The sequence below is a fragment of the Suncus etruscus genome, chromosome 7 (assembly GCF_024139225.1).
Source record: "Suncus etruscus isolate mSunEtr1 chromosome 7, mSunEtr1.pri.cur, whole genome shotgun sequence".
Taxonomy (NCBI): domain Eukaryota; kingdom Metazoa; phylum Chordata; class Mammalia; order Eulipotyphla; family Soricidae; genus Suncus; species Suncus etruscus.
The window spans coordinates 29094410-29217756 of NC_064854.1; the positions used below are offsets into that span (position 1 = coordinate 29094410).

At 41.5% G+C, this 123347-nt stretch overlaps 1 protein-coding gene and 1 non-coding gene across 2 annotated transcripts; one reads left to right on the forward strand and one right to left on the reverse strand.

Annotated features, from left to right (window-relative positions):
- Positions 1–8970: 8970 nt before the first annotated feature.
- Positions 8971–88251, reverse strand: PRTFDC1 (phosphoribosyl transferase domain containing 1). Its single transcript, XM_049777839.1, has 9 exons — positions 88195–88251; positions 81635–81741; positions 76680–76863; positions 27511–27576; positions 18620–18637; positions 15837–15919; positions 15188–15234; positions 10921–10997; positions 8971–9833 (listed from the first exon to the last, which is right to left on the reverse strand). The coding sequence occupies exons 1-9, from the start codon at positions 88240–88242 to the stop codon at positions 9786–9788; spliced, it is 678 nt and encodes a 225-aa protein (XP_049633796.1). The 5' UTR covers positions 88243–88251; the 3' UTR covers positions 8971–9785.
- Positions 83374–83515, forward strand: LOC126014663 (small nucleolar RNA SNORA43). The gene has a single exon (XR_007497667.1). It is a non-coding gene; the product is annotated as a small nucleolar RNA SNORA43 (small nucleolar RNA).
- Positions 88252–123347: the final 35096 nt, after the last annotated feature.

Sequence of the window (123347 nt, forward strand, 5' to 3'; positions counted from 1 at the left end):
TTGAAAAAATCATATTTATACTTTTTGTGGGGGTTGGTATTTATAGGTTACTGCTGGTTCTGTGCTCAGGAATTACTCTTGAAGAGCTTGGGGGTTCATATGGGATGCTGAGAATCAAATGTGGGTCAGCCATGTGCAAAGCATACTATTATACTATTGCTCCAGTCCCTATACTTTTCTTTTTTTTTTTTTTTTTGATTTTGTTTTTGTTTTGGGGTCAGACCTGGCAGTGCACGGGAGTTACTCCTGACTCTGTGCTCAGAAGTCGCTCCTGGCAGGCTCGAGGATGCCAGAGATTTGAATTGGGGTCTGTCCTATATTGGCTGTGTGCCTTACCGCTGTACCATCGCTCCGCTCCCCCTATACTTTCTTAATTTCTGTTTATTTATGTTTAGCTTGTGTCAACTTTTATCAAAGTCATTTTGAGAAACAAAACCACAAAATAAAGTACAGTGAATAAGGCATTTGCTTGCTTATGATTGACCCACGTGCAATCCCTGGCACCTCTTATTGTCTCCTGCGCACTACCAGGGGTAAAATACCTGAATGCATAAACAAGAATAAATCCTGACCCAGGAGTAATCCCTAGATGTGGCCCCAAAACAACAACAAAAAGTAGTTCTGGACTTTTTGGCTTATTTTCATATACATTTTCAATTCAATTTTAAAATGTATTAAAATATATAGATTATTGTTTAAGGCTGTGTTGATTTTATAGATTATGGGAAATTAGCATTTCATTATGATTATAAATTCTGGCTCTAGAACACTAAATATTTATTTATTCAAATTTTTGATGGTTCTCAGTATTTCTTGCGATTTTAGTGTAGAAGTCTTTTACATGTTTTCTAGGGTTTATTCTTTTTTTTTTTGTTTGTTTAGAATTACGCCTGGTGACACCCCTGGTTATTCCTGGTTATGCACTCAGAAATAGCTCTTGGTTCGAGGGACCAGATGGGATGCCAGGGATAGAACCCAGATCTGTTCTGAGTCTGCCGTGTGCAAGGCATGCTATCTATCTGGCCCCTAGGGTTTATTCTTAAGTGCTTCTGTATTTGGTTTCAAAGTTTGCGACTGTTTTGGGTCTTGATGTTCTGGATAATTGGTTGAGATTTATTGTATAGCTTTGTAATTTTGTTTTCTGTTCCATTTGTAAATTAACCCTATAAAGTTAAGTGATAGCTGCTTGCTTGTTTTTGTTTTTGTGTTTTTATTTTTATTTATTTATTTATTTGGTTTTTGGGTCACACCCAGCAGTGCTCAGGGGTTACTCCTGGCTCTACGCTCAGAAATAGCTCCTGGCAGGCACGAGGGACCATATGGGATATGGGATGCTGAGATTCGAACCACCGTCTTTCTGCATGCAAGACAAATGCCTTACCTCCATGCTATCTCTCGGGCCCCTGTTTTTTTTTTTTGTTTTGTTTTGTTTTGGGTTTTGGGTTTTTGGGTCACACCCAGCAGTGCTCTGGGATAGCTGCTTGTTGAACTGAGTTATTTGTTAGTTAGTTTTTTTTTGGGGGGGGGCATACCTAGTGATGCTCAGGGGTTATTCCTGGCTATGCACTCAGAAATCACTCCTGGCTTGGTGGACCGTATGGGACACTGGGGGATCAAACCGAAGTCCATCCTAAGCTAGTGACTTACCTCTAGCACCACCACTCCAGCCCCTGACCCGAGTTTTTAAGGAAGTATTTCTCATGATCTCTGTACATAAAGTTTTGAGAGAGACTGACTTGTGCGATTTTGTTGATTGTTTTTACTTTAGAAGTTTTTTGGGCGTTAGACCATGACGAAGGTGCTCAGGGCTTACTGTTTACTCTATGCTCAGGGATTATGTCTAGGAATGGACTCAGGGGTCCATATAGTGTGCCATGTATAAGGGAAGCTGCCTACCCACTGTAATATCTTTTTAGCCCTCTGGTTTGAGTTTTTATTTTTTTTAAGACTCTGTGTGAGAATGACAACATCTTTGTCAGGTTGAGATTTGTCTGCATTAATTTATTCATTGATCTCATTTTGGGCGATGGTTGTTTCCACTTCAGTCTCTCAAACTGGCGTGGATTCTAGCTTTTCCCTCTTGCATCTTCTAAACTGGTCAAAATGAAATCTCAACTTCACCTAGCTTCACCACCAATGCTGTTGTGTTCGTCTGGGTCTTCTGAGAGGCAGATACCAAGAAGCAATTCAATGGACAAGATATTTGTGATGGGGAAATTCCTGTGGTGGTGGTGGTGGTGGTGGTGGTGGGTTTAAACTGTAAGAAGCTAGAAAGGGCGGAAGCTTCCGAGGTGCTTGTATAGTCTTAAGAAAAATCTCAGTCATTTCCTCGGGAAGTTTTCAAGATACAGATGCCTGACCAAGAACTCCCATTTCCCCTAGAAGCTGGACTGGTAGCCAAGGTATAGCTGCTTTGCTTAATCTCGGCCATAGCCCTTGAGCTTTGCAGACAGCAACAGCCAGAACTCTTGGTTCACATGCTCTCTGATCTTGCAGAAACCTTTACCTAGCTTTTTCTTTCTCTTTTATGTCTCTCTGACCTAGTACTCAGGGGGTCCAGGTGCAACTCCTGGTAATATTGGCCTGTACTGATGGAGCCAAGAGTGCAAGGGGCCAGCAGGGCCTTGGGAAATCTAGCAGTCATGGAAGTTGTGTCCTGGCTGCTATTGCCAGGTCCAAGCTCTTTGAATTTTCTTCCTGACCCCAGGCCTTTGAGTCCATGATAAATCCTTCAAACAAAAACTGGCTTTAGCAAATTGGTTTCTTTTTTCTTTTCTTTTTCTTTTTTTTTTTTGGGTCACACAGGGCAGCACTCAGGGGTTACTCCTGGCTCTATGCTCAGAAATCGCTCCTGGCAGGCTCAGGAGACCATATGGGATGCAGGAATTAGAACCACTATCCTTCTGCATGCAAGGCAAACACCCTACCTTTGGCCCCTGGGTTACTGTTTTTACTCATCATGATTTTGGACCTTTATGGAGCTTTTTGTAATGTTTTGGAGCTGTGAAATGTTCACTGTTGCATTTAAAACAATTTTTAAAGATGGGTCAGAGAGAAAGACATAGGTGCTTGCCTTTCATGAGTCCCACACAGGCTCCTTCCCATCCACACATGGTCCTCTCAGCACTGTCAGAGGTCACTCCTTAGCAAAGTCTCAGAACTAAGCCCTGAGCACCATTGGATGTGGCCTCCCTTCAAAAAGGTTTGAAAAGAAATGTTATCCTGGGCTGGAGAGATAGGTAAGGCGTTTGCCTTTAATGCAGAAGGTCATTGGTTAGAATCCAGGCATCCCATATGGTACCCCGAGCCTGCCAGGAACGATTTCTGAGCCTGGAGCCAGGAGTAACCCCTGAGTGCTGCCGGGTGTGACCCCCCCCCCCAAAAAAAAAGAAATGCTATCTAGGCAAGGGGGTGAAGTGCGTGAGGGGGCACCCATGGTGCTTAGGGCTTACTCCTGTCTCTGTGCTCAGGAGTGACCTCTGGTGGTGCTCTGGACACCATCTGCAGTGCTGTGGATCAAACCAGGGCTGCATTTTATTCTTTGTCCTATTCTAATCCCTATCTAATGATTTTAACTTTTCTACCAGCTTCTGCTGTATTCCATAAGCCTAGAAATGGAATTAATCCTTATTCCTCATTTTATACCTTTCTTTGTCTATACTTTATAACTATAACAATACATTAAAAACAAGACAAGTCAGTGGGTGGGGCTGAGAAATTCTACCCTCTAATTATGCAGACTTTTTGGTGACCAATCCCCTCCTGAGGCTATGTTGAGCTTTCAAATCAAGTCACTCCATTAGCATAAGCCCTGGTGTGATCAAAGGGGATGGGTATGAATAATCAAAGACACTCCCAGCCCTGGAAATTCCAAGGATTTCAATGACCTCACAACTGGAATCAGGAATACTGATTTGTGTATTTCTTTTTATTTCTCATCATCTCTTCTTCTCTTTGATTATGCAGAGAGAGATAGCTCAAGAAGCTGAGTATAAGCTTTGCAAACTATTCTAAGCCCTCTGGCCAGGCCTCTTTTTTCTTCTCCCACCAACGGGCAGAGGTGCCCCCCCAAAATGAAGCAAGTGTGTGTAGAAGCACTTTCTCCTTTAAAATTATTTATTTATTATACCCAGTTTACACTTGGCTCTGTACTCAGGAATCATTCCTGGCAGGATGCAGGGGACCTTATGGAATACCAGAGATTAAACTCAGCTATGTAAGTCAAATGCCCTATTCCCTATAATATCACACTTGCCCCTGCAGACACACTTTCTATAGTGTTCTTAAAACCGACTGAGACCTGTGTGTATGCTGAACATTTATGTATTTAATTTTGGATTTGGGGCCACAATTAATTGGCAGCAGTGCATATGGCATTGCTTTCAGGAATCAGCCCTGGTGGGCTCCGGTACCATATGGGTTGCTGAGGATCAAACCCAGGTTGGCCCCATGCAAGGCAAACACTCTACCCACTGTAGTATTGTTCTAGCTCCATGTGTGCTGAATATTGATTCAGCAATCCAATAGCATTGGCTCATTTTTGGGCTTGAAGCAAAGCTTTTTGGATTCTTTTGTGTGTGTGTGTGTGTGTGTGTGTGTGTGTTTGGTTTTTTTTTTTTTGGGCCACACCCGGCAGTGCTCAGGGGTTACTCCTGGCTGTCTGCTCAGAAATAGCTCCTGGCAGGCACAGGAGACCATATGGGACACCGGGATTCGAACCAACCACCTTTGGTCCTGGATCGGCTGCTTGCAAGGCAAACGCCGCTGTGCTATCTCTCCGGGCCCGCTTTTTGGATTCTTAATGTCTCTCTCTTAGCTAGTTCATTAACTAAAATCTAGATGTCAATTCCTATCTCTGATTTCTGTGCTAAATTTTCAGTCAAGAGAACTGTTATAGAGTTTCTGGTGGTAGTTATAGCCAAATACTTCATGAAGACTCTACAAAAGAAGTGTCCAAGCTTAAGCCCTTCACAAGATGCCTTGTTATACTCATGATCAGGTTTGTTTGTTTGTTTGTTTGTTTCGGTTTTTGAGTGATACCCAGCAGCGCTCAGGGGTTACACCTTGCTCTATGCTCAGAAATTACTCCTGGCAGGCTCGGGGGACCCTATGGGATGCTGGGATTTGAACCACCATCCTTCTGCATGCAAGGCAAGTGCCTTACCTCTATGCTCTTTCTCCGGTCCCATGATCAGCTCTTTATTGTTGCTTCGGGCCAACACCTGGTATGCTCAGGGCTTACTTCTGGCTCTACACATGAAATCATTCCTGGCAGGATGCTGGTGCATTATGGGTGCCAAGAAATAAACTGGATCTGATACTGCAAGGTAAAATACCCTACCCACTGTCCTTTGATAGCTCTTTTTTTAAATGCTACTATGAGGATTTGTACACCTACCTAATTGTTATGGAGGCAAGTCATTTCTGTCAGGTTATTGATGAATAGTCTTCAGATGACAGAACAAAAGGATTGTTAAAATAAAGTACATCATTTTCTCCTACTAGTCAACCTACTCTGGTCCCACTCAATATTATGAGGACTAGACAAAATCAGACTGAGTAATGCTTATTGTAAAGCCATGTGGGTTAGTACCCTACTTCATAGATATATGGTTTTAAAAAGTATTTACTAAACAGGGATGGGAAGGAAGTGAGGGGGGCAATTGGGTGGTGGGGAAAAAATGTTGCACCTGGTGAAGGGGGAAATGTTCTGTTAATGACTGAATCCCCAACTACTATCAGTGTTTGTATATCATGGTGCTTAAATAAAGTAGTTTAATATTGAAAAAAAAGTGTTTACTAAAACAAATAATTCATAAGTTATTGGCACTAAAAATTATATAACGGGGGGCCGGAGAGATAGCATGGGGTTAGGGCATTTGCCTTGCATGCAGAGGGACTGTGGTTTGAATTCCGGCATCCCATATGGTCCTTGAGCCTGCCAGGAGCGATTTCTGAGCATAGAGCAGAAGTGGCCCCTGAGCACTACTGGGTGTGACCCAACAACCCCCCCCCATCAAAAATGAAAACAAATCATATAACAGAACATTGTTTATAAAGTGTTAAACTGATTAATGTTTCAGTGTAATATAGTATATATTATTGGGAAGAGCAGATTTGGACTCAATTTTCAGGTGCTTAGGGTTACTCACAGCTCTGTGCTCTGAGTCATTCCTGGTGGTGCTCATGAGTCCATGTGGTGCTAGAGATCAAATTAGTGTCAACTGTAGGCAAGGCAAGTATTATAAACTCCTTGCTATAGCTCTGATCCCAATATGATAGATTTACTATGTTTACTATAATACCAATATAGTTTATATACTAATTACCATAATCATATACTGACAATGTGCATCCCAATATGCCATCCACAAACAGTAGACACCATATAATGGAGATAGGGATGTCACCAAAATTATCAGGCAATTGGGTGGAGGAATTGAGATGTTAGTTTTGGGGGGCAGGGGTTGGAGGCCTGGTGGTATTTGGTGCCATGCCTGGCTCTGTGCTCGGGGGTCATTCATACACTCCTTGGGATGATAATATGAAGTTCTGGGTATCTAGCCCACCTTAACTGCCATATAATTCCCTGGCCCTACATTTTTAGGTTAGAGGAAATAAAAATCAAGAAGGTGACGAATTAATGAGTTTTGCAAGAAGAGATTCAGAGAGTATAGGTGTTATGGGCACCTTACTTTGCATGGACTGACTTATTCCTAGCATATTCCTAGATATGATTCCCAAGCAGCAACAGTGATCCCCCGAGCATAGAGCCAGGAGTAGTACCTGTGCATAATCATAGTGGCCAACTTCCTAGCTCGAAAAAAAGAGTTTTACAAGATGAAAGGAAGAAAAATACTATTTTTCCTAAAATATTCTTGATTATCACCATCAAGACACTGTCTAATGAAACAACATTGCAGGTTTGATCAACAGTCTACATAAAATGATTTCTTTCTCTTACATTAAAACTCCTACATGTTCTCAAAATCTGGCAAAGCAGATTCATTTCATTTTCAAGACTCCTCAAATATAGTAATAATGTTATTTACTGAAATACAACATGCTAAAGAAAGCTCATTAGTAATAGGTAATTTATGGATAGTTTCACATTAAGATCAGTTATGTGTTTAAATTTTTCTAGGTCTTCTGACATAAATATGGCCTAGTGAAAAAATCATATTTAAAGCATTAATTTTGGTAGTTCAAGAAACTGGTCAGAATGAATCATCAATCTTTAACTTGGATACTGTGGTGTAGAACAAGATGAAGAAGGAATTTCTTCCACTATTTCTCTCTCCAGATGTCCAAGTATGGTTTATTATCTCTTCTTACTGGGACACAAAGATATGTAGGAATATCTTTAACAACTAAAATTTCTTGTTCATACAACCTAGCTGAAGGAGGAAGGAAAAATAATTGCAGATCTAGGCCAGCTTAATTGTTTGCTTATAGTAGGGGTATATATTGGACTGAATCCAGGTTAACAAAAAATAAAGCCACAGGGTAGATACAGGCAGTAGTATATTATAAGGCTACTGTTTCCCACACATTTAAGTGGTCTGAAAGTATATAAAAATAATTAAGGCGGAAGAAAAACAGTAGGCGGTTATGAAATGTAACACATTTTCTTATTACTTTATTAGTTTAAAGGACTGCTAGAATCTAGTAACATACAGCACATACAGTTTGGAACCAAACAAAGACTGCTTCATTATTTATTGTGTATTTGTTCCTTTTAGGAAAGTAAAAAGGGAACAGCTACTGGTACTTGGTTTATTTTCATAGAAAGCCCTATAGATTAAAAATATCTCATAAGACTAGAAAAACTTTTAAAAACTGTTATTCAAAAAACTTTCTGAAGTCTGCTTATTTTTTTATATTAGATTATAGGATCAGTTTGATAAGGCCATTTGCAAAACAGTTCAATTTCTGCTTATGTTTCAGAAAATACTTAATCATACTGTGATGCAAATAAAAAAAAAAGAAAGAAAAAAAAAAAAAACACCACCGGGAAAGTAAAGGATCCTGAGCAATGTCTAGAGTTGATCCCATGACAGTATGCTCCAAGGACGGAGAAATCCCATATCTCTTAGGCCAAGTGAATTCTTTTTCGAATGACCCCAATATTTACTGTGCCAGTGCAGGAGGGAAAAAAACAAAAATACAAAAAGCACAAAACCTTGGTTATTTTTTTGATATAAATATATATATTACCTTCATTTATTATTGTTATTATTATTTTTGATTTACCAATCTATTTTGGTCGATTTCTCTGTTTGGGTGTGATTATTGAAAGTGTAGTCCCCAATTATACTTATTTTTTTTATTTATTTATTTTTTTCTCTTCCTTTCTTCTCTTTCGTTATGTGCTATGCCATTGTTTCTTAATTCAAGACCATGGCGTGATTTTTGTTTGTCTGTTTTTGTTTTATTTTTTTTCTACTTGTTTGTTGTTTGTTTTGTCTGCTCTGTGTGGTGCTTATCGATATGCTGGAGCCCTCACTGGATATTTGACACTTCTTTTGGTACTAGTGGAGTGTTTCACCTACTTTTTCTCCATCTCCCAGATTGATGATGAGAGCCTTTAGAAGGACTCCGCCCATTTTCCGGGGTATTAGACTCTTACCCCAGTTTATTGCTTTTTTCTCCTTTAAAACAAAACCACGCAAACTTGAACTAGCTAGTCCTGACTCCAGATATGAGGGGGAAATAAGGGAGGCATCAGGACCAAACAGGTGCAAGACTACTAAGTAGTGGGTTAGATACAGAGGGGACCACATATTCTAGCCGCCCTGGGGTGAGGGAAAAGGAAAAGGGAGGTAGGATAGAAACGGAGGCGTAGGGATGACAATTTGACGATGGGAATCCCCCCCCCTGATTTTATGTAAATATGTACCTAAAATATTATGGTCAACAATATGGAAGCCACTATGATCAAAATAAAAATTTATATTAAAAAAAAAAAAAAAGAGAAAACATAAACTTGTTCAATTTGGAGCATGGAAAACACTTTCTCCTCCCCCACCAATTCTGCCATTTGCTCTTGTCCTACATGAATAAAAGGATGCAGCTTAGAAATGAGTGCCATGCTACCATTGTTTTTATCTAATTGAAATTCAGAGGATTAAATACAGTTGAGTACATCCATGCATACATGACACACTGTTATCACATACCGGAAGCTCCAATCAAGAGCAGCCAGCTAAGACTCATTTCATAACATCATTAAAATTCATTGTCCACTGCTGTTCAGAAAGGCTTTTGTCAAAGCAGATAATAACGGCCTGTCAGACATGCACAAACAAATGTATATTAAATTGTCCTTTCTCTCCCTTTACTGTATCAAGAGCGAGTTGTTTTACCAGGTTCTGTGCCCTGAGCTTAACTTAAAACACTTCCTGCTTCTTAAGATGGCCAAATATTAGCAAAATGAAGTGTACAGAAAAATGAAGTGAGAAATATTTGAGGAATGAGGTGGGGGTACAGTAATAAAGCAGCATGACTAGCAAACAAAAGAAGCTCTAGTGTAAGACTGAGGCATATAGCTCGAACCTGGGAGTCACTGAGCAGAATGGTTAAATTGGAACAACTTAAATAAAAGCATCATTTTCACTTTCTTTTGGAATCTTGAGTTCTCTTTATATGAGAATCTCAGAAAAGGAAGCATTCCCAGTAAGACCTTTCCCCCCATTTCCTGTTCTTCTGAGTGAATATTCCTGAGGTGATGAACACAGCTGTAAGTATGGTGTTATCTGGAACTTCGATGGCGAGACTTTACTTCTTTAAACTCGATATTTTTCTTTGCCATGTTCATTGATCACACAAATGTGCTGAAACAAGAAAAAATGTAAATACACTAAATCCTTTATGAAATATAAGTCACAGAGAATGTGAAGTGATGATAATAGAATAATGCCATCTTCTAATGAAATTCTATGGTCATGTTTCTCTAGAGAGGTGTTTATGTAGTGATGTGTGTGCCAGCACATACAAGTGTGTTTGTTCAACCTCAAGCAAATACAATCTCAACCTCATACAAATGCTGGACAAGCATTTCTTCACTGTTCTGAGTCTTAATCTGACTCTGCCTTCCTAGATCTGCAACCACCAGAAAAGCAGAATATTCACCAGTTCAGAGATATATTTCCAAATGGGAAGATGACAACTTTCCCGGTAAATGGGAAAACAGCCATGGTGAACAATATATGGACTTTTATTGGACCCTTTTTGGACAGCAAAAAAAATGTGACCAAATATTTTGATAATAGAAGTAGAGAGAAGTTAACATAAACCAAACAATGTGACTGACTGGTAAAATACTAGGGTATTTCACAGTGGGAACAGGTTCTGTTTGCTCAGTGGCTCAAGCCCACCAGACCATGAACTCTGTATTTTGGTTTTAGACACTAATTGTCTTGTTAGTTTTGCATATAGAGCCTGTATGGTGCACTTTTGGTAATCTGCACTGATCAGGGACACCCAGCAAGATCTATATATCTATGTAGTGAAGTCCTACTCTTGACTTTTTAGTAGAGTTGAGCTGCATACCCCTGTCATCGATAACTTCCAGATTTCAGATTCTGACAACTCATGATTGAATAGTGCCTACAATCATGAGCAGGTAACCATATTAAAGGACTCTAAAGAAAAATCAATCCAAAGTTCCATGATGAAATTCCTTATTTCTTTAATACAACACAGAGATAAATCAGAATTGCTTCCATTATCCTAACATAACAAGGTGGGACAAGGGTGGGGATTAATTTGTATTATGAGTACAGAATGTCTTGAATCTTTCTGACAAAAAAAGATATTTAATAATTGACAGTGGTCATTACTGTGATTTCAGTACTTTGTTTGGTTAAAGTCACTATAAAATTCTTTTGAAAATGGGGTCAAAAGATGCGCAAGACTTACATTCAGATCTCTGAAATATTCATTGTAGTCTAAGGCATAGCCCACCACAAATAAATCTGGAATCTCAAATCCAGTATCTATGCAGAGAGAAAAAAACAAAAAGAGAAAATTTAAATAACATCAGCATATGTTCTATTTTTTGGCACTAAAATGGTGAGTCCCTTTTTTCTGAGGCAGAACTAATCATAAGAGTGATAACAAAGCACAGGGCAAGTTCATTAGGGACCTAGACCAGAACGGATGCTCAGCAAGACACCGTGTAAGAAAACACCCAGAAAAAGCAGCTGCCCTGCTACTGTATGGAGCTGAGAAAGAATTCAGGCAGCCCAGTGGAAAAAACTAAGGCTGCATGAGGTACTTAGGTAGCTCTGCTGGCCTAGAGCAAGCAGATCTGATGATCTAAATTCCATGGACCAACTTTGAAAAGCATAAACATTGCAGAATTTTTTTTTGTTTGTTTTTTGGGTCACATCCGGCAGTGCTCAGGGGTTACTACTGGCTCTACGCTCAGAAATCTCTCCTGGCAGGCTCCGGTGGTAGTGGTGGTGGTGGTGGTGGTGGTGGTGGACCATATGGGATGCCGGAATTCAAACCACCGACCTTCCATTGCAGAATATTTTGTAAAAGTTGAATATTTGCTGGGTAAGGGCTGGGTAGTTGAAACTGGTAGACAGGAAATGCAGATATTTCACTTGAGAAAGAAAATGAAAGTAGTTACTTTTATGTTAGTCTGATTTTGTGTTTTATTTTATTTATTTTTGATAGTGCCAGGGATTGAACCCATATGCATATGGTCACATAAGCATGACCTGGCATGTGCTCAATCACTGACCCACATCCCTGTACTCCTAATGTTATTCTTTGAGTTCACAATGCAAGTGGTATTAACTCTTTTTTCCATTGGGGGAAAAATAAAAATAAATGGATTTTAATGACTACCTATTTCTATTTGAGTGCTTCACACAGGTGAGGGTGTTCTATCATGGGGCCACCATTGGACCCTAAAGAAATCGATTTAAACACAGTACAAGGTAGTGAGTTTAAGAAAGGCAAGAGTTTCTGGGAAGGTAGATGATTTTTTATTGGAGAGGATCCTCAAGGAACAGACAGTATCTCTCCTTTAAAAATCTTTTATTGTTGTTTTTAAAGTTTGGGTAACATGGTTACCATAGAGATAACTTTTATAGCTTTTATGTACAAAGTTACTGCACCCTCATCACCACCAAAGGCCCAGATCTTTCCTTCAAAGATCTTGAAAGCAGAATCCATAAACCTATGGTCATAAATTTTTCAGACATTCCAGTTTTCTTTTTCTCTGTCAGTTTATTATGGTATTGCATTTGGGAGAGATGTACTTGCTTACTTTTATAAAATGGTGCTTTGGACCAGTCATTGGACTTAAAGTCATCACCATCTAGATCTTAAACCCTGCCACGCTCTCACATGGGAAGATCAACTGGTCCCTGATTGAAGAATGTGCTAGAGGTAAGGGCCTTAGTTTTTAGGGAATTGCACTATGTGTCACTGCTACAAAGCCTGCTTGTTCTCTCCAAATGACATATGTCTTAAAAAATAAAAAAGAGAAGAGCAAAATAAATGTCAGAGTCCATAAAACAGGGGTCTCAAACTCATGGCCCACAGGCTGTTAGCGACCCTCCGTACAACATTTTGTGGCCCTGCCGTAGAGGAATCTTTTTTTGTTTTGTTTTGTTTTAGTTGTTTGGGTCATACCCCCCAATGTTCAAGGCTTACTACTGATTTTGCACTCAAGGATCACCCTGACTTTGCCTCCTGCGGCCACAGGTAAATTGAGTTTGAGACCCCTGCCATAAAAGATGTCATTGGACATACTGAAAAGAGCCAATTAGAGGAATGGAACAGAAAGTATATATCCTCAGAAATCCAGAGAGAAACAAGAGGCAGATTCCAACCTAATCAGAATGTTAGTGATCCCAAGGAAACTGGGCTGGAACAAGGATCAGGGCATTATAAGTGAACCATGCAACCCTTACATTAGGCTTCACATCCCAGAATGGGAGAAGACAGTTCAGAAAGCTAAACGTTTTCAGTGATCATGGAGTAACATAGGGGCTAAGACACTGGCCTAGCAAGGAGTAGACCCTGGTTCCATTTCCAGTACTAAATGGTCCTCTGAGCATGTTGAGTGTGAGCCCAACTCCAAACCACCCCAAAAGAAAAAACGCGATTGTGAGTAGCTCTTAAAGCTACTAGGCACTTCAACTCTAGGCACATCAGGACCTCTTATAGTGCTAGCTGCTAGTACTGTTTCTTTTTGTTTGGCTTTGTTTTTATTTTGGGGGCCACAACTGATGGTACTTAGAGTTAGGGGTAATTCCTAGCTCTACAATCAGCTATCACTCCAGGTACTGCCTGTGGGTCCATATGGGATGCTGGGGATCAAACCTGGGTCAGCTGCATGCAAGGCAAGCATCTTACTTGCTGTATTATTACTCTGACCCCTGTAATAATTTAATGTTGTAAATATTAGTGACATAAGAAATGAATTACTAATTGGTTATGTCAGAATTGCATGTATTACGACTTCAGTTATAAAGCTTACCGAGGGCTAGAGAGAAAGTGTAATGGGTTAGCGTCTGCCTTGCATGAGGCCAAGCCTAGATTAGATTCCCAGAATCCCATATGGTCCCTGAGCACTGCCAGGAGTAATTCCTGAATTCAGAGCCAGGAGTGCTGGCTCAGTACTCCTGAGCATTGCCAGGTGTGCCCTTCCCCCCGACAAAAATCTTATCTAGACACTATCAACATTATTTCCTTAGACGATTTCTTATATAGTGATCTTGCCCAAACTTAATGACATCCAGATTCTGTTCTTTTATCCAGACACCAAACAGGAACACACTCTTTGGTCTGTTTGCCCAGAACTGATAGTGTCAAGCGCTAGTACATTGTGCAGAGAAACAAGCTTGTTTTGAGACTAAGGAGCCACTGTTTAAATGTCACGGGCTCTTTCTCCAGCCAGAGTGTTCTCTTGCTCTCATGTGGGTGCAGTCTGCTCATGGGAACTGCAGCCAAAATATCCCTGAGGCTTTAGAGCACATACGAGTCTTGAAAACTCAAGAGGAAGTCTGTGTGTGCAAGTGAGTGAAGCAGTTGCTGGACTATTAGCATAATAAACAATCAGCAGCCCCTTTAGGTTATCTGGCATCAGAGCTCTTGGGACTGTGGAGAGGAGGCCGGAAAGTGTGCAGCGGAAGACAGTCTTCCAGAGCACATGTTGGAGGTCAAGTGTGAAGATCGAATCTGCTGATTCGTGCTCTGCTCATTCTCTGTGTTACTAAACTCCTGTTTAGAGGTGCCGGCAGCGGTATCCAATTTCTCTTTCTGTGAGCTTTGGAAATTCAGGCTTGTTGAAATGGGGAAAGAGTTCAACAGGGTTGAGTGCATGAAGCCTGGGTTCAATATCTGGCCCTACATGCTCCTCTGAGCATCACTGGGAAGTGAACCCCAAGCACCAAACTGCAAGTAACCCCTGAACACTAGTGGGACTCAAAAACTAGCTAAATAAGTTTTAATAGTTTTAAAGGCTTGTTAAAAATCAGCATCACAATGGTCTGGTAGCACTTCCTGGAAACAGTGTGAAGACCCTCGAACTAACCCTTTAATAGTTTCTCTATGTCCAGCCAGTGGGGATTTTGGGCACCCACCCAGTCATTCATGCCTGGGAGTGAAGGGAGGGGTGCAGTACATCTCACTTAGCTCCCTGCAATTTCTTAGCTGGGTTTTTTTTGGAGTTAGGAATTAGGAAACATCCCTACATCAAATACCCAATGCAAAACAAATAAATAAACAAAAACAACTCTCAAAAAAAAAAAACTCTGAAAAATCCAAACCAAACTATTTAGTAGATATAGATAAGTTTCTGGAGAAAAACCTCTTGCTTTTTCTTTTCTTTGCCTTTTTTTTTTATTTTAAATTTTGAGCTGTCTTCAGTGGTGCTCAGGGTTACCTTCAGTTCTGCACTCAGGAATTACTCCGGGCAGTGCTTAAGAGACAATATGAGATGTCTGAGATTGAACCCAGGTTGGCAGCATACAAGGCTATGCTCTGACCTCTGGAACTATCTTGGATGGGCTTGATCTTCCCTGATGAGGTTGGGAGACCACGAAGTCTCTCATTTACCCCACCCAGACAGCTTCCATTTCCCAGGAAATGCACCATCAGACAGGAACTTCTGTCTTTCACCACTCACCCGATACCCACACGAGTAGAACCCCCAACCACTTACAGTCAGGCCGGAAGCTATGGCTTTGAGGCGTTCGCTTCACCAGCAAACTAAACCATTTAAGAGGAAAAAAATGGGAAAGAAAAAAAAAGTATTGGTGAAAATCTGGGTGAATTGCAAGATGAACACCACAAAAGGATGCATGTTAAATGTGCACTTTTCCACAGGATCAAATGAGACTTTTTCAGAGACTGTATCCTGCATAGATTTGGGCTAAAGCATGAAATGCTAGCTCTAATGTTCACTTAGCTGTGCTTGAAATCAGCAGAGGGAAGAGGGACTCAGCCTCAAACCCAAGCTTCCCTCCCCGGTAACATTCCAGTGGACAGTTTTTCTTTTCTTTTTTGACCACAACTGGTGAGGCACAGGGCTGACTCCTCGCTCTCTCCTCAAGAATTACTTCTGGCAGGTTTGTGGAATATGGAATGTCAGGAATCAAACCCAGGCTGGTTGCATGTAAGACAGAGCCTTACTGGCTGTACCACCTTTCTGGCCCACTTTTAGTTCAATATGGCTATTCTGCAGTGTAGAGAGCAGAAGAAGGCCACTGGTTTGCAATGGAACATACCATCTGGCAATGGCATCTTGGATTAGTCTTTATCTTGGGAGGGGTGTGGAAAAGATAGGCATGACAGTGTTGTGAAAATCCTACCTGGCCACTTTGACCATGTTGGGCTTGTATTTCTCGATGCTGCTCAGCAAGGCTCTCATGGTTCTCCCTGTGCCAACAACATCCTTTGCAAAGAGGGCAGAGAAAGTCAAACAAATGCATGAAGATGTTTTCATTGGAGACAGAAGAGTCTATTACTTTTTTGTTTTTTTTTTTTTTTTTTTTTTGGGCCACACCTGGAGCTCAGCAACACTCCTGATAGACTCTTGGGACCATATGGGATACCGGGGATCATACCTGGGTCCGCCCAGGGGGTCAGCAGCATACAAGGCAAACACTCTACTGCTGCGTTATGGCTACAGCCCCAGAAGATTTTATTCCTTATTTATAACTATTTGCTTGTCATTAGAATGGCCGCCAAATTGAAATCAGCATGGAAGCAAGGTTTTTGGTGTGTGTGTGTGTGTGTGTGTGTGTGTGTGTGTGTGTGTGTGTGCGTTTTTTTGTTGTTGTTTGGGTCACACCCGGCAGCTCTCAGGGGTTACTCCTGGCTCTATGCTTAGAAATCGCTCCTGGCAGGCTCGGGGGACCATATGGGATGCTGGTATTTGAACCACTGACCTTCTGCATGTAAGGCAAACGCCTTACCTCCATGCTATCTCACAGACCCCTTGGTGTGTTTGTTTTTATCTTTGTCTTAAGGGAGATGTCTCTTTCCAGAAGTTTCTGAGGCTTGGTGATGACTGTGGCCTCCTGGAAACCTTGAGCTGTGTTGAATGACCAAATTTAGTCTTGGAAAGCCTGTGTCCATTTGGACCTATGCAGGCATATCCAGGGACCAAAACCTGCTCTGAGGTGATGGGACACTATAGGAGACGCATGAATATTTAAACTGGACACTTGATTACACGGAATGTAGCTGCTAACCCTCCCCCCCCCCCCATGGGGATGTCTCTGGCTGGGAAGTGACATATGTCTGGGCAGCAGCTGGGGCAGTGGGGAGATTCTGAGAGTGTGAAGCTACAGTGGCTGTGGCTCTTCCCTACCAATGATTGCAGCACAATGAGGGAGGTCGGGCTGCAGAGGGGCATTGTCCTTTTGCAGAAATCAGCTGTCTGGAGCTGATTATCAAGACAACAGGGCTGATGTTAGCCAGATCTGGGCGATTCATTTGGCTAGAGGTTTGACTTTATGGGTTATTTTGAGTCTGTAGAAACTGCATATACATATACATCCAGGCAATTGTGTAATAAAAGTTGGAAGAACAGTTGCTGGGAATAGCCAGCTGAGAAGGCAGGTTTGCTTTTGGGCCCCACTGGGGAGACTGGGGCCATTTGCAATGTGTCTGGATGACCCACATTGTCTTTCTCCTTCTTTTTAGAATCTCAAAACGCTGGGCCAAAGAGATAGCACATCGGTAGGGCTTTTGCCTTGCATGCAGCTGATCCAGGATGAAATTGGTTCAAATTTTGGCATCCCATATGGTCTCCAGTGCCTGCAAGGGGCAATTTCTGAGTGCGGAGCCAGGAGTAACTCCTGAATGTCATTGGGTGTGACCCAAAAACAAAAATCAAAAATAAAACCTCAAAACCCAACTGCATTTAATTCCCTTAGGACTGTCATTTTGTTTGTTTGTTTGTTTGTTTTAGGGCCTCACCTGGAGGTGAGCAGGGTGAAATTCTGACTCTGTGTTAAGATACTACTCCTGGAGGTGCTTGAAGAACCATATGGGATGCCGAAGATTGAACCTGCATTCACTCACTTATAAGGCAAGTAAGTGCCATACCCATTGTACAATCTCTCCAGCCCTGGATTACTGCTCTTTGCCTTACACTTTGCAAGGTTCATTCCCCGCCCCTTTTTTTGGCCACACCTACCAGTACTCAGGGGTTACTCAGAAATCTCTCCAACCAGGCTTGGGGGACCATCTAGGATGCCAGGAAAACCCGGATCCATCCCTGGTCAGCCGTGTACAAGGCAAATGTACTACTGCTGTGCTATCACTTTGGTCCATTGGCTTACTGTTTTTTTTTTTAATAGATAGTATTGATGATTTGGATGCAGAAAGGAAAACTGGTCAAAGCCATTATAGATTATTTACAGTCACAAAAAGTTCAGGCAAGAAAAAATGACTCAGAGGCTCGGAGCACAAGATTGCTTGCTTGAGACCTGGGTTTGAACCTCCAAGCACTACTAGACTATGCCTCACCCACCCACCCCCTGAACAAACAAACAAGCAAACAAAAAAGAAAACCAAAAGGGTGAAAAGAATTCTAACTGGTTTACTATGTAGTGAATTTGGTTCTGTGGGCTAGTTTTCTGTGAAAATATCTCATTTACAAGTAGGTGGATAGGTACCAGTTTTGACAGATGTGACCTTAGATATAAAATAAGTATCAGTGCTAGGCTGTTTTTTATTGCAGCTTTTAATTTTTGGTTATTTTCCAAAGTCGTTTGAGTTGGCATTTATTCAATAAATATGGAGAGCTGCTTCCAGTAGGAATTTGGTAAATCCTCAGTCACTTTACTAACAAGTACTTTTCTATATTAAAACTCACCATTAGGGCCCGGAGAGATAGCACAGCGGCATTTGCCTTGAAAGCAGCTGATCCAGGACCAAAGGTGGTTGGTTTGAATCCCAGTGTCCCATATGGTCCCCCGTGCCTGCCAGGAGTTATTTCTGAGCAGACAGCCAGGAGTAACCCCTGAGCACCGCCAGGTGTGACCCAAAAACCAAAAAACCAAAACAAAACAAAACAAAAAACAACAACAAGAAAACCCCTCACCATTAGTTTTTTTTAATGCACAAGGAGAAGTCAGCTTACCTCAACAATGAGGACATTCTGAAATGGGAAAAGAAAACATTCTTTAGAATAGGATGTCAACCTGACTTCCAAGATACATGTATATTTTACCATAGATAGAATTTTATAGTTTTCCCAGTCATTCACTGTATTCAGGCTAGCACCAGGCTCATCTTAGATCCTGTCCTGCTTTAAGCCATAAAGTTGTCCCACTTCCAGTAACCTGGTAAATACTTCCACCTTCCCATATTCTTTGGGATACAAAGCTTACTACTATGATTTGTCAGGAAAGATTACCCGCATTAACTGCATGCTAAAATAGAGCCAACTCTGTAGGGTCAGCAGCCTATTCCAGCAGAGCCCCAAGTCATGAGGATTCAATATTTATTCTTAGATGTTCAGTGCTGGTTTTGTTGTTGTTGTTTTGGGGCCATAACCAGCGGTGCTTAGGGGTTACTTCTCCTAGATGTTCTCAGGAATCACTCCTGGTGGACTCAGAGGACCATATGGGATGCCGAGGATCAAACCTGGGCCTACGACATGCAAGGCAAGCACCCTACCATCTATGCTATCATTCTGGTCCCAAGATGCTTAGTGCTGAGAACTGGAATGGGCTTGAGAAAGGACTATGAAGAGCCTGATTGTCTGATAGATATTTTTTCATTTTATTCATTATTGGGGAATGGATTCCAAATAGTGTTGGGGAGGCCCAGGGCCCCTTCTCAATAATTTTTGGTCAAACAGTAAGGCAATTCAATGTGTGGTCTGGCGAGGTATTACTGCTTCTCCCTTGGGCATCTTCAGGGTGGTAACTAGTGATGCACAGAGGACTATATAGTTAGTTTTCTAGGGAGCAAACTAAGGTCAGCTGCATGATAGCATGTGCCTTCTACCTGGCAATATCTCTCTCCCCCTGATTTACATATTCAGTGATGTGGTCCAGTTGCTGCCTCTCTACAGTCCAAGCATTTCTCTATTCTTTCCCTCTGAACTCTGTGTCATTTTGATTTCTTGTACAATACCTTCCATATGAAATTTTAAACTCCATATGGGTGCAAATATTATTTGCCTGGCTTACTATTGTATTCTCACTCTTCAGCATATTATCTGCATATAGATGCTTAGAAATTGTTGACAGGAGGAATAACTAAATCCACTTATTAATGAGTTTAAAATGAGCCAAGTAAATATGTTGATAGTTACATGCCAGGGGCTGGAGAAATAGTACGGTGGTAGAGCATTAGCCTTGCATGCAGAAGGACAGTGGTTCAAATACTGGTCCCCATTTGGTCCCCTGAGCCTGCCAGGGACGATTTCTGAGTGTAGAGCCAGGAGTAGCCCCTGAGCGCTGCTGGGTGTGGCCCAAAACCAAAAAAACAAAAACAAAAACAAAAAATAGTTACAGGCCAATACTCTCTCCTCAAATTAGTATAGGAATGTGCATAAAGGTGTGTATATAGACTATCAATGTAATGTTGTCTTTAGATATTCATTCATCTATCCCTATGATTCAGGTAATACATTTTTGGGAGGGGACTTGGGCCACACACAGCAGTGCTCAGGGATTATACCTAGTTCTGTGCTCAGAGGACTCTTCTGGTAGTGCTATGGGGTGCAGGGGATTGAACCTAGAATAAGCATTGTGCAAGGCACATATTATATTTTAAGAATTATATAAACCTTTCACTTTAACTATCTTACTTCTAATGCAAGAGATTTAAGTAATAAATATATTAAGCAAATAGCAGAAAACTTGGTCAAATTTGAACTATACTTATATATCTTTTTCTTTCTTGGAGGGACCACACCCAGCAGTGCTCAGGGCTTACTCCTGGCATGTTTGGGGTACCGTATGGGATATTGGGGATTTAACCCAGGTTGACTGTGAGCAAGGCAAGCACTCTACCCATTGTGCTATTACTCTAGGTCTACCTATTGATGTTCTGAACATTTGCTATTATGAACTAAACAATTAACCCACAAGTAATTGTTAGGATGTGCTTTTCTCTTTCTCTTTCTTTTTTATCTCTCCATCCCTCCCTCTCACCTTCTGTTTATCTCTTCCTCCTTCCCTCCCTTCCTCACTTGTTGAAGCATTCAGAGGCTTTCTCCTACTCATTCCTTATTCAAGACTTGCTAAGGACCATGTAATGTGTGGAATTCAAGGTCCAATGACTCCTGCATATAAAGTATGTGCTTCAGCCCACTGAGTAGTGTCTCCATCCTCATGTTTTCTTTCTTTTTTTTTTTTTTTTTGGTTTTTGGGCCACATCCGTTTGACGCTCAGGGCTTACTCCTGGCTATGCGCTCAGAAATCGCCATAAACTATGCCTCTGTCCAGGTTATCAGTGAGTGACTTATTATATGAAGTATCCACCTCCAACCCAAACAACTCATTTCCTATGCTGGGAGAACCTACTGGTCTATGAAACAAATAAATCATCTGAGGGATAGAGTGGTAGCACAGTGAGTAGGGCATTTGCCTTGCACAGTGCAGACCTGGGTTTGAGTCCTTGCATCCTATATGGTCTTTGAGCATTCCAGGAATGTTTTCTGAGCACAGAGTCAGGAGTAACCCCTGAATGTAGCCAGGTGTGGTCCCAAAACAAAACAAGACAACTCCCTAAAAAAACAAAAACAAGTAATTTGAAGAAATAAAAGGTATTCTCAATTTTGAAAGTGTTTTCACTCATGTCTTCTTCATAATGTTTCCATTAAGAGAACTAATCTCTTTATACTTTAATGCAGCAAGATTAGCACAAAGGGGAAAGACTGATCCATTTGGATCAGAGATATAGTTCAAAAAGACTGAGTATGGGCTTTGTGTGCACTAGATCCCGAGTTTGGTCCCTGGTGAATAGCACTGTGTTGAATAATTGAGCACTGAATAGTCAGCCTGCACAGATGAACCAAGTAAAGTTGTGAAAAAAATTAAAACAAACTAATCTTTAGATTATCCATGTGTAATACTTAAGTATTTGAGAAGTGTCAATGAAACGAGTCTACATTTTTGATGGCATTTCTTTCTATAGTTCATTATACTATTGACATCCCTCTTGCTTTTCATGTTTTGGTGAGGTTTGTTCTTTTGACCACACCTGGTAATGCTCCAGGATAACTCTTGGCAGTGTTCAAGGACCATATATAGTGCAAGGGATCAATCCAATTAGCCATTACTATCTTTCTGCCCCAGTTTTCTTAATAATACATAATTTCTCTCTAACTGGACGACCATTAGTATCTCTGCTTTACATTTTTCAGTAAGAAGTCTTCTAAAATCACCCCCTACATTTTTTTGTTTTGAGGTCACACCCCACAATGTTTTGGGGTTAGTACTGGTTCTCTATTCTGGAATTAATCCTGGTGGTGCTTGGGTGACTGTTTGGGATGCTGGGTCAGCTGCATACAAGGCTAGTGCCTTACTCATTGTTTTATTTCTCCTGCCTCTCTATACACTTTTTTTTTTTTTTTGCATGGACAACTTTGGAAATTTGTTCTGAAATCACTGTGAATTCCATCAACACTTCCAGTTAAATAACTGATCATTGAACTGCTGTGCTAGTTACTGTCTTAGTTTCATGGTACCTTGGTCATTGCCTCCCTGAAAGCCAGGCAAATCTGCAGTCTGGGAGTCATAGCAAAAACTAGAGCAGGAGGAACTGGAGTGACAATACAGTGCTTAAGGCAGTCAGAGGGTAAGGCATGCAGCTGACCCCAAGCCCTGCTAAGAATGATCCTTAAATGTAGAGCCAAGATCAAGCCCTGAACACAGCCAGGTATGCCCCCCCCCCAAACAAAAACAAAGAAATAAGTCCCCTGGGGACACTCTACTGTCTTTCTTTGCTATTGTATGAGCCTAATGGAACAGATCACATTAAGACTCCCAAAGCAAATGAAATGAAAGCATAGAATGATGAGGGGGCCAGAGAAACAGCACAGTGGTAATTGATTGGCATACAGCAGATCCCGGTTAGATCCCAAGTGTCTCATGTGGCCCTCAACCGTGCCATGAAGGATTCCCCTGAGCACTGCTAGGTGTGACCCCCCAAAAAGCAAACAACCCCCCCCACAGAATGATGCCAGTTGAAAGAAGATTCTTAGTAGAAGGGTACACACTTGGCCCGCCTGAAACCCACGTGTGAATCACTGCTTCCCTTCTCATCCCAAGTGATTTTCTTAAACAGGATCTGCCTACTTCCAGTTCTTTAAAATGCAAAGTGGTTGGCACACCACAGCCTAATCTCAGGCTGGATTGTTTTGGCTGTGGTCACACTAAGCAGAAAGCTGGCTGCAGCGGCAACAAACTGTGGGTGCGAAGTATGGGAACTGTGACTACCAAGCCCACAAAGAGAAGAACAGACTTCAGTAGTCCCCTCTGTAATCACTCAGTAAGTTCTAAGCTGTTGATTGGTTGGTTTGCATGTCCATTAGTTTTCAGCCTTATTGAAGGTTAAAAAAAAAAAGATGATTCAAATAGTAAAGGCAGTTTCTGGACGGAAGAAACTCTGGCCTTTGATTAGAAACTTCTTTGAGGAGGGCAGCTTGGGAGCTGAGGGGTAAGGGAACACAGGCCTGTTGAAATCTTGCACTGCACTTGTGCATCTGTGTTTCCATGTAGCCAGATTGAGCCTGTTTCCATGGATTTGGTTTTTTATTTCACCCTTTCTGAGATCTCAGTCAAACATGAGTAAGATCGTCAACTTGCCAGTATTCGATTGACTTTGAAAAAATTTTGCCAGAGAGTACATTGCACAGACAGTTCAAACATGAATAAAATGTTTGTGAATACACTAAGTCTTTTGACTTCATCTTGGAGGGTTTGCTCTACTCAGGAAGGATGACCTAGTTAGAACCACAATTCAGCCAGTTGCCCCTGTGCGTTTCCCTGCTCTAAGGAAAAAGAAAGAAGTAAAGCTGAAAGAAAGAAAGAAAGAAAGAAAGAAAGAAAGAAAGAAAGAAAGAAAGAAAGAAAGAAAGAAAGAAAGAAAGAAAGAAAGGAAGGAAGGAAGGAAGAAAGAAAGAAAGGAAGAAAGAAAGAAAGAAAGAAAGAAAGAGAAAGAAAGAGAAAGAAAAAGAAGGAAAGAAAGAAACAAAGGAAGAAAGAAAGAAAGAAACAAAGGAAGGAAGGAAGGAAGAAAGAAAGAAGAAAGAAAGAAGGAAGAAAGAAAGAAAAAGAAAAGGAAATAAGAAGTGGTATATGCAAGTCTCTCTTTTCTGTACATTTCATTTTGTTTGTTTGTTTGTTTGTTTTGGAGCCCCATTTGATGATGCTCAGGGGTTAATCCTGACTTCACACACAGGAATCACTGCTGATGGTGCTCAGAGGGTGGAGTGCCAGAGAATGAACCCAGGTTGACTATGTGTAAGGCAAGTACCCTTTTCCCTATCACTGTACTATCACTCTAACCCAGGATATCTATTTTTTGTTAGTTTGTTTTTGTTTTGGGGCCAGACCTAGCAGTGTTCAAGCATTACTCCTAGCTCTGCACTCAGAAATCACTCTTGCCTGGCTCAGGGGGTCATTTGGGATGTGGGGAATTGAACTTGTATTGATTGCGTTCAAGGCAAATGCCTTATGTGCTGTGTTATTGCTCTGGCCCCCAAGGATACCTACTTTTATTCAATGTGACTGCTCTTCCTTTTCCCCATCTAGCCACTGCATAACAGAAATAACCACAAATAGGAGAGATTAGGCTTGTGTAATAGCCTGATCCTTTTTATCCCTTCAGAAAGCTGAAATTGTTCAAAGAAAATACAGAGATGTGTCAGTAGAGCTGAACAAAAGCCAAGCGTGCGTTGAATTCATTCACAGCACAGTTTGCAGGTCAGGTTCCATGCCACAAAGACCACTTGCTTTAGGAAACAACCCTTCCTTGCAACCTATGTATTTATGTCAGAAACTAGACACATTTTCACTTATAAAGCTCAGGCAGGTTGGGAAAGCCAACTGAGATTTGGATGTGTTTACCCTATAACCTCATAGGTTACTTTCTTTTTCCCCTCCAATTTTTATTGAGGCACCGTGACTTACAATCCATTTAATGATAGAGTCCCACACAGAGAATGTTCCTATACCACATCCACTAAGAGAGTCTCTGTCCCTTTACTACCAGTGTCTTAAAGTCTCTCTCAACCCTCCTACCTCCTTGATAGGCTAAATTCTGTGGGCCAATTCTGTTGCCTTTATCCACTTAATATTTCCATATTATGTTTCTTTATAATCCTACACACGAGAGAGAACAGTTTTTTTTTATCTCACCTTTTTATTGAATTTACTGAACTTGATATTTTCTTACTCCATCTGCAAAGTAGCAAACTGCATGATTTTATTTTTTCTTATAGCTGAGTAGTATTCCATTATTTGAATATTAAAAAAGTGTTTTGGCTGTTTGTGTCACGTCTGGTGCTGCTCAGAGTTTACTTCTGGCTCTATGCTTAAGGGTCACTTCTGGAAGCTTGGGAGCTTACATGGGGTTCTGGAGATCAACTTGGGTTGGCCATATGCAAGGCAAGTACCCTACCTGCTATACAATCGCTTTAGCCCCCACATAATTGCTCTATCCATACATCTGCTATTAGATATTTGGGTTGTTACAAGATCTTGACTATTGTAAACAGTGCTGCAAGGAATAGAAAAATGCAAATATCTTTTTAAAAATAGTGTTTTTGAGCTGTTGGGATAAATGCCAAGAAGTAGAATAGATGAATATGGAAATTCAATTCTTAGTTTTTTAAAAAGCATCCATACTGCTTTCCAAAAAGGTTGAAATAGTCAACAATCCCACCAGTATTGGATAAGGGTTCCTTCCCATCATACCCTCACCAGTATTTTTTTAATATGTGCCAATCCCACTAGTATGAAGTGAGATCTTATTGCTATTTGATTTATATTGCCCAATGATAAGTGACGAAGAGCACTTTTTTATGTACTTATTGGCCATTTGTATGTTGTCATTGAATAGTTGTCTCTTCAGCTCTTCTTCCTATTTTCTGATGGAATTGTTTGTTTTGTTGAAGTCCACTTCATTCTTCTAGCTGCTTTGTCTGCATATTTGAGATTCTAGCTCTGAGCTCTCAACTCTATTCAATTGGTCTTCAAGTCTCTTTATTACAGGACCACACTGTCTTGATTACTATAGCTTTGTAGTATAATTGAAAGTTTGGAAAGAGTAACCTCCTACTCTGTTTTCTTCACTGACTATGGTGATTCAGGTTTTTTTTTTTATTACTTCACACAGTTACTTTGTTTTCAGTAGAGATGAAGAAATGATCAGAGAGTTGACATATGAGCTCTAAAGGAATTCTTTTTGGTCAAAGATATGACTCATGAAATAGAGCAAGTGCCTTGGATGGTGATGTTTTAGCTTTGATGCCATTGAAGCTGCTCTCAACTTGTCGCAATCTGCAATGCCCTTGCCATCACCACTGCAAAAATTCCTTTCCATTTTCAACATCCCACCACCACCACCACCATCACCAAGTAAACAATGCTCAGCTTCACAGCTTCACAATTATCTTGGAAGAGATGCAAGCCAAGCCAAGCCAAATCACAAAAACTTCTCATCTCAATTCTACAGATCCTGAAGTTCCTGGAGGGCACTGCCCTGTGATACCCCCAAATTCTATACTGCTGACAGCCTAGAAGGAGCACACCAAATTATAGGGAAAGTAGCATCGAAGACAACTAAGCTCAATAAATAAAAACAATAACACAGAATGCTCAACTAGCATTAAATTGTCTTTTACTGAAGCATCTTTTGGTAATTCAGTTAGCCATGTTTTGTAACTAATATTATAAAATAAATTACTTGGGTCTGCTAAGGGGGCAAAATTAGGGGGTGGGTGAGAAACTGGGAATAATAGTGAAAGGAAGGTAACACTGGAGGTAAGATTGGTGTTGAGGGCTGGAGAGATAGCATGGAGGTATGTTGCATGCAGAAAGATGGTGGTTCGAATCCTGGCATCCCATATGGACTCCTGAGCCTGCCAGGAGCAATTTCTGAGTGTAGAGCCAGGAGTGATCCATGAGCGCTGCCAGGTGTGACCCACAAAAAAACAACAACAAAAAACAACAACAAAGATTGGTGCTGGAACACAACTGAAACAACCTGCAAAACTATATTATGAACAACATTGTAAACCACTGTTTAAATAAATTAAAAAAAGAATTCCATCCCTAATTTTTTTTTTTGTTTTTGTTTTTGGGTCACATCCAGCAGCACACAGGGGCTACTTTTGTCTGTATGCTCAGAACTTGCTCCTGGCAGGCTCAGGGGACCATATGAGATGCCGGGATTCGAACCACCGTCCTTCTGCATGCAATGCAAACACCTTACCTCCATGCTATCCCTTCGGCCCCCCTAATTTTTTTAAAGCAATATCAGTCTGTACTGAGAGCTTATTCCTGATTCTGGGCTCAGGTATCATTCTTGGCAGGCTCGTGGAACCCTAAGTGGTACAAAGATTGAATCCAGGTCAGCTGTGTGCAAGGCAAGTGCCTTACCAGCTGTATAATAGCTTCAACTTCTCCCTCCCTAAATTTTAACCTTTCAACAAACCTATTTAAATGTTAGAGAATCCCTAGCTACAGAAACAGTGAGGGTGTGTGTGTGGGGTCATTGAAAGGGTGAATTTAAAAAGAAGGAATAAGGGGTACCAGAGAGCTGTCAGAAATAAAACTGGAGGGAAGCTAGGAGACTAAAATTTGGTTGGCATCTTGTCCCAGAGGCCTGATAAAGGGAGTGCTTGATAAAAGAGACATCGTTAAAGGGGTTCATCTGCATCTATTTGCATGAATCAGCCCAGCCCAGAGAGTGTCTGACATGTATGGCAAGTGCTGAGATGCAATGAAGGTCACCAAAATCCCCAGAGCAGACATCAGTAAGCCCCCAAAAACAGTGGCACGAACCAACCTTTCCAGCCAGTGTCGACAGGTCATCGCCTCCGATTATCTGCATCTCACCCATGGACTGGTCATTCTACAAAGGAAGTGAGAGGCACACTTTATTTAACTGTCTAAGGAAAACTTCAAAGTACTTTCCCCATCTCCCCAGTTTGGGTTGGATTGTGTCTCAAGTGCAGTGCGCATAGCTAGCTGGGACTCATGGTTGCCCAGGGTTACCAGGCCAATCCCGCTCCAGGGCTCCAGACAGTTTTTCGTGACCATCAGGGAGAGGCTGCATTGGGGAGAAGGGATAAAAGGGGTAGAGAGAAGACAAACGCACCTAATTTTGGAACAAAAAAAAGCAATGGAAGGGGCCAGACCCGCTTCTCCAGCAGATGGAAAGGGAGAAGATGGTTATCCCGGGTACTGTGGTCCTGCTGAGTGCACTGGGCACCTGCCAGCTGGCCAGCAAGCCTTGCAGACAACCTGACCCTGAGGGTGGGGTGAAATTCCCCCTCTCCTTCTGCTCCCTCGTGCTGCAGCTCCTGGCTCTTTGCTGGAGCTGAGACAGGCCAGGGAGGAAGAATATTCCACTTAGCCCTCCAGACAGTCGGGTACTCACTGAGACCCAGATTTGTCTCTAGAAACAGCCTTCAAACCCCATCGGAGGTTCTGGTCATTCTCTTTCACACTGATGAATGTTGGATAATCACTCTGTTCTCATTAACACACACACACACACACACACACACACACACACACACACACACACACACACACACACACACGAGCGTGCACCAGGAACCAGAGACCAGTAGTTTGCTTTCTGGTCTCATTATGGAAACACATTAGCAGAGTCCGAGTAAACATTCTAGGTAGGACAGCCAGCTCTGGTCTTAGGAAAAATGCAGTGTACCACGATGAAATCCCTCAACTAAGGCATTAAGCTAGGATGAAGCTAGTGTTCAGACACTTATGGGCAACATGCTGAACCAGGAAAGATGGATGTGTGGTGCCTGGTTGTTCTCAGTGAAAATACATAGCTGTTCTTACCAAGTCAGCCATGGTTGATTGAACGTGATTGAACTAGGGTGGGCTGCATGCAAGGCAAATAAATGCCTTCTCCCTAGTACTCTCTCTTCAGCCTTTCCAAACCTTCCCCTTTTGTATGGGCCAAAAGGGGTAGGCCTTACTTCTGACAACAGCTTCCCCAGAAACTCCATCTAACCTTGGGCTTTTCAACTACTTGAAAAGCTGAAAAGTAGGAGCTTATTCAATCTGGTTTGTCACTTGCAAAGTGTATTCTATCACTTGTGTCTGAGACAGAGAGTTACTGTGTAGGAGACTCAATCATCTGGGAGGGAGATAAAATAGCCAGATAACCAATAGAATCTTTGCCAAAGAACTTTTCTTCTGTCCCCCTCCATATGGGGTGCGGGGGTGTGAAGATAGTCAAAGATGTTTACGTGCACTTGGTCAAGCATGACTTTTAACTAGGGGAGTGGAGAAAATTCATGAAATTGAAGATAGACACTGATGTTGGTTCACTGGCAGCTCACATGAAAACGGCCACTTAGATAAAACCAATGATTTTCCCCTCATGGGAGTGATCTTTACAAGGAGAAAAATCGAAGCATGTCTAGAATTCATTTTTTTTTTTTTTTTTGGTTTTTGGGCCACACCCGGCGATGCTCAGGGGTTACTCCTGGCTGTCTGCTCAGAAATAGCTCCTGGCAGGCACGGGGGACCATATGGGACACCGGGATTCCAACCAACCACCTTTGGTCCTGGATGGGCTGCTTGCAAGGCCAACGCTGCTGTGCTATCTCTCCGGGCCCTCATTTTTGTTCTTTATTTGCATATGCCTATGCAATTAGAGAGATGGGTTAACAGGTTAAGCACATACTTTGCTGTAGGAAGCCTGGGTTCATTCCCTCAGAATAGCATGATTCTCTACAACCCATGAAAGTTACCCACCAGTTCAGATCTAGAAGTAGTCTCTGAGCACTGCCAATGTGGCCTCAGAACTTAACAAAAGTCAAGAGCCAAGGAGGTGTCTCAGAGGGTTGGCATGGATACCTGGGAAGAATGAAGCACAACTGGAAATCTCCCCAAAAAATGTCAAGAGAGGAACATTGTTGTCACCCAGAGATGTTGAGATATAGGAGTTAACTCTGGAACATTTTTTGGTGTGTATTAGACTCAAGTATGTTGTTAATAGCAGCAGGAAAAAGAAAATTTCAGTATCCTGAGAACTGAGGTATGCAGAATTGATTCCAAGGACTAAACCACAGATGCAATGTAACAACTGAGATTTATATTCTGCCTAATCAGGGTAAATGCCACAATAATTCTATTATCTCCATTCTATTGGTTAGAAACAAAATAGCCCACAGCACCTCAGAAAGCTCCATGGGAAATCAGATATCTGACATGTTGCATAAAAGGTCTGTGGCAGAGTCTTATAGTTCAAGACTATCAGCGTGTTTTTAATATTAGCTGTGTTGTCCTTAGCTCATTTGAAATTCTTACCTTCCAAATGGGTCTAAGACTATTGTCTGATACCATTCATTAGTTTTTTTTTATTCCTTCCCAGTTTGAAATTTGATAGTGGTGAGGGAAGTTTTTGGCTCTATGCAGTGGTGCTCAGGGGCTATTTTTTGCACTGTTCATTATTTTTATTTATTTATTTATTTGGTTTTTGGGTCACACCCAGCCGTGGCGCTTGGGCTACTCCTGGCCCTAGGCTCAGAAATCGCTCCTGGCAGGCTCGGGGGACCATATGGGATGCCGGGATTTGAACCACCATCCTTCTGCATGCAAGGCAAACGCCCTTCCTCCATGCTATCTCTCTGGTCCCAATTTTTTGCACTGTTCTTAAGAGTGATCCTTGGTGGTGCTTGGAGGTTTTTACATGGTGCTGGAAGATGGAAACAGGGTTGGAGACATACAAGGCAAACACCTGTACTATCTCTTGGGTCCTGAAACAGTAGTATATATATATATATATATATATATATATATATATATATACACACACACACACTTATATACACATATATATATATTCTTATATTCTTCTTTTTTTTGTTTTGGTTTTTTGGGTCACACCTGGCAGCGCTCAGGGGTTACTCCTGGCTCTATGCTCAGAAATAGCTCCTGGCAGGCACGGGGGACCATATGTGACACCGGGATTGGAACCAACCACCTTTGGTCCTGGATCGGCTGCTTGCAAGGCAAACGCTGCTGTGCTATCTCTCCGGGCCCCTCCTTGATGATATTGTTTTAGACAGAATTGCTTCATAAGTAAGATGGAATTTTAAAGACTCCATTTATACTATCTTCATATACTGAGTTGGATATTTTTTCATTTTATTTTTATATGTTCTAAGAGAGTCAGTAAGCAGATTTATCTACTTTGCAAAGGTTCTTTTGATCAAATGCAGGTTATTTATCTTCAACTTACAAAGGAGAAATATTAAGCACTAAGTTGAAGCAACCTGCTGAAGGTGAAGGAATCTGGTTAGATCCTGATTTGCCAGGATCTGTTCTTTTTTTTGGTTTTTGGGTCACACCCAGCGGTGCTCAGGGGTTACTCCTGGCTGTCTGCTCAGAAATAGCTCCTGGCAGGCACGGGGGACCATATGGGACACCAGGATTTGAACCAACCACCTTTGGTCCTGGATCGGCTCCTTGCAAGGCAAACGCCGCTGTGCTATCTCTCCGCCCCCCCCCCCTTTTTTTTGGTTTTTGAGCCATTCTTGGCAGCAGCGCTCAGGGGTTACTCCTGGTTCTATGTTCAGAAATCGCTCCTGGCAGACTTGGGGCACCATATAGGATGCCAGGATTTGAACCACCCTCCTTCTGCATGCAAGGCAAACACTCTACCTCCTTGCTATCTCTCTGGCCCTCAGAATCTGTTCTAAACCTTTTCCACATCCTTTTAGGAAGGACTCCTGTCACTGTCAGTGTTAGTTGAACAAAATATCCCCATTATCAGGGTAAAGGAGAACTGGTTCTTTTTTCCAGAATTTAAATTGAGGATTGCCCAGAGGAAGAAACTAACAGATCTGCTTGGCAGAGTCCCTTTTCTCAGTCCAGACTTTGGTGTGTTACCCAAGTTTGGCAAATGGGACATTCTCCCTAGAGGAGAAATATTTGCCTGAAGCAAAAGAAGAAAGAAACGAAGCATATTTCTTTTGACAGGCACAAGATAATATCTGACTTTGGACCGAATACAATAAAACAAGAATAAAAATGGAGGCAGGAAAGAGAGATAATACAGGACCACCTTCCTATCTTGCATGTGGCTGACCCAGGTTCGATTTCTGGCTCTAATATGATCCTATGAACCTCAGCATGAATGATTCCCTGAGCTCAGAGCCATGAGTCAGCCCTGAGCACTTCCAGGTATGGTTCCAAAATAAATAAAATTAACAATGGGATCATGTGCATGCCAGAGCTGCTGACCACCTAGGTACTCAGGTGGGGTCTTCTGTCCAAATTCCATTCCATGCTGGCTGTGGTCCAAGGGTTTTATTATTATTATTATTATTATTTTGATGACCACAACCCCATTGATGCTCAGGGGTTACTTCCTGGCTCTGCACTCAGGAATCACTGCTGGCAAGGGGACCATATGGGCTGCTGAGGATTGAACCTGCATTGGCAATGTACAAGGCAAATACACTATCTTATTGTGCTATTACTTTGACCCCAAAGCTAGTACTATTCGGCGGGGGGGATTTGGGCCACACTAGACAGTGCTTAGGGGTTACTCAGAAACCACTTCCTGTGGGCTCCAGGAACCATGGGATGCCGGGGATCAAACCTGGGTTGGCTGCATGCAATCTACCATCTGTACTATTGCTTCGGCCTCTAGTCCTGGGGTTTGGAAATGGCCTGTGTGATGTGTACATTGCCCTCTCAGTGCCCCGCATTGTTTCATTATTTTACTTCATAATAGAAGTATTGTAGAGGCCAAGCTCTGTCCCTTCTGTGTGAATCAGCTCTGGTCAAAGTCTGGTGAGTGAGTCACCGGTTGGGCTTATTTCAAAACTGCTTTGGGAGATCACAGAGGGTCTGAGATGGAAAAGGCAAATGGTGACCTGGAGGGTAGAAAGAGCTTTCTAGGCCTGGCTGCATTTTTCTCTCTTGAGGATTAAGATGCCTGCCCCACCTCAAATCCTTCTTACTCATCTACCATTTGAATTAAGAGAATTAAAAAGATTATTCTATGATTTGTGAAAACAACCTCCACTAAGAAAGGAGACATTAATGGGGCCAAAGAGATAGCACAGGGGTAGAGCATTTGCCTTAGATGCAGAAGGACGGTGGTTCAAATCCTGGCATCCCATATGGTCCCCTGAGCCTTCCAGGAGCAATTTCTGAGTGTAGAGCCAGGAGTAAACCCCTGAGCGCTGTCGGGTGCGACCCAAAAACCAAAATAAAAAGAGAAAAGAAAGGAGACATTAATGTTCACAGGAGACTTTAATACTTACTGACTTGTGTACATATTGTTGACGAAGAGGGATGATAACATAATCATCTCACCTCTTCCTTGAGCACCTTAGAAGCAGGTAATGAGGGAGGAAGTCTGGGCAAGGACTCTCCAAAAACCATAAAGCTGGAGACATCAAATGAAGGCCACTCCAACCAAGATCTGCTGAGGTATCAACTTCAGCCAAACTTTCTCAGGAGGTAAATCAGAAACAAAGTGCTTTACTAGAAGATCACCTGAGTTTAAAGGCTTTGATAACAGTCAGGCCAGAAAGATAACAGGGGTTAAGGCATTCACTTGCACACGCCAGTGGAGTTCAATCCCCCTCATTGCCACAGTATTGAAGCCTGAGCACAGAGCCAGGAGTAAATGAGATCTCCAGCTATGCCAACTATGCATAGGATGTTACCAAGACAAAGATGAAGTTCAAGAAACTCACTGTGTCCCTAGGTGTCCTACAGGGGTATTATTGTTGAGGTTGGGAGATCAGAGCTGATCAGAATCTGCTCAGTGTGGCCACAAAGATCCCTCCACAGCCCACCAGGCCCATCTTTGCATGCAAGGCAAATGCCCTACCCACTGTACTATTGCTTTGGCCCCAAACACTTCATTATTTTTGTGGAGGTGATATCCAGTGATTCTTCAGAGCTATTTCTGTTCTGTGTGCAGAGAGCCACATGTGGTATTTTGGATTAAACTGGGGTTGACTGCATGCAAAAGAAGTGATTTATGTCTCTTGTGTATTTTAATTTTTGTTATTTATTTATGTTTGTTTTTTTTTGGGGGGGGCCACATCCAGGGATGCTCAGGGGTAACTCCTAATGCAATTGTCCAAAACACCAAAATAATGAGCAAAAAACCTAAGTCCTCACCAACAACTAGAATAGACTCTGATATACATAGTGCAGAGGCCTCTGATGATACTTTCCAGGGCAAAATTTTGCATGTTCACTCTTAAGTCCCCTGCTGCCCAGCTTGGGGTATTATCTCTCTCCCCACGTCTTCTCTGCTTTGGAAACCCTCTCTCTCTTTACCTCTCTCTTTTGTGACATTGATTGCTTCCCTGTTCATCTTCCTCCAAAGTCCTGATCTGATGCAAAAGATACAGAGCTTAAATCCTAGGGACCAGAGACATATACAAAGAAGGGAAGATGCTTGCTTACTGGAATTCAATTTGGATTAGAAGTCTCATTAGATTATGGGCACAGTTTAAGGACCTCTGAGCTCCACCATAAGTGGCCAGATCAGCACAGAAGCAAGGGTAAGGCCTGAGTGTCACAGGCTATAAGCCCAAATCAAACCAAACAAAAAAGAGTTCAAATGCATCGAGCGTAAATTTAAAGGACTATGTCTGGCCTTAACCTAACATGTAATCAGGTAACCAGAAGAAATCTGCTCCCATACTGACCAGGTCAAGATGGGCCTGGTGGGCTGTGGAGGGATCTTTGTGGCCACACTGAGCAGACTCTGATCAGCTCTGATCTCCCAACCTCAACAATAACACCCCTGTAGGACACCTAGGGACACAGTGAGTCCCCAGACCACAGGAGCTCTCTCCCTTTGGCTCACAGGGCTGCTCGTGTGACACCTCTCCCTTCATGGAAGTAATGCTCTCTCTTCTAGACTCTGGTTAAATGTCACCTCTTCAAGGAAGCTCTCTTGGAGTTTCTTGAACTTCATCTTTGTCTTGATAACGTCCTATGCATAATGGCATAGCTGGAGATCTCATCCGATTGGAACTTTCTGTGGGTTTCAGGTCCCAAACCAGCCACCTCAATATTTTTATTGCTTGCTTTGTTTTGGGGCTACACCTCATGATGCTCAGTTTATTCCTTGCTTTGAGCTCAGGAATCACACTTGGCAGTGCTCAGGGGATACGGGAGATTGAATCTGGGTCTGCTGTATGCAAGGCAAATGCCCTACCCACTGTACTATCGCTTTGGCCCCAAACACCTCATTATTTTTGTGGAGGTGATATCCAGTGATTCTTCAGAGCTATTTCTGTTTTGTGCGCAGAGAGCCACATGTGGTATTTTGGATTAAACTGGGGTTGACTTCATGCAAAAGAAGTGATTTATGTCTCCTGTGTTTTTTTTTTTTTTTTTTTGGGCCACACCCAGCGATGCTCAGGGATTACTCTTGGCTGTCTGCTCAGAAATAGCTCCTGGCAGGCACGGGGAACCATATGGGATGCCGGGATTCAAACCAACCACCTTAGGTTCTGGATCGGCTGCTTGCAAGGCAAATGCCACTGTGCTATCTCTCCGGGCCCGTTTCCTGTGTATTTTAATCTTTGTTATTTATTATGTTTGTTTTTTTAGGGGCCACATCCAGGGATGCTCAGGGGTAACTCCTAATTCTGGGTTTAGGAATAACTTTAGGTTGTGCTTGGGGGACCATATGGGATAGTGGGGATTGAACCTTGGTGATCTATCATGCAAGACAAGCTCCCTATTCTCTGTACAATCTCTAACCCATCGTATATACTTATAAAATCTTCTATGTCGGGAGCAGTACAAAGAGTTAGTACAAAGGCTAAGGCACTTGCCCAGCAAGCAGCAGCATCCCCAACCTTGGTTCAAATCCCAGGAATGGCCCCTGGGAACTGCTGGGTGTGTCCTCTTGCTTCCCACAAGAAATAAAAACAAAATTTGTTTGGATTCAGAACTGAACATATGAAATATAATTACAACATTTTATTTCAATAATGTACTCAATGAGTAGTGAAGGATGTATTTCCAAGTCAGCAAAGCACTGCAGCCAGGAACCTCTCTGCAGATCAGTCCACACACATGACCTCTCTCTTTGGACGAAGACATACATTCTGCTCACTCTGAATTTGGTGTGTCAGACTTTGCAGACATGTGGATTTCTGTTTAATGCAATAATTTATCTCTCCATTGTGAGTGGTTTTCTACTCCACCCAGTCTCTTAGAGATACTGTTAGCACAGAGCAATTTCCACCCAACAGAAAGAGACTCTTCTTGTCTTTATGAGAAATAAACACTGGATCTGAGGAAGGGACTATAATGATGTGAAGAAGCTGAAGGCTACTAGGATTAACAAAGGGTCACCAAGAGAAATGGAAAAGTGACAGGGAGCACAAAAACAGAGCTTGAGTGTAGTTTCATTCTAAAAGACTCCAGGAAAGAGGAAACTCAGGTTCAAAACAGACGGGGTGGCTGGGCTTCACATGACTGCTTGAGCCTGGCTGCAGGATATCCTTCTGTTTTGAGCTGTGTGGGGTGGACTTGTTTGGGCTGGAATTGTGTTTTTGAAAATATGGAGCAAAGCGACAAACAAGCTATGCACAGTGGTTTGGGTGATTGCCTTGCAAGTAGCTGACCTGGGTTCAATCCCCAGCATTCCATATGGACCCCAGAGCCTGCTAAAAGTGATTTCTGAGCGCAGAGCCAGGAGTAACCGATGAGTACTGTTGGGTGTGGCCCAAAATTTCTTTTTGTTTGTGCTCTGGCCAGACTTGGAGGTGTTTGAAGGCTGCTCCCAGCTATGTGGTGACAGGGGTTGAACTTGAAGTTCCTGCTTAAAAGAACATGCTCGAGCCCTTTGAGACTCCTCTTTGTTCCTCAGATGGGACTCGGCACATGTGAATGCCTCAAAAGACTTCAGTGATGCAAGGAGCTGGGAGATGGTGGTAAGGACTGAAGCACATCCTTTGCACACAGGAGTCCAGAGTTCAAGCCCCAACACCACATGGTCTCCCAAGCACTTTCAGATGTGACCCCAAAGCATCAAGCCATGGGAACTGAGCAAGACAAATGTCCCCAGAGGAAAAGAACAAAAACTTCTGCATTTTAAGTTGGGGTCTACCATATCCCTGCAGTGACTCTTTTATTTTACTTTTTGGTTTTGGAGCCACACCCCTTGGTGCTAAGGACTTACTTTTGGATCTGTACTCAGGAATCACTCCTGGAGGAGTGATTAAACATATGTGGTGTTAGAGATCAAATCTGGGCTGGCTATGTGCGCTAAACCATTTTCTTCATAATACTTTCCAGGCCTCCAAAAGCCTAGGCCTAATTTATAATGATACACAAGTGCTGGAGAGATAGTTCAGCAAGTAGGGTGTTTGCCTTGCCACCTCCATTCAATCCCCCCCGCACCGAATATGGACCCCCAGGCACTTCCAGGAGTAAATCTGAACACTGAAATAATTTCTCTGCACTCCTAACTTGTTAAGCCCTGACACAAAAAGGAAAATATCTAGGCCAGAGAGATAGCATGGAGGTAGGGCGTTTTTGCCTTGCATGCAGGAGACGGTGGTTCGAATCCTGGCATCCATATTGTCCCCTGAGCCTGCCAGGAGCAATTTCTGAGCATAGAGCCAGGAGTAAGCCCTGAGCACTGCAGGGTGTGACCAATAAAAAAAAAAACAAAAAACAAAAAACCAACAAAAAATAACTTTTTTGTGGGGGAGCAAGGTATCTCTTAAGCTGAGCTTAAACAACTCTGGAACCTCTTGGTGATTATCAGGCAACTGGGCAAGTAATTTAACATGAAGGCTGGAGGATGGGGCACTATTTGTGCTCTGGATACCAGAGATGACCTGGGTCACCCTGGTGGTGCTAGGAGCTCACAATTGGTGTTGCTTAAAGACATCTGGGGATACTTTGTATGTGTGTGTGTGTGTGTGTGTGTGTGTGTGTGTGTGTAATATAGTGCCTTAACCCCTGTACTACCCCTCTGGTCTCAAGATTTATAATGATAACTAAAAAATAGCCAATTGTTGAAGTGTTGCTCAACAGCAACTTAATTTCAAGTCAGAGCCCATGAATTTGTGTGTTTTATTTTCTTTTAGGACAACCCCCCTCCCCCGCGGTGCTCAAGGGTTACTCCTAGATCTGCATTCAGGAATCACTCCTGGATATGCTTAGGCAACCATATAGGATCCTGGGGACCAAACCTGGGCTAGTTGCATGCCAGGAAAGTGTGCTATCTACTGTACCCAAAGCCCATGTTTGAGGGTTGTCAGTGGCTAGAAGGTGAGTAAGAAGAGCCAAAGATCTTTGCTGTACTGGAGAAAGTACTGTAATATTCACCATGCCCTCTGCAAACCTCTTCCTTCTCTTGATTGTAGTGCTGGCCTATTTGGTTGTGGTGCCCATTGGAGGCTGCAGAGCTGGGTGAAGTGTTCATCTGCAGCCTCCCTCAGAGTTTCATTGCTCAGTAGCTTCTGGTTGTAGCTACAACCACTCCTTGCCAAGGTGCTCAACATCTTGGTTGTGCTTGGTCATAGTTAACATAACAGCACCGATCATGCTCAGAACATGTGAGTAGACTCAGAGTCCAAACTCACAGCCTTCATTTTTGCCAGGAAGATTCTTTCGCCATCAAGCATCCCCCCATCTGACTATTTTGGCACCAGACTGCATCTGTCTTTGTGTTTACCCAACTCTATTTGGGGCCAGAAGATTCTTTGATCTTATGCTACGTCTCGGCTTGAAATAGCTGTGAAAATGCTCATGCCTGCAAAATAAGGTCTAGTTTTATCATCAGGATAGGCAAGGCCATCCTGAGACTCAGACAAGCATGGCCTCACCAACCATGAACACCACAACACTAGCACAGCTGCTATTTTCTTCTTCCTTCTCTAAGGGATTGTTTTTGGGTGAAAATTCTGTCCCGGACTGTCGATGGGACTTATGTAACAGACAGATGTGCTGACTTGGGTCTAAGATCCCACCCTTTGGGGATTTAGATGAAAAGCGGCTGATATGGTTCAAATGGGTCACCCTAAATACCCCAAAGCAGATGGTCCTCTGAAAAAGATAATTATGTTCAATCTTTCTGCTCAGAGGAAGTCTTGGGGCTGGAGAGATAACACAGGGGTTAACTTGCATATGGCCACCACTGTTTTGTTCTGGTTTTTGGTGTATTTTTTGTTGGGGAGGGGTTATGTCTGGCAGTCCTCAGGAGACCATGTCCTCAGGATCAATCCAGGATTGTCTGAGCAAGCGAAGTGCCATAACTCCTGTGATATCTCTCCTTGCTTCCACACCCTTTAATTTCTAGCATCACATGGTTTTTCTTCAAGTATCCCTGGAAGTGACTCCTGAACACAGAGATGGGAATAGTAGCAGAGCACTTTCAGACATGCTCTTGGAGGTATCTGATCTAGATAGGCTCCCTGAATATGCCTGACAGAGTATGGACTGACTTACCACCTAGAGTGGGGCCTGGTCCAGCTCCTGCTCTGCTCGACAGACACATGGTTCTAATCAGCCTTGCAGATGAAAATAGTCCATTAGCCTTTGTCTCAGTTGATCCAAGTATAAAGAGGAGACTGGCCTTGAGCAAAGCAATTAGGTCCCCCAAATTGATACATAGGATGTGGGGGTCCACATTTGTCCTTTGCTCTGGGCCCTATAAATAGTAGGAGCAAGCCCAGGTTTGAGAAACATTTATTGTGCTTTTGTTAAGTGCATTTTTTAAGGTATATGATTAAGTATTATCGCATAAGCCTAAATAAAATCTTATGAAAAAAAAAAACGCAGCGAGGCTGGAATAAAAGAACTGTGGGTGTTTATCTTCCACTAAGCCACCCTGGGTTCAATCCCTGGCACCCCATCTGGACTCCTGAAACTCATCAAGAATGAACTCTGAGGGGCTAGAGTGATACCACAGTGGGTAGAGGTTCGATCCCTGAAATCCTATATAGTCCCGCAAGCACCACCAGGAATAACACCTGAGCACAGAGTCTGGAATAACACCTGAGTATTGCCAAGTGTGGCCCCCAAACAAAACAAACAAAAGATGAGAAAATTTAGATAAAAAAAATGGGGGCAGATGATAGCACAGAGATAGAACATTTGCCTTGCACGTGGCCAGCCAACCTAGGCTTGATTCCTGGCATCCCATATGGTCCCTAGCCTGCCAGGGGTGATTTCTGAGTGCAGAGCCAGAAGTAACCCCTGAGCTCTGCCAGGTACAGCCCCTAAACACCCCCCCCCCACAAAACAACTCACAAAAAATGAAAAGAAAAGAGAAAAGAAAAGAAAAAGAAAAGAGAAAAGAAAAGAAAAAGAAAAGAAAAATGAACACAGAGCCAGGAATAAGTCCTTAGCACCACTGTGTGTGGGCCAAAAACAAACAAGACAACAAAGCCCCTTCCAAAAAAAAAAAAAAACATAAAGAAAAAGAAAAAAAGAAGAAAGACCATCAGAAAATGTGCTACATACCAGCTCAGCCAGAGAGCTGAATTCCTCTAGCCACATAAACCCTGCATATGGATATTTAGAGCTGTTTAATTCACACTTGCCCAAACTTGGAAGTCAGCTAGATGCCCTTCAGTATGGATGGCCATGTGGACGGGTGAATAAACGGCCACATCCCATCACAAATGCTCTCAAAAATGCAGTCTTTGGGCCCCACCCAGTCTAAATCACTTCTGTCCAAGAAATTCAGAAACACGGAATAAGGGTAAATAGTGACAAATGGCACAGGAAAGTAGCTGGTGAGATACTCCAAGGGCAGGAGCATGTGCTGTGCACGCTAGAGGCCTGGGTTCGATCTCCCAAGGCTGCATGCTCCTCTGAGTACCACCAGGAGTGAACCCTGAGCACCATGCTGGTAATAACCCCTGTGTTTCACTGGGGGTGACCCCCATATAAAAACAAACAAAAAAGAAGAAACAATATGAAAGAATTCCCTAATATCTGATTCTAATTGTACAGCATCCAGCAGAGGACAACTAGGGGGACAGCAGAAAGATCAATAGGTACCAGGGTTGTGGTTGGGAGGAATGTACAGTTGTGGCCAGAGTGAATATCATGGCAGTGAAGTCATGACACCCAGTGATGCATGCATGTCATATCGGTGCAACCTGATGACATGGGGACCATTACCATACAGAAGAGACCCTTTCAAAATAAGGTCAGAGGGCATACCCATGTTCTGGAGTCATCCACACCCCAGCTTGGGGAGGGGTGTCACTGCTTCCCATACTTATGGGGCCTCCATTTGGGAGTTCCACGACCCTACCACTTGAATGTGCAATTTCCTTTTTTCTAGCTGTATTATTTTGGGGGGATGCTGACTCTATCCAATATCTCCTTTACAGCTCTGCACCCTGCATTTGCCCAAGTTCTGCTTTTGGGCCACACCCGAAGATGGCCTTGAAGTGCTGGGGATTGAACCAGGATTGGCAGCATGCAAGAAAAAAGCCTTAACTCCTCTACTAACTTCTAGCACCTTTCTGGGGGAAATGGGGTGGAGAGGTTGGGATTTTGGGCCACACTTGGAGATACTCAGGGGTTACTCCTCACTTTGTACTCAGGAATTACTCCTGGCAGTGCTTGGGAGACTATATGGGAACCAAACTCGGTTGGCCACATACAAGACCAATGCTCTACCCACTGTTATTATCTCTCCAGTCCCTCATGTCCTTTAGGGCATGGTCTTTCTTTCCTTTTGACTTTCTTTTCTCTCCTCCTCTCTCCCTAGAAAATTTCACATTTTCCTTAGAACCAGTGTCCACCCTGAATAAAACTATTTTCCTTTGCTTTATTGCAATCAGATGATTTTGCCATACTGGAAGTAGGAAACCAGCACACTCGTAACTGCAGGCACCACATGCCTGGCCTCTACCCGAGAAAGTGGTACTGAAGCCCCTCCTACTCCCTTTTGTTTAGGCCAGCGTTTTTCAATCACTGTGCCATGACACAATAGTGTGCCGTGAGATATTATCTGGTGTGCCATGAGAAAAATTCCAATTTCTTTTTCTTTTTCCTTTTTTTTTTGGTTTTTGGGCCACACCCGGTTGACGGTCAGGGGTTACTCCTGGCTATGCGCTCAGAAATCGCCCCTGGCTTGGGGGGACCATATGGGACGCTGGGGGATAGAACTGCGGTCGTCCTACGCTAGCGCTTGCAAGGCAGACACCTTATCTCTAGCGCCACCTTCCCGGCCCCCGAAAAATTCCAATTTCATCCGTAACATGCAGCTTCGGCATGACTGGTCTATTTGTGAGCCGAAGTGCATATTATGGACTATATGGACTATATGGACTATAAAACTGTTGACGAAGAGCTACGTGTGTGTCTTTCTTCAATTCCTGCCAGAATATCAGCTTTGTGTTCAGCCAAACAGGCCCAGGTTTTGCACTGAGTAAGTAAACAGAAATATGAACAATTATAAAATACTTTATTATTTCATAATAAGGTAATTATATAAAATAATTTTTGTGTTTATTTGATTCCTAGTCAATAGACTTACTTTATATATATAGTCAATATGAGTTAAATTTTTTTTAACATTTTCTTTTTTTTCTTTTTTTTTAATTTTTGGGTCATACCCGGCAGTGCTCAGGGGTTACTCCTGGCTCTATGCCCGGAAATCGCTCCTGGCAGGCTCCGGGGACCATATGGGATGCCGGGATTCAAACCACCGACCTTTTGCATGCAAGGCAAATGCCTTACCTTCATGCTATTTCTCTGGTCCTTTTTTTTTTTTTAACATCTTCTAATGGTGATGAGCCTCGTGTTTGTTTGTTTTTTTTTTTCATTTAAAAAGTGTGCCTTTGTACAAAAAGGTTGCAAAACACTAGTTTAGGCAGTACTGTTCAACCAGAAGAGCACCGAGGTCTCTAAGACTATACCTGGGGGTTCTTTTGGGGGTGCAGACAGTGCTGGAGTCAAACTCTGACCATATACAGCTCAGGCCACATGGTCTATCACTTTGACTTCTCAGACTTTGGTGTAGCAATTTTTGCAACATTTATTTCTTCATTGTTATCCTGGCAACTTCATTATTTATTCAACTGTTCTCTGCTGCTATTTTGAAAGTAACTTGAAATGCTGAGAATGAAGATTTGATTTCATTCATCTTTTGTGTTTGTGTGTGTTTTGTGGTGCCAGGGATCATGGCCCAGTAGGGCTGCCAGGCTCAAAAGCAAAGCTGACAGATTGTATTTAGTGTATTTAGGGCACCAGGGATTTGAACTCAAGAATATAGGATTGCAATGTTGCAAGACCAGTGCTCAAGGCCTCTATGCTGGTTCCTTCTGATTAATGCATTTATCCTTAGAGGGACCTTATCATGGAGCCAAGTCTTGTTTGTAAAAAGGAGGGTAGAGTTGAAAGAGAGAGAGAGGAGAGAGAGGGGGGGAGAGAGAAAAGCTCTGAAAGTGTCCTGATTGTGGTACCCACATCTATAAAATGGGGAGAATAACTCCCATGTACTTGAAATTAATTCCCCCACTGTATGCACCTGATAAACATTTATTGAATTGGATTTTTCTCTTTGATTACCTGCATAAGGGAACTAGGTGGGCATAGGAATGAATTAATGGAGGTCTAGACTAGGTGTTTCAACTGTAAATAATTTTCTTATTTCACCTTGCTCTACTTCACATTATTCTGGCTTTATTATGTGCGTAGTCCCAAGTCATCCATTCCATGTAGATTTATCAACATGCTCTCTAATAACCCTCCTGTATTATTTTTCTAGCTTGAAGTTTCATTACAAATCATTACATTTCCACTAGAGATCAAAGATCAAGGCTTTGATGTATTTCTGAAGACTGGTAAACTATGGAGTCACACAACATAGTCGACAAAGGTCTAGGAAGTTTCTGTAACTCAGGACAAGGACATTGAAAAATCGGTAACAATTTCCAGATAGAATGTGATTATACAAAGAAAAAGCAAGGATCATGCTCAGCCTCTGCAAATTGTTCACTGAACCTGTTGCTCACTAAAGCCCATTAGTTAATAAGTGTTTGTTCTGAGTTCATCAGGAAAATGGAGATGATACAACTTGTCTGATTTCTTAGAGCACAAATATTGCCAGTACGTGTAGACACTTTGGAAAGTGCTAGGAGCTTTCCATGTACTGGAAAAAAAAATGAGCAGCATAGCTAGGGTATAAAAAAGAACTAAGGGAAAACAGCAATTTCTGCGAAATATATTGAAAAGGGAAAGGAGGTCCAGGGAGAGCCAGAGACCAAATGTTTCACATTCTGCTATCATTTTTTATTTTAGATTTATGGCTCTGCTCAAGTTTCTCCAGGTATCTCGGGAGACCTCCACAGTGCTTCTAGAATCACCTTCCTTTTTCCAGAATAAGCAAAGACGGTTTACTTGATGTAGGCATGTTGATTGGCAGTGCAGGCTTGCAAATTCCTTCAGACTTAAGTCATGTCTTCAAACCTGGGTGGGGCGCTGAGTTATTACATTTTTTCTTTTCCTCTGGAGGCCCAGGCTTGGAAGTAGCTGGCCTACAATCTATAGGATCTGAGTTGGGTGGTCTTGGGACAAGCCCGTGTCAACAGCCTTGCTCATCTTAAAAGTAGCACAAAATAATGTGCATCTGTCTGTCCATATTACACAAACGGAATCTGGATTCCATTAATGTGCCTGTGCAGTAAATTACTTCCTAATAAATGTTTTTATAATCACAGTGCAAAGGAAGGTCCAGAACACCAGAGGAAATGAGACGCTGCTTCCCTGATTTGCTGGCGGAAGCTGAGCAGAGAAGCAGAAGAGAGAAACCACATCTGGGTCTGCTTAGAGGAAGGCAGAGCTTCCTGGAAACTGGGAAGTGCAGGCTTTGGCGGAAGTGTCTGCTGCAGAATACCTGGCTGGAGGGGGGACAGACCTCTCGCTCTTAGATTTTGCTGAGTGACCTAAAAACACCAACTCAGTGACTGAGTTGTCTAACGACTGAGCCTACTAAACTGAGGCTGCTTAGAATGTCCTGATGACCTCTGTGCTTTGAAGGGCAGAATGTTCACAGGATATGGACAACCAATGTACTGTTTTGTTTTGGGGGCAGGGGTGGGAAGTGACCTCCAGCAGTGTTTAAGAGGTTATTTCTGTCTCTGGGCTCAGTAGCGACCCATGGCGGTGCTTGGAGGGGACCATATGGGTGCCAGTAATTCCAACCAGAATCTGTGAGATGCAAGACAGATACCTTAACCTCTGCACTGTCTCTGACCCAACCTCTATGCTCCAAATATCAGAAACATCTCCATAATAATAAACAAGCCAAATAATCCAGAAAGGAGCAGGACACTTGGGCTAGTTGGTTTTTGCATACAGAGAATGCTAATGCACAAAATTCCAAAAATTATGTTTTTTTTTTTTTTTTTTTTTTTGTGAGAAGTTGGATGGAGTCTGAGGTGGCTGCAAGGAGAAAAGGAATGACGAAAATTAGGACCTAGGAGCTCTGTCTGGTCCTCATCCACCAAGTGCAAGTCCTGAAATTAAAGGATAAGGACTTACAAACTGAACTGCTTCTGTTTAATAGTGAGAGTCTTGGCAGGCTGCAAAGTCCAAAGCAATGGATGCTCAGAACTGCCTGCTCCCCGCCTCTGTGAGAAACCAGCTCTGCCCAGAAACCCAGCGACCTTGTGCCTGCCTTGGAAGCAGCCTTGGCACAGATACAGGCTCTCTCATTAGAGACATCATTAGCAAAGCCTCCACTAATGATCCCAGAAGCAGCTTCTCAGGCAGAAACATGGAAGCGGAGGTACAGGGAAAGCTGTCAGGGGAGGTGGCAGATGCTCTGTGTCAACTGCAATGGACAGATTTTGGGGACTCAAGTGACAACCCTGGTGGGCTCCCTCAGAAATGATAGCCAGTGGGGGGAGTTCACCCCTCAATTCATTGTATCTTGAGCATATTCAGAAAAGAATTTCATTATATATTTGCCATCCAGTACTGTTGAAGGCTAACAAGACATAGAAAGTAACATTTGGGTTGTAGAAATTTCAGGTATTCATCAGAAAGGTATTTATAGAATCTTCCTCTGATGATGTCAAATCCATTTGTAAAATTCATGAAGTCCTTCACATAATGGAATTTGTTGAAATGTTTCCTAATATGGCACCTCGTTTTTCAATTTAAAAATAAAATTTAAGGGAATGATTTTTATTGCTGTTGTCTAAAATTTTCACAAATGTCCCTGTGATTTCTGCTTGCCAAATTGAATAACAAAGACCAGATTTTTTTTTTTTTTTTTTTTTTTTTTGGTTTTTGGGCCACACCCGGCGGTGCTCAGGGGTTACTCCTGGCTGTCTGCTCAGAAATAGCTCCTGGCAGGCACGGGGGACCATATGGGACACCGGGATTCGAACCAACCACCTTTGGTCCTGGATGGGCTGCTTGCAAGGCCAACGCCGCTGTGCTATCTCTCCGGGCCCCAGATCAGATTTTCTTGCTCTTTTTCTTTCCTCTTCCTTTTCTCTTCATTTCTCTTTTTAAGCAGAAAAATATGCAACAAGAAGTTTAGTGATATGTTTCAGTGGTAGAGTACTTGCCTGAGTGAGGCCTTGGGTTTGATCCCCAATATCCAATATCCTTCCCAACCCCAACAAAATTCTACTTAGGCAACAAGAGTTTTAAGAAACAAAGGAAAATAATCAATGAAAAAGAGAAAGAGTAAGACTATCATGACCTGGCTGATTATCTTAATAGAGTTTTCAGGCCTCACTTAGGAAGGGGAACTCAGCAGATACAAAAGATTCTATGGAAGAGAGTTAAGCAGCTTGTAGCCTCACCCTGCAGAATAGATGCTGAAGGGGAGCTGCATAGGAGAATCAGTAGAATGATTCAACAAAACGACAGCTGCAGATGAGGGAATTCCCACCAAAGTGACTGTGAGGCAGAGTGTTTCACAGAAAAAGGTGTGCCAGAGTATACATGCCCACCAGCCAGAGAGGGCGATCAATGTCTGACAGGGAGTTGTGTGATCACATTGCAAATGCTTGTTGCCATGATACAGAAGAACTAGTATTGGGACAATCATAACCCTGGACCATTTAGCAAATATTAAAAAGATCTGAAAGGATCAACTTGCTTCCAAGTAATTGCATCCCCAAACAAGAGCTAATAAAATGGTTTATCAACTATCTTCAAAGGCATTTCACATTGATAATCATGTGGAAAATGCAAATCCAAATCAAATTGAGGCATTGGCTTATTTCCATTAGGATGGCTACTAAACCCAACAAAACAGTGGAAAATGACAAATGCAGGTAAGAGATGGAGAAGTGGAAATCCTGTTCACTATTAGTGAGGAGGTAATGGCTCCTTTTTTTGTTTTTGTTTTGGTTACCTTTACTGGTGCTCCTCAGGAGCTATTTCTGGCTCAGGGTTTAGGAGTGACACTTGGTGACCTTGAGGGATCATATGTAATGCCAGGGATTCAAATCAGGGCCAACACATGTGAGAGAAGCAACTTACCTCCTATACTATCTCTCCAGCCAATATAATTTCTTATAAATCTGAAATTGCTCCCAAATGGGAAATGTAGACTTTTATTTTAAAGCTTGATGTACTAAGAAAAAAAATGCTTTTATTTCTTTATGTAATTAACACTTTTGGTAATGTGTCTTTGTGATAATCTCTCTGTCTCTGTCTCTGTCTTTGTCTCTCTGTCTCTGTCTCTGTCTCTCTCTGTCTCTGTCTCTGTCTCTGTCTGTCTCTCTCTCTCTCTCTCTCTCTCTCTCTCTGTCATTGGTTGTTTTGTTTCTTGGCCACACTTGGCTGCATTTAGGGATTACTATTCCTGGGTCTTTGCTTAGGGACCAGTTCTGGATGGTTCAGGGAACTATTTAGGATGCTGGGGATTGAACCTGGGTCTGTTGGATGCAAGGCAAATGCCGTAGTTACTCTGCTACTGCTATGCTCTAATCTTGCATTTCATTCTTTTATTTTTTTCCTTCTAACTAAAATGATTCCTCCTTTGATTTTTTTTTTTAGCAGCTCTGCCAAGCTAAACTAGTTTAGCTTTTGTGTGCCAGAAGCCACCTCTCTTTTCCTTTTGAATGATATTTTGATTGTATATTGTAACTTTAAAGTAGAAATTTGTGGGGATGTTAGATCTTAAAATACACATTTGATTTATCTGTATTGAGGCCATACCTGGCATTATACAAAGATTCTCCTAGCTTTGTTTTCAGGAATTACTCCTGGTGGTGCTTGAGAGATCATCTGGGATACCAGGGATTAAACCCAGGTCAGCTACATGAAAGGAAAACACTTTACTCACTGTACTATGGTTTCAGCTCTTTAAAATGGATTTTTTTCTATTAGATTCTCACTTGAATTATTTCAATCTAGATGGTTATTTTTGGTTTGGGCTTTTTTTTTTTTTTTTAAGCGTTAGTATAACTTTCCTCACAATATTCCTACTTGAGTTTCTGGAATCAAAGGCTTATCTTATTCAGTAGACTTGGAACATATTTGTACATTCTTTTCTAATTATTTTATTCTTTACTCCCCACCCCATTTCTAGGCATTCTACTCTCATCTTCTCACTTACATTTCAGGCCACTATCCTAAAATTGTCCCTTAGCTTGGTGATGAACTTTTTATTTAAAAACATAAAATAAAAGAGGGTGTCTCAAAGGATTGGATATGATCTGTTGCATGTGATAAGCCCTGACTTGGTCCCTGGTACCACATGTTTCCCAAATACCATCAGAAATTACTCGTCAGTACTGAGTTGGAAATAGCCTGAACACCAGTGGGTGTGCTTCCCCCCAAAAAAGAAAACAAACCAAAAAATATTCTTTTTCCCTCCAATGTGCTCTCTCTAATTTTCTCTGGTTGTCGCTAATCATTTCTTTTACAATGCCTCATCTGCCATTAATTTCAATTTGATTTGGTACTTTTGCTATAAGACAAATTGCTATGAATGAAGCCAGTGGCCATTTGCTATTTCACACTTTCTAGGTCAGGCATCTGGCAGGGTATATCTGGATTCTTTGCTCCAGTCTCAGAGGATGAAATCGAGACGATAAGCTCTGGAGCTTCCATTCCCTGTCACGTGACTATCCCCTCTAAAGTGTGATGAGCTCACAAAATGGTGTTTGCTTCCCTCCCTCAAAACCAGCTCACAGGTATGTGCTGCTGCTTCTGTTTCTTTGAAGACTTTTCTGAGTTGACAGGCCAACCTGGGCCATCTCTCTTTTGGTTCACAATGATGAAATGATTTGAGTATTTTGTTTGTTTGTTTTTGTATTTTGGGAGGGGGGGTTACCTGGCACGGAAATCACTCCTGGCAGACTCTTGGGGAACAAACCTGGGTCGGCCCTATGCAAGGCAAAGTCCCTACACATTGTGCTGTTGCTCTGGCCCCATGATTTGAGATTCTAATTGAGTCCACTCAACCCTAAGTTCGGCATAGAGACTGGTAAATGAAAGGTCAAATGTTTTGAGACCACACCCAGCAGTGTTCAGAGGTTATTCTTGACTCCACTAAGAGATCACTATTGGTGGGGTGCTGGGGGCCAAACCTGAGCAGACCATCCTGATTTGCATTCTGTGCAAGGGCAACTCAGGGTGGCCACTCCCCCCCCTCCCTTTTTTATTTTGGTTTTGGGCCACACCTGGTGATGCTCAGGGGTTACTCCTGGTTATGCACTCAGAAATTGCTCCTGGGTTGCGGGACCATATTGGGTGCTGGGGATAGAACCCAGGTCCATTCTGGGTCAACTGTGTGCAAGGCAAATGCCTTACCTCTGTGCTATCGCTTTAGCCCCTGGCCACCCCTTTTATTAGGAGTCATACTCAGTGGTTCTGGGCAGAGCTAGGGGACATGCAATACTGGAGATCAACCTCATCTTTGTACATTCTTGGCTGTGGTGTCATCCTAGCTCTTAGAGATGGTTTTAAAATCCAAGTCTCTAATGTATGGATTCAGTGGTTTCTTACATAAAACTTCTAACTTCCTCTCTTAAGTCACCACCATCTGCTTCTTCTGCATATTCACTCCCTGCTTTTCATCTGCTCAGCTTAGTGATGTGCTATTATTTTTGCTCCTAACATCAAAATAAATTCTCTTCCGCTCTTCTTTGCTCTATGATGAATAGCTCTAGGACCAATTTGAGAATGAGCTGTGACTGTCCTTCCAGCACACAGAGTTCAACATGTGCCTTTAATAACCAACTGAGGGCACAACAGATGCTTCCTGGGGTATTTCAGGCACCAAGTGGCAATAAGCAATATTCTTCCATTTCTTTTCTTTGAGTTTTGGATATATTCAGCAGTATTCAGGCCTTACTTTTGAATCTGTTCTCCTGGGTCACTCCTGGAAGTTAGTTCTGGAAATCAAACTGGGGGTGACCACCTATAAGGCAAGTGCCTTAACCTCAGTGCTCTTTCTTCTGCCCCGAGAGCAATATTTTTCACTTAAAACAATTGACATATTGACATCTCAGACTCTATGTAAATAGCAGTTGTTAAGGGAGCAGTAAGGACCTAAAAGCAATTTGCCACCATTGGTAGACAAGGCTTCACATTAAAGATGCATGAATGATTCTCAGACCTGCCATAGAAAATGCTTGATTTTTTATTGTAACTCAGACATTTATTTGGCTGAGCCTCGGAATTCTCTTAAGATGCTACAATTTGGGAGTCCAAGGATAGCTCATGAGGCCGAGAGTTTGATCCTTGACACCACTCCACAGGCCAAGTATGTTCCCTGCACCATTGCTGTTTATGGTCCTTGGTCCCACAATGAAAAGTGTGCAATATCTGGTACACTGCCAATACGTGTGTGTGAGCACCGCAATAGTGGGCACATTCCAGCAACCATAGCCACAACAAGTACAAAGGGAAGAGAAAACAAAAGAAAATAATAGGATTTGGCCAGCAGCAGATATTAAAACCCACCCAACTTGTATCACATCAAATCTGTTTGTAATAGCACATCTGACAGACAGGAAGCAGCACATCTTTTGCTGCATATTAATTTTGCACACTTGTGAAAGAAAGTCACTTAAAAATCAAATGCAATTCAAGAAGAAAGCATCCAAACTTAAAGAATAAAGTTCTTGTGGGTTTATATATTGTTATTAAGCATAGGTTTTTAATGAGTTTTGGAAGCTTGGGGTTCTTTTTTTTGGGGGGGGGGAGACATATCTGAATATGCTCAGGGTTAACATTCAGTTCTACACTAAGGAATAACCCTGGCAATTCTTGGGGGATCATAATGGGTGCTGGGAATAAAGGTCTGATGTGTGCAAGGCAAGCAATTTACCTGCTGTACTATCGCTCTCTCATTTTTTTCTCTGCTTTTTGAGCCACACTGGATGATGCCCAAGGGTTACTCCTGGCTATGTGCTCAGAAATTGCTCCTGGCTTGGGGATCATATGGGACACTGAATATTGAATTGTGGTCCGTCCTAGATTAGTGCACACAAGGCAAGCACCCTACTGCTTGTGCCACCTCTCTGGCCCTTCTATCCTATCTCTTCAGCCCTGAAAAGAATAATATTTTAAGTTTATAAAACTAGAGATATGTTTCTATGCTCAAGAGTCACTCTTGCTGGTACACAGGGGACTGTACACAGTGTCAGGGATCAAATTGGGGTCATCTACATGCAACGCAAGCAACTTACCTCCTCCTAGTCTATCTCTTCTGCCCAAGCTTAAACTTATAGCGTCAATATTATTAGCTAACTTTGATAGTGATGGATTCTGTATTAGGCTCTACTTACTTCAGCTCAATTCTAGATGAAAAGGTGAAACATTAATTAAATAGTTGGCCCAAGCCTGCTAAGACATTAGCTTGGAATGGGTGCCCAACTTGGCCTGCCAGGGCCAAGTACTCACACCTGATGATTATACTGAACTTCAGGGAAACTACCAGAATCATTCCTAACCAACTTGGGAATGCTGGGGTGGGGTGGGGAGCAATGGCTCCAACTGAGGGTGGCGGAGCTCCCTACCTTATCATGGCTATCGGAAATGGGAGGGTGTGAGGGCAGAGGAAGCGTAAAAACTTCCTGTCTTTTTTTTTTTTTTTATTTAAACACCTTGATTACATACATGATTGTGTTTGGGTTTCAGTCATAAAAGGAACACCACCCATCACCAGTGCAACATTCCCATCACCCAAGTCCCAAATCTCCCTCCTCCCCACCCAACCCCTGCCTGTACCCTAAACAGGCTCTACATTTCCCTCGTACATTCTCAATATTAGGACAGTTCAAAATGTAGTTATTTCTCTAACTAAACTCATCACTCTTTGTGGTGAGCTTCCTGAGGTGAGCTGGAACTTCCAACTCTTTTCTCTTTTGTGTCTGAAAATTATTATTACAAGGGTGTCTTTCATTTTTCTTAAAACCCATAGATGAGTGAGACCATTCTGTGTTTTTCTCTCTCTCTCTGACTTATTTCACTCAGCATAATAGATTCCATGTACATCCATGTATAGAAAAATTTCATGACTTCATCTCTCCTGACAGCTGCATAATATTCCATTGTGTATATGTACCACAGTTTCTTTAGCCATTCGTCTGTTGAAGGGCATCTTGGTTGTTTCCAGAGTCTTGCTATGGTAAATAGAGCTGCAATGAATATAGGTGTAAGGAAGGGGTTTTTGTATTGTATTTTTGTGTTCCTAGGGTATATTCCTAGGAGTGGTATAGCTGGATCGTATGGGAGCTCGATTTCCAGTTTTTGGAGGAATCTCCATATCGCTTTCCATAAAGGTTGAACTAGACAGCATTCCCACCAGCAGTGGATAAGAGTTCCTTTCTCTCCACATCCCCGCCTACACTGTTTATTCTCATTCTTTGTGATGTGTGCCATTCTCTGGGGTGTGAGGTGGTATCTCATCGTTGTTTTGATTTGCATCTACTTCCTGTCTTTTGATAACCTTCCAGGGGCCCTCAGAGGAAGTATCAAAACAAGGCAGCTCTGCTGGGCCTTTAGCTGCTGGAACTACTGCAGCTTCTGCTCTGAATCATGCTTAGGCATCTCCAAGTTATGATCTCTTGACCTTCACCCAGAGTCTCGTGGGAAGAGGCCAGGTGTTTCCTTACGTCAAAGCCATGCGCCTCCTGGATGAATAGTACTTCCTTTGTCTCTTTCACGCAGATGAGAGCACAGTAAGGACCAATCTAGGCTTTCGGATGGGGCAAAGGGGCTGATCCCCCAGTTTCTCAGGACGCTTGACTCCCCACAGCTCCACTCTGGGAGGTTTCAGGGAAGAGGCAACTTCCAAAGGTTTGGTGCTGAACAAGGGCTGAGAACTGTCAGCCAAGGTCTGTCTAAGATGGTGGTGAAGAGCCAAGTGTTGAAATTTGACATTCTGGGCTCAAATCCAGGTTCTCTCACTCCTGCCTGGATGCTGCATCTCACAGAACAAGTTCATCAGCCCTCAGAGCCTTGACACATCCAAGCTCAGAACAGGGATCAGAGAATTATCATTAGGCACAAATCTTGACTTTGCTGGTGGGTAATAAACTTGAGGCTTATCAATTCAGTTATATTCATGGAAAGAGTGAGAAGTACTCAAGAAGAGATGACTTGGGGTCTGAAGTGTTAACCTGTTTAAAGGCTGGAGAAATTGCACAATGTTTGACATTGCCTTGTGAGCATCTGACCCACGTTCAATACCCAGTATCCTACAGGGTTCACCAAGCACAGCCAGGAGTGATTTCTGAGTGCAGAACCAGCAGTAATCCTGAGCATTGCTGGTTATGTGGTTATGGTCCAAAAACCAACACATAAATATTTATTCTCTCTCTCTCTCTCTCTCTCTCTCTCTCTCTCTCTCTCTCTCTGTCTCTCTCTCTGTCTCTCTCTCTCTGTCTCTCTCTGTCTATGTCTCTGTCTCTGTCTCTCTCTCTCTCTCTCTCTCTCTCTCTCTCATGCTAGGGTTCAAACCCAGGTTGGCTGCATACTAGGCAAGTGATTTACTGACACAGCAAAAAAATCTCAAACTAGGGGCCGGGCGGTGGCGCTAGAGGTAAGGTGCCTGCCTTGTCTGCGCTAGCCTTGGACAGACCACGGTTCGATCCCCCGGCATCCCATATGGTCCCCCAAGCCAGGAGCGACTTCTGAGCACATAGCCAGGAGTAACCCCTGAGCGTTACCGGGTATGGCCCAAAAACCAAAAAAAAAAAAAAAAATCTCAAACTAAACACACAGTGGCTGGGCTAGAGCAATGGCATAGTGACTAGGCATTTGCCATGCATACTGCTAATTCGGGTTCATTCCCTGGCATTTCATATGATCTCCTGAGCCTTTCAGGAGTAATTGCTTAGGCCGTAGGGGTCTCAAACTCGTGGCCAAGCGGGCCACAAACGGCCCTCCGTACATTTTGTGGCCCTGCCCTAGAGAAATCTTTTTTTGTTTTGTTTTGTTTTGTTTTGTTTTAGTTGTTTGGGTCACACCCCCCAATGTTCAAGGCTTACTACTGACTTTGCACTCAAGGATCTCCCCTACTGTGCCTCCTGTGCCCCCCCCCCCCCGTAAATTGAGTTTGAGGCCCCTGGCTTAGGGTCACTAGGTGTGGCCACAAAACAAACAAAACACACACACACACACACACACACACACACACATCCAGCTGAGGGCTTTGATACTGGATTGTTGGATCCAAAGGATGTTTTGTCCAGACCTTAATGCAGAGACATGGTTTGCTTTCTCTTGGAAACAGTAAAAGCAGAAGGGTCCAAGGCATGGTGGCTTATCCTGGGTATCCATCCACAAAAGCCAAAGCTGCACAATCTGCCCTGTCTCTCCAGTGTTATTCCTGAAGCCTCTGAGAAGTCACTTAGAGACCGAGGTTCAGGTGAGAGAGCCTGCACTGTTGGTTTTGCTTTGGGAAAAGTCTACTGCAGCAAAGGAGCTGGCACAAGGGGAAAAAAGCCAACGGCTTAGTAATAGACAAATCACCCAGCACAATAGCCTGCTTAGCTGTACAGGAGAAAGTTAAAATCATCTTGGGGCCGGAGAGATCGCATGGAGGTAAGGCGTTTTTGCCTTGCAAGCAGAAGGTCAGTGGTTCAAATCCCGGCATCCCATATGGTCCCCTGAGCCTGCCAGGAGCGATTTCTGAGCATAGAGCCAGGAGTAACTCCTCAGTGTTGCTGGGTGTGGCCCAAAAACCAAAAAAAAATATCATCTTAAAATTGCTCTTTTGCAAAGCATCAATGTACATGCTAGTGAAGCATTTGTTGCTTATGTGTTGGTTTGCTCAGTCAGTGCAGTTCATTTTCATTTGCTCCCCAACCACAAGCTTACCTTCAGCCAGTCATTGTGAAGAAGTGTATTTTGGGAATTTAAGGGCAGGAATGAATTCTGACAACTGACCTGGTTTATAATCTCACCGATGAGAGAGAATCAATCGGTCACATAGAAGTGGGGCTTAAATCTAATACCCATAAACCCACTCCCATGCAGGCTATTTCTACTAGGAGAGTAATTTGAGATAGTTTTTATTTATTTATTTAGAGTTTGGGACCACCTGGCAATGCTCATGGGCTTCTCCTACTCTACATTTAGGATTTACTCCTGGTGGTTCTTGGGGAACCTTCTAGGATGCTGGGGATTGCATCCAGTTTGGCTGCATGTAGGGCAAATTCGTTAGTCGATGTACTATCACTTTGGTCTTGTTTCTTCACATTTTAGACCACAGACTGTGATCTGAAGTTTAAAGAGCTTTATTCCCTCCCCACCCAGGCACTGTAATAGGAAACAGGTATTAGTCATGAAAGCAAGTAAAATGCAGTGAAACAAGATGACAGATTTCTTTCTGTTTCATTGCCTTGCTCTCCTCTAATTGTTGCTTTCTATCACCAGTCATTTGTACTTTCAACAAATAGCTGATTTTCCTAAGCCCACATAAGACTGGGTGGTTATTTGGCAAAAATCCGCCAGTGCACATGGAATAAGGGAATGTGGAGAGATGACTGCATCAGCTTATAAACTAAGCACATTTGAATTTATTCAGCATCCCCTGCACTCTGAAAACCAATTCAGCAGACAGTTGGTAACAGTTTGCTGTGAACTGAGTGTGTGGGCAATAATCATGGCTGCTAACTGGTACTAACTACAACTGTATTCCCAGTAGTGATGAAAAAATTCATTGAGGGGCCTGGAGAGATAGCACAGCGGCGTTTGCCTTGCAAGCAGCTGATCCAGGACCAAAGGTGGTTGGTTCGAATCCCGGTGTCCCATATGGTCCCCCATGCCTGCCAGGAGCTATTTCTGAGCAGACAGCCAGGAGTAACCCCTGAGCACCGCCAGGTGTGGCCCAAAAACCAAAAAAAAAAAAGAAAAAAAATTAATTGAGTTGTACTTAAATGTGAGCATTTTTCTGTACAAAGTTGAAATTTCAGTTTTAAAAAGAATTGTTTAAAAGATACAAAGAAGAGGAGGCCATTGACAAGCACAATCCTTAGAACCCAGCTCCTATGCTGGTTTCTGAGTCTGCGTTCTGAATTCACCTCCGACAGTAGTAAGGAACCATATGTAATGCCAGGTATTGAACTGGATTGTCTGTGTGCTAGGCAAAGTACTGTGACCCCAGTACTACTTTCTCCCCATTAATGCTTATATAGTATTGTACAGTTCAGTACCTAAGTCCCTTCCCAGTACCCTGGACTCTTATATTCACAAAGAACATCACTCAGTGGTGCCACACTGCTCTGATTTGCCCAGAGGCTTGCTGCTCTAGAGTTTATTGCTGCAATTCTTGCCTCTCAAGACCCATTTGACATTTTTCCCCCCTTAGGTGCTATAGGTGAAAACTGCTATCTTTCTGCCATCTGCCTGCACATAGATAAGGGCCAAAGCATAAGCGGCTAGTTAGCTTGCCGTTTAAAAGGACCAACTGTCTTTCTAACTGTTCATCTTCTATGTACCTCCACTGTAATAAAACCAGCCTGAAAGTTTTGTCACAAAATCTCAAGCTTTGTATCTGCTGTTTCCTCCCCATCATTGTCTTCATTCAGACTTTCTCGGTCTTTTATCTGGACCATTAGACTTGCAAGGCCTGAATCTCTACCTCCTTCAAGTGTGTGTGTGTGTGTGTGTGTGTGTGTGTGTGTGTGTGTGTGTGTGTCCATCATTGTCTTCATTCAGACTTTCTCGGTCTTTTATCTGGACCATTAGACTTGCAAGGCCTGAATCTCTACCTCCTTCAAGTGTGTGTGTGTGTGTGTGTGTGTGTGTGTGTGTGTGTGTGTGTGTGTGTATGTGTGTAATCCCACCCTCAGAATGACATTCTCCAGCACAGCTCTGAAAATCTATTCACATCTTTCAGAGGGTGAGGCCAACTTTTCTGAGTCAGGCGAGGCTCCTCCTTGGAGCTGTATTTCCATCTTTTTCCCAGCTTCTCCATCCATCTTCCCCTCCATCCATCTGGCTGCCTCTTGTCTTAGAGCAGAGGCAGATGCTCCTTCTCCAGTCTTGGACTCCTAATCTCCTCTCACCTGAAAGGACAGGGTTCTCCCTCTAGCTCACAGCTCTGCAGGGGATGCCTCCAGAAGCCCTCTCTGCCTCCACACATTGTGTCCTTAAAAGTCTCATCATAGTTATGATAGCTGCGGCTGTCTCTGAAGTCTTTTTTTTTTTTTTTTGGTTTTTGGGCCACACCCGGTAACGCTCAGGGGTTACTCCTGGCTATGTGCTCAGAAGTTGCTCCTGGCATGGGGGACCATATGGGACACCGGGGGATCGAACCGCGGTCCGTCGAAGGCTAGCGCAGGCAAGGAAGGCACCTTACCTTTAGCGCCACCGCCCGGCCCCTGTCTCTGAAGTCTTAACACCTGAGACACCCATCTAGTGAGGCTATTGCCCCCCCGAAATATGAAAAATTACTAAGAATTTTTGTTTTAGTGTGCTATAATTTGAATGCTTGCTTCATCCAGAGGCACTGAGGGACTATGCTATTGCCTGGAAGAAATGAATCACCAATGAATAACCGACTATGTCTTATAAAAGAACAGTATCCTCCTTGGTAAGTAGCAGGATAGAGTAGACATGGAGGGAAACCAAAAGACTATCTTTAGTTGGTTGATATCACAGCATCTCTACTGGAAGTTTTATGTATCAGGAAATAGAAGGGAGATTTCTACAAGTCCTCATTTCATGGGAGTCGCTGCTGCCATGCAGAACACGTATCTAGCCTGCTATGAAATGCTGTTTGGGGGTTCCTGACTGAAGGTTTCCCCTTGAGCCTCTCATACCGAATAAGAAAGGATTTGTCAAAGAACCAGAGAAATGGACAAAATATCAGGCTGTCTGACTCTTCTAAGCTTTCAATAGGTTTATCTTCCCTTAAATGGGTTTTAGTTTGTTTTGCTTTGGTTTGGTTTGGAGGTCACACTTGGTAGTCACCAGGGCTTATTCCTGGCTCTGCATCAGAGATTATCACTCCCAGGAGGCTCAGGGACCATATGTAACATCAGCAATCAATCCAGAATCAGTCAGTTGCTGATTAAGCACATGCCTCTACCCCTGTACTATTTCTCTAGCCCTAAAAACGTTTCTTTAAACATCGGCATTATTTATGTTATCGTTGTACCCACTGAAGCTATTAAAGCAGCAAATGTCTTGCTTTTCTGGATGTGAAGTCATACGAACACATTACAGAAATATGGGATAGTGTAGGTAAGTATAAAAATGGGAAATTACTCAGGAAAGAGAGACTGAGTTAAAATTTCTACAGGGTTAAAAGATGAGATTTGAAACACTCAAGGCAAATTCCTGACATCATTTCTATTAAAAAAATGATCATTCTTATTTGTTTTTGTTTTTCTTTGGTTTTTTGGGCCACACCTGGTGGCACTCAGAAGTTACTCCTGGCTCTGCACTCAAATATGGCTCCTGGCAGGCTCAGGGGTCCATATGAAATACTGGGGATCAAACCTGGGTCCGTTCTGGGTCGTCTGCATGCAAGGCAAGCGCCCTACTGCTGTGCTATCACTCTGGCCCCAATATGACCATTCTTGAATGGAGTCGGTTATAATCCTTCCCTTGAATTCTACAAATCCTGGAAAGCTGCCCCAACATCACTGAAGAAATTATATTCTTTCAAGCGTAATGTCTACAATAAACAAATATTTAGAGGGATTGTTTTCTTTCTTGGTACTTTCTGCCCTTTTAAAATGGTAAAACTCCAACCAAATACATTTCAAAGCAAAGTACACTAACTCAGTATAAACAGAACGCAGAATAGAAGACTTTTTTATTCTGAAGCTGGACAACAAAATGTCAAGACCTTTGCCCCGGAAGTTTGATTTTCAGTAAAATTTCTTTATAAAGTTTTCCAGCCACTATGTGTTTTGAACATTAAATGTGGGAAATCTTGCTTGAGGGCAAAACTGCTTTCTAGGATATGGTCCAAGTCACTGAAAATGAATATTATTGAATAAATGGGCCTTTTAGAATGAAGTTTCATAAATTCTGGCTTCATCTGAAACACAAGGCCCCTTGAGCCCCAGGCTACATTACTCCCTTGTTCCTCTAGTTTTGGTACAGAAAAAACCCCAAAATCAGTTTCCCTGAGCTGCCTTTAATTAACATGTTTTCTATCTCTTATGACATAAAGATTTGAAAAACTATCATGCAGTAAGTAGCTTAAATTCATGTTTATGCCTTACTGTATTTCTTTATATAGTCTGGCCCTTTTCTTAATCTTGGCAGGAAGTAATATGCCACCATGTACCTGTTTCTTGTTGGCTTGTTTCTGGGTTTTTATAGTTTGTTTTCTTGAACATAGCCAGAACTTGAATGGACCTAGAAAGAAAAACACTAGAACTTTCCATGTTCTGCTGTGCACCCCACAGGATCTAGGGTTTCTTTCCACTCTGGTTCTTGTACTTGTGGTGGGATATGGAGGTACAATGAACATTTGGAGTTAACTTCTCTTTGGATTATGCCTGGATTTTAGCTGCATTTCAGAAGCAGGTAGATGGCAGGCTAAATGGAGTGTAAAGGGAGAATTCAGCCGTTTTATTACTCTATTTCTATATTTTTAATTAATTTACCATGATTAACCTTTGCTTGAAAAGGGAGTTATATCCAAACTATCTTATTCTATATTTTTAAGAATTCTGCTGTATCAAGCAATTTAAATCCTTTGGTAATGAAATGTCAAGAACTTTGCTCTATGAGTTTGATTTTTAGTAAGATTTAATGCTATATGCTCTTAATCAGAATTTTTGTTTATTTTTTGGTTTTTGGGCCATACCCAGCAGTGCTCAGGTGTTACTCCCAGATTTGCATTCAGAAATCGCCCCTGAAAAGCTTGGGGAACCATATAGAATACTGAGGATACAACCTGGGTTTGTCTTAGGTTGGCCACATGCAAGGCAAATGCCCTACCACTGTGCTATCATTCCAGCCTCAGAAAAATTCTGTCATTTATTCAAATGCTAAATCTAAGAACACTAAACTGAGAAATGTAATGCTTTGGGCAAGATGCTACTGGCATATTTTAGGTAAATAATCTAACTCCTCTCTTGGATGATCAGCCTGAAGTCTTCCTGAGCCTGCATCACTTCCCTTTTTCAGTGCAAAAAAAAAAAAAATATATATATATATATATATATATATATATATATATATATATATTCACCACAGAGAAGAGTGAGAGGCTTACATGGTCTGAAGCAAGTAGCCGTCACCAAGCTATCTCTTTTGCTATAATTACATCAGAGCCCAGGATGTCACTGCCATCAAGCATTCACTCACTTGTACATCTGTTTGCCTCACCAAACTGTAGGTCTCCTTTAGGACAGTGACTGAGAATAGTTTATGTTTTTCCAAATCCACAGGATCTAGTAGAAGCATTGATGCCCTTAGTCTTGCAGTAAATATCAATTGGGGGAATAAATTTTAAAATACTGCACATATTTCTTAATAATTATCCTAACCTTAGGAATAACCCTTTCTCTCAGTCTTTTATGAAGTGGACAATGCCACCCTCTGTAAGAATCCAGTGGGGCACTAGTAGACAAGGGTGGAGTTTGGGTCACTTTCTATTTGTTCATTTAAAGAAGGCAAATTTCCAGGAGAGCACTCGTGATTTTCTTTTCCTTTTCTTTCTTTTTTTTTGGGGGGGGGGAAGGGGAGAGTCACACCCTTTGGCACTCAGGGATTACTCCTGGCTCTGCTCTCAGAAATCGTTCCTGGCAGGCTCAGGGACCATATGGGATGCCGAAATTCGAACCACTGTCCTGGGTTGGCTGCATGCAAGGCAAATGCCCTACCCCTATACTATCTCTCCAGCCCCAGATTTTCTTTTTTATTATCTGAAAAGTGGGAAGTAGGCCAAATAAACTTGGGGATCTCTTCTTCCACCCAATAGTAAAATATTAATAAATCATCCCAGCCTTTATGACCCCAAATGTTTCTGCTGCATATTATGATCTCTATAGTTAAACATGCCAGTTGGGGGTCCAGAGAGATAGAACAGCAGAAGGGTGTTTACCTTGCATGTGGCCAACCTGGGATGGTCCCTGTTCGATTCCTGCATCCCTTATGGTCCCTCGAGCTTGCCAGGAGTGATTTCTGAGCACAGAGCCAGAAGTAACCCCTGAGCATTGTCAGGTGTGGTCCCAAAACCAATCAATTAATAAATAAAGCCTTAGAAAAAGGCCACTTGGACAGAGACAGGCAGGGGAGAGGGTAGGGAAGAGGGTGGGAAGAAAACTGGGGACACTGATGATGAGAAATGTACATTGGTGAAGGGTTTTGTACACTGTATGACTGAAACTCAATCACACACAACTTTGTAATATAAGAAAGAAACCAACTGTACTATAAACAACCTTGTAACCACAGTGTTTAAATAAAGTAATTAAAAAATAAAATAATTAAACAAAAATTTAAAAATACTGCTTAGTTTTCATCTCTCTGAAAGTTTATCCGGCCCTTAATACTGCAACACAAATAGGTGGCAAACTGGGGGGTGGAGGTGGGAGACAGCTCATTTAACCCTTCAATGGTCTTTCTCAATGTCTACAGCAGACTATAAACATTGCTGGATGCTGATATGTTGGCAATCTATTACAGTAAAATACAACCATTTATCCAAAGAGCCAAACAATAGTAGAACTATAGTTTCTGCAAACTAAGGACAACTATTATCTTGTCAACTTACATAAAATTTAAGAACATGGAAAAGAAGAAACCTTTGGTTAAGGAAAGAGCAGAAGGGCAGAAAACCTAAGATTTCATTCTAGTCTTAACATTTACAAGTTAAGAGATCAAAGCAAACTCAATGCATTGAGTTTGATTTCATTTATACACAATGGGCAGAGGGGCCTTACCAAAGGCTATGCAAGATGAAGACAACGGACATGAAAATGTAGTGAATGATCTCAGGAAATACCATCATCAATACCTGTGAGTGTGAGTCAATAAAATCTGGCAGGATGATAGCAAGCTTTGATTCCCCTTCAGAAATGTGAAATTACAGAGTCCACTTCACCACACAAATATACTCTACAAAATGGATCAATGAAAATTCAAAACAATTTACAAACAGTTATTGTACATGACTTTTCAGATTGAAAAAAAAAACAAAAACAACCCCAATTCAGAAGTTATGGACTCCAGGTGACAGTTGTGAAAGATGCTGGAAGAGTTAGATTGTTTAGGTTGTTTAGACTGACTAGTGTGTACTGAACAATGTACATCTGTGAAAGCGTGCGTGCATACGCACATACACAAAGTACTAAGCTCACAAAGAAATATTTAGAATTAATTTTTGAGAACCAGAGAATTAGCACAGTGGTAGGGCATTTGTCTTGTACGCAGCTGAACCAGGACCAACAGTGGTTCGAATCCTGGCATCCCAGATGGTCCCCTGTGCCTGCCAGGAGCAATTTCTGAGTGCAGAGCCAGGAGTAATCCCTGAGTGCCACCAGGTGTGACCCCAAAACAAAAATAAATTAATTTTTTGCTAAAATATTTGCTATGGGGTTCAGAGAGACACGACAAATGTCTAGAATAGTACACACTTGCTTTGACCTAACATTAATTCTCATCCCTATACGTGTCTCCTGTCTTTTGAGCACCACTAGGAGTGATCCCTGAACACAAAGCGAGGAATAAGCCTTGAGTATAGTTGGGTGCAGGCCCCAAATAAAATGAAACAAAAATACCCTTTCTGTTTTGTTTTGTTTTGTTTTGTTTTTTTAGTTTTTGGGCCACATTTGGCGGTGCTCAGGGGTTACTCCTGGCTGTCTGCTCAGAAATAGCCTCTGACAGGCACGGGGGACCATATGGGATACCAGGATTCGAACCAACCACCTTTGGTCCTGGATCAGCTGCTTGCAAGGCAAATGCCACTGTGCTATCTCTCCGGGCCCCCAAAATACCCTCTTTTGAGGTTTATTTTGAATATACCAATTTTGAGTACGTGGTTTGATGAATATGACAAATGCACAAAGCCATGTCTCCTTGTAACTACAATGATTTCAAAGGTATTTTTAGTTTCTGTTTATCCCTAATCTAAGAATTAGAACTAATTTAAGTGAAAGATCAGGAGATACAAAGCACTTTATATATATTTTTTTCTTTTAGCACTTTATATATTCTATATGCACTAACAAATCTTTCTTTGGGTCATGTGTGCAGAAACAGTCCTGGTTATTTCACAATAGAGTTTTGAAAATATTTTGGAGGGTAAGCAGCATACCCAAAGATGCTTAGGACTTATTTGTGGCTTTGTATTCAGTGATTATTCCTGGCAACGCTCAGAGGAACATATGAGGTGCTGGAGGTCAAACCTTAGTCAGTTGCATTCAAGGCAAGCATATTACCCCTTGACTTATCTCTCTGACCTCTTTTTAAAAATATTTTGCTAAATAATGAAATTTTATATTAACTTCTGGGACTTTTCCTTTTACTTGAGTTATTTAAAATGTTCATAAAGAAGCAGAAATGCAAACATGAAAACCAAAGCTAACACTGCCCTATGAATCTCTCTGCTAGTATAGGTTGATGTCATCAAATACACATTCATGCTAGCTGGACAAAATAAACTATAGGACTGGGATCTGAAATGCAATTTAAATAAGAAAATGAAGTTCATAAGAGCTACTGGGAAATACTGGTTTTGGACAAAGTTTTCAAAAATATGTTCTTCAAGTTTTAGGAATGAGACTATTTCTCATTTCTCATAGTCCAATTGTGGCCTAAGTTACTGTGAAAATAAAAAGGACGTCATAATGGACATTTTTTGCACAACATTTCTGAGGCATTTGTTCTCTGCTTTTTATTTTTTAAAGTAGCAAGAATGAAAGCAACAGTCATGCAGATATAGTGTTCGGGAATAAAATATATCAGGGTGTGAAGGAAAACATGGGGAGAAGGTGAGCTGAAGGCCATCTCATGCTTCCTTAAGGTGAAGTCCAGGGCTTGGCAGCATTCACTAGAGCAAGGTGTTCTCAGCTGCCCTCAGCATCCCAGGGGTGTGGTATTATCTTAACCTCAGACATGCTGTGATGCTTTAAGGAGCAGAGTTTAAGAGAAGTCAGTGAAATTTGTTTTGGAATATAACAAGCAAATGTGGCCTTGAGCCCCGCTCTGCTTCTAAGCCATAATAAATGTTGGCATGGTCAATTCTTTCTCCAACCAGACACATGTCAAACAAATGCTTCATCTTTTCCACATCAAAGCATGTGGCCCCGAGCTTGAGCCAAACTCAGATCTAATAATAAAAATAAGGGTAAAAACAGCTATTTAATGGCTACTGATTGCCATGATTCTGTGGCAAGGGCCTTCCACATGTGGTCTGACTGCTCAGATCAAGTACTGTGTTAGACACTTATAAGTTAGTTTTATTATATAAGTTTTATATAATATGTATATTATGTAAGTTAGTCTTATTACATATATAGAAAAAAAGACTAAGATTCAGAAAGGTGCTGGAACTTGGTAACAAAATCACTACATGATGTTTTGTTTTGTTTTTGGTGTTTGGGTCACACCTGGCAGTGCTCAGGGGTTACTCCTGGCTCAAACCATATACATCCACTCAGCCTTCCTGTGCAGGGTACCACAGCTTCTCACTGTCATTCCTGAAGGGGCCTCCCAGAGGTCTGGGCTGCTTTAATCTTTACTCCATTCAGTGCCTCTCAATGCAAAGAGATTTGCTTTGATTTGGTTTTATTTGGAGGCCACACCTAACTGTAATCAGGAGTTAGCAGATCAGTGACCTTAATTGAACCTGAGCCTTTTGTATGTAAAGCATGCACTCAGCCCTTGGAATTATGGCTTCAGTCCAAAACAGACTTATTCTTAAAAGCACAGGAAAGCTCAAGTTTACTACATGAAAAACCCAACAGAGCGTTCTCCTTAATAATACCTGCTAGCCTCTATGATTCTGCCTCCTCTTACATCTCTGACTTAATCTCTTACACATCTCCCTAGCTTTGCTCCACTCTGGTTGGTTGTCTTTGTTTTCTTTGGAAGGTGTCAAGCACCATCTTTCAACATGATTCCTCTACCTGAAATTTGCTTCATACTCCCCACTTCACCATGTTCAAGTTTTTGCTTCAAATGATTCCCAAGGACACACCAGGCGGGGAAAATCCGCGAAAGTACACTGGCCCAGTGGGGCCCAACTGTGAAAAACTGTGAGTGTGACCTGTCTATGTCTGTCTACTGTCCTCTTGCGTGAAACTCTTGCGAGTGGGGCAAAAAGAGGCTCCAGCGGAGGATGGCCGCTCCGCTTCGCTACGTGGCCATGCACTCTTTCTAAGGAAAGAACTCCATTGCAACAAGAAGGAAAAATCATACTAAGAACAGCGCTATATCACAGAAGCAAACATTTCTCTCCAGACTGTCTTCTCTGTTGCATGCTCGGGCCTAAGATTTGACCCAGTGTGAGGCTTCATCCACGGAGGACTCCCCTCCCTTAGAGGCAAGTCAGCCCATCCAGAAAGGGAGGAGCCAGAGGAGTGTGCTGCCTGCATCATATAGACAATGAACACCACCACAACACGTAGAAAAACCCACAATACAAGTGTGACAATGTGGAAACAACGCAGGCCAGCATCAGACATAGAGAATGAAGATGACAATTCTGAGGACCAGATAATGACCAACCAACTAATCAACCTCTCAGATAAGGACTTTAGACTAGCAATATGGAAGATGCTCAACGGACTCCAAGAAACCATGGATCGAGTTGAACAGAACACTAATAAGAACCAAGAAAATATGAAGACAGAAATCACAAAACTCCAAACTGAAATAACATGTCAACTAACAGGCCTGAAAAACTCAGTAAACGAAGTGAATGACAAAATGGATAAGCTCTGGGACAGGGTATCAGAAACTGAGAATACACTTGGTGCTGTGGAAGATGAGATACATAACAATTCCATACAGCAGGAAAGATTGGACAAAAAACTTAAAGCAAATGAGCAGACAATGGAAAAATTAGTCAAAGAATGGGAACAGATGAAAATAGAAGTCTATGATAAGATCAACAGAAACAACTTAAGAATCATTGGAGTCCCAGAGACCCAGGAAGAAAATTTCCAGGAAGAATCAACGGTCAAGAACATCATTAAAGAGAAACTTCCAAAGCTAAAGAATATATGTGATCAAATCCTGCATGCCCGAAGAGTACCAACCAAAAAAGACCCCAGAAAAACCACCCCAAGACACATCCTAGTCACAATGACAAATCCCACAGATAGAGACAGAATTCTGAAAACAGCAAGATCAAAAGGGGAAATCACGTTCAAGCAAGCTTCCCTGAGATTTACAGCAGACCTGTCACCAGAAACACTCAATGCCAGAAAGCAGTGGTGGGATATTGTGACAAGACTGAATGAAATGAATGCTTCACCCAGAATACTATACCCAGCAAAAATCACTTTCCGGTTTGACGGAAGAATACATGGTTTCACAGACAAAAAACAGCTCAGAAACTTCACAGACACAAAACCAGTCTTAAGAGAAAAACTGAAAGACCTAATCTAAGACAAGACTATCCAAAAGACACACCAAATTTTGAAATAAAGATGGCGTTAAATCCCAGGACAATTCTTTCTCTCAACGTCAATGGACTAAATGCACCAGTTAAGAGACACAGAGTGGCTAAATGGATCAAAAAACTCAATCCAACCTTCTGCTGCCTACAAGAAACGCACCTGAATAGTCAGAACAAACATAGACTCAAAATAAAAGGCTGGAGAAAAATTATCCAAGCAAACAACACCCATAAAAAAGCTGGAGTGGCCATACTAATATCAGATAATGCAAACTTTATACTCAGGAAGGTTGTAAGGGACAAAGATGGACATTTTATATTAATCAAGGGGTACGTAGAGCAGGAAGAATTCACTCTCCTAAACATATATGCACCGAATGAGGGGCCAGCAAAATATTTAATACAACTGTTGACAAATCTGAAAAATAATATCAACAACAACACAATAATTGTGGGGGACTTTAACACGGCTTTGTCAACACTGGATAGGTCAACCAGACTGAAACCCAACAAGAATATACTAGACCTGAGGAGAGAAATGGAAGAAAGAGGCCTAGTGGATATATATAGGACACTCCATCCCCAGAAACCTGGATACACATTCTTCTCCAATGTACATGGGACATTCTCCAGGATAGACTACATGCTGGCACATAAAACATACCTCCATAAGATCAAGAGGATAGAAATTTTGCAGACTACCTTCGCTGACCACAAGGCTCTGAAATTATTTGTGAACTCCAAAGGGACTCAGAAGAAACACTTTAACACCTGGAAGTTAAACAGCCTCATGCTCAATAACCAGTGGGTCCGAGATGAAATCAAGGAGGAAATCAAAAGGTTCCTGGAAACAAATGACAATAAAGACACAAACTATCAGAACTTATGGGACACAGCAAAAGCAGTACTGAGAGGAAAATTTATAGCTTTGCAAGCACACATCAGGAAGGAAGAAGGAGCTTACCTGGTAGCTTAATGACACAGCTAATAGAACTAGAAAATGCTCAACAAAAGGACCCAAGAATAGGAAGACAGAAGGAAATAACAAAGCTGAGAGCAGAAATCAACGCAGTGGAAACTCAAAAAACAATCCGAAAGATCAACGAAAGCAGAAGTTGGTTCTTTGAAAAAATAAACAAGATTGATAGACCACTGGCAAACCTAACAAAGAAAGAGAGAGAGAGAAACTTGATAACTCGTATCAGGAATGAAAAAGGAGAGATCACTACTGATATGACAGAGATTCAAAGGGTAATCAGAAACTACTTTGAAAAACTCTATGCCACTAAAAATGAGAACCTGGAAGAAATGGATAAATTCTTGGACTCATAATCTTCCACGGTTGAAGGAAGAGGATGTAGCATATCTAAACACCCCCATCACCATTGATGAAATTAAAACAGTAATCAAATGTCTTCCAAAAAAAAAAGCCCAGGTCCAGATGAATTCACTAATGAATTCTATCAAATTTTCCACGAGGAACTACTGCCAATCTTGGCAAGACTCTTTCATGAAATTGAACAAACAGAAACACTTCCAAATAGCTTTTATGAAGCCAACATCACCTTGATACCTAAACCAGACAGAGACGCTACCAAAAAAGAAAATTACAGACCAATATCACTGATGAATGCAGATGCAAAGATCCTCAACAAAATCCTGGCAAATAGGATTCAATGCCTCGTTAAGAAGATCATCCACTACGATCAAGTAGGTTTCATCCCAGGAATGCAAGGCTGGTTTAACATCCGTAAATCTATCAACATAATACACAACATCAATAACAAGAAAAATAAAAACCACATGATCATATCAATAGATGCAGAGAAAGCATTTGATAAGGTCCAACACCCATTCTTGATCAAAACTCTCAGCAAGATGGGAATGGAGGGAACCTTTCTCAATATAGTGAAGGCCATCTACCACAAGCCAGTGGCAAATATTATCCTCAATGGAGAAAAACTGAAAGCCTTCCCTCTAAATTCTGGCACAAGACAAGGCTGTCCTCTCTCACCACTCCTATTCAACATAGCACTGGAAGTACTTGCTATAGCGATTAGGCAAGAAAAGGATATCAAGGGAATCCAGATAGGAAAGGAAGAAGTCAAGCTCTCACTGTTTGCAGATGATATGATACTCTACTTAGAAAACCCTAAAGACTCTATCAAAAAGCTTCTAGAAACAATAGACTCATATAGCAAGGTGGCAGGCTACAAAATTAACACACAAAAATCAATGGCCTTTCTATACACCAATAGTAATAAGGATGAAATGGACATTAAGAAAAGAACCCCATTCACAATAGTGCCACACAAACTCAAATATCTTGGAATCAACTTGACTAAATATGTGAAGGACCTATACAAAGAAAACTATAAAACTCTGCTCCAAGAAATAAGAGAGGACACAGGGAAATGGAAACGCATACCCTGCTCATGGATTGTCAGGATTAACATCATCAAAATGGCAATACTCCCCAAGGCATTATACAGATTAATGCCATCCCTCTAAAGATACCCATGACATTCTTCAAAGAAGTGGATCAGACACTTTTGAAATTCATTTGGAACAATAAACACCCTCGAATAGCTAAAGCAATCATTGGGAAAAAGAATATGGGAGGAATTACTTTACTCAACTTTAAACTGTACTACAAAGCAACAGTTATCAAAACAGCATGGTATTGGAATAAGGATAGGTCCTCAGATCAGTGGAATAGGCTTGAGTACTCAGAAAATGTTCCCCAGACATACAACCACCTAATTTTTGATAAAGGAGCAGGAAATCCTAAATGGAGCAGGGAAAGCCTCTTCAACAAGTGGTGTTGGCACAATTGGATAGCCACTTGCAAAAAATTGAACTTAGACCCCCAGCTAACATCATGTACGAAGGTAAAATCCAAATGGATTAAAGACCTTGATAACAGCCCCAAAACCATAAGATATATAGAACAGCACATAGGCAAAACACTCCAGGACATTACAGGCATCTTCAAGGAGGAAACTGCACTCTCCAAGCAAGTGAAAGCAGAGATTAACAGATGGGAATATATTAAGCTGAGAAGCTTCTGCACCTCAAAGGAAATAGTGTCCAGGATACAAGAGCCACCCACTGAGTGGGAGAAACTATTCACCCAATACCCATCAGATAAGGGGCTAATCTCCAAAATATACAAGGCACTGACAGAACTTTACAAGAAAAAAACATCTAACCCCATCAAAAAATGGGGAGAAGAAATGAACAGACACGTTGACAAAGAAGAAATACACATGGCCAAAAGACACATGAAAAAATGTTCCACATCACTAATCATCAGGGAGATGCAAATCAAAGCAATGATGAGATACCACCTCACACCCCAGAGAATGGCACACATCACAAAGAATGAGAATAAACAGTGTTGGCGGGGATGTGGAGAGAAAGGAACTCTTATCCACTGCTGGTGGGAATGCCGTCTAGTTCAACCTTTATGGAAAGCGATATGGAGATTCCTCCAAAAACTGGAAATCGAGCTCCCATATAACCCAGCTATACCACTCCTAGCAATATACCCTAGGAACACAAAAATACAATACAAAAACCCCTTCCTTACACCTATATTCATTGCAGCACTATTTACCATAGCAAGACTCTGGAAACAACCAAGATGCCCTTCAACAGACGAATGGTTAAAGAAACTGTGGTACATATACACAATGGAATATTATGCAGCTGTCAGGAGAGATGAAGTCATGAAATTTTCCTATACATGGATGTACACGGAATCTATTATGCTGAGTGAAATAAGTCAGAGAGAGAGAGAAAAACGCAGAATGGTCTCACTCATCTATGGGTTTTAAGAAAAATGAAAGACACCCTTGTAATAATAATTTTCAGACACAAAAGAGAAAAGAGCTAGAAGTTCCCGCTCACCTCAGGAAGCTCACCACAAAGAGTGATGAGTTTAGTTAGGGAAATAACTACATTTTGAACTGTCCTAATAATGAGAATGTATGAGGAAAATGGAGAGCCTGTCTAGAGTACAGGCGGGGGTCGGGTGGGGCGAAGGGAGACTTGGGACGTTGGTGATGGGAATGTTGCACTGGTGATGGGTGATGTTCTTTACATGACTGAAACCCAAACACAATCATGTATGTAATTAAGGTGTTTAAATAAATTAAAAAAATGATTCCCAAGGAGACGCCCCCCAGAGGCCCACCCTTAGCCCACCCAGCTTTGTTTCTCTCTAGTACTCTGCACAACTCCACACATTTCTTATTTTGTTTTTATTTTAAAACAACTATTTGTTTTGCCTAGAATGTCAGCACCCAGATGTCTCAAGCACCTAGATCCCTCATCACGTAGTAAAGCTTTGCAGTTAAATGTGTTTAAATATATCCAGCAAGAAAAACAAACTGATTTACAGAATGTCATTCAAATCTTAAAAAGCCTTCACTAATCATTTTTGACCAGTTTTACTCTTGTAAGAACAGCGCCTAAAAGCATTGAAACGTTATCTGTTCTCGCTGGTCAAATTAATCCGTATTAAAAGTGAGTGGAGAGAGAAAAAAATGTGAATGGATTTTGCTTTAAATGGAGAAATGCGTAATTGGTTCTCTGTTTCACAGTACTGAAAGTGCTTTTAAGAAGTAAATGATCAAAGCATATTTAATATCTTCCTAAGTGCCCTGATCTCAGAGACTAGTAGAAGAAAACATGCATATAATCCCCTTTCCTTACTCCCTTCCCTTCCTTCCCTTTTCTTTCTTTTCCTCCCTTCCCCATCTCTTTCTTTGGTGTCACAACAAGCAGTGCTCATAGACCCCCTTGGTCCTCTAAAGACCATATGTTTTTTTTGGAGTTGAAGCTGGGCCTGACACACCTGTCTGTACTCAGCTTTTGGTGCTCTCTTCAGCCTTTGCACTTATTTCTAACTTAAGAAATTCTCTTCATAGGAAATATCATCCAATTTCATTTCTTCTATCTCTTAAAAACAGGCCAAGATAAACATCAAACTAGAAAAAAAATGTCTTTTCAGGTTTCTTTAGGTCACAGGACCGCCCAGTTTTCCTGTTTCAGCGTTTGAAGCAAAAGCACATCTGAGTCACTATATACTACTCCCAGTCTCCCACTGTAATTACTAAGACTTTTCCTGAGCTTTCTGTTGAGTCAGTCCAATTTGGGGTGTGAAATCTTTTGGAGACTGGATGTCATCTTGTGTCCATTTCCTCAATAAGTCATCCTGTTTTTATGACATTATTCTCTTACCTGTCAATGTTTGTTTGAACCTCTTTCTGTTCGTAAGGAAAAGAAAAATAAAATTGATAGGCAAATTAAAAAAAAATTTAGATCTCAGGGCCAGAGAGATAGCACAGTGCAGGTAGGTGTTTGCCTTGCATGTGGCCAATGCAGGAGAGACCCAGTTTAATTTCTGGCATTCCATATGGTTCCTCAGCCTGCCATGAGTGATTTCTGAGTGCAGAGCCATGAGTAACCCCTAAACACAGCTGGATATGGCCCAACAGACAACCAATCAATAAATAAATAAAGAAAAAAATTTAGATTTCTCACTCCCAATGAATGTGAAATTAAGAAAAAGAATGTTAAGGGACCTAAGAGATAGCATAGCAGGTAGGGTGCTTGCATTGCACGTGGCCAACCTGGGTTCAATCCTTGGCATCCCATATGGTCCTGAGTTCATAACTGCCTGAGTTCATAACCAAGATTAATCCCTGAGCATCACTGGGTGTGGCTCAAAAACTAAAAAAGAATGTTAAATAATTCTTGTCCCTGAAAGCTATGACACTATTTTTTTTAAATGTTCCCATTATTTAAATTGCTAAATATATTGTATTTAAATAATGGTAGACTTACTCAGGGGTCTCAAACTCAATTTACCTGGGGGCCGCAGGAGGCAAAGTCGGGGTGATCCTTAAGTGCAAAGTCAGTAGTAAGCCTTGAACATTGGGGATGTGACCCAAACAACTAAAACAAAACAAAACAAAAAAAGATTCCTCTAAGGCAGAGCCACAAAATGTTGTACGGAGGGCCATTTGCGGCCTGCGGGCCACAAGTTTGAGACCCCTGGTGTAAGTCAAACTATAATCTAAAATGAGAATGAAAACATTAAATTAATATAATATTTAGCATGGTGACCACTATCAAATATTTTTTAAAGAAATTAATTTTTTCTTTGTTTTTGTTTTTGGGGCCATAGCCAATTGCATTCAGGGGTTACTCCTGGCTCTGTGCTCAGAAACCACCCCTGGAAAGCTTGAGGGATCATATGGGATGCTGGGAATTGAACCCAGATTGGCTGTGTGCAAGGCCAATGCCTTACCTGCTGTGCTATTGCTCCAGCCCAGAGATTATTTTTTTTTTATAAATATTTCCCCAAATGCTTATTATACTGAACTATTTTTATGTTCTCACAATTCACATCATTCCATAGTAACTCTCCTAGTACATAAAGTTCATGAGTTTTATAAAATACATTGGAATATATAATTCCATAACCACATTTTTTGCTTTTTTATGTTTTTGGGTCACATCTGGCAATGTTCAGGGCTTACTCCTGGCTCCGTATTCAGGGATCACCCCTGGTGGTCTGGAGAATATGTATGTAGTGCTGGGAATTGAAACCCAGTGGGCCTTGTGCAAGGCAGGTAGGCGCCTTATCCGCTGTTATATAGCTCTGATTCTATATGGCCACTTTTATACTCTTGATGCTAGATTTTATATTCTGTTTCAGTTTACAATATATTGAAAAATAGCCTAGCATGAAATAAGGGCAGGATTTTTTTGGTAACCAGTCAGAATTTTGTGCAAAAAAATGATCTGATCATAATTAATAACATACCACATATGGCTTCCTTTTGTGAAAAAGTCAGGTACAAGTGAACAAAAGCAATGGCCAGCAGGCTTCAGCCAGCCTGGGTTCCAGATAAAGTGACAACATAAGAACATGAGATCTAATTAGAAGGTGGGGCCAACACTCCTGGTACCCACATTGTCTGCAGGGCCAGACTGTGCCAATCTTGGACTTCTCCAGTTAAGTCACTTGACCACAGCCCCACTGCCATCATGGCTGCAAAGAACATGCTTCATGGCATGATTAGAACCTGGGCTTGTGCAGGTGATGGATTCAAGTGCCCATGACTTAGTAATAGGCCTCTACTCTAGCTTGGGCATCCCATCTCTATTTGAGCTCCAGGACCCTCTATATGCTCTGTAATGGTGCCTTGCCCTGCTTCCTGTGCCCGAGCCCCTTCCTGGATATTTTCCCTGTACTTTTCCTTCAGCACCTTGTCCCCATCCCAGACACTGATGTCCTTTCACTCACCCACAATTGCAAGTACTGTTGGGGGGGGGCGGTAAAATCTTAATCAGCGCCCAAGAGATAGTACAGTAGTTGAGGCTCTTGCCTTGCATGCAGTCAACCATAGTACAATATCTGCCTTGAGCACTGCCAGGAGTGCTCAGAGGACAGAGCCAAAGTTAAAACTGGGCACACCCATAATCCTAATTGAGGGGACTAAGGGATATCTCAAATGGCTGAAGTATGTGCCTGGTGTGCGGGGAGGCCCCAGAATTTTTCCTAACACTGTCTAGCTTTCTGAACTCTCCTGGTGTAGCCTTGGTAACCCCCAACACAGCAGGAGAGTCATAAAACAACCCCATTAGCCTCCCCCCCAAATCCTAGTTCAGAAGTATGATATATCAGCTACCTTCCAGGTTTTAGGGGTTCAAATACCCTCTCTGACCCCAATTTTCTGATAGGAATAAGGGGGGTACTAGTAAAACCAATTCCATGAGGGCAGGGACTCTTCATCCACTGAAGACAATGGCCACGCATGGGTGTTCTCAACGACCAGTAGACTTTACTCAAGATTAGGCCTGCCTTTTTCCGGTAAGAGGAGAGATTGGCCCATCCCTAGTACTCAGAGCTTACTCCTGGTTCTGTGCTCTGAGGTCATTCCTGGTGATATATATGGTGCTGGGATCAAACTGGGATTGATCACATGCAAAGTAAGCACATTAACTCTGAAATATCTCCCTGGCCCAAGGCTGCTGTTTCATTTTATCTTTCAACTATCCTTTATGCCTACATTGCTGGAGTTCAGCTAACCTTGGAAGTAGAGTCCATCTCTACTGCACTCCAGCCCCTGCATCTATTTGGAGTTCTGTCCTCATCTTCATCAACCCCAGCATTCATTCTGTTGATGAAGATTGAACCCAGACCTCTTGGGTGAAAAGTGCACTCCAGCCTATTGAATTATGTCTGTTCTATTGCTTCTTGGTAGTCAAAAGGAATGGTGCACATAATATTATTTGAAGATATTGTAGATTTACTCAATCACGGTAAAACTTGGGATTTATTTTTTTCCCCCTTCTTTTTTTTTTTTTTTTGTTTTTGTTTTTGGGCCACACCCGGTGATGCTCAGGGGTTACTCCTGGCTATGCGCTCAGAAGTCGCTCCTGGCTTGGGGGACTATATGGGACGCCGGGGGATCGAACCGCGGTCCGTCCGAGGCTAGCGCAGGCAAGGCAGGCACCTTACCTTTAGCGCCACCGCCCGGCCCCTTTTTCCCCCTTCTTTCCTTTTTAATTTCTTTATTTTCTTTGACTTTCCAAATCCTCAACTGTCCTGTTTTCCTCACTTGAAAAGATACACAATATACATCTAAGGCTGGGAATATGACTCTATGACACCACACATACCTAACACGAGGGAGATCCTGGGTTCAATCTCCAGGGAAGGAAATAAAGACACATACATACAGATTACATGTACATCAATTGTATGTACATCCATGTATAAAAATATACCTATTGAACTTCCACAGACTTACACGAGACTACTCTGAAGCTGCTCCAGCACCCCTAGAGAAATACCAAAGGTACCCTCTTCAAAATTTCAATCTTCAAAATTTTTTCCCTTGTTCCAATCCAGGATGAAATTTTGCTAAAGAATAATATTCTGCCCAATTTAAGAGAGCACTTTCAACTCAAGGTCTCCTTCCAATGTGCAAAATGTCCAGTGAAAGGCCTATTGTTGGGTGTAGGGAAACTACTCCCTAACACGAGGAAGGCTGAATCTGTACTACTTCTCCTGTGTGCTCTCCCCATTCAAGAATCAAGGATGAACTTCAACTCTCTGTTCTGAGCTCTGGGAATGAGAGAGAACATCTCTCTTCCCTGCTGGGGTAAGATCTGTGGCCAACCCTTCACTGTAAAAGACTCTTTCATAAAGGTGCCAATGTCCCCAATCTCCTCTCTGGCCCAAAACCCTCTCTGAATCTTTAAAGTAAATCATAGCTTCAGCTTCCAGCACAATAAAGCAAATAAATAAGGCGCCCTGGATTTTCTTAACACCCATTTTAACACACCCAGTTGCAAGACTGAATCATGGAAAGTAACCATTGAGCTTTATAAGCATATGAAAAAAATACCCAAATCCTTCCTAAAACATTATTTTATACAAATGAAAATAGATAAATTTCAGGTTCTTTTTTTTTGGGGGGGGGGGTCACACTCGGCGGTGCTCAGGGGTTATTCCTGGCTCTGCACTCTCAGAAGTCGCTCCTGGCAGGCTCAGGGGACCATATGGGATGATGAAATTTGAACCACTGTCCTGCATGCAAGGCAAACATCCTGCCTCCATGATATCTCACTGGCCCCTTAGAAATTTGTTTTTGTTTTTGTTTTTTGGGCCACACCCGGCGGTACTCAGGGGTTACTCCTGGCTGTCTGCTCAGGAATAGCTCCTAGCAGGCACGGGGGACCATATGGGACACCGGGATTCGAACCAACCACCTTTGGTCCTGGATCGGCTGCTTGCAAGGCAAACAACACTGTGCTATCTCTCCGGGCCCCAGCAATTTTTTTTTTAAAGAAAAACAATCTTCACTTTCATTGCATTAGAAGTTCCTTTACAATGAATGGTGTTTATTCAAGATATCATATAATAGCAAATAGAATATACAATAAATTACCTTGTAGCTCTTTAATCTGATGAAGTCAACCTTCATAGAGATAAATTTATCTGAATTCCGACTGATGTTCTTCAGACGTTCAACAAGGTCTGCGCAGAACTTGTAACCTCCTTTGAGCACACAAAGAACCATAATGTTACAGTAACCTATATCCTTCATGATATCCTTGGCCAGACGTTCAATTCTGAAAGAAGTGAGGGATTAGAATTTATATTAAAGCAAAACCAATTCTGAGTCTCTTTTTTTTTTTTTTTGAAAAACAAGGTCTGTCATTCATCCCCAGTTTTGCAGGGGCATGTAGGGAAAAGCTTGGGAGACAGAAGTATAAGGATGAAGAAACTTCGATAAGGCTGGAGAAGATGATTCAAGTCGTTTTTTGATAACTACCTCCTCCATAGTTCATTTTTGCTTTTCTGTGCCACAAAAATGAAAGTGAAATAGTAATGTTATAACTTAGGAATGCTATTATCTTATCACTGAAGAGTTTGTGCTAATCTTAACAACATGAAGATGGTATTTGGTGAGACAACATTCACTTTATAAGTGATGAAAGGAAATGAAAAGTCATTCACGGGCCCAGAGAGATAGCACAGCGGTGTTTGCCTTGCAAGCAGCCGATCCAGGACCAAAGGTGGTTGGTTCGAATCCCGGTGTCCCATATGGTCCCCGTGCCTGCCAGGAGCTATTTCTGAGCAGACAGCCAGGAGTAACCCCTGTGTGCCCCCCCCCAAAAAAAAAGACACGAAAAGTGATTCACTTCCTAGAGTGCAATAAAAAAAAAAACTGGAGGAAAAGTCAAACCGAGTCATGATCAACAAGTGCCATTTGCCTTCCTTGGAAAATAATAGTGATAGCATAAGTGAAGGAACCCAGAACTAGGCTAGTGGTACCAGTAACATACAGCATATGGGTGGAAGTAACTCCTAGAGTTATGCCATGATGGCCACAGGCTGGTCCACAATCCAACATGCAAGTACCACAGTCCCTTGTCTACTAGTTTCACATCTATTCATCCAATGCTCACACACTCCTATAACATTAAGTCCTTGAATACAAGTGGGATCTATAATACATAACTAATAAAATAAATTTTTCTTGTTGTTCTTCAAATAAAATTAAATATAAAGTTAATGAACAGATGGTAATGACTGGTTGTGGACAATATATTTGAAAACAGGTCCATCTGCATGTACAATAGCCTATATACTGGCTGCTCCTTTAAAGGATGGACTTTGATGGGATGAGGAAATTAACACATACTCATCATAAAGGACAACTAGGAAGTTATACACAAATTGTTGTGGGATGAGGAAATTAACACATACTCATCATAAAGGACAACTAGAAAGTTATATACAAATTGTTGTGGTACCCTGAAAACCAGCAAAGGCAAAAACAAACTGGCCTTTGTTTTGGGTACATAGCTGGGTATCATCTAACAGGACTTCCAAACAACAGCGTCAGAGAAGAGGCTCTATCATAGAGCATCTGTTTCTCAATTATGAGGCCCTGGATAATTCCTCAACATCAAGACATTTTCCTTCCTTCCTTCCTTCCTTCCTTCCTTCCTTCCTTCCTTCCTTCCTTCCTTCCTTCCTTCCTTCCTTCCTTCCTTCCTTCCTTCCTTCCTTCCTTCCTTCCTTCCTTCCTTCCTTCCTCCTCTTTCTTTCTTCCTTCCTTTTCTTTCTTTCTTTCTTTCTTTCTTTCTTTCTTTCTTTCTTTCTTTCTTTCTTTCTTTCTTTCTTTCTTTCTTTCTTTCTTTCTTTCTTTCTTTCTTTCTTTCTTTCTTTCTTTCTTTCTTTCTTTCTTTCTTTCTTTCTTTCTTTCTTTCTTTTCTTTCGTTTTTGGGTCACACCCAGCAGTGCTCAGGGGTTACTCCTGACTCTATGCTCAGAAATCGCTCCTGGCAGGCTCGGGGGACCATATGGGATGCTGGGATTCAAACCACCATCTTTCTGCATGCAAGGCAAATGCCTTACCTCCATGCTATCTTTCTGGCCCAAGACATTTTCTTTTTTTTAATGAGTGAGAGAAAGAGAAAAAGAGAGAAACTGAGAGAGAGAGAGACAGACAGAGAAAGAGACAGAGAGAGAGAGACAGAGAGAGTGTGCACATGCAAGAGTTCAATGGACTAAACATATTCTTTGTAGGCAAGAAGCCTGAGTTTCCTGTTAATCGATCTCCCAAGCATTGCAGGGACATCTAAGCACAGAGCCAGGAGTAACCCACAAACAAACAAACAAACAAACAATTCAATTTAATTAAAAAAATTAAATAAACTGCAATCATCTCATTATGAAGAGGCCAATAATTACAAGAGAAACTTTCCACAGAGTAGAAGACACATAAAGGAGCAATGATCAAGACATTGATCATTAAACCCACCATATTAATATTCACTTTATTATTAATAGTCACTAAAGATAGCAATTAAACATAAGGTGGTCAGAGTAGATTTAAAAAACGAAGCCATTTTGGGGAATTTCCAGTGAAAACCATGACTTTTGAGCTTCTTAGAAATGTTTTTGATGTTTGTGTAGAAATTAGAGGTGGAAAGAAAAGTAGTCATTTGAGCATGAGATAGTACTATTAGAGACTTGAGATTTAAATCATGCTGTCTTAGAAATAGTTCTGTACAGATTTTTTTAGTTGAGAATATTTCTATTGACAAAATTTTACTGCTGATGGGGAAACCCAAAGTGCACTGACAGGCCAGTCTGTACATGACTTGACCAGAAAAAAAATGTACGTTGCTGGAAAAGCCTGGGTTTGAGGGATGTGATGTGGTCCTTGAAGGTGGAGGTCACATCTTTTATTTTCTTTAAAATTAATAACTTTTTTATGGTTTTAGGGCCACACCCAGTGGCAATCAAGGATTACTCCTGGCTCTGTTCTCAGAAATCGCTCTTGTCAGGCTTGGAGGGCCATATGGGATTCTGGGAACCGAATCAGGGTCTGTCCTGGATTGGATGCTTGCAAAGGCAAAGGCCATACTGCTGCATGACTGCTCTGACCCCTAATTAATATATATATGTATATATATGTATATATATATTCTTTTTGTTTGTTTGTTTTTTGGGGGCCACACCTGGCAGCACTCAGGAGTTACTCCTGGCTTTTACGCTCAGAAATTGCTCCTGGCAGACTCGGGGGACCATATAGGATGCTGGGAATTGAACCCCAGTCCATTCTGAGTCGGCTGCATGCAAGGCAAATGCCCTACCACTGTGCACTCTCTTAGGCCCTTTAATTAATAATAATAATAATAATTATTATTATTTTTGGTTTTTGGGCCACACCTGGTGATGCTCAGCGGTTACTCCTGGCTATGTGCTCAGAAATCACTCCTGGATTGGGGGACTGTAACTCCACCCCCCTGGATTTAGGTGTACATACCTGAGACCCGCCCTTTTCTGGGAAGGGTCTTGGGAACCGGATATTAGGTGTAACTTTACATGCAAGACCCCTCCCATTCCGGGAGTGGTCTTGGAAAAGGTAGATAAGCCTTTGACCCAGGGGATTCGGCCTTTTTGCCCTGCTGGGCTCTCTGGCTTTTGGGGTCTTTGCCCTTTTGGCTGTAGGCAGGGTCTCTGCCCTTTTGGTCTTTGACCAGCATGGAGGTCAAAGGAAAGATGGCTGAAAGGAGTTAAGATGCAGGGCTAAGAATAGCAATGCTTGAAAGGTTATAAGATAGGCCACACACATGTGGTGAATAGGGATGAATAAAGTTGATACTTCCTAATGCCTGCCTGTGAGTGAGTTCAATACCTGTCGCTTTCCTGAACCCCAGACCCGCCGGTTCATGGGGGATGAAGCCACATGGCCGGGGCCTAAGGACAAAGGCCTCCATCCTTCACCATCCATCTCCATCCAGATCCATCTTTATTTATTTAAGACAACAGGGGACCATATGGAATGCTGGGAGATTGAATCCTGGTCTGTCTTAGGTTAGCGCGTGCAAGGCAAACACCCTACCACTTGTGTCACTGGCCCCTAATTAATAATTTTTAATTGAATCACCATGAGACACAAAGTTACAAAGTTGTTAATGGTTGAGTTTCAGTTACCTCATCATTAGCTGGTTCATTCTACAGTCTGACCACGTGAGTCAGAGAGGGACAATGCTTTCCCACCCATCACCCCAACCAATACAGATAATATGGTATCAAACATTTACATTATATATTTTAATAATTTTTCCTGGACAATTATGTCGAGATAAGTAGTTCAGTTAAGGACAATTTCATTTTACTCCAAATTCTGTCTTACTGAAGTTCTCTTCTTTCTTTTGTTTTTCTTGGTTTAGGTTTGAGTTTTAGGGTTTAGGACACACTCCTGACTCTGTGCTCAGTGATCATTTTTAGCAATGCTCAGGTAGCCATATATGGTGCTGGGGATTGAACTGAAGCCAGTTGTAGACAAGGAAAGTACCTTAGCTGTAGTCCTATACTTCAGCTCTCATAGAAGTTCTCTTTACCACTATGTAAAAAACATCCATAAATAGGGTTCTAAAGTATATTCAAATGGAAGCCAGAGAGGTAGTACAGTAGGTAAGGCACTTAACATACACATGCCCAACCCTGTCATCAAATATGGTCTCCAAGCCTGGCAAAGTAATTTTTGAGGGCAGAGCCAGGAGTAACCCCTGAGTGTCACCAAGAGTGGCTCAAAAACAAACAAACAAAAACAACAAACAAGGAAATCTGGGGCATTGCTCAGGGTACAGCAGTTGACAGCAGGAGAAATTCTTGAGTGCAGAGGTTATATCACTGGATATAATCTCAAAACTAATAAATGATAATAAATAAAAATTAATTATATCCAATGGTTTCAAAAGAGAGGGTGGCTCTCAGAACATAGTCTCCACATCACAGGTTGAATCCAGGCACTATCGGGAGAACATAAATGAGAAGAGGCCAGTATAGGACCAAGATGGACCCAGGAATGACACTCACCTGTCTACAATGATGCCATGAGGTATAAGCACATATTCTAGGTCTCCATAATAGTGCTGGGGGTATGTGAATAAATTCAAGTCATACCCTGGCCAATCATCCAAGATCTGTAAATAAAATAGCTTCAGTTATAGTAATTTTCATTAGAAAATAAGGTTTTAAACATAAACCATAAAGAGCATCATTTAAAAGACAGACCAATACTGCACACAGAGCATACTTAATGATCAATATTGCATTAATAATATTCTGACAACTCTGAAAACTTCACAGGACAAGGCAATTTGTCCCATGAAGCCTAATAAAGGGCCTAGTATGGAAGATCCCATAGAATTCCATTCTTAGTTTCCTTCATTTTCATTTTGTTCTATATTGGTCATCCCCAGTGATTCTCAATGATTCTCAGTGCTTACTCCTGGCTCTGCATTCACCACCCTCTTGACTTCCTCTGTGATACAAGATCAGCTTCTTCCATGAATGCTCAATTCAGGCCCAAATTCTCCCTTGCTGGAGGCCTTGCTGATGGCAGCATTGGAGCTTCTTTCCCAAGCCTCTGGTGTTCATTTCAGCCCCCAAAGTCTCCTATAGATCTCCTTGGAGTCCCTTCCAGCCTCTGGCTCACCCAGTCTTAAGTTTTTCATCAGAAAACCTAGAACTCATGGGGCAGTCCTTTTTGCACAGACATAAGACACTGTCTCTGTCCTCCTCCTTACCCAGCACTCAGGCCAGTTTTCTTGTGTTCAAAGTTTGGAACAGCATATAGGATCCACACCCTATTCCACTCCCCTCCCAGCAAAGACCATCATACCAGAGTCCTGGCACATCCCCCACAAAGGTCCCCCTTTCCTAGTTCAGAGAAGGCGACTCCTTTTACCAGATGCTCAAATCAACATCTGGTGCCGGTCTCTTTGCCTCTGTACCTGTAGCATGAAACCTACTAGCAAATCCCACCATCAACTTCTTCCAAACCACCTTTCTGTGTCCCAACACTTCCCTAAATGGTGCTCTGGAGACTCTGGCTGCAGCAACAACACTCCTGGCCCCACTGTGGCACCTTCCATGTGGCAGCTGGATGTTCCTTTCACAGCATGCAGTCTTCTGCTCGTGTGTTTGCAAGGGTTCTCTTCTACTCTGAGGGTGATCTGGAGACATAAGATCTATGTGCATCTTTGGTACATGAGGCTCCCTCTTATATCCAGTCCCATTCACCCTTCAATCTGGGACCACAGCCTCTATCTTCCCTAATAAGCACCTGCCTCGAGACCTTTGCACTTGCAGTCCCTTTGGTCTATTCTATTCTTTCCCCCAGACAGTCACAGGGCTGTTTTCACTCTCTGCAAGTCTGCAGTCCAATGTCACTACAAAGAACAGGCCTCTGCGACCCTTTGCTTATGAAGCAGAAGCCCTTCAGGATAGAGAGATAGTGCAGGGGTTGGAGCACTTGCCTTCTATCCTGTCAACCTCATTTGATCCCCTTTGACCACTTAAGTGTGGTTCCCTGAGCACCACCTAGGTTCATTCCTGAGCACTTTCAGATATGACACAGTCCCTCCAATCAATTAATTAATAACTGAATTACAATTATTAGTAAGTAAGGCCTCCAGAAAGGGCCTGAGTTGAGATCCATGGAGAATCTTGGATCATAGAGGGAGTCAGGAAGGTGGTGAATGCAGAGCCAGTAGTAAGCACTTAGCATCACCAAAGATGGCCAAAACAATAAAAAATAATAAAAAGAAATTCATGCCCTGCAGATGCCAGGCTTGGCACCACAGATGCCGCTCCTCGGCTGTACCCATGACAGCAGGGCACAGAAAAAAAGGTTATTTCTATAATCAATGCCCAGATCTATTGGCACTAAGAATAGTTTGTTGCCTCACACTGGAAAAAAAATTAATAATAAAAATAAATAAAACAGCTGTCTTTCCTCGCATTGCTGGTTGGGTTGAATCTCTCTACTGTGGCATCACTTTTTTGGGAGCAAGGACTGTCCCTGGATGTGATATGTGTATATCTGTGTTACCATATATATATGTGTGTGTGTCTGTGAGTATGTGGCTATAGGAGTGAATGTGTGTGACAAGTCTGTATGAGACCTATCATTTGGTACCTAAGTATATGTGAGCACAAGTATATGTGTGATTGTATGTGATCATGCAAGTACATGTGACACATGTGCAGTATCTGTGTGCAAATGTGGCATTATGAGTGTTCTGTGTGTGAATGCATGTATAGGGTCTCCTTCCGCTGACATGTTGGCTCCTTCTGGAAGACTTTGATTTGCTGTTGAACCTTCAGTGCCCAGAACACTGGCTGGAAGGTGGTAAATCCTGAAAATGTGAAATGGGTGAACCCATTCCATTCATGGACTCCCCAGCAGTAGCTGAACCCCAGCTTCAACTGTGATGAAGAGAACCACTGTTCATGGCAGTTCTGGACATGCACATGCCCCCAGGCTGATTATTGAGTGGACTTATATCATCTGCACCTCTGAAGAGCACCCCATTTGCTCTGCTTCTGCCAGTCGATTGGCTCAGAGCAACTATTCAATTTGCACTAAAAAACTTTGTTTCCGCCCCAAGGAGTGCTGGGGCCAGTTCTATGTGTCAACACCACCGTGGCTGCTGAGAGCCTGCCCACCAGCTGTACAGGAGGAGCTTGCAAAAGATTTCTGGAAGCTACCATAGAGACAAAAGAACCCTGCCCAGCACCAGGCCCCAGAGAGATCATTTAAGGGCATAACATTTTTGGCTTCCCTTCCAGACCACACACACTACTGACCCCCTTCTCCACAGCCTCTCAGCTGGCTGGGAGAGACTTAACTGTGAGTTTCTGGGCACGGTCATTCCTCTCCCTAACACAATGACCACCCCCTGCTCTGGCTGAAGCGCAGAGACTTCCCTTCTGCCCTTATTTTAGAGCTTAGCTCAGACATGGACTATCTATGGTGCTAGGAAAAATGTCTCCATTTCACAGAGTTAGTTTTTCTCCCCTTCTCCCTTTTTCCTTTGTAGAATCAGGGTTCAAATCTAGAGCCTTTCACAGGCAGGACAAGTGCTGAGCCACATCTCCCTGCCTTGGTGTTTCTATTTTTTGGTAAGATGCAATAAAACTTGGACTTAAGGTTGCCATAAGAATAAAGAGATAATAGAATGGATAGTGTATTCAGAGTTCTGGTGTGCATGAAGTGTTCAATAAATGATACTCCACACACCCTTTCCAAATAAGAAAATAGAAAACAAACCTAGCGATAAAGGTGTCTTGGTAATCCCTAACTAAAAAACAATCAGATTTGGATATCCCCCACATTGCGTGTGGGTTTAGATAGTGGGACTCCTTGGGCATCTTAACTTCTCTTGATCTCAGTGAATCGTTCCATAAAATGAATTCAACCAACACCTGCCTCAAGCAACTGTGGTGAGGATAAAATATGATAGATAAGGGACACAAAGCCCTTATATAAACATTGCAGTGGTATAATGCAATAAATGCCAATTATTTAGAAGTACCATTAATTTGCCTATAAATTATCTGCTTTAATTAAAGAAGTTCTTTTTAACTTCTTTTTACCTCATTGTAAATGCAAATTTAAAAGTAGAAGAAATGGGTTCTTCTATAATTATTCTCTAATCCAGCTTGGTCTATTTCCAACTAAGTCAAACACAGTGAGTGCTGGTGAAGATGGAAGATGATTCAGATCCACGCACTGCTGGTTCATCCTTTGTCACCATTCATGGCGCATGTAAACTGCCTTTAAACCTTGCATCCTCCATCTGACATTTGGAGGTGACCATCAACTGTAGATAATGATGATGTTACTCATCTGCTTTTTGAAAAATCAAAACAAGAAATCTCGAAACAGTTTCAGTATTGCAGATAATATGCCTTAAATTGATGCAAAACAATACTTTCTCTGTTTAAAACACAAAGCTTGTCTTAATTGGAAAAGTGACCACACTTTGAGTCATTTCATACCATAACCGAAGTCCACGATTCCTTCTTATTTCTCTCAAAGAGAAAAATAGAAACAGATTAAAAGTGCATCTCTGGCCCCCATGCCCCCTTGAGCCCCCCACACTTAGCTCCCCCTTGCTTTATTTTAGATAGCGACTCCTCTCAGTTTGGTCTCTATGTGGCTTCTTCAAAAACGTTCTGCCTCTTACATTGGGAGCTTCCAGATTTCTATCCTTAAGAATAGCTGAGAATTGTTCCCCTGTTTTCATTACGCATTTCCATCTGCTCCTAACATCAAGTATTCCATTTGCTGATGATTTCCAATTCTACCCATCACTCTCCTGAATCCAAGCTATGAATTACAAATTGTCTGTTGGCATCCTCAATCTCAGGTCCTCCAGGCACCACAAACTCAATTTATCCAGAATGGAACTTAATGAGCTCCATGTTCCATTTCCAACCTCTTTTCTGCTCATTCTTCTATCAGGCCTCTCAGTCCTCTCTCTTCCTTTTTTCCTTCCCTTTCTTTTTTTTTTTTTTTTTTTTTTTTTTGGTTTTTGGGCCACACCCAGCGGTGCTCAGGGGTTACTCCTGGCTGTCTGCTCAGAAATAGCTCCTGGCAGGCACAGGGGACCATATGGGACACCGGGATTCGAACCAACCACCTTTGGTCCTGGATGGGCTGCTTGTAAGGCAAACACTGCTGTGCTATCTCTCCGGGCCCTTTTCCTTCCCTTTCCTTTCCTTCCCTTCCTTTCCCTTCTTCTCCCCTCCCCTTCCCTTCATTTTTACACCTGGCAGCACTCAGGGATTACTCCTGCTTCTCAAGTCTCAGGAATCAGACCTGGCTGTGCTCAGGGGACACATCCTCTATGGGATGCTGGAGATTGAACCCAGGTTTGCCCCATTCACATCCAAGGCAAGTGCCCTACTTGCTGTACTAGCTCCTTTTTTCTAAAGCTTACATAAGTCCTTGGTACTAGCTTCAGGAACAACAACTTTTTCTTTAATGACACTGTAAACTGATGAGGTAAAAGAAAATCCAGCCCCAGTAGAGAGACACATGCTATGCAAAGTAAGTTGTGTGTGTGTGTATGTGTGTGTGTGTGTGTGTGTGTCCTGCTTTTCTTTCTTATACTTTGGCTTCAAGTTCCAGCTTCCAAGAGCCTATCAACTTAATGTTGATTAAGTGAGGAGTTAACTTTCTCAGACCTCACAGGACACCTCTTGCTTAATCTGCAGGTTAAACACCTGAAGACCCCTCCGCCCTCCAATCATTCTCATCTCACTCCCTTTAGATGCCCTGCTTTTAGTGTTCCATTGCACCTAGTGGCTATGGGAAATGGTTTTATGTATTTATTTACATGTACTCTGCTAGCCTGGGTTCCTCGTTAGAATGTAAGCGCCATGAAGACACAGAAGTCCCTCTCTTCCCTCCAGTGTCCAATCAGCACCAGGGCCCAGCAGAATATTCAAGTATGTGAAATGAAGGAAGAAAAAATGAAGGGGGGCGGGAAACCAATGGATGCTTTCTCCTTTAGGAAGGGAAAGCTCAATTTGAGAACATATTTCTTAATTCACGTAGTCAGGATCAGTGTATAACCACACTCAGATCATCTATGCATGACAAGTGATCTCTGGAAAAAATAATAATAGCAATAAATTTGATGGAGGCACATGCCAGCCTCATCACCCTTTTCTATTAAGTTTGATCTAGGCACAACCATCAACCTTGCAGCCCACAGCCAGGAGCCTGAGCAAGCCAGCAAGACAGGACAAAACCAGATTTGGTGAGGGCCCGGAGAGCTGGCACAAAAGACTTTTCTAGTGGAAACCCCTCACCTCTCACCCCCATCCATTCACAGCTCCCCAATTCTCTAGCTGGGCCTTGACCTGGTCAGGGTTTCATTTTTAGAGAAAATATCTGATGTTTTGGAAGGCGCTGGCAGGTCTGGAAGATAAGTGTGGGCTTATGGATGGAGCCCTGGCCAGGTATCAAAAGTTTCCAAATTCAGCAGGGGACAGCGCGCGCTTCACGCTTGAGCCCAAAGTTGCTTCCCAGACACTAAAGCACCAGGAACGAACCCCGTTTTCCTCTAGCTCCGAGTTTGGAATAACTCCCAACATTACCAGGCGTGGCCCCCCAAACCAACCCAACCTAAACAAGGTTCCAGGGTTCAAACACTGTCCCGTCGAACGACTTGACTTCTTTACAGCCCACAAAACCCCCTGGATCTTGAGTCCCCACAAAAAAACCGGGCCCAGGAGAGTAGCCAGAGGGCGCGGTTTGCAGCTACACAGCCTCCTGGCAGGATTGGGGGACCTGGCACCGCTGGGGCTAATATTGGAGCAGCTGACCCGGCCCTGGGGCGCAGAGGAGACGCCCCTGGAAGCAAGGGGGGCGCAGACGGGGTACGGGGAGCGGACGGAGAGATAGAAAAGGGTCTGGAGCTGCCTGCGAACCCCTCGGGGAGAAGAGAACAAAGCCTTGGGCCGCGGTGCCCTAAAACTGTGCGGGCGGGTCATTGCAACCGAGGGCGCCAAGAGAGAGGGGCTTGGAGAGAATCGGGGGGAGCGAACAGGGGTTTGCACGGGGGGTTTGCATTTACCACGACGCCTCGCCCGGATTCTGGCGCCTCCTCTCTGCTCCCGGCCATGCTTCTCCCAGGGAAAGGGGCGGGAAAGCGGGCAAAGGCTGGGGCCGGCTTGGGGGAGCGGCCTGCTCCGCCCCGGGCCCCGCGGGCGCGTGATTCGAGGCGCTCCCGGGACCCCGCGCCTGGCGCAGGGCCAGTGCTCGGGGGGCGGGGGGTGCGAGGCCTCGAGCGCGGGTTGGAGGAGACCCGGGCGCCCCAGCCCCGCCGGCATGGGGGAGCAGCTGCGCCGTAGCGCCCGCCGCACCTGAGCACAGGCCCGGGGGGCGTCGGGGCGCTTCTCTCGGGACGCAGCGCGCGTCTGCGAGCCGCGAGCCCCGTCGCCTGCTCCCCTTAGGGACTCGGCCTGCGAGACAGCTGGGGGGCTCTGCTGCTCGGAGTCTGTCGCCCTGCTTTGGGGCTCATCTGGTCGTCTGAGTCCCTCTGGCTGATTTCTGGGCGCTCCCTTCTCTACCCCTTCCTTCCCTACTGGCATTCCCGCGAGTCAAAGTGGAGAGCGAGCTAGCGGACCCTGGCACGCCTGGCACGGTCTGGGTGGAGCCGGGAGCCGTGGCGACCACCCATCCGGGGGGCTTCAAAGCGCCAGATCAAAGCACCCCCCTCCTGGTCCCTTTATCTCAGGTGTGGGATCTGCACTTGGATTGATCTGCCTTTGGAAAGGGCTTTTCCAGGGTTGCATTCAAGGTCGGAGCAGAGGGCACGCGCCCTAGCCCAGGATCTCCATCCTCCTTAAGAACAGGCGGGTTCTATTTAAACTGTTTGGGGGTGCCCTTTCCAGCCTCCACAATTCTACCTGAAGAAAAACCTCTTAAATCTTTTGCGCCCCGTCCTCCTAGCCTCTCCCCATCCTGAGGTCCCGCTTCTGTATCTATTTTTCTTTTCTTTTCTTTCTTTCTTTCTTTTTTCTTTTTACATTTATTAATTAATTGATTGGTTTTGGGGCCACACCCGGCAGTACTCTTGTCTCTGCACTCAAAAATTGCCCCCCCTGAACCAGGCAGGACAGCTAGCCATAGGCCTCCTGGGCTGACCACTTAGTCCAGGGGACTGAGATCCCCGCCCCACGCCAGAGTGGTCTTCAGGGCCACGCCTAGTAAATCGGGCCCTGGGGAGAGGGTGGGGGAGAGAAATTCCTCCTCTATGTATACTGGACCCCATTCAGGAGTTCTTTTCTTCCTAGTATTCATTTTCAACTTTTTAACAACACCCACAAATATTCTTAATTCTTGACTGTTTCTAGAAAAAAATGGAATTCCCTAGATTTGGAGGATAATATTCAAATAGGTCTCTAAAATCAGTGTATATGTAGACTGACTTCCTATACAGTGGTCCTCTCTGATTGCCAAGCCTAAATCTATAAACAATTCATCTATACAATGTATATACCCCTCTGATATATTTCCCCTCCTCCACCAGAGCCCCTTCTAATCCCTTATCTCCCAATCTGGATTCGGTATCTTCCCTTAATTAACCCTCTTTACCCTCAGTTCTTTAATTTGTTAGGCACCAAGACCGACCTCTTGCCCCAACAGATTCTGCCCTTTCTCATACCCCTACAAAGCTCATTATTACTCCTTAACTCTCTCACGCCCAACCATCAGTACACCACGTTTACCCTTTTTAACTTCAGTACTACACAGTTCTAATCACACACCAAAGTCGTGCATTGGATTTAACAACCCCCAACTGTTTCAGAAGACATAAAATGGACACATATATCTTTTGAATATTTTATGTGTATTTTCTTTAACAGCTATAACTCTTTTTAAATATTTTTTTACCGTGACGATTCTACCCACTTTTTATCTTGTCGCTCTTTGTGAGTTCTTCAATAAGGAATTTTGGTGGAAGAGTCCCTCAGTTTAATGCTTATGATTGAACATGGGGATTGTTGGACTTGTTCTTATGGCTCCCATATGCGCCGATAACGCCCCGTGGCATTGTTCCTTGTTTGCATAGGCACATTAAAATGGGAAAATACTATACATACAAATAAGTTCTTATCTAATAGAGATTAGAACACACAAATCTCGTAGTGCAATAGGACCTTACACCTTACATTGATATAATGACCTGGCACAGGCCTCAGATGAATGGGCATCCTCCATTCACCTCTGAACCAGGGAAGCTATCTAGGAAACAGCCAAGGTTTTTTATAACAACACCTGGAAGCAATCCTCTACCAGGGAAGACCCTACCACGGCTCTGACATCGACCTGCTCAAAAGAGACTTCCCTTAACACTAAGAAAACTTGACAACAACAACGACCTGCTTACAGGACCGGGTTCTCTGCATTGCCCTTTAATTGTGAGGTGAAAAGAGAGGACGCTATGCACCATTCTAACTGCAATATAGGATATGCAGATTCCAGGATCTTTAATACAGAAACATGATACCAACAACAGAGACTGTGTGAAAAATAAAAGTGTATTGGCACTACAGATAATGACCTGGATTGGACAAACTAGTTTGCCTGGAGCCTAGAGTTGGTCTTATGCCAGGAAACTTCAGGGGCAGGGTCTCCTTGTATTTAGGCCAAGGCTTTTCCTTTCCATGTCCCTCATATTTTGGTGGGCCTATGCAAACAATAATTGACACTCTAACACCATTTTTACTGTGCTCCTTTGACTCTAATCCTTAAGAAAAACAACCCCTTAAACTTTTGAGGTTAATATAAACTAATATGCATGTGCATGGAAATGTAAAAAAATACTTTGCCTTCAATGTTTAAGGAGTTACATAAGTTTTATGTCTCTAGATTGCTTTGTGTGCTGCTAAGAAATATTATGTACTACAATCTGGGAACTTGAGGGACAAAGTAATTGTACATGGGCTCTGTTCTATTTTTCTTTGGCTGAAAGTTCAAAGTTAAGATTATCAGCAATGGGACTACTGAGAATTCTGTTTATGGGTGATTGTCCTCCCACTGTAACTTTACCTTGTCCTCTTTCTTTGCATCTTTGTTCTCATAATTAAAAATAAAAAATTAATTTAAAAAATCGCCTCCATGGCAAGCTGGGGGCCCATATGGGATGAGGGAAATCGAACCCGGGTCCCTCCTGGGTCGGCCACATGCAAGGCAAGCGCTCTGCCACTATGCTCCCCCCCCCCCCGTGTCCTTTTTTTTTTTTAGGGCATTGCTTTCCCTGATGAATGCTAGTGGTTCGGCTCTCTGGTTGTGATCCTGGCCCCAGCTGGACCCAACTCTCCAACTCCCACCTCTCCTGGTATTTTTGTTGACCTTTGGGTGTTGGCATGTGGTGAGGCCGGGAGGGAACTTGAATTTTGCCTCTTTTGAGGGGAAACTAGTCAACCAGAGAATGTCGCTCTGAGATGGAGAAATAAAGGCTGGGGGGTTCATTCACATGTGGCGCTCAGTCATGCTCCTGCGCCCAAAGTGCCAACCAGAAAGTGACAGCTCCATGCTGGCACTTAGGAAGACCAGGAACGAAAACCGCCCCTTGATTGCCTCCCCATTGTGTGATATTGCCTCTACCTCGAAAAACTCTGCTAGTATAGTCAGCGCTCCAATTGGGGCCACTTGTCCAGCTCTCTCTCCTCTATCCCCCAAAGAGGTAAGCTTTTTCAATGTTTTTGGGGGTTGTGTTATTTGGGGGCCACACCGGGCGGTGCTCAGGGGTTACTCCTGGCTCTGCACTCAGGAATCATTCTTGTTGGTGCTCAGGGGAACCATATGCATTGCTGGAGATCGAACCCAGGATGGAAGCTTGCAAGGCAAGCACCTACCCTCTGTACTATCTTTCTGGTCCCAGTATTTTTGGGCTTTTGTTTTTGACCATTTTACTTTTGAATCCCATCTTCACCAGGAATTTCCTTCAGCTTAAAGTGCTGTTATATTAACTGATTTTCTTTTATATATTGTTTTTATTGAGATCATTGTAAATTACAAGTCTTTCACAGTTATATTGAAGGTACATAGTGACAGTGAATTAGGGCAATTTCCACCACCAGTGCTGACCTCTCTCCGCCACTTATTTATTTATTTATATTTTGAGGAATTTTTTTTTTTTTTTTTTGGTTTTAAGAGCACTCTCAGCGGGGCTGGGAGAAGGCAAGAGAAGTTTCACCACCCTGGTGGTTGTTCCTGGCAGTGTGCTAGCTCCATATCCCCCTGGGGGGGTCACATTTTGATTTTTTTTTTGTTGTTGGGTTTGGTCACACCCGACAGCGCTTAGGGGTTACTCCTGTCTCTGAGCTCAGAGCCCTTTTGGGATGCCAGGATACAACCCGGGTCTGTCCTGTGCTGGCCGCCGCAAGGCAAACGCTTTACCGCTGTGCTATTGCTCTGGTCTCAGGGGGTCACATTTTGATGGCTGTCTGGGCAGCCATCCTGCCTTTCCCTGACTAATGGTGGTGGAGAAACTAGTGGGAGGAATCGTTGGGTACCAAGTCTCTTAGAGACTGCCAGGCTGGAAAAGCATCATCAGGGTGCTTCATTTTACAGCTTCAACTATAACTTCCTGGCTGCGGTGCATGACTAGATTAGGGATGAGTAACTTCAAAATGAGTTTCCTCTAAAAAGGGGATGGGTGAGTGAAGAGATTGTTCAGAGGGCAGGATGTTTGCTTTGCACACAGCACACCTGGGTTTGAAGCCCAGGGTCTCATATGGTCCCTCTGGATCTCCCAAGAATGATTATTGATTGTCAAGCTAGGAGTAATCCCTGAACACCAGCAGGTATGCCCACCTCCAACCCCCTAAAAAACTAACAGACAAACAAACAAATAAATAAAAAAACACCACTAAAACGAGTTAAGTTCCCAGAGTAACAGCTATACCAGAGGCAACAACTGTGAACATAGCTAAGCACCTCAATACATTTTTTCTTAGGCCGTTCTTTTTTGGGGGGGTGGGGGGATACTCCTGGCTATGTACTCAGTAATCCCTCCTGGCTTGGGGGATGCCAGGGGATCAAACCAAGTTCCATCCTAGATTGGTCACTTGCAAGGCAAATGCCCTACGCTGTGCTATCTCCCTGGCTCCAGGCCGTTCATTTTTAACACCAAACCTTATCAGTGCACATTCTTATTTATAAAAAGTGATTTGCTTGAGTGATAACAGGAACAGTAAGATTACATGCTCTAAAACATCTTGTAGGGACCTGTCTGGGGTGATCAGAGAATAATGAACATATCATTTATTGTTTGTTTGGGGGTAACACCCATCAGTATGGTGCTCTAGATCAAGCTTGGGGCTCTTATGTGCAAAGCATGAGCTCCAGTTTTTTAAGCTCTTTCCTGGGCTACAAAGTTATTATTTGCTTTGTTTATTGAGGCCATACCTAGTGGTGCTCTGCTCCCATCGTGGTGGGGCTGTAGCACAAGATCATTTTTATAGTACTCAATCAGATCATAGTACTCAAAGGTTGCTCTCAGCACAATGTACAGGGGAAATGTGGTGTCAGGGCGGGAATCAGGGACTCCTATGTGTAGAGCTTATCTGCGGTTCTTTGGGCCATCTGTTGGCATCTATTTTCTGAGAGGGAGGCACATGCAGCAGTGCTCCAAGTGTAATGTTAAATAAATAACGATGGGGCTGGATGGCGATGGATGGAGGTGGATTTCTCTGTTTGCCATCCCAGGCCACGTGGCTCAGCAACCCCCATGCAGCCGGCGGGTCCCAGGTTAGGCGAACGGCGGAATCAGACTCACAAGCAGGCAGGCTTCAGGAAGAATTATCTTTATTTAGGCCCTAGCCACCACATGTGTGTGGCCTACTCATAACCTTTCAAGCATACAGCCATTCTAGGCTTGCCCTGCGTCTTATCCTCTTTCAGCCATCTCCCTCAGAGAGCCCAGCAGGGCCAAAAGGCAAAAGCCCCCTAATCCCCTGGCTTCCGGGTTTATCTACCTATTCCAAGACCCCTCCCAGGAATGGGCCGGGTCTTGCAGGTAAAGTCACACCTATTATCCGGTTCCCAAGACCCCTCCCAGAAATGGGTGGGTCTCAGATAAGTACCCTACACCAAGGACCATATGGTGTGACAGGGATTGAACCCAGGTTGGGTGTGTGCAAGGCTAGTGATTTACCCACTGTATTATCACTCCAGCCCATCTTTGGTTTTCATTTTTATTTTTTATCGCAACTGCTCCCAGCAGTACTCAGTGGCCACCAGGTTATGCCCCATAAAGCTTGGTGGGATCAGGCAATGCCAGCTCTCAAACTCAAGGCCCTAAATGTAGTAGTTTCTTTTTTCCTTTTTAATCTTTCTTTTCTTCTTTTTTTCTTTCTTTCTTTCTTTCTTTCTTTCTTTCTTTCTTTCTTTCTTTCTTTCTTTCTTTCTTTCTTTCTTTCTTTCTTTCTTTCTTTCTTTCTCTTTCTTTCTTCTTCTTCCTTCCTTCCTTCCTTCCTTCCTTCCTTCCTTCCTTCCTTCCTTCCTTCCTTCTTTCCTTTCTTTCTTTCTTTCTTTCTTCTTCTTTCTTTCTTTCCTTTCTTTCTTTCTTTCTTTCTTTCTTTCTTTCTTTCTTTCTTTCTTTCTTTCTTTCTTTCTTTCTTTCTTTCTGTCTTTCTTTCTTTCTTTCTTTCTGTCTTTCTTTCTTTCTCTCTCTCTCTCTTTCTTTCTTTCTTTCTTTCTTTCTTTCTTTCTTTCTTTCTTTCTTTCTTTCTTTCTTTCTTTCTTTCTTTCTCTCTCTCTCTTTCTTTCTTTCTTTTTCTTTCCTTCCTTCCTCCCTCCCTCCCTCCCCCTCCCTCCCCATCCCTCACTTCTTTTTCTTTCTTTCTTTCTTTCTTTCTTTCTTTCTTTCTTTCTTTCTCTCTCTTTCTTTCTTCTTTCTTTCTTTCTTTCTTTCTTTCTTTCTTTCTTTCTTTCTTTCTTTCTTTCTTTCTTTCTTTCTTTCTTTCTTTCTTTCTTTCTTTCTTTCTTTCTTTCTTTCTTTCTTTCTTTCTTTCTTTCTTTCTTTCTTTCTTTCTTTCTTTCTTTCTTTCTTTCTTTTCTTTCTTGTGCCACACCTGGTGGCGCTCAGGGGTTACTCCTGGCTCTGTGCTCAGAAATCACTCCTGGCAAGCTCAGGGGACCATATGGAATGCTGGGATTGAACCTGAGTTGGCCATGTGCAAGGCAAATGCCTTCCCCACTGTGTTATTGCTCCAGCCTTAAACATGTTAGGCTTTATTTACCTATTGAAACAAATGCCTGATCCTAAACAAATTATTCTTTACTGACTACCATTATGCTAATTATAGCTTTATAGTTTAATACTAATTTTACTTTTATATTTTAAGCAGCATCGATGTGGCACAAATATAAGTGATATCTCAAGCAATATTTGCAGGGACTAGTTTTTAAGAAAAACAACTCATTTGTTAGGCTTTATTCCTCATCTCACTTTAAGATGATTGAGAGGGAGAAAGTTTTTAGTCTTAAGTTTCTGTCCATCTCTGCTAGAATCACTTCAGTTTAGGTTTTTTTTTGTTGTTATTTGTTTGTTTGTTTGTTTATTTTTGGGCCACACCCAGCAGTGCTCAGGGGTTACTCCTGGCTCTGTACTCAAAAATCGCTCTCAGCAGGCACAGGGGACCATATGGGGTGCTGGGATTCAAACCAATGTCAGTCCTGGGTAGGCCTCTTGCAAGGCAAATATGCCTTACGACTGTGCTATTTCTCAAGCCCTGTTTTTTAACAAGCTGTATGACCAGTGAGGCTAATATGTCCCAATATTTCCATCTATAAAGGAAACAAAACATTTCAGCCATGCTGCATATGATGATGAGATAATATGCCAGACAATCCTTTGGAAACTCTATAGAACTATACAATATTATTAATTTGAGATGCTATGAAGTACATGACTAAATGTAAAGTCATTTAATGTGAAAATAACTAGTCTACAGATGCACACAGCAGTCTTCAGCCAGTAGTGGAAATCCAGAGACAAGTTGGTATTGGTCTGAGAATAAAATGCAATAATATGAGAAAAGTTTTAAAATAATAGTACTTCCATTAAAAGGCTATTTTAGAATGAGATATCTGTTTTCTGATGATCCTTTAAAGAAATGTATTTCTTTTGTATATCCTTTGAATATACATGTATTTATAAAGTTAATAACCAGTAAATACATTTGCATTTTTTCTGTCATTATTATCTTTTTGTAGGTTCCATGCACATTAAATTCTGAAATAAGGTAAATAGGGTGCTTGCCTTGTAATCAGTTGACCCAGGTTCCACCTCCAGCATCCCATCTGGTCCCTGAATATTGCTAAGAGTAATTCCTGAGTACAGATCCAAAAACTAAATGGAACATTGCTGGGTATGACTCTCTCCCAAGAAATTACAAATTAAAAAATAAAAAATAAAAACAAGGAAAAAATCTGAAATAATCTTGCATTACAGCCCAACATGATGAGAGCACAAATAATTCTATTTATTGAAGTGCTACAGCAGCACTCTCTCTATAGAAATATAGACACTTTCATCCTGAAATACAACCTAATCTTTGTACAGTTTTGTGGTTCTATGACTTTTGCCAATATTAATTCGTTATTGAAGATGCCATTTAATCTATGTTGCTCAGAATCAGTCACTTGGTGACACAGATCCAAAATGCAGAAGGGCATTTAATGCTTTCTGAGTTCTGGAACACACAAATAAATGTATAAAATAAGAAAAAACAAAAAAAACAAAAACCTTCCCAGCCTGGGACTTGTGTTGAAACACATAAGCATATAAAACTTGGTGACTCAGATTGTTACTCACAGAGTCATTGGTTAGTCTGGATGAAGTCCACTGTGGACAAAGGCCAGTAATAATGATGATGTTATTTGCCTCTTCCTTAGTGCTGAACAACATAAAACAAAACAAAACAAAAAAAACAAAAAAAAAAAAACCCTTTTTAAGTACAAAAGAAAAAGTGGCTAGATACTTTATTTTAAATATTCAGATCAAACAAGAATCTTGTCACCTTCAAGTTCTTTTTTTCTCTCTCTATACAAATAAGGGGAAAAAATTAGATGCCCATAATTGTCAAACAAAACCACTCAAGAAAAAAAAAACTCATTAGTATTCAATTAGCATAGTAAGCTCACTTTCCCAGCTTCTTTTCTGAAGCTGATTGGATCCAATGCTCACTCAGTCTTAGTTAGAATAAAGAAAAGAAGGGGTTCATGGAAGTTCTTACGAATCAAGCAAGGAGCTTGATTCAGAATTCAGAATTCTGTTCTGCATTATTACACTTTCATTGGTAATTAGTTTTCCACCGAAGAACCCACTGTGACCAGTTTTAAGTCTGTTCTTTGGCAAAGATATCAGGCATGAGTAATATCATCAACACCAAGTGCTGGTCTGCTTCAGAGATAGCCTCCCACTATCGCTCCATCTGATCGGAACAGGAATTGGATAGCTTCAGACTCACAGAGGAAAATAATAATGTGTCAATGTATTCCCCCAGATCTCAGAGTCCTGGCAGCGGACCTCAGCTCTCTTGGTCAACATAAAGCAGCCATTGAAAGGACACAGCTGCAGGAACTAGGGCTAAGCACTTAATAAATCCACAGGGCTGGAGGCACAAGTCATGTACATGACCCTAACACAATACCTTGTGGTTATGAATGAATGGATTTGCATCTCATGGAGCTGTGGCAGCTTATGCAAAATTAATTGGTGTCTCAGCCAATCCTGAATTTCTCATGGAAAGATGTTCACTTTGCTCTCCCTCCCTCCCTCCCTCCCTCCCTCCCTCCCTCTCTCTCTCTCTCTCTCTCTCTCTCTCACTCTCTCTCTCTATTTCACACACACACACACACACACACACACACACAGCAAAAAACCAAAAACCCACAGAAAACAAGATCTCCTGATCTCCTTAGTCAACAAAAACTTTGGCTGGTGTTCTGGTAGTCTAAGAACCAAGTACAATGGGAACTGAGTTGTTTATTCTCTTAGTTATACATGGGGCATTTCTTTTCAGATCAGAGTTCACATATTACACCCATTGGCACGATCCCAGGAATGAATCCAATCATTGTCAGACTTTAGCGCTGAGCTAGAGAGAGCTTGGAAAAGCATTGGAAGAGATGTGGCTTAACATTTGGATTGAGATCCCCTGGGATGAAGAGAGAAATTAAGAATTTGGACACTCAACTACCTAAATGAACACTTCCCAATGTGTGCTTTAATTAACTTTTCTTTGCATTTGAAAAGATGATGCTGTGATTCATTAACTTTGAGAAACAATGAGATAAGCAATGTTTAAGCATATTGCTTTGTTGTGGGACTTCCGGGAGCTTTAACATGCCAAAGTTCATCGTCAATGTTTCACGAAGACAATTGCAAAAGATACACCAAAATTTTTCACCATGAGGAACCTTTTTGGGCGCTATTGCCATAATAAAATTTGCTAAAATTTACCAACATTTTTCACCCATGAAACCCTTTTTGGGGCTATTGCATAATAAATTTGTAAAATTCTATTATTATGAAGATACTTAGATATATTAAGTATATAACATACAATTATAAGCTATGACATTATTTTTCAAATCATGCATTGATTATTTTGCTTTTTAACAAAATAATAACGTAAAATTCAAACATACACTGAACTAACGACTTTCTCAACTTCTGAAAATTCCTTGACTTTAAAATTTGTTATCTTTTTTTATTTATGGTTTTGGAGGTCAACACCCGGCAGTGCTCCGGGGTTATCCTTTGCAGGCTCGAGGGTCCAGATGGGATGCTGGGCTCTCGAACCAATGACCTGCATGAAAGGCTCTTACTTCCATGCTATCTCTCTGGCCCCCCAATTTGTTATCTTCTTTTTTTTTTTTTTTTTTTGGTTTTTGGGCCACACCCGTTTGACGCTCAGGGGTTACTCCTGGCTATGCGCTCAGAAACTCGCCCCTGGCTTGGGGGGACCATATGGGACGCCGGGGGGATCGAACCGCGGTCCTTCCTTGGCTAGCGCTTGCAAGGCAGACACCTTACCTCCAGCGCACCTACCCGGCCCCATTTGTTTATCTTCTAATTAGACCTTTGACTTTGTATTGTCCCTGAACAGAAGGAACTTACTCCTATACCTCATTTTCTGTTTGTTTTGATCTGGGGGCTGTTTTCCAGGCTCTCACTTCCCCAGCTTAGTGCTGGGGGCATAGTGCAATGTGGGGCTATTTTCTCCTTTCACCAGGTAGGAACAAGATTAGCCATTCTGAATAGTAAGGAAAATGAAAGCCATTTCACTGTGGGGTTCCTTGGGCTGTCTCCCAGTGATAGCGAGGCGGCTTCTAAAGCTGATTGCATTGAGGATATCTAGGTGAACCAGGAAGCAAAATTGGGGTGTGACATAGCGAGTCATTAAGAGTGAAGGTTTGCTGAGCTCCTGGTTAATAACCAGACAACTCTCCCTCTCACAGGCTCCTGGGAACCTATTGCAGCACATGGCTACAGCATCTCAGGGCTACTCTCTTTTGTACTGGTAACGATTCATGGCAAATCAATTTTGTGTCAATAAAAAAGATTATGATTGACAAATAAAAAGGTATGCATATAAGAAGGATGAGATTATTTGATATACCTGTATGTGTGAAAATGTACTATAATCTTGCTAATCCATTACCATCTGTGTGTGTGTGTGTGTGTGTGTGTGTGTGTTGAGAATGCTTATAAGCTACTCTCAGCAAGTTTCAAGGCCAGGATCATACATGTAGTGTTATTAATTCTAGCTACATAAGCTCACCCCCCCCCCAATTTTTTTTGTTTTGTTTTCGGGCCACACCTGTTTGATACTCAGGGGTTACTCCTGGCTAAGTGCTCAGAAATTGCCACTGGCTTGGGGGGATCATATGGGATGCAGGGGGATCGAAACCGCAGTCCTTCCCTTGACTAGCGCTTGCAAGGCAGACAACTGCTCTAGCGCCCACCTCGCCGGCCCCAATTTTTTTTTTTTTTTTTTTTTTTCTTTTTGGTTTTTGGGCCACACCTGGCGGTGCCTCAGGGTTACTCCTGGCCTGTCTGCTCAGAAATTAGTTCCTGCAGGCACGGGGGACCATATGGGACACCGGGATTCGAACCAACCACCCTTTGGTCCTGGATCGGTTGCTGTGCAAGGCAAACGCCGCTGTGCTATCTCTCTGGGCCCCCCCCCCCAATTTTTTAATAACTGAAAATTTGTACTCATTTTGACAAAATACCTCTCATTCTACATTTCTGCCTTTGGAATCATCATTCTATTTTCTGCATCAACCCTTTTTTATTTTATTCAATGTACACCATACTAGTATTTATTTTTTTATTTTTGTCACTCCCAAACATATTTTCCTTATTTTAATATCATTGCTCTAAAGCTTCTTTATAGTATTTGTCATTTTGGGAAGAAATATTTTAGCTTATTGGCTTAGGCTGATCTTATTCAACTTATTTCACTTAGTATATTCTCCTGTTTCATTCCATGATGTTGGAAGCAGCAAGGTATTTACCTCAATGGCCTGAATGCTCCCATTTCTTTAACCACTTATCTAAAGATCAATCCTGAGTGGTGAGCTGGTGATCCCAAGGGTCTGACAGATCCAGCTCTTTAATGTCCCTCGGTAGAGTGCTAATTCTGGTATAAGGCCTAAAAGGGACTGTGAAGTTGTCACCTGGGTAAAAGCAGTTTCTGAGTCTGGAATCATGATCAGAGCTGGGCTAACAACTGGTTTTCCAGAAAACAGCCTATTCAGTCCTCACACCTCCACTAGTTTTCACAAACCTCTATTTATCTGGTTTTTTAAAAACTCCCAGAAATGCACTTTTGCCTGAGAGAGCTGACAAATGATCATGGTTATTGGGATACATGTGAGAGCCACCTCTTTGATAACCTGTAATTAAAAAATTAAAATCAAAATGAAGTTTAAAATCAGTGTGTGCACTTGCCTTGCATTTGTAAAGCTCTATCCCCACATTACAAAAACAAATAAAAATTAGCTTGTGAAACTTATTTGGAATCGAAAATGATAAAGCAATAGAAATAAAAGACAAAGGCTTTCTTTTGTTTGTTTTTGTTTTGGGGCCAAACCCAACAGATCAGAAGTTACTCCTGACTCTGAACTCAGGAATCACTTCAGGTGGGTTTCAGAGGCCATATGGGATGCTAGGGATGGAGCCTGGGTCAGCTTCATATAAGACAATCAATCTACATGCTGCCACCTATGTTCTCGGAGTTCCCCCACAAAGGCATTTCTTTTCTTCCTTTCCTTCGTTTTCCCTTCCTTTCCCTCCTTTTCTACATTCCCCTTTTCTTTCTTTCCCTCCCTCTCTGCCTTCCTTCTATTCTTCTTCCTTTCCTTCCCTTCCTTGCCCTCTTGAGCCACCACCTAGTGATTCACAGGTGGTATTCCCAGTCCAGAGTCTTGGGGTTGATCCCAGCCAGTGCTTGGGGGAATATGTGGTGCCAGAGACCCAAACCCCTGGCCTCCAGCATGTAAATCCATGCATTACCAGGAGAGAAAATAGCATTTTGACATATGTAATATCTGAACGGATTATGCTCAGGGAATTACTCCTAATTCTGTACTCAGGGATCATTTCTGACAGTGCTCAGGGGGCCATGTTCAGTGCTGGGGATCAAACCAGGGTGAGCTGTGCACAAGGAAAGCACTTTAACCTCTTTATTACTCTCTCTGGGTCCAAATAAATGCCATTTTAAACATGTTTTTGTGTTTTTTCAATTTTGTGATTCCTGGAAAGTTTTATTTTACATAGTGATGACTAAAGCTTTGTTTCACACTTTAAGTAAAATAAGCATCTAACCCAGTGTTTCCCCATGGCGAAATAAAGTCTTTCTACACATCATTTGATATGCAGTGCTTTCATTTGTTTAACAGTTCCCCCAATATATTTTCACTACTTCCAAGTTCTGATTTTATAAGTATGTATAAAAAATGTTTACAATAAAACGTACTTGAACTACTTCTAAGTAAGAAATTCCCCAGAAATAGAATTTCTCAATTACAAGGTGTGATTATTTTTAAGGCTCTTAATAGACTTTGCTAAACTTTTAGCTCTACAATATCAATGTCTTTTGTCAATGGAAAATTACAGTATTCTTATTGGGATTTTTAATGGAATACAAATAAACATTTTATTGCAAAAACACTTTGAGTGTTTGAGGTTAAGGGAATATTACCAACATATGTTAAAAACTTAGTAATAAGTATTAACTAAGAACAGTAGGTCTGGAAATTAGTGCATTCATTCTTACCTACCTATAGTTGACTTTAAAACAATAACACAATGTGGCTTTTTTCTTGTTGCTTCCCGCCCCATAAAAGTTAAACCCAGACCCATAAAAACTTTATGGTGCTATTTCAGACTCCACCTTAAAATAGATTCCACCTTAAAACAGGATTGCACCTCCCAACTTTTGACCTTGGGCAATTTTCTCAATTATATTGCCTTATTTCTGCATTTCTTCTGTGACCATGAGCTTAGTTCCTCTTTATTAGGGTCATTATGAGGCTTAAGTTAAATAATGTAAAATGATGTATCCAGTGTAGCAATTGCTGAAGAGTGTCTCATGTTAGTATCTATCATTAAAATACAAATATTTTTGGCTCTTGGGCCACACCCATTGGTGCTCAGGGGTTACTCCTGGCTCTGCACTCAGAAATCGCTCCTAGCTCTGGGGACCGACCATATAAGATGCTGGAATCAAACCCAGGTCCATCCCTGGTCGGCCATGTGCAAGGCAAACACCCTACTGTTCTGCTATCACTCTGGCCCTTAATATACAATTCTTTTAAATGGAATTCCAAGTCAGAACTTGGTGATTAGTAGTAAAATAATTTTAAAAAATAGTAAAATAATTGATGCTTTTTTGAACAGATAAGTCTACAGTTTGTGTTTCTTTCAATCAGTGAGCTAACGTTTTCCATGAAGCTCTGTTTGCTATGAACTGGCCTTAACTACATTGTGTGTTAAACAAAGTTAAACTGACACAGGTGTCCCCTGGGCCCAGTCTCATGGTGCCACCATGCATATGTCCTCCACATCTCCTTTTTTTCTCTTTACATTTTAAAAAGTAAGTCATTTAATTGAATAACCATGAATACACTGTCGCAAAATTGTTCATGATTGAGTTTCAGTCATACAATGTCCAACACCTTTCAGCAGTGTACATTTTCTGCCATCAATATCTCCAGTTTCCCTCCTGCCCTCCACCTCTGCCTGCTTCTCTGGATTATTCCTAGCTCTGCACTCAAAATTCACCCTGGGCAGTGCTCAGGGGACCACAGAGGAGTCTGAGGATTGAAGTTGTGTTTGTAGCACGCAAAGCAAATATCTTACCTGCTATACTACCTTATCAGCACCGCAACTAAAATTTTAATTAGCATCTCTGTAATGAGTTATAAGAAAAAGTCTTCATTAAAAATCATTCCTCTGTGTGGAATCAATCATTACACTTGGTGTTTGCATGCAGATGAATATTATATCAGAGATCATTCTAAAAGCTATTTTTTCCATTTACCGTAGTCAATACTTAGTGATCTCACACTGACTCACATTCTCCATTGTTTCTTAGCTGAGCATAAAAATCATAATCTGGGCCCGGAGAGATAGCACAGTGGCGTTTGCCTTGCAAGCAGCTGATCTAGGACCAAAGGTGGTTGGTTCGAATCCCGGTGTCCCATATGGTCCCCTGTGCCTGCCAGGAGCTCTTTCTGAGCAGATAGCCAGGAGTAACCCCTGAGCACCGCTGGGTGTGACCCAAAACAAAAAAACAAAAAAAAATCATAATCTATTTGAACTGGAAGTTCAGTCTAACATGCTTATCATGACTTAGTGTTTTGATTTGAAAAGTCGCACAGTTGAGAAATTTCTGACATGCCCTTACCTTAGTACTGACCATTCAAAGGAACAGCAGCCTAGCAAAATCAAATGCATAGAGTAAGGTCAATTGCTTAGCCAAGAAATCATTTCTACCTGCCTCAGGAGCTGATGTTAGTGGAGTCTCATTGTGACCTTTCTGGCCTTTTCTAGGACAGTCAATTATAGTCCATGTCCCCAGATTACCAGTTACAGAGAAAAGGGAAGGAGAAGAGAATGACTCAGACTTCAGACAGCTTGAACATACCTGGACTTTTTTCTTATTACCTTCTTATTAGCTTCTTGGGAGTCAAATCATATTACTTTTATATTATGATTTTTCCCTTCAGTGCCCAGGATCAAATCAGGACCTCACGCATGCTGGGCAGGAGTGTTCTCACTGAGCCATAGCCTTAGACTTGAACTGGTTGGTGTTACTTGTGACTTTCCAGTGTTATTTTCAATATTTTTTCCTACATCCTAAACTAGTTTGTGCTTTAATTCCGTGAAAATAATCATCCGAGTCTTCCATCTGGGAAGAGGAGCACTATGCCAACTGCCGACTAGTCTGGCCAGTGTTTTTTTTTTTTCAAGGATGGTCAGACCATTAATTGGGGTTAATTCCTCTAAGTCTCCTCCCTCATTCCTTATGAAACTGTTTTAATTATGCTACTTAAACTTTCTGAGTTTTACACTGGAACAACTCTGGTGGTGTGAGAGGAGAGGCAGTATGGGGAAATGACTACAAGAAACAAAAAGAATAATCTTCTGTGCTTAAAGGAAAACAAAAGTGCCTTGAGAATCCAGCCCTACCCACCTTGCAATTGGTTCACACACACAGAGAGAGAGAGAGAGAGAGAGAGAGAGAGAGAGAGAGAGAGAGAGAGAGAGAGAGAGAGAGAAGGGAAGGTGGGAGGGAGGGAGGGAGGGAGGAAGGGAGGAAGGGAGGAAGGGAAGGGAGGAAGAGAGAGAGAGGAGGGAGGGAGGGAAAGGGAAAGAGGGGGAGAGAGAGGGAGGGGAAGAGAAGGAGATGGGAAAGAGGGAAAGAGGAAAAGAGACAGAGGGAGAGAGAAAGGGAGAGAAAGAGAGAGGGAGAGAACAGGACTTTGAAAAAGCAGATCTTACCACCAATTGAAGCATTCTCAGTGAATTGAACTCACCTCATTTCACTTCTCACCTCATTAGGCCCCAAGACATACTCATTTACATGCTCCTAACTGCATAATGAGATGCTGATGATACATATGATGTATGAACAAATGTGTAATTCTTATATGCACAACTGCAGCACTATCCCAGTTATGCTGCTCACACCCAACCCTTGTGCTTATTCCTCACCTTAGCTCACTCCTTTAAAATCTTTATCCCTGACAATAAAGACAAGGGCCAAGGTAGAGCATTTGCCTTGCACCTGGTTGACCTGAGTTAGCTCCCCAGCATCCCATATAGTTCTGAGCAAAAAGAAAAACTCAGGACATTGGTGGCAGGAATTATGCACCGTGAAAGGATGGCTGTTGGACATCATATGACTAAAACTCAATCATGAATAATTTTGTAATTGTGTATCTCAGGTGATTCAATTAAGGAATATTTTTAATAAAAAAGAATATTTTTAATAAAAGAATTTTAATAAAATCTTTATCCCTAAAATCTGTGCACAACTCTCTGCCATACCTAGACCTCATATCTCTTTAAAAAATGTTCTCTGGAATTATCTGCACTGTTTTGTCTTGAATTCTTTCTCTGACAAGGACAAAGAATCACTGTGCAAGGCCTCACCCCACATCTCTTTTCTCAGGAATATCTTTTGGTGTTTTAGTTATATGTTAGCTTCCACTAAATTCTTTCCTTCAGGAAGCAAAAGAGCCTGGTTCTCAGGTGGAGACCACTTTCACATCATTTACTGGATCTGAAAGAATGAATTCTTTTATTTTTTTTTTTTCTTTTTGGGTCATACCCGGTGGTGCTCAGTGGTTATTTCTGGCTCTGTGTTCAGTAATAACTCCTTGCAGGCTTGGGGGACCATATGGGATGGTGGAATTTGAACCACCATATGTTTTGGGTTGGCTGCATGCAAGACAAATGCCCCACTGCTATGCTATCTTTCTGGCCCCTGAAAAACTGAATTCTTGCCCTTGCCCAAACCCCACAGTTACCCTCTCAGATTGGTGGGGGACGGACAAGATTCATTCCAAGGTCCATGAGATTAGTGGACAAAGTATGGTGGCCTGTCCACCTTGTGAGACTAGCAGAGTAATTGCCCACCCCAGCAGGAAGTCTCCCATGGTATCCTGCCTCTATGGCTTCCTTTGACTTCGATATGATCTTCTGATATCATATCTGACGTGACATGCTATGACACACTGATATGGAATACTATTCCAGTAACATGTATATGCTTTTCCCACTCACTGATGAACTTCACAGCTAACAGGAAGTCATGAGTCATTTATTTGTCTTAAAAGCTTTAGAAAACATATAAAATACACAACGTAGCAAATATACTATAACAAAGACACAAGAATATATTAAATGAGATATATAATTATAATATATAATACTATATAGATATATCATATATCATTATATATTATATAATGTACTCTGTTATTAATAATATATCAAATACACTAGAATTAAACAGACCCTCTAGGCATGCAATCACTCTTGCTTACTGCCTTTCAGGGGGTTGGGTCACCTTGAAGATTGACTTCAAAGTGACCTAAGTCACCGACAGTGAGTATGGACATTAAAACTTCAGAACAAGCATGAAACTGGCAGAGAAATTAAGTTGTATTTGGTTTTTGCCTAGAATAGCAATTTCAACTGAATTGTTCTTTATTCTTTAGTTTTATGAGTTCATTGAATATTTTAAAACCCCCTGTCAGATGTATGTGCCAATGTGCAACTATTTTTTATGTTCAGTAGAATGCCTTGCTTTGGAGTATATTTCTTCTTGCTATGAAGCTTTCAGTGTAATGTTGTCTCATTTGTTTATTTTTGCTCTTGTTTTTGTTGTGGTTGGAGTCAAGTCCCCAAAGTATTTCTAAGACTTATGTCAATCAAGAATGGGTTTGTTTCTTTCTCTGCATTTTGTAGCTTTATGTCTCACTTCCAAGTCTTTAAATTTGAATAATTGGCTTATATTACTGTTACAGAGTGGTCGAAATTTATTCTTTTGTGTGTAGCTTTTCGGTTTTTCTGAAATCATTTGCCCCCTAACTTGTATTCTAACACCGTGATATACCAAGTTGTTCAGAATACAGTCATTTCAGGCATTCAATGTTCAAACACCAATCCCACCACTGGTGTGATCTTCCCTTCATTAGTGCCCTCAATCTCCCACCACCCACCATAGCCCACTTCCATGCAGGCACAAACAAATTTACTTCATATCATTTGTTACAACACAAAGGCAAATGGAACTAACAAAACTTAAATCAACAAGGGCCAATTTGAAATGATTGTTCTATCTCTCCATGGCATTACTAAAGTCAGTGTCTAAGGATTAACTGGGCTATGCATGGTGTTAGTTAAGCCTCTGTGTTACTGTTTAGCCTCCTACACTCGGAGATTTCTATGTTCCTTTCCCATGAGACTTCCTGTGATAGTACTGGACTGACAGTACTGATACTGAGTTGTTGTGTGTCCATATTAGGCAACATGATCTAGGATTTATAGATCTCAAACAAATTTGGTGGTTTGGAAGTTTGATAAGGTTGTGGATAAAATTTTGGAGCTGGGCCATTTCTGTCAGAGGGTGTAGGGCCTTTGGCTGCTATAGTTCATGAAGAAAAGCGTATCTGCCCCTTACACACACCTTTCTGAGAATGCCACAAGAGTGTTAGTCGAGACCTGGGATGTATTGGAGGTCATTATTTTCTTTTGAAGTTCTGCTAATTCTTGTCTTTGCTTTTGTTCATTTCCAGGTAATTTTTCAATTTTAATTTTTATTTCCTCATTGGCTTAATTTGTTCAATAGCACACTGTTTATACCCACAAACTTGCTATTTGCCCCTCTTTCTTGTTTTATCTTCTTACTTAATTTTAAAAAGTGAATAACTGTGAGTTACAACGTTGGAAAGTTGATGGTCGAGATTCAGTCATACAATATTTTGACACCCATCTCCTCACCAGTGTTCATTTTCCTTACCATTTCCCCAGTTTCCCTCCTGTCTCCCTCTCCCACATCTTGCTCTATGGAAGATACTGTTCTCTCTCTCCCCAACCTTTTTTTCTTCCTTTTTGGTACTATGGTTTACAATACTGTTACTGAAAGGGTATCATGCATATTCTTTCAGCGCCTAGTTCTTTTCCAGAGTGATCACTTTCAATTATCATTGTCATAGTGGTACCTTCTCTGTCCTCCCTATGTTCCCCACCCCTTTGTGGCAAGCTTTCCTACTATAGATCAGTCCTCTTAGCCCTTATTTCTATTGTCTTTGAGTACTATTTTCAAACTATGTCTTTTTCTTTTATTTCTTTATACATACACACATACATACATACACACATATATTATATATATATATATATATCTGTTTGTTTGTTTGTTTTGGACCACACCAGGTGGAGCTCAGGAGTTACTCCAGGTTCTGTACTCAGGAATACTCCTGGCAGTGCTCAGGTAAACATATGGATGCTGGAGTTCAGACCTAGGTCAGCCATATGCAAAGCAAGCAACCTAACTACTGTACTATCTCTCTGGACCTGCCTTATTTATTTATTTATTTATTTATTTATTTATTTATTTATTTATTTTTGTCCCTTGGGTATATTCCAAGGAGCAGTATTACTGAGTTGAATGGAAGCTCAATTTTTAGTTGTTTGAGGAAGGTAGACTGGTTTTTCTTCTTATAGGTTGACTTCCAGTTTCCTATCACTTAGGGAAAAAAAAAAAGATTCTTGATAAAATTTTGATATTTTTAAAGTTATTGGCTCTAATTTCATGTCTCAACATATATTTTTAAAATATTTTGTGAGCATTAAAAACTGGTATATTCTGGGGCACGGTGGGTGGCTGGCTGGTGAGGTAGATGCCTGCCTTACCTGCGCTAGTCCTAGAGACGGAGCTGCGGTTCGATCCCCCTGCGTCCCATATGGTCCCCCAAGCCAGGAGCGACTTCTGAGCGCATAGCCAGGAGTAACCCCTGAGCGTCACCGTGGTGTGGCCCAAAAACCAAAAAAAAAAAAACTGTATATTCTGTCTCTAGGTTGTTTTTTTTGTTTTTCAGGGAGAGGGCAGGGATTGTCATGCAAATATTCATTATATTCATTTTATCCCATTTGTCATGTAAGGAGATGGTTTCCCTGTGGGGTTTCTAATGAATGATCTATGCATCGTTGAAAGTAATATATAAACATATCTTTCTATTAATGTATTGCTGTTAAAACCTCCCTTTATACCTACTAATATTTGCTTTATATATTTCAGTGATACTGGGTTAGTGCGTATATATATTGTTAAGTCCTCCCAGTGTGTTAATCCCTCCATCATTATATAATGCCCATCTTTGTCTCTGGCTGTCAATTTTAAGTGGTATCTCTTTTAGCTGATAGAAAAGTAGGGATTCATGACCGTAAATTTTTCATTATCTTCAAGTTCCCCGTTTCCATTCCCTCTGTTAAAACTACCTAATTGAATAAATAGATTTACACTGCACTCTAAGCAAAATCTGCCACTTTGTTTATATAAACAGACCAGGAAAAATTAAATTCCAGGGAAATCAAGTTTAATTTCTGCCTCCACAAATACAGAACTTCTGTCTCTCTCTCTCTCTCTCTCTTTTTTTTTTTTTTTTTGCGGTAGGTTGTATTTGTGTGTGTGTGCGTTCATGTGCTAAAAAATGGCAGTGATGAATTCTGCTGGTTTGGGTTGCCCATTCTGTCATTACACTACATAATAAAACCGTGTGATTTCTTTCATCATTTGCAGCTGGTACCACCTGGTCTTCTTTTAATGAATGCCATGCCCAGAAATGATGGAAGGTTTGGCTCTAGAAATGTGAATGTCCTTCCAAATGAGATGACTATTCACCGTGGAGGTAGAATATAAAAAAAATCATGAAATCCTGTCTTCTTTGTTTTTTTAAATTTTTATTTGATTTATGTATTATAATTTAGGTGACATGTTTACAGTAGTGTCTATGTTTATGATTTTGATGTACACAGTTACATCATCACTACCAAAGTGCCCAAATCCTCCATCACTGTCCTCATGTTACTTCTAGTTCTCTTCTTCCTCCTCCCTGCTTCTTTCCTTTTTTTAGTTGAGTGTTTCAGATTGTATCACTCTTTGCTTACTTATATATTTAGATCCTTAAACAAAACTTTTATGGAAAACTTTCTAGCACTTCACCATGATTCTAGCCCTTTTTTTTGCCTTGAATAGATAGTAGTGTCACTACATGTATGATAGACATGGTATAAAATATTTTACATATATAGTCACACATTTATATATTTATATATTATTTATATATATTCACATGTATTATATTTATATATTTCACATGTATATATGTTTTATTTGTATAAGCTGGATAGTTCTAGAAGTTATAAATGCATATTATTTCTTTTATTATGCATGCATCATATGTATAAGTCTACACATGAACTCAATTGTTAAAGAATTAGGACTTAACTCATCCAGATGGACAGAAGTAAGTATCCTTTACATATATAAAGATGGATGGCTGAATTAATAGTACTGCAGGTAGGTGGCTTTGCACACAGGTAGGTGGCTTTGCACACAGCCAACTCAGGTTCAATCCCCAGCATCCCATATAGTTCCTATAGCTCTGCTAAAGTGATACCTGAGTATAGAACCAGGATTAAGCCATGGGCATCTCCAGGAATGACCTCCAAACATAATGAAATCATATAGGTATACATATATTTACTAATATAGTAAAATAATACATAATGATTTTTAAAAATGATTTGATGATTTGAACTAGCTTTTATAGAACAAGTTTTTATTGTTTCTGGCCATGCTATATGGGATACTGAAAGAGTAGAAATATTAGTGAAAATAATTTTACCTTGTTAGTTTGGGGGAGGGCTGTTGGGCCACACTCGATGAAGCTCAGGGCTTACTCTTGGCTATAAACTCAGGGATCACTCCTGGTAGAATTTGGGGGACTGTATATAGTGCCAGGAATTTAATCCCATGTCAACAGCATGTGAAGCAGGTGTTTACCCACTCTCTCCAGTTTTAAAATAAACGCAGGCTGTTCCTTTATTATGATGAATTTTTAGGTATTATTTACAGAAGAGCAGGGTTATGTGCTTTATAAGTCCTCTTCTGTGTACTTTTTCTGTAGGATTAGAGAATCCAAAGCTATTTTTATAGGAATAAACAAATGAATATGTCACACTCATATATTACTTGGATAAACTGCTGGTGGTGCCCAGGTGCACGTATGGGGTATATGTGTTAAATCAGGGTTGGCTGAAGTAGCTACTTGCAAGGTAATTATTTTACTTTCGGTACTATTTCTCTGATGCCTCATATAATATTCCCAGGTTTTTTTTTTTTTTGAGGCCAACAGTCATTGGTGTTCATGGGTTACTCTCAACCCTTTGCTTAGGGAAACATGCAGTACTAGGGATTAAACCTGGACTTAAGCCTTGTGAACTACATCTCTAAGATGAAGAGAGCTCTGACATGTAAAAATAAAAATAAAAGCATCTTTTAAAATCATCGCTTTTGTAATTCATGGTTTCCAGATCTCCATCAACTGAAGAATTTTAATTATATTAAAATAACTTATTGACACTTAGCCTTTCTTATCATGCAAGTACTTAGCTTTTTTCCCCCCATGGAGCTTAAACATGTTTTTAAGAAGCTTTTGAATCATTTTAAAGAAGCCTTTGCTAGGCTTAATTGCCTTAGGAAAAAAAATTACTCTTTTGTATCATTTTTGTATAGCAACATCCCAAACACAGAAAACATGATGATGCATGGAAAATAGAAAGAGTCTGGGAGAAATACGACCTTGGAGGGACTGGGCATGAGTTCCCAGAAACCACTTGAGGACTGTGTTTCTGTTCCCTGGCAGCTGCAAGGGGCCAGGCCTGTCCATGGTTCTCATTTCCTGAAGCTCTTCCTTAGCAATGCTTACAAACAAAGTTTTATTTTATTCTGAAATCAGGTGAAAAGGAAAAAAGAGTCATGTTTATTGAAGGGAACAAATCCTTTCAAGATGATGTGTACTCCCAAAGGCTGGGTTGCATAGTTTAGAAGTATAGTAAGTCTACAACTGTTCTCAAACAGTTGCCATAGGAACCAAACCTTGTCTCCATTAAATGGAAGGATAATCACTGCTGTCGATTTCCACACACATATCTAAGTGACTCAGATCAAGGTTCTGGTGGGAGTCAGATCCAACAGGGATTTAATAAGCAGGTGTGAGAAGGGAGGATGAGTTATTGTGTACTGGAAAATGTTTGCATATCTAACAGTCAGACTGGATATTCGCTTAACCAGCTATCAAAGTGCATATTCGGATGCCTGCTGTTTCCTATTTTGCTCGCATTTCACAGAAGGGCATCACCCTTGTCCTGCAGTAGTTGTGCCCAGTAATATCTAAAAGGATTCTCACAGCTTGGTTTTGCAAGGTTCTCTGAGCAATGAGAATGTGAGTAGCCTATTATTTAACTGCTGTTTCCACAGTGAGTTGGACCCAGTAATTTTCCTCCCTCCCTCCCTCCCTCCCTCCCTCCCTCCCTCCCTCCCTCCCTCCCTCCCTCCCTCCCTCCCTCCTTCCTTCCTTCCTTCCTTCCTTCCTTCCTTCCTTCCTTCCTTCCTTCCTTCCTTCCTTCCTCCCTCCCTTCCTTCTTCCCTCATTCCCTCCCTCCCTTCTTTCCTCTTTCCCTCCCTCCCTCCCTTCCATCCTTCCTCCCTTTCTTCTTTCCTTTCCCTCCTTTCTTCCTTCCTTCCCCTTTTGTTCTCTCCTTTCTTCCTTCCTCCTCCTTCCTTCCTTTCCCTCCCTTCTCCTTCTTTCTTCCTTCCTCCTCCTTCCTTTCTTCCTTTCCCTCCCTCCCTTCTCCCCCTCCTTTCTTCCTTCCCTCCCCTCCCCTTCCTTCCTTCCTTCCTTCCTTCCTTCCTTTCTTTCTTTCTTTCTTTCTTTCTTTCTTTCTTTCTTTCTTTCTTTCTTTCTTTCTTTCTTTCTTTCTTTCTTTCTTTCTTTCTTTCTTTCTTTCTTTCTTTCTTTCTCTCTCTTTCTTTCTTTCTTTTCTTCTCTCTTTCTGCCTTCTTTCTCTTTTTCTTTCTTTCTCTTCTCTCTTTCTTCTGTCTTTCTGCCTTCTTTCTCTCTTTTTTTCTTTCTTTCTTTCTTCCTTCCTTCTTTTCTTTCTTTAGTTCTTCTCTTCTTTCTTCCTTCCCTTCCTTCCTTCCTTTTCTTTCTTTCTTTCTTTCTTTCTTTCTTTCTTTCTTCTTTCTTCTCTTCCTTCCTTCCTTCTTTCTCTTTCTCTCTTTCTTTCTTTCTTTCTTCTTTCTTTTTCTTTCGTTCTTTTTTTCTTCCTTCTTTCTTTCTTTCTTTCTTTCTTTCTTTCTTTCTTTCTTTCTTTCTTTCTCTTTCTTTCTTTCTTTCTTTCTTTCTTTCTTTCTTTCTTTCTTTCTTTCTTTCTTTCTTTCTTTCTTTCTTTCTTTCTTTCTTTCTTTCTTTCTTCTTTCTTCCTTCCTTCCTTCTTCTTTCTTTCTTTCTTTCTTTCTTTCTTTCTTTTTCTTTCTTTCTTTCTTTCTTTCTTTCTTTCTTTCTTTCTTTCTTTCTTTCTTTCTTTCTTTCTTCCTTTCTTTCTTTCTTCCTTCCTTCTTTCTTTCTTTCTTTCTTCCTTCCTTCCTTCCTTCCTTCCTTCCTTCTTTCTTTCTTTCTTTTCTTTCTTTCTTTCTTTCTTTCTTTCTTCTTTCTTCTTCTTTCTTTCTTCTTTCTTTCTTTCTCTTTCTTTCTTTCTTTTCTTTCTCTTTCTTTCTTTCTTTCTTTTCTTTTTTCTTCTATTTCTTTCCTTCTTTCTTTCTTCTTTCTTTCTTTCTTTCTTGCTTTCTCTCTCTTTCTCTCTCTCTCTTTCTTTCTTTCTTTCTTTCTTTCTTGCTTGCTTGCTTTCTTTTTCTCTTTCTTTCTTTCTTTCTCTTTCTTTCTTTCTTTCTTTCTTCTTTCTTTTTCTTTCTTTCTTTCTTTCTTTCTTTCTTTCTTTCTTTCTTTCTTTCTTTCTTTCTTTCTTTCTTTCTTTTCTTTCTTTCTTTCTTTCTTTCTTTCTTTCTTTCTTTCTTTCCTTTCTTTCTTTCTTTCTTTCTTTCTTTCTTTCTTTCTTTCTTTCTTTCTTTCTTTCTTTCTTTCTTCTTGAGTTGCATGTGGATAACCCACTTCAATCCCCAACATTACATATAGTAACCTAGCAGTGATACCTACGTGCAGTAAGGAGTAAGCCCTGAGCTTACTCCCAAATTTAAACTTTCTTCTTTGTAGGGGTCAAAGGGAGATACTCAAAGCCAGTGCTCATGCTTTGGTTGTGGGAGACTGGATTTGACCCCATGCACTGCATGGTCTCCAAATCATTCCTGGCAGAAAATCCTTGGAGTAGTCCCAAAGACAGATCAGTGTAACCAAAATCAGAGAAATGAGAAAAGAAAAGAAGAGAGGAATAAAAAGGAATAATTAAGATTCTTGGCTGGTAGGGTCAGAGTAATAGCACAGTGGTGGGGCCTTTGCCTTGCAAGCAGCTGACCTGTGACTGACCAGGGTTTGATCCCGGGCCAGGATCGATGTCTGATTGCAGAGCCAGGAGTAACCCTGAGTGCTGCCAGGTATGCCCCAAATCCCCTCCCCAAAAGATTCTTGGTTGGGGATGTAGGTCAGTAATAAAGCACTTGCCTTGTTTGTGTGAGGCCCCAAACTCCATTCCTTCCCCAGTATACCCTTCTCTCTCTCTCTCTCTCTCTCTCTCTCTCTCTCTCTCTCTCTCTCTCTCTCTCTCTCACACACACACACACACACACACTTTGTTAGAGAGCATGCTATGTGACCTAGTAATACTATGTTTGCTTTTTCTGCAAGAGTCCTAATACTAAAAATATTTTAATTGAAATTTTTTCTATCTTTCTTTCATTCTATCTCTCACTCACTCACTATCTTCTATCTATTCATTTTTCCTTCCTTCTGTTGCTGTTGCTGCAGGAATCAGCAGTTGCACATGCTAAGTACCTGCACACAGCCTCTGAACACATTGCTGGTCATGCTTCCTCAGCTGTAATACTCATGCATATTCTGCCTAGTGTTTTCCAGGGGTTGCTTTGGAGCTCACACTTGTGCTCACCGGAGGCTGAATTCTCATTTGCAACATTTACATATGTTATCTGTGATGCTCACACATTTTATTGTGACACTGAGTTCCCAGAGAACATAAGTTTTAGGACCATGATTGGTGAATGCAAGAAGCCCTTGGAATCAGACTCCTGAGTTGAGGTTAACAAGCTATTCCTTTCAGCCACTAAATCATCTCTCAGGTCCATGAGCCACAGTACCAAAGACAAGATCAAGACCCTAGCTCAATACTTGGCACTAGATATAGTCCCCTGGGAACCATCAGAAGCATCTTCCAAGCATAGAGCTAGAAATAAACCCTGAGGACAGCTTTGTGAGGACTAATCCCTCCCAATTCTATTATTTTGTTTGTTTTGTTTTTGGGACATACCCTGTGGTGTTCAAAAATCTAGCTGTGCACTCAAAAATCATTCCTGGTAGGGTCAGGAGACCATATGGGATGCTGGGAATTGAACCCTGGTCCATCCTAGATCGCCACATGCAAGGTAAATGTCGTACCTCTCGCTGTGCTATCACTTCAGTTCCCCAATTTTAAATGATAAGAAAAAATTCACCATTTTATTTTTGCTATTCAAGTAGTTAAAATAATTACTTTTCTATGAAATTTAATGTGAGAAAAAATAGAAGTAAAGTATTATACTAAAACATGCAATAGGAAATTGGAGCTTTCATAACTTGAGGGACAAAATATCACATTGTATAAGAACTTAGAAAAATATGGGCTAGCAAATATAATTTTAGAATACACTTACCTTAAACAGTTTAATAGTCTATAACTTATAAACTTTAACATGACTCTTAAAGTAATCTAGCAATTTAAATAGTTTAAGAATTTGGTTTTTTATTTTAGAAAACAAAAGTATGTAGCTCAACCCAAGAACCCTATAAAATACTTTCTCTGCTATGTGGTTTTTATTATTCATTTCTGTGTTATCTTTCCTAAATTGCATTTTCTGTCTTGTTCAGATTACTAATATTAGTATTTTAAAATATATTTTTTCAGTTCATATTTTCATAAGATTAGATTTACTTAATGCAAATAAAAGCTTAACTTCTCAGAAAAATATCACTTGCTGGTTAATTCTTTCACTGAGGCCAAAGATTTATTTCTAATCTTCAGATTAAAAAAATAAATAAGCTTAAAAATTTTTTCGTATGATAGAATTATTAAAAGATCAGAAAGAAATCAGTCCTCAAAGCTCAAACTTTGACTAATATCAACGCCTAAGCTAAGAACCAATTAAAAAAAAAAAAGATGTTTTAATCTTAAAGTTTTGTTAAATTTGAGAACAAAGGCAGTTAAACAATAAAAAAATAAGTCTTTTTCTTAAATACAGAACTGGACTTACTGAGGGAAAGGGTGGTGGAGGGAGAAGAGTGGCTCCGAGAGGAGGGTGGGGTATTAGTGTTGGAAGCAAAAATCTCTATTATGAGCAATATTGTAAATCACAGTGCTTCAAATAAAAGAATGTCTTTTATAAAATATGCTTTATGTATTAAAAAGTATAAGACTGCAATCTGATTGCTAAATATAAATTAATTATATTTGTATTAAAAATCCAAGTTCCAAAATATCCCATATACTATGTGATGAATTAACACTAGATTTTACTTAAATATATTTAAGCTTATGAGCTAATTTAGAAACATAAGAATGATGATATGCTATTGCATTTTTTTTTACAGTTAGGATTATTTTGGAGAAGGCCCTACCTGGTTTTTTTCCCTCTGAGAATTTCTTATTGTACTATAATTTTTTTTTTTTTTTTTGGTTTTTGGGCCACACCCGGCGGTGCTCAGGGGTTACTCCTGGCTGTCTGCTCAGAAATAGCTCCTGGCAGGCACGGGGGACCATATGGGACACCGGGATTTGAACCAACCACCTTTGGTCCTGGATCGGCTGCTTGTGAGGCAAATGCCGCTGTGCTATCTCTCCGGGCCCATTGTACTATAATTTTAAAAGATATAAAAGTCAGCTGGGTTGTCTCACATGCTTAATGTTTAGCATTCCACACACACATACATACTTTCATACACACACACACATACAGCCTTTCACATACACTCATTCAACACACAGTCTTACACAGTCTCTCTTTTATGCACATACATGCGCGCGCGCGCGCGCGCGCGCACACACACACACACACACACACACACACACACACAGAATAAAGGGCATTTTTCCCTCAACCTGATTAATACTGAGGTGACTAGAAAATTTGCTGACAAAGTCTTGACACATTTATTTTATTTTTTATTTGAAAAAAAAAAAGAAAAATATACTTAGAGGAAAAGATCTTTTAAGCTTATTGCTGTATTTTAATTCCTTAAAGGGTGCATCAAAGTGATTTTTTTTTCATGCGTGTGCTCATACAAAAGAACTGCCACAGTCTAATGATAGTCAGACAGAAAACCAAATTCTAACAGAATGTCATAACTTGAGGCCTAGCTCACTAAGCTCACTGTTTCTACCATGTACAACTTCGAAGATACTTGTATTACTTCTGGACATCATCATATTATGTGGGTGGCAGCTGCCTGTCATCTCAAATCTAAAGGCAGGCCAGGAAATTTATTTTAAAGTGTTTGTCCAGATGAAACCACATGTGGTCTCCAGGGAGCTCGGGGTCTGAACCAGAGCTTGCTGGCTGTGCACAGCAATAAGGAATGATCCAGGAAAAAATTCAACTGACTCTTAAAAGCCAATGAAGATAAAAATGAAACCTGGGTTATTCTGAAGCAGCACAGCTCATGTGTGGGAGTTGCACAAGATTAAGAGATTTTTGAGGCCTCTTTGTGAAACATGAAGGCCAGGGACTAAAAAGTAAAGTAGAAGCTTCTGGACTCCTCTGTTTTGTTTTCTTCTGCTTGAAATAAACTTTGAATGGTGAACTTCATCTTTATAAGCTCTATTGGTGTACAGGGGATCAGATGCACAGATAGTAAATGCTGGTTCTGATGTCCAGTTAAGTGGTGTGTTGGCCACATGTTTTGAATAAAATCTTAGGAGGGAGAAGACTTGGCAGCATTGTGTGCCTTAAAAGGTCTAATTCTTTTTACTGGTTACTGAACAGAGTGGCACATGATAGGAAAGATTCTGGGGCTCATGGAATGCTGTGGATATTTATTAATTTATTGAAAAATACTTAGCAAAATTACCCTTTTTACCATCATAGAAGAGAAGACACCTGCTTATCTTTCCCTTTAAGGGGAACCAAAAAATTTTGGAATAACTCAGAAATGTTGTGTTGGCTGTGGAAGGAAAGATGTCAGATTCAGATAATATGAATGAAGATTGCTAAGGGAGGAACTCTTTGCATGCAGCTTGCAAACCAAAGCCTTTCAGTACTAGAGAAGGAAATCAAGAGCAAGGAAAACCGGCCCGGAGAGATAGCACAGCGGCGTTTGCCTTGCAAGCAGCCAATCCAGGACCAAAGGTGGTTGGTTCGAATCCCAGTGTCCCATATGGTCCCCCGTGCCTGCCAGGAGCTATTTCTGAGCAGACAGCCAGGACTAACCCCTGAGCACTGCCGGGTGTGGCCCAAAAACAAAACAAAACAAAACAAACAAACAAACAAACAAACAAAAAAGAGCAAGGAAAATCATGCAACATAGGAAACACACAGACACAATGCAGAGTCCACTGTTAGAAAGATAAAAACAGGTCTCAGAGCGCTTCAGTGAATCCTGATCGGAGCATTCAATATGAGGTGTGCAAGAACAGGACAAGTTCCCATATCCATGACCTCTGATTCATCCAGAACTAACACTCTAACTTAACTTGAGTCAATAAAACTATTGTTTTATGGAACCCATAGTATTGACAATGTGTGTCTGATGATGATTAGACAATTACAAAGCTGGTTTTAACAGGAATAATTATGATATTTGTTGCCTCTTGGTAAACACCTAAGGATTACTATAGTCTGTGATATATATTTATCAAATTGTACCAATTCTCCTAGGGGGCATATGTTACCATCATGATTTGTAGTTACACCTCTATATTCCAAGAAATACTTAAATATAAAGAGACATATGAAGCTGTCTCTTCCATTTCTAGGAAGAGGGATTTGATGGCTGGGAATAGTGGCTTATGTCTCCCTTTTCTCATCTTTGGGTTAATTTTGAAATTTGGATCATTTATATGGGCATGTCTATTTTCCGACAGAGAAAAAAATATGTCAGGGCTCAAAAGATAGTATAGATGTAAAAGCATTTGCTTTACACACAGTTGACCCCAGTTTGATCTCAAACATGTTATATGATCCTGCAAGCCCTATCAGAAATGATCCCTGAGCACAGAGTCAGGAGTAAGCTCTGAGCACCTCCAGCTGTGAACCAAGTTGCCCTCTAAAAAAACCCCTCAAATGTTATTTTATAAAATTCAAGTGCATATACCTTCATATCTAGTTAATAACTCCCAGGAATGAATGCCTATAAATATAATCAAATGTGTGAAATGATCTATTTTTTAGAGTCATTTATTGGGGTATTACTTTAAATAACAGCTACTAGAAACATTGTTAGTGGAATAACTTAAATGTCCATCAAATAAAGGCTGATGAAATCTGTCATATACAATCAGACAATTTCATGTCTCAGGTTCACACAAAGAAAGCACATTATACAAAATGAGCTCTATAATATTACTACCAAATGTGTTCTTTGGATAGTCATGAATTTTTTTTATTTAGAGGAACATATATTTTGTTCTTATGCATACATACATTCATTTGCTTTTAGAACATACTTATGAAAAGTGAAATAGAAATACATTAAGGGAGCCACAGCAAGGGAGATCATGGTGGCAGAGATGTGAGGATGGGACAGACACATTTTATTCCCAAAGAATTCCACAGATGTTTTCTATGTTAGCAATATCATTTAGATAAGCATTTGTCCTTGGCTCATAAATAACACTTGAGTATCCGATTAAGGCTGTTTTGGAAGCACACATCACCCATAAAATCTCATTTCCTATAAAGGCAGCATCCTGTAGAATAAAAAAGCTAACCCTTTTATTATTCCTTTTTTAAAGACCATATTTGTACAGATAATTTAAACAATTATATGTGCATGTCCTTTTTATATCAGTCATGTAAGACTATCTTTTGGTTTCTAGAGATAAATCATATTAGCATAGACAAGTGCTAATATCAGTTCTTTTTCATCAAGCACATTATGTATGAAGTGAAAATACCTCTGATCTTACTCTATTTTTTTTATAATCAGGATGACACAAGATTATTTGGGGTGGTGATGGCCACAGATTCTGTTCTGGGAACATCAAGAGTATGCAATGGCCCAAGTGTTCTCTCATAATTGGAACCACTCTTCCTTGAAAAAAGAACATATTCCATTTATTTTTAAATTTTTTTATTCCACGTATTTCCCCATTCCTCTTTTTCTTATTCTCCTTTCTTTCTTCCATCACCTTTTTCACATTCTACAAAGTGAAGAACACACAATGAGTGAGAACTTCAAATAACAATGATTTAAAAATCTTTCTTTCAAAAAAGACAGAAAATGTGATTTTTTTGTGTGTGTTAACATTCCTTCCAGCCTGTCAAATGAATGGGTTGGGTGAATGAGAGCAAGTAAAAGACATCAACTCTGAGCCTTCTAAAACTTTTCTACATACTAATTGACTGGAAGACCAAACTTGCTTAAACTTAAGTTGATGATAGTTTTACAGTGATAATAAAACTAGAAGGAGACTTGATTAAACTGAGTTCATTTATATTCTTTCATGAGGCAGAGACCAAAGTTGAGAAACAAAATGAGATTCTGAAGGACATATACTCAGTGTCAGACTCACACCTGCTGATGGATGTTCAAGAGAGCCTAGATCAGCACAAAACAACAAACCCTCAACAAAATGATCTTGCTCTTTTTCCTTGCCCCTCATACTGGCAGTGATCAGTTCTTATGAATAACTCACTTCTGTTGTGAAGCTAAGATTGTGGAAATGAGAGAAATTAGACTTTACTCTTGGGAGTTCATTCTATTAATCAACATTGGTCTCCTTAACTACTAAGACAATTTTTTGAGTTGTTGAAGTGTCCCTTCAGGCCATTGGTCAAATGTGTTTGTGGGTTTGTATTAATAACAAAGTCACATGCTAAAGTTGTGACTTTGCCTTATGACATTCACCTATCTAGGAAGATTGAAAATACCTTTCACTAAGAGCTATAACTGCAAATATAATGCAGGAGCAAGCCAGCTAATCTAGAAATTGAGCTACATTTTGCTGAGAACAGAAGAAAGAAAATTATCTGGCCAGAGAACTGGGAACTTTATTAAGGTTCTGTTTTAGGCATAGGTTGATTATTTTTAAAATCTTCTTGACTTCCTGCTCTTCAAATTCTTTAAGTCTCTAACTCTGTTTCCTGTTTGCTTTTCCTCCCTTTCCAACTGAGTTCTAAGTGGTAGTGTTGCTGGGAATGTATCTATTGGCTTTTCACTCCATGCTCAGTCATTAGGGATGAATTTCCATGTTTATTGCTCTATCATATATACATCTATTGTCTATTTAAATTTGGGGGGAGTAGACCTGGGGTAGGGATCCAGTGGTTTGATTGCTTTGAGCAGGCTGGATGCTGCTGATCTTCTTGGCTTCATCCCTGCGTCTTTGCCCAACCATGTCCACTCTCTAAGTCATCTCACTGCCTGTGCCTTGCCATAATCACCTGGCCCAGAAAAGTTGTGGATCCCACCTTGTAAACTGCCTTAGAATTGAGTTGAAAGCTTAAAAAAGTTCAGGGAGGAGCAGAGTGGTGGTACAGCAGTAGGGTGTTTGCCTTGTACGTGGCTGACTTAGGACAAACCACAGTTCGATCCCTGGTATCCCATGGAGTCCCCCAAGCTAGCAACGATTTCTGAGTGCAGAACTGGGAGTAACCCCTGAGCATCACTGGGTGTGGCCTAAACCCCTCCCCCCAAAAAATGCTTAGGGGACTTTTTAGTGATGGACTTCCCTGGATTGGAGGAGCATGCTGATGCCCAGATACTTTGGAAGGCCAGGCAAGGAGGCTGGGCAGCAAGGAGGACATCTGGACCCTGCTGACATTCTAAAGTTGAGTGCCAGGAACAGCAAAACTTTCTAGCTCAGCATTCATCAACCTCCTTTTACCTGCATACCAGCATCCCTCCTATATATCAGTCCACAGGCCAGCTGTGATGATCAGTGAGTCTTTCATATTTGTGGATCAGCATTAGTCTGTAATGGCTGGATTCCTACACCAGAGCATATATTGAAGACCACTGCTCTAGATAAGCTGAAATCAGAATTGACCTGAATGTTAGAAACTGAATTGGAATGCTGGTGAAACCACCTCAGCTCTACATTGCCTCTGAGCTTAAGACCCCTGACAGAAGCTTGGCAGATAAAAATGTCCTGATGGAAAACATTGCTGAGAAACTGACAGCAATAAGGCAAATCTATGAAGAAGAATATGTCTCAAGAAGAATAGAGCAGAGGGTGGGAGTGCTTTGCCTTTGCTTTAGTGGAGACACTGGTGCTGGAGTTGATAAAGCTGAGGTTGAACAAGATGTTTCAGGCTGGAAGACTGAAATGCAGACTGATGAGGACAAGTTTAGCACAATCTTAAAAACACAAAGTGTGTCTCACTTGAGAAAGGTATTTGATCAATACATGGCCAGATCCAGATTCCCAACTGAGGAAACATATGACCGAGGGATCTCTGGTAATTTGGAGCAAGTAGGATATAGCACCTTCACTCTTGGATATAGTCACAAATAAATAGAAAGCAATATATTGAAGAGATATTTGACATTATTAGTAAGAATTAAAATACAAAAACCACACAAATATTATTGATTAAAGCATGAATAGAAATTAAAAAGTGATATATATTCTCTTCTAAGTACAAGTTTTTTAGTATAGATAACATTATGGATATAAACTAAATTAATCCACAATGGGATTAATTGCCACAGAGGCTCCCAGAGAATATATACTGTAAA

Excerpts from the sequence above, each read along its gene's own strand:
- PRTFDC1 (XM_049777839.1), bottom strand. The coding sequence starts at position 88,242 with ATGGCCGGGAGCAGAGAGGAGGCGCCAGAATCCGGGCGAGGCGTCGTG. Across the intron at positions 10,998-15,187 it reads CCATAGCTTCCGGCCTGACT|ATACTGGATTTGAGATTCCA; the intron begins GTAAGTGGTTGG and ends CTCTCTGCATAG. Across the intron at positions 9,834-10,920 it reads AATATTTCAGAGATCTGAAT|CACATTTGTGTGATCAATGA; the intron begins GTAAGTCTTGCG and ends TTCTTGTTTCAG.